General features: G+C 37.3%; 7 protein-coding genes and 1 long non-coding RNA gene across 15 annotated transcripts in view; 4 read left to right on the top strand and 4 right to left on the bottom strand.

Annotated features, from left to right (window-relative positions):
• Positions 1–2,310, top strand: part of LOC129751703 (DNA-directed RNA polymerase III subunit RPC5) — a 2,381-nt gene extending 71 nt beyond the window's left edge. The window contains exons 1-4 of the mRNA XM_055747365.1: positions 1–175; positions 285–413; positions 696–1,407; positions 1,470–2,310. The exon at positions 1–175 is cut by the window's left edge and continues 71 nt beyond it. Coding sequence (XP_055603340.1) covers positions 143–175; positions 285–413; positions 696–1,407; positions 1,470–1,996 — 1,401 coding nt within the window. The 5' untranslated portion in view covers positions 1–142 and the 3' untranslated portion in view covers positions 1,997–2,310. The remainder of the gene's footprint in view (positions 176–284; positions 414–695; positions 1,408–1,469) is intronic.
• On the bottom strand, positions 2,026–9,388 carry LOC129751706 (cancer-related nucleoside-triphosphatase homolog). 2 transcript variants are annotated; one of them, XM_055747369.1, is made up of 4 exons: positions 9,253–9,388; positions 2,781–2,829; positions 2,546–2,711; positions 2,026–2,482 (listed from the first exon to the last, which is right to left on the bottom strand). In XM_055747369.1, exons 2-4 carry the CDS (start codon positions 2,809–2,811, stop codon positions 2,110–2,112), a joined length of 570 nt encoding a protein of 189 aa, XP_055603344.1. In that variant the 5' UTR covers positions 2,812–2,829; positions 9,253–9,388; the 3' UTR covers positions 2,026–2,109. The 2 variants fall into 2 exon arrangements, with proteins under 2 accessions (XP_055603344.1, XP_055603345.1); XM_055747370.1 differs by lacking the exon at positions 9,253–9,388 and adding an exon at positions 4,080–4,249.
• LOC129751705 (histone chaperone asf1) lies at positions 7,202–9,394 on the bottom strand. The gene is made up of 2 exons (XM_055747368.1): positions 9,253–9,394; positions 7,202–8,189 (listed from the first exon to the last, which is right to left on the bottom strand). Exon 2 carries the CDS (start codon positions 8,172–8,174, stop codon positions 7,500–7,502), a length of 675 nt encoding a protein of 224 aa, XP_055603343.1. The 5' UTR covers positions 8,175–8,189; positions 9,253–9,394; the 3' UTR covers positions 7,202–7,499.
• Positions 9,395–11,051: 1,657 nt separating this feature from the next.
• LOC129757031 (uncharacterized) lies at positions 11,052–13,993 on the top strand. The gene is made up of 3 exons (XM_055754129.1): positions 11,052–11,512; positions 11,568–11,700; positions 12,614–13,993. Exons 1-3 carry the CDS (start codon positions 11,101–11,103, stop codon positions 13,941–13,943), a joined length of 1,875 nt encoding a protein of 624 aa, XP_055610104.1. The 5' UTR covers positions 11,052–11,100; the 3' UTR covers positions 13,944–13,993.
• Positions 13,994–35,437: 21,444 nt separating this feature from the next.
• On the top strand, positions 35,438–65,744 carry LOC129755502 (transmembrane ascorbate-dependent reductase CYB561). 5 transcript variants are annotated; one of them, XM_055752027.1, is made up of 4 exons: positions 35,438–35,625; positions 45,718–45,957; positions 46,023–46,386; positions 65,155–65,744. In XM_055752027.1, the coding sequence occupies exons 2-4, from the start codon at positions 45,741–45,743 to the stop codon at positions 65,321–65,323; spliced, it is 750 nt and encodes a 249-aa protein (XP_055608002.1). In that variant the 5' UTR covers positions 35,438–35,625; positions 45,718–45,740; the 3' UTR covers positions 65,324–65,744. The 5 variants fall into 5 exon arrangements, with proteins under 5 accessions (XP_055608002.1, XP_055608005.1, XP_055608004.1 ...); XM_055752030.1 differs by lacking the exon at positions 35,438–35,625 and adding an exon at positions 35,645–35,763; XM_055752029.1 differs by lacking the exon at positions 35,438–35,625 and adding an exon at positions 35,821–35,970.
• Positions 49,407–51,570, bottom strand: LOC129755503 (uncharacterized). The gene is made up of 4 exons (XR_008739271.1): positions 51,033–51,570; positions 50,739–50,964; positions 50,468–50,625; positions 49,407–49,557 (listed from the first exon to the last, which is right to left on the bottom strand). It is a non-coding gene; the product is annotated as an uncharacterized LOC129755503 (long non-coding RNA).
• A 5,767-nt stretch (positions 65,745–71,511) lies between the features above and the next one.
• On the top strand, positions 71,512–73,833 carry LOC129753642 (transmembrane protein 209). Of its 2 annotated transcripts, none has more exons than XM_055749475.1 (6): positions 71,512–71,666; positions 71,723–72,364; positions 72,423–72,711; positions 72,907–73,236; positions 73,303–73,536; positions 73,600–73,833. In XM_055749475.1, exons 1-6 carry the CDS (start codon positions 71,656–71,658, stop codon positions 73,726–73,728), a joined length of 1,635 nt encoding a protein of 544 aa, XP_055605450.1. In that variant the 5' UTR covers positions 71,512–71,655; the 3' UTR covers positions 73,729–73,833. The 2 variants fall into 2 exon arrangements, with proteins under 2 accessions (XP_055605450.1, XP_055605451.1); XM_055749476.1 differs by having other exon boundaries at positions 71,520–71,666; positions 71,726–72,364.
• Positions 73,834–75,317: 1,484 nt separating this feature from the next.
• Positions 75,318–130,520, bottom strand: LOC129753640 (85/88 kDa calcium-independent phospholipase A2). Of its 2 annotated transcripts, XM_055749474.1 has the most exons (11): positions 90,783–91,158; positions 85,395–85,439; positions 84,643–84,847; positions 84,500–84,590; positions 84,266–84,436; positions 84,067–84,195; positions 83,818–83,998; positions 83,438–83,613; positions 75,975–77,327; positions 75,790–75,913; positions 75,318–75,726 (listed from the first exon to the last, which is right to left on the bottom strand). In XM_055749474.1, exons 1-11 carry the CDS (start codon positions 90,790–90,792, stop codon positions 75,494–75,496), a joined length of 2,718 nt encoding a protein of 905 aa, XP_055605449.1. In that variant the 5' UTR covers positions 90,793–91,158; the 3' UTR covers positions 75,318–75,493. The 2 variants fall into 2 exon arrangements, with proteins under 2 accessions (XP_055605449.1, XP_055605448.1); XM_055749473.1 differs by lacking the exons at positions 85,395–85,439; positions 90,783–91,158 and adding an exon at positions 129,797–130,520.
• Positions 130,521–144,179: the final 13,659 nt, after the last annotated feature.

Below are 144,179 nucleotides of genomic sequence, written 5' to 3'. Positions count from 1 at the left end.
CCACTTCTAAAGTTCACGTTTTAAATTCCATTCCGCGTTTCGTGGCAAATGTGCGATAATCTCCGACGGAATCCCTTCACCCTCCGGTAGATTACGGTGATCGAGTTCCGGTCAGCTAGCTAACCAATCAGCCAGATTGAAGATGGATGTGGAAGATGACGAAATCGTGGAAGAGGTTTGTTTTGTATTTCTTTTTGCTCTAAGCAGCGCTGAAAATGTGGTTTCGCGAATCGAATGCGGGGTGGATTTCGAAATGTGAATTTAATTAACCTTTTACATTTCAGATTCCCGTTTACTTCTCGAAGACACTGGCGGACAATCTATTCATATTGCAGTACCCAGTGAAGGCATCGAATGCCACCTTCGACGACGGTCAGGTCGTGAACAGCTGTGTCAAACCGATCAATCAGCAGGTGAGGTGCCTGGCCATGGATTTCGAAGAAATGTTCAGGAATGCACTTCTAAATTCCTGTTTGATAAACAAGATTTTTTAGGATATTTATAGCGATCTCACCATTTAAATCTGATTGGGATACATAGCCTCCACATGAAACGTTAAGTGTTTCATTTTGATTTAATCGAAAATTTTCTACAAAAATTTCAAGATTAGGGTTTTATTCCAATTTCTATTATCTGAATTTTTTCGAAATATTTAGATACTTTACAACATCACTAACTAGTCCTTCTATTCGCAGATAAAGGTGGATTATGCCCTGAATACGGCGTCCAAAAACTACGATTCCTTCAAGGGCGAACAGTTTGCCATAGCCGCCGATGGTAAGGAGAAAGATCGGCAGCAGAAGCCTACCTTTCGCAGTGGTACCATGGACAAGCAATCGTTCCTCAGCTCGAAACCCATCGAGGATGTCAATCGGTACATGATCTGCGCCATGCAGGATCGTGAAATTCACGCTACCCCGCTGAAAGGGATTGTCTCGATGAGGCAAGTGTTTTCGTACTTCGACAAGCAGGACAAACGAACAAAGGCGGAACAAAAGGCTGAGCAGGATGCGGACGGCGATGAGGAGGAACTTAAACAGGTCACGGTCAAGTTCGCTCGGACGGAAAATGAAAAAGTTCGCAAAGCGAGAGAAAAATCCTTCAACTACATCTCGAAGATGGAATCGGAGGAACCGTGGTGCGAAACGTTTTGGCACCGCAAGGATAGTAGCTCCGCTGAGTTGGAGCGGCAAAGGTTGTATGCGACCACCAGTAGCGGTAGCGGTAGCAATCCGGCCGAAAACGAGGCCCTGAATGCGGTTACCGCTGATGAATACCTTGCTATGTTGATTAGTAAGGAAAAAAGTGATAGGAATATAGATTCAATGCTGCCAAGTCGGGTTGTTTGCATGCACAAACTGCGCCAGATGACCCTCGTCGATCAGATTAAAATTATTCTTAAGGATGGTAAGTATTCTCCTCATACAATCACATTACACTCTTTTTGATGATTTGTTTCCCTCCATTAGCTAAGGTCCTCACCTTCCAGCAGATTATGGAACTCTTACCGAACCGCACCCTCGCTGCGGAGAAAGTTCTCCGCACACTTCCGCTGGCCGGCGTACTGATCCGGGGCAACTGGGTTGTCCAGTCAGAGATCATCTACCCGGAAGGTTCCGTATCCGGTACCAATGGCGTTCCGGCAGAGCAAATGTGCAAAGCACGCGACTACATCCTGTACCGGTTTACGCAAAGCGAAAAACTGGAACGGCACCAGCTAGCCTCAATCACACAACTACCGACCGAGGAAATCCGCGAGATCCTGTGCTCGGTAGCTCGACTGAACGATGATCGCAGCTGGAGTTTGCTGCTGCCTCCGAACGAAGATTTCAGCGGGAGCACCGGCGAGCAGGAAATTAGTGATAGGCAGAATGCTTTCTGGACGGCTAGGGCCGAAAAATTCAATGAAATGGAAAAATCTAGCACCAGTAAACGGGTGCGGAAAAAGTCCGCCCGATCAGATAGCAAGTATGATGTCAAAATGAGCAATGGGTAGCGAACGGTGCGGAATCATTAGCCATTACGTTACGACATTTTATTTTTATTTATAACTATTGAAACGGAAAATATATTGTAAGTATTTCGAGTTACGTGTAACTGACCACAGTCTTAAATTGCCTTACCAAGCATCCGAACAGTTGCCTCAACAATTTGGTGCTGCAGTTGATTTCGATTGGCGATCGTAACGTGGAACAGCTGGACCCCTCGAACCTTTTTCAAACGTTCCACAATGTTCAGTGTTGCTTTCAGTGGAATAGTTGCAACGAAGAACAACTTCTCATGACGCTCGACGCTGCCCACAATTTGTTTTAAGCAATCCTCGAACGGGCCCGATTTGAGTTCCATTTTGCCAATCTCGTCCAGTAGCAGCAAATTGGCCGAACGATTACCGAGTGCCGGCAAGGCTAGGCTTTCAAACTCTGGAACACAAACCGTGTAGCGGCCAACGCGATTTTTTGCTGGTGCGTCTTTCACTGTTCCGCTGAAATAATAATACTGAATTTATGTTCGTGAAACCATCAAAAACTTATTAATTTAATTTTACCTGAGTCTAGCTAGGGGAGCTTTTCTGCCATCGAATGTGATTATATCGAAACCGCAACGTTCTCCTGAAGTTCCTCTCAGCTCCTCCGTATAAAATCCATCAAACGGAATCGAGCGGTTGCGCAATTCCGAACCCAAGTTACGCATTATGGTGGTTTTACCAACACCTTATTTGGTACAAAAGGAAAGTGATCAAGTCAGAAAGTCAACGGTTTGATGACTATTCGAAAACTTACCTGGCATTCCGGTGATCAAAATCAGAGACATATTTGCATAGGTTGCAGTCTATTGAAAAAAAGTTAAAAGAGATAGCTGTTATTCACGCTTATTCTTGTTTTCGATCGAATGGCATTCGTTCGAAAGTTTTGCAATTTCGCATTCTTGTTTTCGTTCGAACGAATGAGAACAATTCGATTTTTCGAACATCGTTCGTACGAACGAAACAGTGCATTCCCGTTTTCGATCGAACGTATTTTTTCTATGGACTGTCAAACGCAAGTCTGATGCTGCGAATCATGATCGTTTAAAGCAATTAGTGAAGTTTAATACCGCGATTGTGGAGTTCAAAAGTTGTTCAAAATAAGAAGATTGCTGTATTAAAACCCGCGAAATTGTGTGTTGTAAAATAACAAAATTTTTATTCTTCGTTAAAAAAGTGCTAGTTTTATGTTGCGAATCTTGGACGTTCAAATAAAAAGTTTGTGAAATTGAACGATTCAGGAAATGATACGTGATTTAAAATAATAAAGAATGTTTCTATGTTTTAATGCTGAAACTTGTATTTAACTTTGTATTGTACTACCGCTTAACTAAAGCAAGTCAGATGCTGCGAACCGGGAGCGTTTTTGAAGTTGAATCGCATATCTGATGTTTCGAACCTAAGGCATTGAAAGCAAAAGTTTGTGAAGTAAGACGTGCAATAATGAGCGTCTTAAGGAAAGCTTTTTAAACAAATTAAAAAAACCCTTTTTTTATTTAAATTTTTTAAGGTATATTTTTCATTTGAAAGTCAATTTTTCTCCAAATTTTGCCACTTCCTCCCAGCGGGTGAGATTTTTAGCAACGGCATCCGACATCACTATCACAACTCAAAATACTACCGGCTGCTTGCGTCCGGGAAAACAGCTTCGGGGAGCCATCTAGGATGTAGCTTTCTGCACTGCTTGTCGACTGCACCTGGAGATGGAAACTTTGCCGGTCAAATCTACTACTGGAATCAGACACCCCGACTGCTGACTGCTCATCTTAGGCTGCTTCCCTGATTCGCCCTCGGCAAACGACGAATCAATTCTTTTTCAATATTTTCCTACGCTGGTCAATGAATCAACGTCCACCAAAAACAAAATAGCTGCCATGTTTTGAAGAGAACAGGGCTGCCTAAAAATTTCGAAGTTGATGTGGCAACACCAACTTCGAACGTATCACATTCGTACGAAAACAAGAATACAGTTTTCGAATTCGTTCGAAAGTATCCGTTCGAACGAAAGTCAGATACGCCGTAAACGAGAATAAGGCCGTTTGTTTTCTAAATTCACCGGATGAGCACGACCTAGATCCGCATTTTGCTTCTTGGGTTGAGCCACTTGAAAATTCTCTGGCTCTGCAGCCGAATTCCGGTACTTGAAGAAAATCACCAAAAATCTCTTCTAGAAAAGAAATTCTTAAATTGTCGTTCTCTTCAAAAAAATGTCTTTTCTTCTTGGCTGATTCCGAAAAAGTAAAGAGAAAGAAAAAAAAAACAAATGTAAGAGAAGAAAAAAGTATAGTTCACCTATTCACCGCTAGACGTCTTCGACGTTTGTTGTCGGGTAGACTTTTCAAAACGACTTATTGTTGGCACCGTCTTTCTCCCATGTTAGTTTGTTTCCCGATATTGAGCATGGATAAAACATATCGTTGAGTGTTGAAGGCATAATTGGACATTTTGAAAAATGCAGCTAGAAAGTTACGTGTTTGTAAACAATCGGATGTGTTGAACAGCGACGATGTTAATAATTTTACCACAGAATTAGACAAGTACATTCGAAAGTGTCATACTTATTGATTTAGATTAATTAGGTTTAATCGATTACTTTAGCCAAGATATCGCAATATTGTAAAAACTTGTAAATGTACAGGAATTGTTGTGGTTCTTTCATCCTTCAATGGGATAGCGTTAAATGGTTGATTCAATAAGTTAATAAACTTCTTAGTCAAACATTTTGGCATTCGAAAGAGTTATTCAAATTTCCATCCGAAATATCAAATGGATTACTAATATCTCTCAAATATTGACGATGCCGAGGTAGTTCGATTTTTTCTTGGCGTTTATACCACTTCTTTTTTGCATAGTAATATTATACAAGCATTTGCTCCATTATTTTCAAGTTTTATTAGGTATTAACGTTTAATTTAACAAAAATCCTCACTGAAAAGAAATGTCTTTTAAAATCTCCGAAGCAAAAATGCCGAAGAAATTAAAAATCTCGTTTTCTATTTCAAACGTCAAAAAATGTCTTCTTTGAATTGACCGGAATGTCAATCTAAGAAAATTTCGCAACGAAAAAAATCCGAAGAGATTGAAAATCATGTTTTCTTTTTTAAACGTCAAAAAATGTCTTCTTTAAATTCACCGGAATTCCAAGATAAGAAAATTTTAAAAATGTCTTCAATAATTTCTTTTCTTTCACGACATTTTTTGCCCGGAATTCGGCTGCTGGACGATGAATTTCCTCAAGAACCAAAAAAAAAACTTTTACCCCAATATTTACGTTTGACTGTCATTTTCAACCAGGTTGCTGCCCAACAATTTCGAAGTTCATCAGGCAACACCAAAATTGAACGTATGACGTTCGTACGAAAACAAGAATACCTTTTTCGAATTCGTTCGAAAGTATCCGTTCGAACGAAAGCCAGATACGCCGTAAACAGGAATAAGGGTGATTGCCCGTTTAAGTTAGTTGGTTTAAGCAGGTTTAGGCATTCAGTGCTCAAAGTACTGTCCAGTTTCACACGGCAAATTAGCAATCATATGGACTCGCTTAATAAAATGTTAACTTATGTCGATAGTGTACAATTTTTAGTTCAATTTTCGCCAGCAAAAATCCTGTAGGAAAGAATAACGCCTTTTGATATGCAATTTTATTTATTGCGAAACAAATAAATAGGGGCTTGTAAGTAGACGAGTTTTAAAGTTCCGTGCATACCCGCAGGATGATTTTAATTGAATGAATTTTACGGGAAAGGAATAATTCAGAGCTTTTTTCAGAATTAGAAAGACGAAAATTTATAAGCGATTGATCAAACTATCCTGTGACAGGATTCCTGTCTATATCTTCTAATGAGAAAAAAAAAACGTTTGTTTTAGCGGTCTGCCAAATGCCTCGTGGACTATTCAAAGGATCATGGCTTTGAAATCATTGAAGTTTATTCATGGAAGAAATTTCACGAATAAAGGTGTTGCAAGATTTAAAATCCAAAAGTTTTCTACTAAACAGGAACAATATTCTCATTTAACTGTGAAAAACTGAGAAACAATTCATACTAGTTGAATCAATAACCTAAATCGTCCATTTACTTCGGAGGGTTTAGAAGGACAGAAATTGCCCAAATAACAAACCGAATATAGGTTAGGTGTAACATAAGGGTGAGATTCGTCTTTTCAATTCGAAAGCGCCCTTGTTTATACTATCTCAAAGACACTGAAAATTTAACGACTTTGTAAAGTACACAGCACATTTTCTAATTTTACTTGAACGTTTCTATTTTTTAACATTTAGTGTTTTTAAGATATTTTGTGAAGAAACTAGACTAATTTGAATTTTTCATTAGTTACATCTAATCCTGATTGATTTGTTTCATTCAGAAGCAGTTAAGGAGACCGTGAAAGTTTTCAAATCTCATGGTTCAGTTTGAATAAATTGGTTTGGTTTTCTCAATATATATTGCCTACATCCCGGCGTTTAATTATGTGTATAGAAATATATATTATGTAGTATAGATTATCTGGTTGATAGTTTGTCCATAGATCACTAAAATGAATACTTTCTCAGGAATGTAAGCGAATAATAAAATTTTGATAACGGAGGATTTGTGTTCAATTGAACAAAAGTTTGACATGTTTTCGGTAACAACAAATCGAAGAAAAATTGCGAAAGTTAGTAGAGTTTTTTTTAATCTATTCAGCTCTCGGAAAATGGAAACATAAAGAAAGTGATTTAAAAGTCTTAAAATCTCATATTTCTTACTCATCGTTTGAATCGAAAATTTGGTTAATATTATGTAACCATCAATTTAGTGTTTTTTTGGTTTTAAAAATCCTATGGCTCAGGTTCAATTTAACATTTTCAAGCCAGTGGTGAATTTTCTCGTCTGTGCGTTGCCTATGCACAGGCGTTTTATATCGTCTACGTCTTCAAGCGTTTTTTGAAAGTAGGTCAGGTTGATCAAGAGTTTCGCATTATTTTTGTGTAGCCTCAAACACGAGGGTATTAGTTTATTTTTAACAATTTTTTCTTCAGCTTAATCAAAACCATTTACTTTTTTATTCAATAACTCTGAGAGTTTTAAACCAAATATTGCAATTTAAGACACGCTAGGTACCAGGTATTTCAACGCCAAGAATTTTAAATAGTAGAAAATTTCTCATTACATTCAACAAACAAACAAGAAAAACTACTTTTACTTCTAATTGAATTTTATTATATACATATCCTTACGTTACTAGAACGGCGTACACCAGTCGGAGGTTATTATGAGTGGTCGAATCAAACAAGTGGTATTGTTGTTAAAAAAAATCAAGTTCGAAAGATGAAGAGCATCGCAAACCCCCTGGGCGATTAGGAGGATGACGTTTTTTTTTTGCAGCGCAGAGACCGGTTGCCGTTTTGCAGTACCAGAAAAGAGTGAAACGAAAACATATAAATTAGGGCTAGTAGTAGTAGTAGTTAAAAATGGAGCTGCTTGTAAACCGCCGCTCAGCACTCCATCGCTAGTGAGTTTGAATTTTCGTTGAACTCCCGCGGCAGGGCCATACTGTTCTCGTCCTGGCCCACCATTCCGGACATCAGATCCACACTCGAACCGGCACCGTCCATCTGGCCTTCGTCCGTGATTCCATTTTCCATTCCGGTCATCGCTCCTTCCTCTTCCATTCCGTTGGAGGTTCCGGGTCCACCGGCCGGGGTATCGTCCCAGTTTATTTTGAAGCGGGTAACTCGGGGTTTCGAGGCCAAAATGTTGCGGGTCATTTGATGGAACAGCGGTTTGGCTGGTGGATTTTCTCTCAGTTCAGGATCGGAGTATTCATTGTTGATGAAGTACCCGACGCGTACAAATTCTTGGCCCCGGTAGGAGCAGGTTAGCAGAACAACCGTCACACCGACGGCGTCCTGTTCAGGAATCCGGGCTACGTTGGGAGGATCTGCCTGGAAAACGAATATGTGCCGGCCTTCAGGCACTGGGCCGACGTAAATTGTGTCCAGCACCTGATCGAAATCTTCCGACTCGGCCGACCCGACGTAGATCATTTTCCATTCGAGATCTTCTTTCAGTTCTTCGATGCACTCGAACGTCAGTTCGAATTGAAATGGATTCAGGAAGCTGCTAGGGTTGTCCAGCACCACGACGTTGGTAATGTGAACTTTGGCCATTTTTGCTTAGTTGAGCTGCAATAAAGAAAAAAATCAGCATAAGTGTAACTTAATGGAGTTAAGTTTTTACGCAGACCTTATAATGATCGCTGATCTGTGAATCAACTACTCTTTGCATGTCACTAAATTTCACTATCCGCTTATTTATGAGGACATTCTAGAAAAGAACTATTTATCGGAATGTGACATTTGACGACCATGAGACCCAACGTTTTTAAAACAATTACCAAGCAGTTACTCATTTTGATGAAAATTTAGACTGAATCTCTATAAAGATGTTAAAAAATCTTCCAAAATTAAAAACATTGCCTATACAAAGGCGATTAAATTGACTCCATTTGAAAAATCGCACTAATCAATAGAATACATTTAGGCGCTTTCTTGAAGTTGTTACCCATAAATGGAAAAATAAACTCATCATAGAGCTTAACGTCGATATCTAATGTTATTTTGTTGATTTTACAGTTAACGGCGTGTTCGTAAATTGATTTTTTCTATCGAAGTGATATTTTTCATCGATGCTGGCGTTCGTAAATTACAAACAAACGTATGCAAAAGCATTTGGAAAGTGATTTGACATCTACCAAACAAATCGATCGACTGATGCATCACCTAAAAAAATCAATTTACGAACGCGTCGTAAGTACTCGATATTCACAAAGCAACAGTTAACCATAGCTTATTATGGTCTTCAGTTGTAAGCTAACATATATATTAAAATATTAGTAGACATACATTGGTTTAAATTATTGGAAAGGGTCAGCCATCCGTTTTTCCAACAGTGGATCTATTAATTTATAGACATTTGTACTGAATGACTCATCTAATAGAAGGGAAAAATGCTTTTAGTATTATTTATCAAAATTTAGGTAATCGCTTTACTGCTCATATTGTCTGGTTCATCAGTAAATATCATTCTCATAATCATTAACGAATTTTGAGCCTCATATCGCAGATGCTTCAAGTTGTAGTACGGATATAAACATTTTAAACACGTTTTAACGTGTTTAAAGTAAAGATCTAAAATTTTCCGTATCGTTGTTAAGCGTTGGACGAAATTCGGTATGTGTAAACTAACCTGTCGGAAAGATCCTTTCAATATTTCGATATTTAGAACAGCTTAAAGCAACTAATCTTCGAAACTTCAGCGACTTTTTGCCGGCCGTAGTTTTCAGCGTTGATCGACGTGTATTTTTAATGAAACCAATTAGAATTTAAAGCTAATTTTTAGAAAATTTTATCACATCACGCAAAACTTGTGCAAAAATTAAAAGACGAACTTTATCAACACAATTCTAATGTCAACTTGCTTGGTTGGGCTGCGCTCTTAAAAACAAAACGCTCACTTTTCCCGCTTTCGTTCGATGCTCCGCATGCATGCATTGTGATAGACAGAGAAAGCATCATCGCAGCGAATCCGTACGAATGACAGCCGCAGCGCGAAACTTTTTAGATCTCATTCGAGCGTTCAAACGGTGAAGCGTTTGCCACGTGCAGTTAGTTCTATTCAATGACTTTTTAAAAGAAATATTTCAATGAATCCTAGGAAAAGAAATTTTTAAAATTTCTATAACTTTAAAATAGGACCCCAACAATCAGTTAAACTATTCGTATGCAAATTGTTAGAAATCCGTTTTAACAGATAATAGTTTAGTTGTTTTCAACACAATTTAGAGAAGTTGACACACGTATGATTCTATTTTTAAAGATTTTTGTCAGTGAAAGTATTTAAATCCCAATTTTTATAATTCATATATTCACTTATCACAAAGAAAAAAGTACAGTAATTCCAACAATATTCATATTTCTGATTGATTCTCAAAGTCTCGACCAACTATAAATTTCGTGTGAGCAATTGTTTTGATAACTTTTCCAGCAATTTTTTGTGAATGTTGTTAAGATGTTTCATACGACGTAATCAAAGCTCACGCGAGAAATATTAAACTTTCACTTTATTTAGGTATTATCCGTATTATCCGATTTAGTTCGTGCCTTAAAAAATATCTGTATTATAGAATAGATTCAACTGAATATGTTATCAGTAAAATTTTATTTTATGTTTTTTAATTGAATTACTTTGAGGCTGGCTCTCACAACAAGATAATTGCGAATTTGTTATTTCTCTCAATATCTGCAAGAACTTATTATTAAATTATAAATTAATCCTGGCGTTAAGGACCACCTTATTTTAGCATAATAAAAATTGTCCTAATTGCGTATGCGCAGGAGCATACTGATTCACCTATGGGGGAGTGGGCAAAGGAAATCAGGAAAATCGGAATTTTAATGATCATCTGCAAATGATTTAAAAATGCACAAAACGTTGAGATCTGGTATTAACTCGAAAACAAAAACTCTTGCGACCTTTTTTGATTTTAGGAACTCTTTGGGAAAACCGACGTCATTAGAGAAAATGTTTCGATAAAACGTAGTTGTCAAAACTGCGGTAAATGAAAGGAATTACAATATAGTGACAACATGGCAGGACGTTGCCTGTATGCCGGACGACTGTCCGGAGTATATAAAAAAAATATGATGTCAACGCCATATTTTCAATAAAAAATATTCAAGCGGTTAATCTGCGTTGATTTGAAACATAAATTGACTATCAACTGCAAAGCTACCGCAGTTTTAAATCTTTAACCTATTACATATTTGTTATTACAAAATGACCATTTCCTAACGAAAAATAGGCGAACACGTGATTTTTGTCTTCACGTGGATATTTGGGCATTCATATGGAGGATTTTGAAATAAATATTTTTTGAATAACTCGTGATCTTTATATTGTGAATGGTATACAATCAAACACGTGTTTTACCAAGATTTTTTAGACTAAGTAGCCTAGTTGATTTTAAATTAAATCAATTTTTTAACCGTTCACATTCGGACACAAATTTAGTTGAAAAAAAAAAAACACAAAAAAATGTCTACTGAAAACGTTGAACAGCCAGAATCGGTCAAATCCCAAGAAAATGCATTCGAAGTAGAATCCACAAAAATTGAAAACGACCAATCGGTATCGGAAAAGGCGGACTCCAATGCTGGACTATCGGCGTCGGAAGCGCTCCAGGAGGAAACATCGAGTGGGGCGCAGCAAATGGAATCTGTACAGTTAGAGGAAGGAACAGAAAATGAAGAGCAAGAAGAGCCTTTGGAGGAATTCGCTTCCAAAAGCCAACAGGTATCAGTAAAAGGTGACCGACTTGTAGAGCTCGGCGAATCAGCGAGTGTGTCGCTAGTAGGTGTTCCGCCGGCTGAGGAGATAGAAGAAGAACCCCCGGCGGAAGTTGAACCTCCTTTCAAAAAGAATCGTCGCATACAGGTGCCTTCGGCAGGTATTATATTTTTATTTTGTAAGTGTTTTTTTCTAACTGAAATATTTTCTGCCAGATACGACACGAGGGATTTATAGTATAGAACCATCCCCTAAAAAACCTCCTAAGCGAAAGTTCCATGATCCAACACCACAGAAGATCGGTGTTCTGGTGGGGATATCGTGTAAACGACTTTCAAAAATTACAGGGTAAGTATAAAGCGGACATTCTGGTTTACAACGAATGATATTAGAATCAGATTCTTAGTTCGGAATCCACGCGGCAAAACGTGTATTTCTTTGTGTTTTTTTTGTTAAAACAAAAAAAGATTTATTTAAAGCTTATTTCTTAGAATCTACAATTAATCAGCAGATGTTTAAACTAGTAAATTACATATCTTTCAAATACAATCCAATTGATCAATCTAATCTCTTTCATATAAAATAAAGGTTTCAAATTCATTATTTTCAAATAAATTCTTCAACTTCTAAGATTCTCAATTATTTTATTTTTCAATTTCCTAATTTAACACATTAAAGACTCCTAAGAAATCTATTTCAGGAAACGAAAACCTCTGGACCAAATTTTATAAATTTAATAGCTTTGAGTTACTGAAACTGCTGTGTTGAATTTCATTGAATACAGTTTCATTATTAAATTTATAACATTTAAGTTATGGTTCTAAGTGTAGCGCACTCGCACTTCAATTTTTTCAATTTTGAATTTTGAATTTTGAATTTTCAATTTTCAATTTTCGATTTTCAATTTGCATTTTTTTTGTTAAAAAATAAGAAAACTTTGGAAAAAATTCCAATTTACAATTTCATTTTATTCCAATGGAAAATTTTATTCCAAAAAATTGGGTTCAAAATGACCAATATAGACATTAAAAGATGAAAAACCTGAGATGAGAGTTGTTTAACCTGTGAATTATTTAGAATTATTTTCTTTAGTCTCACTTTTTTTCCATCTTGTTTGGAGCTTGAAAGTCCTTATATGAACCTTAATTCAGAACTGACTGTTTTAAAAGACTTTTGAATACAACGATGCGATTAAAAGACTTTTTTGCCAATAACAAAATTTTATAATTTCATTGTCCTTTTTCAACCTTCTAATCAACAGCATGGAAGCAGTACAATTGGAAATGCTGAAACACTTTTCGGTAGTGTTTTTGTTCAGTCGATTCCAGAATCCACACAAGTGGGACGCCTTCACGTTCAAAGAAATTCGTTCTCTGGGCGATGCAACTGATAACAATCTGGTCATGGACAAGTTTCCAATCACTTACATGGATCTGATTTACGAAATGACCCTCACGGATACGATCGTCAAGGGTCGCATCAATTCCAAGGATGCTGCGCCACCGAATTTCAAAAATGCGCTCATTGACCAGCTGGCCAAAAACAGTGGTTTGGTGATCAAATGTGAAAATCACTATATGCTAGCCTGGAAGGTTCAGGACGGTTACTATTTGTATGATCCATGTTTGAATGAAGTTTCACAGTTGCTATTTTTCAATAGTCTAATATTGATGAAAAAGTTTATTGTACACACCAAAGAGCTGAAGGATCGCTCCAAATTTCATTTGTCGAAGATTTTCTGGAGTGCAGTAGATGATGGCCATATTCGTACACTTAAACGGAAATCAAATAAGCCAACGCAGTTTGTAATGCGTAACTCAAGTGAAGCTTTGTTGATGGGAGATCGATACCTCAAGGAGTCAGGCTATAAGTTGGAATCGCTGAGGATTTGTTTGAACGCCATCGAATTAGCTCAATCTTTGGATACTATATCCTGGAACGCAGCAAATTTGAGCAAACTCTTCGATGGGGATATGTCCGACAAGTCTATCAATAAGGTCGGTATATTTTTATGTGAAGAAGGCCCTGAGGAAAGCTATCTTCTGGAAAAAGTACGACTGATCCGCTTAGAAGTTGCTTTTGGCTCTTCAGAACGGGAGGAATTAGAAAAATTGTTGAATAGAGTCCTGGCTATCCGCATGGCTGTGATAGTCAAAATAGAAGAATACTATTTCGCTCTCTGGAGCCACCAGAAAATCGTTTATTGGTTTTCACCATTCCGCTTTGACGCTCTCGGTATGGATCCAGATGATCTTGACGACAAAGGCTGTTTTCTGTACGCGTTCAACACTCTGCAGCAGATGTCCAGAATTATGTTTGAATATCTCATCGAACTAGGATTGTTCCCGCGGCACCAAATTCGACTGTTCACCGTGGACGACGAACCGTTTGGAGTTTCCCCCAGACTTCCTCTGGTCGATAGTACGGATTCGTTGAACAGAAGTGAACTGGAGATACATTTGACCAAATCTACGCGTCCTCGAGTTCTGATTTCCTATGAAGATCTACCGCCGTTGACTCTTTCGGAAGCAAAACTCTGTCGCCTCATTATGGCTGAAGTTGTGGATCAAGCCGAAACTGGTTGCGATTAGATATAAAAGTGTTATTCCCAAATTGTATAAATAGTCAATAAATGATCCGTTGAAAATAGATTCCCTATTTAAGATTATTAAAAAAACAAGTCCGGATAGTTTAGGTCGACAACATCAATAATTGGAAAAATTCTCTCAGTAATTTTGGTACGAGATGAGGGTAGTTTCGGTAGTTTTGAGAAAAAAACGTCGGTAAAGAGAAAATTGATTACCCCAAACTGTTTAAAAATTTCACCTCTAGCGTCACTGAAACATATGTTTCGTCCACCGTGGCGCTCTCTCCAGGTTTGTTGGTATTGGTGTTTATCCCTTCTTGGTTTTGAAAAATTGTTATCCGAAATGATTACGTTTGGGGATTAGAGCGAATCGTCATTCATTCGAAGAAAGATATCACGCCAGCACTACATTCTACTTCGGAAGTCCGGACTTCCAACTTCCAACTGACTTACGACAAAGGAAAAAGAAGCAGGTACTACTAGGTCTGTGTTCAGCTGTTAGTTCACCAGCGATATTTTCATTTTTTTTTTCAAATTTAAATGCACAATATTAATTTATGTTGTATCTGCACGGCTCCTTACACCCAGTAGACCGACTCAATAGAAGTCAATCAACAAATTTCCAATTTTTCAAAAATTTTAAACTGAAAAGGTGTGATTTAAGGTCGAGTTTGATAATATCAAGTGGGTTTTAAATTAAGGTTGCCAGAATTTTTTCCACTCCCATCCGGGCCTAGCAATTTCGAGCATTTTTCCAAAAAAACCTGGCAAAATCCGGGCATGGATTTCAATTTTTCAAATGCAAAAACCGGGCAAAAACCGGGCAAAATTTAGGTGTTATTTTATATAAAAGCAAAGAAAAAATGCAAAAAAATGAAATTAATATTTTATTAATGTAATTGCAGACTTCCAAAAACTTTTTGGAACACTTAAATATTTAAAGGTTTATAAAAGTAAATCAGCGAAATTATTTGAAACAATCGTTGGAAATTTCCATACCGTTAATCGATTTTGCTGAAACTTACTCAAAACCTTTGATTTTTTTTTGTTTCTTTGTGAAAATTGTGAAAAAATCCGGGCAAAATACGGACTTTTTTCACGATATCCGGGCAACCGGGCCGGACCGGACTTTCTCAAAATTTTGCATCAAATATCCGGGCAAACCCGGATAAAACCGGGCAATCTGGCAAGCTTATTTTAAATGCAACGATTAGTTTTGCAAATGTATGTATTCTTCTATATAGCAGATGTCTTAAATCGTTTTCGACCAAAGCTAGGGATTTTTTTCTTCTGTAGATGCCATCCAGATGCTTGAGTCCATTTTTTAAATCAATTTTTTTTAGTTTTATAGTTTTATTGGTTTTTTTCAAGTCTTCTTAAACGCTTTCAAAAAATCGTTCAAAGGTCGAAATTTGTTATATGGCCAATTGATTACCTTTTTATGTCTGCGGAAAGTAGGGGGTCCCCTTTAAAGGGAACGTTCATTTTTTAATTAAATGATTGCATTTTAAGCAAAGCAAGTTCTGTATAGGTCGTCTGTTAAGGCAGTTAAGTTGCCCTTAGGCAACACCAGTTTGAAAGACTCTCTTCTATGTTGTATCTGATGTTGATAAACATATAAAAAAACATGGCACAATTAAAAAAAGTCTTTTCTTTCTTTTTTTTTTTACTTTCCACACAAAATTTAAACTTATTACGGTAAAATTTGGAAGTGTCTAGCAAAGAACCACCGAATGAATTTTTGAATGGTTCGACTTGAATAACCAACTACAACTACAATCTTTCAATTTTATATTTTTGAATATTTAATGTTCGAGTAACGGAGTACAACACACTGTTGAGATGCACCGAATTACACAAATTTTTATTACACTATTCAGTGTGGATTTTCCCTACTTTCTAAAAATATTCGAACCAGAAAACCAGAACCAGAAATTTTTTTTTGATGTTAATTCTCAAAATGAGCTAATTTGTCTAAGTTTAATAAAGATTTCAATGGAATTTATGACAATTAGTGGTAAGAATAAGGTTTAGTAATTGCTTCGGTAGCTTTTAATTAGCTCGAAATCAAGCAAAGCAAAAGCCCAAAGCATTTGCTTAGTTTGGTATGAATAAACATTTGCTTAGCGGATGTGTACTAGCTATCCAACCAGCAGAATCAGGAAGTTTTCTAAAGTAAAATAAAAGAAGACGATCAGAAAATTGAAAAGAACGGCTAAATAGCCATAAAGTCGACGATGCGGGTGGTGGGTGTAGAAACGACCGGAAATTTTCTGATTAATGCGTGCTCGTATGGTGATGTTTAAAGAAAAATGAATACATATTCGAATAACAAAAAATGGCCTAACATTTATCATAAGCTCTCCCACACGTATACGAATCGGGATAATCCGATGTATAAAAAAAGGCAATAGGCGCGCATCTTGATTTAGATATTTTTATAAATCTTAGAATTATAAAAAAATATCATATAAATATAAGAGCTCTGAATTATGTTTTAAATTATTACAATTTTCTTCCAACTTCGAGCAGATTGGGACTTCTTTCACTATAGCCGGAATTTTTTATTTTGGAATATTTACTAATTCATTTATTTAGGCTCATCTTAGACGAATCATTTCATACAACGACAGGAATATAAAAAAAAAGTTAGGTTATCATTGCTGGAAAGTCCAGCAATTTGAAAACCGATTGCTAGTTTTTCAGCAAAAATGACAAGAACACAACCGAATGCTGAAAAATCCAGCAATTTGAAAACCGATTGCTGGTTTCCAGCAAAATTTTGGATTGCTGAACATTTCCAGCAATTTTTTTTGCTGGAAATCGAGGCATTAATTTACTGTGCATATTCTGAACAGAAATGAAAATGATTCTTAAATCAAATTTAAAGAGGTCTAATAAATTTCTGCATCCTTGTTTTACGTTCATAGGAGTCCAGTACTGATTTTAAAAATATAAAACATGCCACTGTCCCCTTAACAGAAAAAATTATCGAAATATATTGAAATAAGTGATCAATATTACCCGGATTACGGTAGTCATATTTATAAAAAAAGTTGGTTAATTTTTCTTGAGCGACATTTATTTATTCTTTTATAACAAAATTCAAAAATATCTGCCAATGGGTTTGTCGCTTTTCGTCAAGTATTGGACGCATCCGTGATACACATCATGCTCCATCTGAAATAAAAATAAAAATTATAAGATTTTTTAACGAAATAGTTTATCTCTTCCATATAAAATATACCTTTCTTCATTACTAGGAGTGAAACACTTTTCGAGCGCAACGAAAAATAATGAGCAAAAACAAAAACGATTTCGAGTTTGACAGATCAATTGCTGGTTTTTCAGCAATGAAGATAAAGTGCTGGAAAAATCAGCAAGATGGAGAATGTTTGCTGTATTCCAGCAAAAAATCGTATTGCTGGACTTTTCCAACATTTTTTTCCTGGAAATCGAGTCAAAAATTTACTGTGTATAATTCTTGTGGACAAATAACGATCAGTATTTTCTATGTCACAAATTTCAAAACCGAACCTACCAGAGTATTGTCACATTTACCAAAACATTCCGCATGATAAAATTAAACCTTTTTTTTATTTAGGATAACCATTTTTTTTGCTCGCATGGTAGAATTAACCAAAGGAATGTTAAAATAAACAAACTTTGGTTTGAATCGACAAAATTAACGTATAGTAATTTTTTTTTATTTCAGAATACCATGATATTTATTTTAGTGTAGGAGGTAAAATGCAGCAAAATGCAAAAAATGATTTAAAAATGGTCATTTTAAATTTTAAAATGGTCATTTTTTTTCCATATGCATGAATACGATTGTATTGCATCAAGCGTTTGCCTGAAATTTAAGGCGCCCAAACATTTTTTTTAACGTTTTAAGCCAGTAGATTTTTATTGTAGTATTTTTTACCCTTAAATGTATGTAGCACCCTCATGCTTTTTCTTAAAACCGCTTTATCGACAGAAAAAAAATTTAAAATATAGGACGGAAGACCTATGAATCTTTTTCGAGAAAACAGGATGTTCAATCGATGCCCAGAATCGAAAAAGTCGGTTGTGTTGTGGTTGTGTCTCGCTCTCTCGAGTGGCTAAAAGTGTCTGGCGATTGAAGAATGGCTTTTATCAAAGCTGATCCATGTCGGGAACCAAAAATTCGTCGATAGGATCATCCTTAAGATGAGTATTATTTTAGTCTTATTCAAAATCAAATCTCAAGTATGTTAAGTTATATTAGAGAACAAGTTATGTAGGCAAGTGAGCAGATGATGTTCGAAATCATACCACAAAATCGTGACTGTGCTAAAACGAAAACGAGCTCACACAGAATCAAATCTTTCAGATAAGTAGCTCTGTTAACGTCAATATTAATTTTTTTTCGTATGATACTGATAACATATTTTTACTATTCAATTATCTAACATGAATTGCATTGAGAGCTCAAATATCATAAAATCAAGTTAGGTTAGGATGTTAAGCAGAATGCTAATGATCAGCAACTCATAGCATCTCAAATAATTGAGTTGTTTTTATTGCTTACCTACGAACACTTTTCAAGGCTATGTTGATGAAAGGTACGTAAGTGTGATTCTTCAATTTCATAATAGATAAATCAGAAAAATACTACATTTGTAGATCAAAAATTGTATTAAGCCAGTTCATAATAAACTCTTAAATATTGCATCAAATAAACTAGTTTAAACAATTCAATTTGAAATTGATTATTGACTTAATTACCATCAAACCTACTAGCAATTTGTATCTCTTTTTTCATGACCATATTATATGGAAACATGAATTAAAATTTATTGAAACGAATATTTGGCATATTATATGTGTTTTTATGGTCTTTCCCAGAAAAAAAATGGTTTCGTCAAATGTAGGAGTTTCATCTGGAAACAACAGAATAACAAGAGAATAGGTATTACAAAATTGACACTCGTCAACAGTGTTCCCTGATCATTGTTTATTGTTGTTTATTGTTTATTGTTGTTTATTGTTGCTTTTAAATCATCTGACATAGTTGTCTTAATGATAAAACTTAATTTAAGGTTACATAAATAAATTGCTCGAGCGATGATTTTTCAACTATTATTTCTAAATTCGTCTCTTAGATAAGATTCAATACGTCGTTTAAAGGTTGTAGTACATACATTGAAATCGAAAAGCGAATAAAATCGTAGGAAGCTAATTTTTGCAGACCGTAAAGGGTCGTTACTACCATACCGCGTACTTCTTGATTCTAGTGAAAGCCAGTCTCGATTTCGAAGAGCTCTTTCTGGAGCATAGATATTACAGCGAGATAGCAACCATGAACAGTCGATTTCATTTCGTAAAACCTTCGCCACGAACAGTGATTGGCCGATGGCATGACGATCCGAGAGTGTGTGAAGACCCAGTAAAGCACAACGCTGAGCATACGGTGGCAGGTTTAGAGGATTATCCCAAGGCAACTCCCGAAGAGCATATCGCACAAATCTTCTTTGAATGGCTTCAAAACGTGCAATCCACACAGCTTCAAATGGCCACCAAACAAGGCTTGCAGATTCTAATGTTGAACGAACCAAACAGCAGTATAGAGCTCGCAGGCAGGCAGGATCAGTAAATTCTTTGCTCAAACGAATGATAAATCCCAACATCCGGTTAGCTTTTTCAATAGTAGCAGAGTAGTGGTGTAACTAATAAAAATCCCGTCAAGCTAGCTCAGTAGCAAGAAACTCCTCGAACTGGGTCTCAGAGTCGGCTTACTACTGGGTAATCGGAGGACCTACGCGAACAAACTTTACACAAAATACTATCACAATTCTTTCACATAAATTAATACAAAAAGCTGAACTTTACTAGGGAAAAACTTTATTAAATTAATTGCAAAAGAACTAGACTTTAAACTTGCAAATTTTATTTTTAGCGATTTGTGTTTGATTCTAGTGTGGGTGTGGGTGTGGGAACAGAATTCTTGGGTAACGTACCGGTACTATTATTTTGCTGGTGCTGCTGTTGAAGTCGTCTGCGTTGTCCGCTCGTAGCGAACCCTCGGTGTGTCTGTTGCAACTGGTAGGTGACCTCAGGTGGGTATTCTTGGGTGATGATAGGTCCGCAGCCTCAATAACTTGCTGGGACACGTGGCTGAAGCTGATCCTTCGAGTTTCGCTACCTGGCTCTATTGGTGGTTGGAGCAGAATCAGGTAACTACAGGCGTCTTCTCTCGTTGGCACAATCGGTTCGGTCCAGGATCTGGCCAGAGTGACCGAACCGAGAGAGGAATGTTCTCCTTAATGCTTATGGCCCGCAGGCCAGAGAACTCGATGCTCCTTTTACTGTGAGACGTAGCAGATACAAGTATCTACTAGGCCGAAGCGTGTGTTGTCCTCAGAAAATCCAAGGATAAAATACTAGGGATTTTTACAGGTTTTCCCTCAAAAAGCCACTTCCGGTTTCACAATTAACTCGATAAATGCTCCTGTGATGTTCAACACACGCACGCCTGCACTCGAATGCCCTTTTTCCGGACACAGCTCTTTTTCGTCTTCTTTCTGGCTTTTCGCCTTTTCGCATCTGGGGCGAGGCGAGATGTCCAATCGATGGTCGACTTTACGCCGAAGGCGAGATGTTTCATCGATAGTCGACATCACGGCGAAGGCGAGGCGAATACCCACTAAGAATGGACTGTTATCTTACCCCACCCCCATCATAAGTGTTTTACATTTGTAGATTTACATCATTTAAACAACAAAATTAAAATATACAAAAATAATTAAAAGAAAAACAAAATAAGAATCGTGACAGTAAGCACAAACAATTAAAGCAAATTGCACCCGTTAAAAAAACAAAGAGGTTTTGTAACTGAACGGTTACACTATCCACCTCCTCGGATTAAATAAATGTCATGCTTTGATCATTTATTTAACCCTTCACAGAGTTAGCGTTAGATCATTGAATAACCTTCAGAAGTTGCCGCTTTAAAAGAAAGTGTGTGGTGTGTAGCAGTTATAATTTCAAATTTTCGACCTAGCCTAACAGTTTAAAATCGTGGATTCAATTAAAAGCTAAAATTTCAAATAAAATTTGCCATAATTTGTGATTCTAATTGCCTGTAAGAATGTCTTTGAGCACTCGTGGTGATTTTTGCTACATATCGTTTAATTGTCATTAATCGGTTTAGCTCTTGGGATGTATAGCATTCTCGCTGGAACTCTCTTCAGTCTACTATTATATTTACCGCATGTGAACCAAAAACTAAGAGTGGATTGAAATACTTGATCTGAAATATTTTAATATTGTTTCACTAGATGAGTTATTTTTATTCGTTCTTTAATGTTGTTAGGCTTATGATTTGTTATAAAGTTCCAGGTATAATCAGCCCAGTGGCCAGCTGGATTGATTATTGTAACGGCTTTACGATGGATGACGAGTGATATGGTAAGTGATGATAAACATAACCTCATAGGCGAAGGATTCGTAGACGACTTAGCTTATTTTTCGGTTCCGGAATATGTATTCCTTTAGAAGCGCGCTTTCTTCTAAGGGAATATTTTACTCTTTATTTTCTTGGAAAGTAATTAAACTTTTGTTCCTTCCTTTTTTTTAGGGCTCTCTACTATAGCTTCATAAACGCTGACATACAACCTGATGTCACATCAACGAGGGAGCTTCAGCAATCATCAGACGAAAGCTTCACTGATGATAATGATGATTCCAATGATCCCTCATGCACTGGATCTCACTCTCTCATTCGACTCCTATTCACCACAAGACCCAATGTAAACAACCACTCATGGTTTTATATTTGGACTATACTAGAGAACGAACAATTTGGACTTTGGACATCGACTTGGAATATTTACCTACTATCTACAAGTGCATGATTGAACTAAGTGAACATGGAATGGATTGGAACTAATTAACGAAAACTGAACTACAGAATTCAACGAAGAACCAAAACAACGAAATGTGACGAAACTATTAGGAATCATGAATGCTTGCACTCTGCAAAATTTGGACGACGCATGATCTTTTACGGTAACTTCTCTTTCAATCTATTAATATCCACCACTTTTTTAAACCACCTACTGATAATGATGGGATGTGCAACATCCAATGATTGCCAATCTTACTTTTCGGGACGAATATCATTAACAGAGAATACTCCTAGCACTTTCCCCTGCTCGTCTGCCAGTTCGTAAGAGCTACTACCACGTTTCGATACAACGGTGCAGGGTATATATACGGGGCCATACTTTGCATTGTAGTGTTGCGCAGCGGACGACAGTTGGAAATTGCGTTTGTACACTCGTTGCCCTATTTGATACGCAGGGGCAAACTTTTTGTGACGCAAGTTGTACACTTTTCGATTTTTGTCATCCGCTTTTTGCAGGTTTTTCTGCACTACTGCTGCGAGCGATCCCTGAGCTTCATGACGAAGGTGATCCCTCTCTTGCATGGTCATTTCTTTCTTTTCCCGTTCTAGTCGATGCTCGTCGCCCGTGACCATTTTTTCGTGACCATATAGAATCCGGTAGGGCGAGTATCCGGTTGATGAATGCATTGTGCTATTTAGGAGATCTTCAACTTCTGCAATTCTAGTATCCCATAATCTTTGATCAACTTGCATATATGATCTCATGCAGGCATTAATCGTCCGGTTAACTCGCTCCACTGGATTTGCTTGGCTATGATACCTCGCGTTCGTCCAGTGGCGTATCTTTCTCCTTTTCAGCAGCGCTTGAAATTCCTTACCAATGAAAGTGCTAGCATTATCAGACATTACTATTTCTGGAGTTCCAAACCGCCTTATCCACTGCTCTTCCAAGATCTTACACACGAGCTTCGCCTCGATCTTCCTCACAGGAACAAGGATAGTCCATTTAGAAAAGACATCCATCATTACTAATAAATGGCAATTTCCATTCTTGCTCCTAGGAATATTCTGGATGAAGTCGAGTGCTAAGATCTGGAATGGTTTATTTGTAAGGCGTTGGTTCCCCAGGATAGGAGCGGCGGACAATGTAGATGGCTTACATTGCTTACACGTCTCACAGTCTCGAATGTAACGCTTTATTTCGGAAGACATCTTAGGCCAAAAGTACCGCAGTTTAATCTTCTGAATAGTTTTCTCGAACCCTGGATGAAGTGAGTTATCATGTTCCTCATTAAGTACTTGTCTCCTTAATGATTCAGGTACACATAGCTTCCATTCGTAGAAGTAGTCCATCACATCAGAAGCCGACTGCACAAATTTGTATAATTTGTTTTCTTCTATTTTAAAATCAATGAAATCTTCGGGGAATTTTTCGACTTTCCTAAATAACCTTGCATACCAATCATTACTCGTTGAAACTTCAAGGACATCCATCGATCGGGACAAAGCATCCGCGACTACGTTTTCTGACCCTTTCCTATGTTGAACAATCATGTCATGTTGTTGTAGCAAAATGCTCCACCTACTCAGTTTAGATGAAGGTTTCCATTTGGTGTTTAGTATAAAGGAAAGAGCCGATGAATCCGTGACTAATGTAAATCTAACCCCCTCAATATACGGTCTAAATTTTTCAATAGCCTCTAGTGCAGCTAGTCCCTCCTTTTCCGCTGCTTTCCAGGATCTTTGCGTAGTGGTAAGCTTTCTTGAAAAATATGCAATCACAAACTCCTTCCCACCTTCTTCCTGTGTAAGAATGCCAGCGATTGCAAGGTCGCTGGCATCCGTTTGCACCTTGAAAGGTAAGGAGAAGTTGGGATTGGATAAAATTGGAGCGGAGATTAACTTTTCCTTAAGATTTACAAACGCACTTTCAGCCGATTCATTCCAAATGATCACCTTAGGCTTTCCCTTGAGAAGGTCAGTTAATGGACCAGTCGCTTCACTGAAAGCATCAATGAAGCGACGGTAATAATTGACCATCCCAAGGAAGCGCCTTAAGGATCTCACGGAAGACGGACGTTCAAAATTAACAATGGCTTCTACTTTGTTTGGATTTGGCCGCACTCCATCCTTTGAAAGGATATATCCCAGATATGGAACCTCAGGAACGCAGAATTTTGATTTATCAAGATTTATAGAAAGATTCGCCTCTCTTAATCTCCTGGCTACTTCCTTCAAGCTGGCTATATGCTGCTCAAACGTTTCGCTTGCGACGACTATGTCGTCCAAATAGACGAAAACGTTTGGCTCGAGCTCCCCGTATCCAAGAGTCCTGTCCATTAAAGATGCCAAACATGCTGCCGAATTGACCAATCCGAAAGGCAATCTTCTAAATTGATACAATCCTCGCCCAAATACCCGAAACGCAGTATATTTTCTAGACTCTGGAGCTAAAGGAACTTGCCAAAATGCTTTCGACAGATCGATTGTCGATAGATACTTAGACGCTCCTAAACGTCCAAGGATTCGATCCTGGTGAGGTAGTGGATACGCATCCCTGCGTGTCCTCTCGTTGAGCTTTCTGGCGTCTAAGCACATTCGAACTTTGACCGTCTGCTCTCCTTCTTCGTTTTCGGTCTTCTTCATCACTGGAACTATTAGTAGTGCCCAGTCACTGTTAGATCTTTCCACGACTCCTGCTGCTATCCATTGGTCCAGTTCCTCGTCAACGTGGCGCTGTACTTCCGGTGACCAAGGGTACGGATTAAGTCGGACGGGTGGAGCGTTTTCAAATTCCTCAGCCAATTCAATTTTATGCTCAATCAAAGGAGTATAATCGAGTTTTCCTCCTTCTGTATAAACCTTAAAACTTTGCTTGACCTCTTCTAAGACCTTTTGCTGTTCCTCCGTCAACCTTATTTCTTCTTCTTCTCGTCGTTCTTCTTCAACTTCTAATATTTCCGTTTCCCTATTTTCTATACTGTGCACAGCTGGAACGATTTCAAATAACTTCCAGAAATTCATGCCCAAGATAAGCCTACGCTTCATCGAAGGTGCAATCAATGTTGTGACAATTCTCGTGACATTGTTAAACTTGATTGGGAGATTCACAAATCCAATCACACCTAAATTCTGTCCGCCGGCTGTCGATAGTGTTGTGGATGTATGACACAGTCTCAATTCTAACTTACGAATTAGTTTTTCGCTTCCTAACCCCAGAACTGAAACCTGTGCTCCACTATCCAATAAACCTAACATTTTTATCCCTAAGACATCTACCTCAACAAACGGACGATTATCACCTACGACTTCTACCTTTAACTCGCTGATTTCGGGTCGACATGAAACAAAAACTGTGGGAGGTGTTCGACGCTGCCCTCGACGCCCTCCTACGCCGATAGCATTCTGTTTTTTTGACAAAATGGACATTTTTCAGTAGGAAAATCATGAAAACCGCAAATTTCGCAGAAGATTTCTTTTTCCATTAGACAGGATTTGAAGTGGTGGAACTTTTGACGACAATTAAAACAAACTAGTTTATCTGGGACTTTATAGTTTGCCACTCTGCGTTCTATATTTCCTCGACTAGATTCTTGCCGCGGAAAATCTTCTTTCGGCTTTTCAATTCTTGGTTCATAACGCTGTCTCGGACGATTATGGTTTCCCGCATTGAATGAAGGCTCCCAACTTTTCCGGCGATTTTCCCAAGGTTTCTGGTTTCTGTCGACAGTCATACTAACTTCATGCACCTTTGCCTTCTGTGGAATTTCAGAATCTCTAGGGCGATACATCCATGAATTGACGGCATCCAACTTTTTCCCCCAAAGCTTCAGTGATTTTAAACTACGTATCCCTTTCACTGTTAACGGTGTTTTATAATCTGTACGCATATTGGCAAACAGAATATCAAACTGCCTTTGCTCACTTGGTTGGATCGCCATGAAGCTGAAAATTTCAATTACGGCGTTGTAGTACTCCTGAAACTTTTCTCCCCTACGTTGCCTTCGTTGCATAGCCTGCTGCTCGTAAACAAAATCCATGTCAGGGGGCTGGAATTCTCTTTTCATTTCTGTTACCAGTTCTTCCCAATTTCGAAAATCACGGTTATTCCTACCCTCCATGAACCACGTTCGAGCCTCGCCACTAAAGAGATGGATCGCTTCACGAAACAACTCTTTCTTGCTGATGCATTCAGCTTCGGCCATAAACTCTACTTCAGTGACAAATTTATTTAATTTTTTTCCTTCGTCTCTACCATCATATTTCAAACGCCAATCTGCTACCGGACGTGGACTACGCCTACGCGAGCGATTGCGGTTCCTAAAACTACCATCTGACCATTCATTTTCTGATTCTGATTCTAAGTCCATTTGTGGGTGATAAATTTCAAATCCTGGATTCTCAAAACCGATTCTTCTTCCTTTTTCTACAATTTCAGTTTTCTTGGGAATTGATTCTTTATTTTTGTTATTTAAAGAATTCTGCGATGCCTTATCACTTCCAAGGCTGCTCAATTTCATTTCTAGATAGCTATCAACTTTTTCAATGATTTTCTTAAACAACTCCTCTGTATTTTTATCATCAATCTTTTTAGGAGTGCTTGATTTTCTTCTCATTCTACGATTTCTTCTTTCCATTTCTAAATTTTCTTCTTCATCTGATTCTGTTTCACTATTACCTTTTTCATTTTCCTCGTCTAAACTGAGCTTTGTAAGTTCTTGAAATAGTAAGTTTTCATTTCTTTGTTTATTCTCGGCATCTGACGACATGGGTGTAAAGTGATCTGAAAGCAATCTTAATGCAGTCACTTCCAAACCTTCTGCGTTGTAATTATTTTTCAATCGTTTAAGTCGGGCATAAAGATGAATTAAACGAGATTTATAAACTGGAAGGTCAGTCTTCCTTGCTTTCCTGTTTTCTAATTGATTCCGAATAGCCGACAATTTCTCATCAATCAATTCTAATTCTTTCTCGCATTCATTTGTGTTCGTTATTTCTTCTATTTCAAAATCATTACTTTCACGCTGCTCTTTCATTTTGATTCTTAAACGCCTTCTTTTTGCGTCACGTGATTCAGCGGATTTAAAAGGAATTTTTCTAATTTGTAATTCATGTTCAATCTCATCTGTTAGCAAATGGTTCACATTCAAGAAACGGTATTGCATTAAAAATTGCGAGCTCATTTTTGGGAATTTACGAAACAAAATCAGAAATTTAAGAATAAGAACAAATTAAAATTAAAATGAATTATTTGAATCCAGACAGACTTTGAACATTCACTATACTAAGTAAAATCAATTCAGACACATAATTCTTATAAGTAGCAATAAGTTAATAAATAGCAATTAAAAACAGGCAGATTTTCTAAAATTATGTAATAAATAAATAAATAACACAAATCGGCAAATTTATCACAAGTAGGAAATATTTAAAAGTAGTTAAAATAAACGTGGGTTTTGAACACTATTTAGTAATAAATAACACTGATTATAAACACGATTTTGGGAACTCAACACTACTAAGCAATAAATAACATAGAAATATCACAGTGCTGAGCTTAGAATTAAAAGTTATATAGGAATTTAATAAAAATGTGATTTTTGTGTTCGTGTTTTATTAGGTCAAAGACCTTTTGTGTGGGTTCATTTAGGTTTACAGGTAACTAGTTAGGTTCGATCTTAAACTGAAATTCAACTGCTTTTTGTACTTTAAACTTCGGCCACTTCTTCCAGCTAAACAAATCACTTTTTATGTAACTCTGAACGGAAGTAGTAATGAACGGGACTTACACTAACAATTGAAAATTGATTGTGTACTCTCCCGCCGCTAGTTCAAAAAATCTCTGATTTTTTAAATGCTACTCGGATCCTCGGATTACCTTTCGTGTGTTGTAGTTGGGTGCCAATTGTAACTAATAAAAATCCCGTCAAGCTAGCTCAGTAGCAAGAAACTCCTCGAACTGGGTCTCAGAGTCGGCTTACTACTGGGTAATCGGAGGACCTACGCGAACAAACTTTACACAAAATACTATCACAATTCTTTCACATAAATTAATACAAAAAGCTGAACTTTACTAGGGAAAAACTTTATTAAATTAATTGCAAAAGAACTAGACTTTAAACTTGCAAATTTTATTTTTAGCGATTTGTGTTTGATTCTAGTGTGGGTGTGGGTGTGGGAACAGAATTCTTGGGTAACGTACCGGTACTATTATTTTGCTGGTGCTGCTGTTGAAGTCGTCTGCGTTGTCCGCTCGTAGCGAACCCTCGGTGTGTCTGTTGCAACTGGTAGGTGACCTCAGGTGGGTATTCTTGGGTGATGATAGGTCCGCAGCCTCAATAACTTGCTGGGACACGTGGCTGAAGCTGATCCTTCGAGTTTCGCTACCTGGCTCTATTGGTGGTTGGAGCAGAATCAGGTAACTACAGGCGTCTTCTCTCGTTGGCACAATCGGTTCGGTCCAGGATCTGGCCAGAGTGACCGAACCGAGAGAGGAATGTTCTCCTTAATGCTTATGGCCCGCAGGCCAGAGAACTCGATGCTCCTTTTACTGTGAGACGTAGCAGATACAAGTATCTACTAGGCCGAAGCGTGTGTTGTCCTCAGAAAATCCAAGGATAAAATACTAGGGATTTTTACAGGTTTTCCCTCAAAAAGCCACTTCCGGTTTCACAATTAACTCGGTAAATGCTCCTGTGATGTTCAACACACGCACGCCTGCACTCGAATGCCCTTTTTCCGGACACAGCTCTTTTTCGTCTTCTTTCTGGCTTTTCGCCTTTTCGCATCTGGGGCGAGGCGAGATGTCCAATCGATGGTCGACTTTACGCCGAAGGCGAGATGTTTCATCGATAGTCGACATCACGGCGAAGGCGAGGCGAATACCCACTAAGAATGGACTGTTATCTTACCCCACCCCCATCATAAGTGTTTTACATTTGTAGATTTACATCATTTAAACAACAAAATTAAAATATACAAAAATAATTAAAAGAAAAACAAAATAAGAATCGTGACAGTAAGCACAAACAATTAAAGCAAATTGCACCCGTTAAAAAAACAAAGAGGTTTTGTAACTGAACGGTTACAGTGGTGCTTAAAAGTCATATGACTGTCTAAAATAACACCAAGATCCTTTATTCGGTCTACACGATGTAATTGTTCGCCAACAATATTATAATCGTACAAGAAAGGTTGTTTCCTGCGTTCAAATGTTATGATACAACACTTAGCAACACTCAAAACCAGAAAGTTGACAGCACACCAGTTCACTACTGTATCAAGGTATTGTTGTAATTCGTAGCAATCAGCAAGACTGTTTATGATCAGAAATATTTTCAGATCATCCGCATACATGAGTACTCCACATCCAACAAGAAGCGTGTTTATATCATTGCAGAACAGCGTGAACAATAATGGTCCCGAGAAATTACGAGCGGATGCATCGAATTCATCAACAGGTTTCGGGAAAGAAATATCAAACTCAAACGGAGGATGATGCACGTCTATTGGAACAACAACTTCGCTGGCCTAGATGATGGTGCTTATCAAAATAGACTCATCAGTGAATACTAAATCCATGTTCGATTATACTGGTTCCGTATACCGTTTCTACTACCTTGTGGTACCCCTGCAATCGGATTGAATTCGGTTGATTCAGTGGAGCCAATTCTGACTGCTAAACGACGGTTTGTTAGGTAGCTTCTGATCCATATACACAGCAAGGCTGAAAAATTTCAGTCAATTTCGTTTGACCCGACCAACGTCTAGTAGTTCAATGTTATTGAAAGAATATCAAAGTCATCTACGAGTTGAATGACCAAGCTACAATGTCGGTCAGGCAGCAATGTCAATATTGAATGACATTTTTGCACTCCACTCGCACAACACACACGATCATCTTTCTGTTTCATTTTCTGGCTGTTATGGGAGGGATTTTATGTTATAAGTTGCGCCACAGTTGAAAAAATGTAGCTGTTGGCCGTAAGAAGGAAAAAGTCGTAGCAAGCATGATGTCGTTCATTCAACTTGGTCATGACATTGTAAGCACATGTCGCTGACCAAAAATCAGTATCGCATGACATAGACATGCAAAGTAGTATCAAAGTCGGCTGACATTGGCTGTCTGACACTGATAATTTGCAGCTCTGATACACAGTCTTTCCGAAAATCCTAAACGGCGTAACTTTCTGAGCAAAATTTCGTGATTCACCGAATCAAACGCGGCTGTAATATCCGTAAATGTAGCATCAATTAGCTTTCCGCCATCGATATTGGATAAACATAATGAGGTAAAAACTGTCAGGTTTGAGGTTACGGATCGTTTGGGAAAAAATCCATGCTGATTTTCAGAAATCCAATTCCGGCACGCTGAAAACATTACATCATTGACGATCCTCTCCAAAACCTTCGAGCAGGCAGCAAGCGACGTGACACCTCGATAATTACTTACATCCTGTTTGTCACCTTTTTTAAAGACAGGGCTCATGAATGATCTTTTCCAAATGTCAGGAAATTTTTGTTGATCGAAGGACTGATTAAATATGTGAGTTAGAGGCTTTACTAGTATGGCGCTACATCTTTTCAAAACGCACGAAGGTATTCCATCTTTTCCAGCTGAATGCATCGGAAAAACACTGGATAAATGACTGGCAAAGAGTATGAAAACAGAACATTTCTCAGCAGAAGATTCGGCAGTTCTGTCTTTCAAATGAAGCATCGCAGGTAGACCAGACTCCTTTCTTTTATTGTTAACAAACTTCCAGAACGTTTTTGGATTGCGGCGAAGCTTAGATTGCGTGCGATCCAAATAGCGACGGTAGCAAAAACGATTGTACATCCGATATCTTCTGGTGGCATCATTTAATTTCATTCTGATAAACGGACAGCGGGAGCTACTAAACTGTCGTAACCATTTTAATCGAAGCCGTTTTAACCGTTTTAGTCGAATATTTGTCCAAGGAGGTCGGAGCGGAGGCCAAACCAGCGGTACAGAATTATCGAAAACTTCAGTCATAAAGGAGCAGAATGTACTCACAGCCATATCTACATCAGTACATCTTTGGAAAATCGTCCAGTCAATTTCAGATAGCGCTAGGTTCATTAACTCAAAATCAGCACGACAGGACGTGGCCGGTGCCGTTATTGATGTGTAAAGAGAGAGCATCTGTTCATTGTGAATGTGCTGTCAATCCCAAACACCATTCTTTTGATCCCTGGACAAAATTGATGGCCTCGGTCAATCACGGAGTAGCAACCATTGGCGTTGTAGAACTTGTTCTACTGAACCAAGCCAGCGATCGTGGAATTCAAAATGTGTTGATAAATTTTAAATTATCAATGTTTTTTTTATTAATTGCAGCTTAATTTCATTGAATTAAATGTGGAAATAAATAATACAACACATTACATAATGTAGAAATGCTCCATGCAAAAATGTTATAATACATTTCGGGTTCAATGATTCAAGGCGGATGTGAGTAGTCAATCAAGCTAAGCTAAGCTAAGCTAAGAAAAAATATAAAATATAGTTCGAATAAAACCAAAAATTACTGCAATTCGAAATTCCATGCGCTATAGCATTAAAGGCCTCACAAATTTATCAAAAACTATTAATTTCCGTACGTTTTCATTAGATTTACAATATGAATTACAATTTAAAAACAAAGTTTTTTGCAAGTTACCCCCTTTTCTATGTAGGGAGAAAAACAATGTTTATAAAATAAAAAATAACTGAAGAAACCAATAATTTTTCTAACTAGGTACGCCAATTTGATGTCCCATCAACCTTAAAACTTTTGATGATTATCCGTAGATATATTTTTTTTTTAGAAACCAGAAGTTTAAAAGTGTAGCATATTGCCCCAGTTGACGGTAACTTGAAAAACAGTTCTAATTCGTTTTTACCTTATTTCGTATTCAGCCAACGAATATTTAAATAAGGTAGTGCCGAGAGCCATATTGGATTTTTTTGTGACGTCACAAAAACGATTGTATCGAAAATTTATGTGAGAATGGTAGTAATTTCAAAGAAAAACATGTTTAGAACGAAATCGAATTCCAATTTCATTTCGATTTTGTTGTAGGGCCTCTATTTCACTATGTAATGGAGTTTTATGGTCCTTTGAAGATTGCATTATGTTTTTTTTAAGTTATTAATGAATGAAATGTCGCCTTGAAGCTAAAACGTGCAAAAATGAAGAAAATATTAACTTCAAAAAGGTCTAGCTGGTAGATATTAAATGTTCAACTGATTGTCATGATTTTAATCCAACTGGTTTACCATATACAATTCTTATGTAGAACAATCAACATTAATTCATGATTGTTAACTCAATTTACTAAAATGCCAATAAAAGATTGTGGTTTTGTATAAAAAATTGTGTTTTGATCGCTTTATTGTAATGAAGAACTTAAATTGCACTGACGTGAACATTTTCATGGAAGACTTTGAACTAATTTTGAAGTTTTGCAAATTTCAGTGGTGAAAATCCACCATTTTTTCGAACTTCGATGGTCTAATTTATAGAAAAACTAGCTGATCCCATACGAACTCCGTTTCGCTTTCAAGTTGAAATATGTCATGAAAAGTTTGTATGAAAGCATTTTCCAAATGTACTTCCGAATTCATTGTTAAGTAATAATTGCAAAAATATTGGACGATCACTTTTTCTGTCATTAAGAATCAATTGACCGGGCCAGGAAAAAAACTCCCGTGTATAAATTTCGGCTCGATCGTTGCATGACAACGCAATTATCGCCAAACAGTGAAATCCCTTCTGCACGCAGCGAAAAGATTTTTTATTTCAAAGGAAAGTGCCGCAAAAACAAAGGATTTTTTCCTTTGATTTTGGGATAAATAAAAATTCCTTTGGTTCAAATGCATTTTTCTTTGTTTCAAAGAATTTTTCTTTTGAAAAATCTTTGAATCTAAATCCTAATCCTTTGAAACAAAAAACAGTTTCATTTGATACAAAGTTCTTTTCGTTTGCTACAAGTAACAAAGATTTAGATTTAAAAGCATTTATTCATTTAACCCTTCCCCATTTATTCCAATTGGAAGAAATATTTTCTGTTGTTACGAAGTTCCTATTAGGAATTTCAAATAATAAATAGAAAAATATAACATATTTAATTCTTTTTTATTCACGAATTTAAGAAAAACACTGGTTCACTATATAATTAAATGATCCGATCCTAAATTTCGGTGACAAATTTTACCAGTCTGGCGTAAAAGCATATCTTCATGGGCTAACTTCCAGAAGCAAGTTCCGTTGCTGGCTTTCCTCGCCATCCGACTGGTAGTTACCGCTTAAGATCGGGCCGAAGATAAACAAACCGCAGAATTTGGGGCGGAATCAGCAGTGGTCCTGTAACAATGCAAGCGCTTATAGAAATTCTTAAATATTCACTTTTTTATTAACGGATACACTTACCATTCTTCATCCTGAATTCTCCTTTAGCAAACGCTGATCAACTGGTTTAGATTTTTAACACGACCGGTCAACTCTATTCTATTTTTCTTTTTTATTCTTCTTGCTCAATCCTTAATAACTCTAAGTTTGAAGTTTTTATTTAAAGAAATTATTCCTTTCCTTCGAAAGCAGTTTTCTTTGGTTAAAAGAAAATTTACTTTGTTTTGAAAGAAATATGCAATTGAACAAATGTCTTTTGAATCAAAGAATTTCTTTAAAATCAAAGTCCAATATTATTCGATTCAAAAAAATTATTCTTACTTTCAAAAAATATTCACTTGAATCAAAACTATAATTCATTGATTCAAAGAAAACAGGAGTTTGATTCCAAAAAATGATTTTTTTGAATCAAAGTCAGTTTTGTTTTGTTTCAAAATCCAAGTTTTCTCTGCGTGTGGTGGCCTCTTATACAATCTTTGATATTTGAAATCGATTGCCCTTCCCTCAAAACTCCCGTGTGCAAATTTTCAAAAAAATACATTGCATAATAACGTCAATATTGCTAAAAACAGTGAAAAATTAATTAATATGGACGACCCCTTTCGTCGACCCCTGGCAAAACATTTGCCATCTGAAATCAATTAACCGTCCATGAAATCTACCGTGTGCAAATTTTCATCCCAATTCGATGTATAGTAACGACGATATTGCAAAAATATTGAAAGGTTAATATGGACGACCCCCTTTGCTGGCCCCTTACACTGAATTTAGTACCTGAAATCGATTGCCCGTTCCTCAAAACTCTACTGTACAAATTTTCATCTGAATCCGATGTATAATAACGACAATATCGCAAAAATATTGAAAAGTTAATATGGCCGACCTCTGACTTAAATTTTAAATTTAAACTAAAATTATAACTCCTATGTGCTAATTTTCATCTCAATCCGGTGTATAATAACGATAATATCACTAAAATACGGAAAAGCTAATATGGACGACCCCTTTTGCCGGCTCCTTACACTAAATTGGATACCTCAAATCGATTGCTCGTCCCTCAAAACTATCGTGTACCAATTTTCATCTGAATACGATGTGTGATAACGTCAATATCACAAAAATAGCGAACAGTTTATATGGACGACCCCTTTGGCTGACCCCTAACACAAAATTATACACCTCAAATCGATTGCTTGTCTTTTAAAACACTCATGTGCAAATTTTCAATACAATCCGACAAAAAATAACGTCAATATCGCGAAAACAATATTTGTCTTGTATGGACGACCCCCTTCATAAGGGGTCATCCGAAAATCTGAAAACCTTTTTCATCCTTCCTGGTCCTAATGAGTATCCATGCCAAATTTCAGACCTCTAGCACTTAAGACGGCTGAGTCTATAGAGGACAAACAAACAAACAAACAAACAAACAAACATACAGAAATTGCTTTTTATATATATAGATTATTTGAAAATGCAACTTTTTTTGTACCCTTGAAGAGTAAAAACCCTTCTACAATAGCATGTTTTCAAAGTGGAAAATTTCGGATCGTCAACAGTGGAGGTCTTTTACCACGGCCCTATGCACCGGAAGATCGGCGCGGGATCATTAAGTAAAAAAAAGCTCTTGAAAGTAGTAGATTGTTTTTATTTAAATAGAGAGATTTTTAACGTTTTCGGTGACAAATTATTAATTTTGACAGGAAATTGAATATTTGAAACTCCCGCTTTGTGAAAAAGTTAAAAAGAAAGCGTCGGAATTTACTCGAAATTCAAAAATAAAAATTTTGTCTCAAAATAAGAGGCGACCTAATACTGAGAGCTAAACGAGGTGAGAGAAACGCGACGTTACCGTTGGATTTTATCGCTGGCAGATATTTACCGTAAAATGTGGTGAAACCGTGATGGAGATTATTAACGGATGTTCGATACTTATCTATATTTTTCAGATTTTATGTTTTAGTTCAACTAACTTTGGGTAATATCTTATTAAGTTAAGTATTGACTAAACATAAGATTCAAGTCCGATGTATAGACGTAAGGTAGTTCATTCTTTTTTCTTGCTTTATGAATGGCTTACTTAACGCTATTAATGTTGAAACACACAAACTAACTCCACGTACCAAGTCAAGCCATTGGACGGTTTATGATACTCGAAAATTTGCTGACTTGCTGCTGGTGGTGGTTGCCCATTCATCCACTTGTGGCTCAACTCAGCTCAGTTTAGTGATATTCGCGGTCGTGCGTGGCAGCAAAGCAAACGAAACAGCTGCTCAAAATTCGGAATCATTGCCGTCTCGATACGCGATAAATTTGCTGCCGCCCGCAGAACTTTTTGCCGGCTTCACAATTATTTTAACAATTGTATCAGTGAAACGTTTGACTAAACATTGATTCCGGTGAGTTTCGCGAGTTATCATTCGAGCAGCCTGTTATCATTCCTGGGGCATATTTTCAAATATATTGAAAGTCGCCATTTTCTGAGTTTTCTTACGGGTCCACTCATCCGTCGACTGACTGGGGAAAAACTTTCTTCGGTAGGAGGAAATTAACCAAACTTAAGGGGGGTTGAGCAGAAGGTTGAGGTGGCTATGTGGTTCAGTAACGTTGCAACAAATCTTTTCATAGGCGCGGGGTCTGTCTTAAAATTTCGCTCCAGCAAAGTGAATGTGAATTCCGAAAGCTCGAAAAAAAATTTGACCAATTGAGTCAGAAAATAAGCTGAAGCGTGCTCGGTGCTTGCAGTAAGTGGCAAATTTGTGACTGGAAAAGGAGAAATCATTTGATTGATCTACGCTTGGTTTAATTCGTTATATACGGAAAATATAATGAATCGATTGAAGAAAACAGATGGAAACGAAAAGCTCAAACGCAACTGGGTGGTATCAGTCGAGTCGAACTCCCCCTTAGCTTGGATCGAATTGGGAATCTTTACATTTTGTTTGTTGTAAGCATTTATCGCATCGCGGCAACAAGTTGTTGAACTATGTGTTTACTTGTTGAATATTTTTGCATAAACCCAAACGTGTGTCGATTCGGTTCGTGGTCATTGTATGATATTTGAACTACATTCGAACCACACGGATTGAGACTACCTACTGACGTCGTACCTATTCATCTAAAAAGAAAATGACGTGAATTCACAAAAAAAGGTTAATGGCTGTGTCATATTTACTGTGACGCTGGAATCTAAAGGTTCCCATACCTACGCCACGGATGAGTAAGAAGTCTCTGCGCATGAATCCACGATGGATGAAAGAAAACGGACCGGAAAGAGGTGTTTGGTGGGGGTGCGGTTTTTCTCTCCAGATGTCTCATGCAAAACATATGGCATTGCATTGTTTGGGGCTGGCCTCTTAATTCGTGTGAATGAGGTGTTGTGGATGGATACCAACAAACATATTCGTGAAGATTGTTCTTGGAAAATACCTGCTATCATTGAACAAGTAAAGGAATGAAAAGATAAAAGCTTAGCGTATGATGGGATTTTGTTGATGACTCGACTGACAAAAGCCGCTAGCTCGAAAACAACTAGCTAGTCAATAGCAACTGTTATGAAAAGATCCTATGACGATATCGCTATTAAAAATTTAAATTCCATTTCATCGGACTATCGAAAAAAGAGGAGAACCCATTTTCCTGCTTAACTTTTAAATTCAGTTTGCTTTTGAAAAAAATTCAACCTTAAGGCATGGGTGGCCAACATTTTCAGAGCTGGAGGGCCAAATTTTGGAAATGTGATTTGACGGCGGGCCAAACAATTCTTGTCAGCCCCCTTTTTTGCCTTTCACACTTTTAAAGTATGTTTTCTACATATTTGAATAAATTAAATTATGAAAAAAAATACAATGCAAAATTGTCAAAATATTCCAGTGTTTGAAGAAATTGATTCATGGTAATTCTATTACTACTAGCTGACCCGGTAAACTTCGTTTTACCTTCTAAAGTATAAATCGTAATAAATGTTTAATTTCATCTACAGGTCCTTAACTGCATTGTGCTCGCCAATAGATTCTTATGGAAATCGTAACAAATAAAGTTTTATTTGTATTGGGACCCCCTATCATCAAAAGTGAGATCCTTGAAACTATTATACAAACCATCTCTGACCCAAAAAACCCTCGGATACCAAATTTCACTTCATTCCGACCGACCATTCATACGTGATGTTATCACAAAGAAAACGCCTCCATTTTTATATATAAGATATTTCAATACGCAGATGATATGCTTTATGGCTGTGATTTCTACAGATTAGGAAATCTTTTAAATCTCAAAAAAAAAAACAAACATCAACCAGTACCAATTAACCATGTTTGAGAGGAATTAGTAAATTCGTAAATGAATAAATTAACAATTTAATTTTTTTTATATGATCAGACATAAGGGGATTTTTTTTTTATCTGACGGGTTTGCGCCGGAGGTCTTCGAATTTTCCCCAAAATTTAAAATTTTCTTCGTTTCAGCTACATAAATACAAACATGTGTTTTTGCAGATTTCTTAAACTTTAATTTTTTTTGTTTGTTTAAGTTTTTTTTTGAAAAAAAAAAATTCCCTCTTTCCAAATGCCCATAAGTTTGTCAATTTTCAATGTAGAATATAAAATAGCACATCAAAACGCAGTTTACCAGCTATTTAAATAAAAAAAAAAAACAAATAAAAATTATAGATTGATTCTCGGTATAAAATATAGTATATAGGGGAGATAAGGGCATAACGAGCACCCAGGGTAATAAGCACTCCTTTTTTCTACAAAAGTACGTATTTTCTTAAACAAAGTTTCATGAGTATTTGTTTCGTACTACCTATAGTATTAATTTTTCACCAAAAAAAGAAATATCCTTATCATCTTTACAGAAATATTAAATAATAACCAGCTAGGTTCTCAAGTGACGAGAATATTATAATTTTTGAGCACCACCAAATAAGCTTTTATGACCTTTAAATCATCTGAAATGTACGCACCGCAACATGATTTACACATTGTTTCTCAATTTTCACCGTCGTAAAATTTTTGATTTTTCACTTTAATCAATTTTAAAACGCGTTTTTCTTAAATTTGTTGACCTGGGCGAACAGAGCACTTTTAATCAGGGCAAGTCGAGCGTTTTCTGCCGTATAATCTAGCAGCGAATTCAACTCGATGAAGTCAACTGAATAAAAGAGGTACAGCTTGACTTGTTTAGTTCGATTCCTGTTCGAGGGTTTTTTTTTACATACCATTCATGATTGTTTTTTTTTATTGTTACATTATACGGCTATTAGCATCATCCGTCAAACAAAACACCAGAAACATAATGTATGCGCATGTGTTGATTCTTTGAATTTTACAAACAGACCTAGATTATTTTTTACTGCTTTGTTTGATGAAACTACGCCCCACCGTTAGTGCAAAATAAATCGATCATGAATGATAAACGAAAAAAAAAAATCACCTTGACCACGAATCGAACTCTAGTCTACTGATTACCTCTCCGACACCTTACCAATAGGCCAAATCGACAGATGAAAGAAGTCAAGCTGTAGCTCTATTATACAGTTGACTTCATCGAGTCGAATTCGCTGCTAGATTCCCCGGCAGAAAACGCTCATCTTGCCCCGAAAAATGGTGCTTATACTGCCCAGGGGGGTTCTCATTATGCCCCTATTTTCAGCTTTCGGCAAAAAAAATTAAAATGCATTTATGAACGTTTTTATCTACTTTTTCAAGTTTCATCCTATTAGGCAATAGACTATTTGAGTGTCTGAACACGAAACAATGATATAATTCACATATCTAGCTCTCTATGGTTAAATAAGCGTTTTCCTTTAGGTGGCCATTATGCCCTTATCTCCCCTATGTTAAAAACAACGTCCAAAAGTACTGTCTGCACCACCATAAATATTTAAACATATTCCATTTTGTAGTCCTATTAGGGGATACCATAAAGGGTAATACGGTCAAAATTTGGTCAATATCAACTTGACGTATTTCTTTCAATTTTGAATTTAAAAAACCTGAACACCCCTCATTTGAAGGTGTGTGTGCGTCTAGAATGTTGCTCCTATTTTGATTTTGGAATTCACTCTTCAGTTGTCAAAATGCCGTCCAAGAAAGAAGAGCAGCGTATCAAAATTTTGCTCGCGCATCGCGATAATCCGAGCTACTCGCACGCAAAGCTGGCAAAATCGCTAAAAGTTGCCAAATCAACCGTTACAAATGTAATTAAAGTGTTTGGGGAACGTTTGTCGACAGCCAGGAAGTCTTGATCGGGGGGAAATCGAAAACCGGAAGCCGCTGAGACGACAAAGAGCCGGTAGTTTCAAGCGAAACCCTAACCTCTCTCTCCGAGATGCCGTAAATAAGCTGGGTGTATCGTCAACCACTGTGCATCGAGCCAAAAAACGAGCCGGACTATCGGCTTATAAGAAGGTAGTGATTCCAAATCGCGATGATAAACAAAATACGACGGCCAAAGCGCGATTCCGGAGGCTGTACACGACGATGCTGACGAAGTTTGACTGCGTGGTAATGGACGACGAAACCTACGTCAAAGCCGACTACAAGCAGCTTCCGGGACAGGAGTTTTATACGGCAAAAGGAAGGGGAAAGGTAGCAGATATTTTCAAGCACATTAAACTGTCAAAGTTCGCGAAGAAATATCTGGTTTGACAAGCCATCTGTACCTGTGGCTTGAAAAGCAGAATTTTCATAGCTTCCGGGACTGTCATCCAAGAAATTTACGTGAAAGAGTGTTTGAATAAACGTCTGCTGCCTTTCTAGAAGAAACACGGTTGTTCCGTACTGTTCTGGCTGGATTTGACATCTTGCCATTACGGTTAAAAGGCCATGGAGTGGTACGCCGTGGTTCCCAAGGACAAGAACCCTCCCAACACGCCAGAGCTCCGCCCAATTGGGAAATACTGGGCTATTGTCAAGCGGAACCTACAGAAGACCAAAAAACTGCTAAGGACGAGCAGCAGCTCAAGGCAAACTGGCTTTCTGCGGCGAAGAAGGTGGACAAGGTGGCTGTACAAAATCTGATCGCAGGGGTTTAGCGTAAGGCCCGGCAATTCGGATTTGGAAAAGCGGAAGCCTAACTGTATGTGTTTGTGTTCGTTTTTAATTCTATACTAATTAAACTTGAAAAAGAAATATAATTTTATTTTTTTCAATAAACGATTTCACTGATTTACACGGAAAAAATAAAATTGAAAAAAAAGGAAGGTGATTATCTGCAAAAAATTGTTGATGGAGAAGAATATTGCTTAGTTCTAATTTCTGTTAAAGAATTCATCAAGATTGTCCGAGCAACAGATGTTGGCAAGCTAAGTATTCTCCAAAATTTCATCTTAGATATTTTGTTTATATAGATAACATTGCAAAATATGATATTTATTAAGTGCGATATTTTTTTCAAACCTTTTAAATCCTACCTTGGTGTAAAGGGGTCTATGTTCTTCTCATGTTGTTTTCTTTTTATTCTGTATTTTTTTTCAAAAGCAAATATAGGCGCTTTAATATTGGTCATTGACTTGAAATGGCAGGGCACAAGAATATCAGATTCAATATTAAACAAATAAAAGATTCATTGAAAGTTTTTTGAAAGCTGAAAGTGAAAATTTAACTATTTTTCCGATTTTGAGATCTTTGTATAAAAAATATGTCATTTTCTACCGCTTGAGGACTTCACATAAATGCCTCAAAAAATGTTATAAAACTCTTTACAAAATCGATTCATAAAATTTGTTATATGTACCTACTACATCACAATTACTATTTATAAAATAATGTCAATTGTCTTGTTAAGTTTTTTTATACAAACCTTGAGTTTTTCGGTTGAATATTTTCATTTGACTTTTTCAAGTATAACTTAATCCACTACTTGAGAGTGGATATCTCAATTGTATGCTTTGAATAACCAACTTATTTGTTTGATTTGTTTTCTCCGTCCAAACGTGAAATCAATATGAGGCAAAGAATTGAATTGTACTTATGAGTTTCCAAAAACGATCTTATTCAGTTAGAACAATCTACATAACCAGTTTAAAGTTAAAATAGAACAATTTAGAAATCATTTCAACCAGCAGCAAACAATTAGTTTTAAAATATCTCTTTATAAGTATTCTTCGAGGTTTGATGAAAGTATCTTTACTCTGAAAGGTCGTTTTTGAAAACACATTTGTGTATCAGAAATAAGAATTAGGAAAACAAGCTAGTTTAAAGAAAATTTAAACACATTTTTTTACTTTTTATCACTGCCTCAAAGTTAGAAATAGGAGATTCGCAGACGTATAGACGGTTTCTATAGTTGGTGATATTGACTTACCTTTGTTTTTGAATTTTTCAAAATTAGTCCTTGGAATATAAAGGTACAAAAGGTTGTTAATTGATCCTAGGAAGTATCCTACTAACAATCCTTCCTTCATTCCTCATAGACTACTAGGACGTGGCCGGCGCCGTTATTGATGATTTTCAAAGGGAGAGCATGAGTTTTATGCATTGAGAATGAACTGCAAGTCCCAAGCACCATTCTTTTGGCCCTTGCCCAAAGCTGATGGCCTCGATTAATCACGGAGTAGCAACCATTGGCGAGATAGAACTTGTTCTGTTTAGCCACGCCAGCGATCATGGAATTTGAAGTGTGTAAGTTGAGCAAGGTCTAGTCAAATATATTATCTGAAGTTTTAAATGAATGATCATATCAGCACTTCAGGTTCTATGATTTAAGGTGGATATGACTAGTAAACTAAGCTAAGCTAAGCGATTTCACCGATTTACACGCGTTTTCCCTTGACCAAATTTTGACCGTATCACCCTTTAAATATAGACCCTAACAGCTAAGGGAGGTTAAAGTGTTCTCAGTTTTTTAAAGAAATTTAAATAAATTGTAAGAATGAAACCCAGGTACTAGAAAGTTACCCAAGAAATACTGGATTATTTATTTTACCTCAATACTAGGTGTAAATAAAAGTTGAATATTTGGGATGTGAAATACGCAGAAAAAAATGTTGACTATAACGTGTCACTGAAACTGCAACCTTTAAAATAAATCAACCTGTAATTAACAAAACCTGTAATTAACAAAACCTGTAATTTTAAGTTGTTTTCCTTAAAAGTTAACGAAGATTCATTTATTATTACAGCAAATGTCCAGTAAAAAAGTTGTACACTATAAATTAAATGTCACGTAATTTGATTTTCGACATTTGCGTAATTTTACAGAAAATAATTTTTGCTATGTAGTGTGTGTCGTTTTGCAATTTTTTTTTTCGAATTTCAAAAACCTTGTAGTCCAAAAAGTTTCCTTTTTGGTGAAAACAAACGACAGAATTTTTGCAGATTTTTAAAATGAGACTTAGGTACCCGGGTTTTGATTCGAATTTTAACGCGAAAATTTGTTCCGAGAATGTCCCTTTTTTTTAAATATTTTGTTCTCACGCCATGCAAATTAAATTTCAATATATGGAGTTAACTCAAAAATGTTCTAGCTACAACTTTTCCAAAGTTGTTGTTGGAGTAGCGAGAAAATAGTTATAACGCCTCAAACAGAACATTCTTTATCATGAAAGAAAACAAGCATCACTGACAGGCTTTCTGTACAATTTTCAGAAATATTATTTTAACAAGAAAGATTTTAATTTTGGAGCTCTTAAATGTTTCTGATGCAATGATCTTCATAAGAGTCTGAAGCCTCTGACACTATCTTTACCACGTGCTCGATTACTTGGCTATGACATGGCCAGTTTGGTACTTCCATCTTGCTGACTTTCAATTGCTCGAATTCATCAGATGGTAATGAACAGGTATAAATGTAACTACACCAATCGATCATATTTTTCAAAGTGTTAGCCGCCTCATCGATCATTTAAATTTTTTCTTAGTCTGACAGAATTATCGTCATGTGACATTTTATTTTCTTTTCTCACACTTAAAATTATTTTTACTGCATAACCGGATTTCCAATCCTTCACGTAGCGAAAAAAAAATTTAGGACAAAGTAATTTTCCATTGTTTTTTCTTTCATTCTGGGACAAATAAAAATTCCTTAGTTTCTAATCTGTTTTCCTTTACTTCAAACACCCTTCATTTTAAAAATTTTTCTTTACAATCAAACTCATAGTATGTTGTTTCAAATAAAAGGAGTTTTTATTTCAATGAATATTTTTTTGAATCAAAATCAATTAGTTTTCACTGAGTGTTTGTCACTTGGAGTTGAAACATTGTAATCTGGTGGAATTCTTGATTCCTGGTAACTGTAACAATTTTTTTGCGAACGATAGAAAATCTAATGAAGATCATTTCAATGCACAAAACTCAATTATTTTCTTGTTAAAATAATATTTCTGAAATTGGAAGGAAAACATGTTAGTGCTGCTAGTTCGTTTTCATGAAAAAAAAGAGTGCTCTTTTTAGGGCGTTATAACTATTTTCTTACTTCTTTTACCGCTTTGCCGTTTTTGGCAAAGTTCTATTGGAGTTCTATTGGAATTTCATTTGCATTGCGTGAGAACAAAATATTCAAGAAAAGCCCTAGAAGTTATATTCTCCGAACAAATTTAAATCAACACTAGGAAACCTAAATACTACGGGGTTTAAGATATTCGAAAAAAAAGTTTCAAAACAACGCACCCTAAACTAAGCTAAGCCAGATTGTCCGGATTTATCCGGGTTTGCTCGGATATTTAATACAAAATTTGGGAAAAGTCCTGTTCGGCCCGGTTGCCCACATTTTATTGAAAAAAGCTAGGATTTTGCCCGGATTTTTTCACTTTATTTGCCAAAAAAAAAAAAAACAAATTGGGTTGTAAAATTTTTTGTTTATGCGTCCAGACCGAAAGTTTTTGAGCAGCAATACAATTTAAAACCTGCTTGAGTTTTGATGATTTTTTTAAGATTCTTTTTCTTGATTTTGTTGAGTATTTGTTCGGATCTTAACCCGGATTTTTGGTCAACAATTTTGAAATCAAATGCCCGGATTTTGCCAGGTTTTTAGATAGAATAGGCCGGATCACAATACACTTAAAAAGCAACGCGAGATACATTCACTCACATCAGAAAACAAGACTGAGCCGATTTGGGGTCATTTTTGAATTTCTCCGACCCTGGATCTAAAAAGCTTCCTTCCAGTGAAAAACTCATCCATGATTTTTTTGCAGAATTTTCAAGTACTTAGCATGACTATTTTTCAAGGTAAGTCAAAAGACATACCTTTATTAAACAGCTAATAACTTTTAAAACAAAGGTCTTTGACAAAGTTATTCAGCGGAAAATTTTCCTTGAAAAATTTATACATTGGCACAAATCTCATTCGCAGGCTCGGTTCCAGAGAAAAAACAGAAAATGATGTTGATTTTTCAGAACCAAATATTTAATTTTCCAAACATAAAAGTTCAAACTAACTCATGTAAACGTTACTTAATTCCCCAAAAATAATGTATGAGTTTTGAACCGAAACAATGCTTTAAGACTCCAGGGTTTGAGAAAATCAAAAATGACCTCAAATCGACTCAGTCCACTAAGCCATGGTGCCAGCCATATTACACTCTGCATTGAAGATACGCTGAAATTTTGATCTAAGTGATGCAGAGATGTCATAATTTGGTAAAACCTTCATTTATTTGATCCGATTGATTACCTAATATGTTTATGATAACGGGCATTTCAGCCAAATCATCCTCAATCAATAATTTTATCGCTAACTGATCACACATCTCAGACTATATGCAGCTTATCAATCGTCTGCAATAGGCAGGAAATTGTGGGCTTTCCCATCCAATGCATCAATTTGACGTCAGTGCCAAATGGGGAAAAGTGTTTCAAAAATTGCATTTTTTTTTGTAGTTTGAAGTAAGATAACGAGTACAAACGACACAACAAATTACCAATTCATGAATGGGACTTTTTGAACCGAATATTAAAACTATCAGCCTCTTTTGCAGATAACGCCCGAGGCATTTATCGCCATATCACCAGCATTACTGTCACTTCCTTATTACATAATTACTATTTCGTCAAAGTCGAACAATCGAGTATAAATCAATAAGATAAGACAATGCTGTTTTACTGACTTGCATATTATACCTAGACCTAGACCATGATGCAACCACTTCAAAATTCAAAACAAAACGCCAGCACCGTAGATAAATGACGATTCGATTAAACGGCAATCAGCAAAGTTTATCTGTGTACCGAACGAAATTATTATGAAGATTGCGGTAAATGACACTCTCACGTGTTACGAGTGCCGTTATAATTTCTCATTCGGGTGAACCACAGTGTATAAATGTCTAACACCTCTTGGAATATCAACCACAAATGAGTAGTTAATTTTAAAAAGAGATGTTACTTGGAGTTCTTAAGATTATTAGATATGCGAATTCTCAAGATATTAATAATAGGACGGAAGCTCATGCGCATTATAGCGAAAACTTATAATTAAGATTAAAATGATTATTTAGAATGAAACATTAGGGTTTTAAAAAACTATTTTTTGTGATTTTATTTCAGTTTCCTATCCAAGTACATTCAAAATGGACACCAACAACGCTGCATCGTCCCCGCAATCGCTCAACAACTTCCGGATCTTGTACCTGATCACCCAGATGGTGGGGGTAACGATCATAATTCTGGTCAGTTCCTGGGTCGGCGTTCATCTCGGTGGAGTGGCCTGGACCTCGCAACCTCGTGTCCAGTTCAACTGGCATCCGCTGCTGATGTCGATTGGGATGATCTTCCTCTACGGAAATTGTAGGTTTCATGTTCTAAATATCTACCTCGAACAATTATCAGTGAAATCTCGTTTCGTTCTACAGCAATTTTGGTATACCGAGGTTTCCGATACGCCCGCAAGAAGCCACTGAAGATCACCCACGCCGTCATTCACGGGCTGGCCTTCGTGTTTACCGTAGTAGCTCTGGTGGCCGCATTCGATTCGCACAATCTGGCCCAGCCGCCGATTCCCAACATGTACACGCTTCACTCGTGGATTGGAATGGCCGCGGTGGTCATTTTTGGACTGCAGTACGTGTTCGGATTTGTGTCCTATCTGTTTCCTGGTTTGCGGGAACCGCTGAGAGCCACCTACATGCCGGTGCACATATTCTTCGGAATTCTGGGCTTCGTTCTAGCCATTGCCGCCTCCTGTCTGGGTCTGCTGGAGAAAGCCATTTTTTCGATGTAAGTATTCAAACTTTATAACATTATATATACAACTTTTTTTCTTAGCTGGGTATGAAAAACTCAGCCCTAGCCTAAACTTAATCACTAACATAAAAAGAAACATTTGCCAAATGTAGCAAAAAAAAAAGCTATGTTGTTAGTTAAAAAATTAAACCAATTGTGACTTGAAGGCTTTTTCATAATTTGCAAATGTTTCCTGCTACATGAAAATTATACCAAAAACATTTACTCCAATGTGTCAATCATTTACTTGCTTACTTGCTTACTTACTACTTACTTACTTACTGACTTGCTTACTTATGTACCTAAAGTCTGCTTCATTTAATATTGGAACAAATTCTTTTGCTCATTGTGGCGCTCCTAGTGGACGGATTTGGAAACTTTTTTCACCCACGTGTCGGGAAATTCATTACCTTTCACCATGTATTTATGTCATAACACCAAACGATAGCATTTTGTAAACAACCGCCATGGAAGCCGAACGGAGAGATCAAATTGTGCACAGTTTTCTTGAAAATCCATTGTTGTCGGCATCGAAGCTAGCTAAACTAGGGTTACTATATCCTCCAACGCCACAAAGAGTACATTGAAATAATATTTCAAAATATTTAGGAAAAACGGGAGAAACCAGCAAATTTAAGGCCATTTAAAAGTGACAATTAGTTGTTAGTAATGTGACTTACCTGGCAATTAAAAAAAAAAAAACTTTTACTAAAGTTATCGTTTTTAGTTTTTATTCATTTTCTTGCAGATTTTTTGTGAAAAGTCTAAAGGTCGTTGGATTATTCGAAGAGATAGAGATCAGAACATCGCAAACAAGAGAAAATGTTGCCTTTCAAAAATAGTTCAAACTACTGTCGTGCTCTTTGCAAACTGTTTGGGCGCTAATTGCATAATTCAAAAGCGAGTTTTCCTCAAAAGCAGGTTTATAACTGTCGAAGTTGTTGTATTTTACTTATAGAAAAGTACTGCTGATGAAATAGAAAACTTTTTTTTAACGAAGTTTAGATTTTAATCGATTTGTGATGCTTTCCATTTTTATTAATCGTTTGAAAAACTCAACATAGTAGAGAAACCTGAAGTACCGTGCCATGAATGCATAAAGTTTTGCATTTATTCGGACTTCTTGTACATATAGGAACACCAACTTAAGAACTGGAAGAAATAAGTTCGTTTCTATGATAAAATGTCTTTCAACAAAAAAAGAGTACAAACGGCAAGATTCAACAAAAAGAAGAGTACGCTCATTTCTCGATCGAAAAAGAGTACATGTACTCTTAAAAGAGTACGTATGGTAACCCTAAGCTAAACAGCTTAAAATGCCCAGAAATACCGTATGGCGTGTTATCAAGCAGTACAAGGAAACATTGACGACGGCTCGGAAGCCGCATTCGAAGCGTCGGAGTGGAACTGTCGACCGGAAACTGCGTGGGAAAGTCATCAAGGCCGTCAAGAGGAATCCCAATCTTTCAGACCGCGATTTGGCCAATAAGTTCCAGGCCGCTCACAGTACGGTGCGACGAATTCGTCTCCGGGAAGGAATAAGGTCATTCCGAGCCAGCAAACAGCCAAATCGGACGCTGAAGCAGAACAATGTGGTCAGAATCCGTGCTCGAAAGCTGTACGACCAAGTGCTGACCAAGTTCGACGGATGTAAAGTCTGCTTCATTTAATATTGGAACACAAACAATTGCGTGTAGTTCAGTCATTTATTAACGAATTCATAATTTGTTTTTCATACAAATGTAGCATTTTCTTTACTCTTTCATAAAAAAAATTAAAAAAAATATTCATTGCTGTTTCGAAAAAATTCTCGTACTCCTACTCGTAAGAAAACTGTGCACAATTTGATCTCTCCGTTCGGCTTCCATGGCGGTTGTTTACAAAATGCTATCGTTTGGTGTTATGACATAAATACGTGGTGAAAGGTAATGAATTTCCCGACACGTGGGTGAAAAAAGTTTCCAAATCCGTCTACTAGGAGCGCCACAATGAGCAAAAGAATTTGTTCCAATATTAAATGAAGCAGACTTTACTTACTTACAAATTCACTTACTTACTCACTTACGTATCTACTAACATACATACTAATTTATTTACTTACTTAGTTACTTACTTACTTGCTTATTTTCTTACTTACTTAGTTACTTACTTACGTACTTACTTTTTTACACACTTACTTACTTTCTTACTTATTAACACGCTGCGATTTTTTTTTGACAAAGGAAAGTGCTGACGAGAAGATTTTTTTAAATTCTGGAACAAATAAACTCCACTTCACTTTTCGCCTCTGAAGTTTAAATAAATTTATGATTCGAAGTATTTGTTAGAATCAAAGTCCATTTAAGAATTAAAATTCAGTTTTTTTTTGTTTCTAAGCTCTGGTTTTTTTCTGCGTTTACTTACTGGATAAACGGCATAACTATATCCTAAATACATTTCTTATTGTAAACTTGTCCATACATGCTGCCCCAGTGATGAAAACTTTTGTCTTCTTTCAACAGCCAAATTTACAATTTAGTTATACAAATTTATAACTTGGCTTGTCAAATCTGGAGAATTCTCTTTCTCTACAACTTACAAACTGTGAGAAGTAATTTACTTAGATTATACATTAGAGTGGCAGCCAAATGGGTCATACCTACACACAAAATTTCTGAGGCCGGAATTTAGCAAAATTTTGCTCAAATTTGACCAGCTAAAAAGTTAGCAATGAAATTAGCAAAAAAAAATTACTAAAATTTTAGCAAAATAGTCAAAAGTGTCCGGACTAAGTTTTTACTAATTTTTCAGTAAATGAAATCTTTGTTTGCTAAAATTTTAGCAAAAATATTTTTGCCCCAAAAATTACTAGAATTTTAGTTAACTCAAAATTTTGAATTATCCGTTGTGATTCTATTTAGAAATGAATATGTTTTATGCATTTTGGATTTATTTCATTTTATTTTACACTTTAAAAAGTAAAGTATACTCAATTAAGGCACAATTTGGAACACCCGCTTAGGTGAGGGGTAATTACAAGGCGTTGTCCTTGATCTACAGCAACCACAACAACGCAACCGTCTGAAGGATGCATAATCCCGCTGGTGTTTTCCGAAACATGAAGGCGTTCCATGGATACCGAAAATATTGATATATGAGCCATCCATGAATCGCGTCTTCCGGAATCTGAGAATTGGAAAAAAAATAACATAAATTGTTAATAATGCTGGACAGATTAAGTCACATTGAAGAACAATATTTTAGATTCTTTTTAAGGGGTGGGATGAATCATCCAATAAAAAGAAAATACCTAAAAAACTATAGGGAGTTTCGAATGGTATTAAGCTTTTGGGCTATTATTAAGAAAGCCAAAAATTAGTAGTCTGTTAAGATTTTGTTTCATGTATAGAATTGTATAAGAATTCAGATTTTGATTCTTACAATTTATATAATTATTTTTATTTCCCGGTTCTATCAAATATGGTTGACGCCTAAAATTTTAACTCGATTATCAATATCTGTAGACAAATCAAGAGACAAAACAGACAGAAGAAAACCGAAAGCAATATATTTCAATGTTAAGTAGAAATTTCGTTTTATTGAAGCCTAATTATGAATCTGTATAAAAAATGATTACGTTCATCATGTAAGGATTTATGTAACGATATTTTTTGCAATGAATTTATTTAAAACAAAATTAATCTTAAATGAGAGCTGACCAAAATTTATTTTAATACTTGAAAACGTTCAGTGGGCAAGAACGTATTCCGAGTTTGAATGATTAAAAGGTCGGAAATTTATTTTCAATTTACCACATCATGATGGTAAAGGTGCAAAAAATTTTTTTTCGAAAAAGCACGCTTTCAAGTTTTTTGTGTTGTTATTTTCCATATATTTTTCGCAAAGTGGTAGTTTTTGATCGATCAAAAAAGCATGAAAGTATGTATTACTAAGCAAATCAGATTTTCACATAATTTTTAATAACATTTAAAAAATCGTTGAACATTATTAAATTTTGATAGAGCAGTTTTGCACTCATACCCTCTTTGGCCCTTAGAGTCTGTTAGGAAGTTTACTTAAAAAAATGTCAACTAACCTTTTTCTCCTTATGCTACCAAAAACGAATCTCTCTCCATAATTTCCTCGGTGCTTGAGACATGCACCGGCTGATATCCACATGATTCCATTACGATGTACAATGTTTGCCCGCATAACATTAGTAGCTCTTCCAAAAGATGTATGAATTTTGAAAATCTGAAATGGAAAAAATTCTTTCAAATTCAAATTCAAAGTAGATTTCGAAACTGCTGCTGCGAAAGGCATAATACTGATGAGCGATTTATATTAATTTAAAAGAACTTACCAACCTTGAGCTCTTTTTTTTGGCAAACACGAAGAAACAGTCTTTCCGGCAACGATTTTCCACCTCTAGCGACGCAACGAAAACTGTCATTTTCATGCCCCCCCGGCAGACTGAAAGCGGTTTGAATCTGGATCAGAGAGACAGTGGGGCCAAATGACAATCGATATCGGCATAACATAAGTGTGATTTTTAAACAGATATCCACTAGCAGGGGCAGAAAAAAAGATGACCTGAAAACATAGGAAACATCAAATAAAATAAACAGAAATATTTTTTTTGTAACAAGCCCTTTACGCACGGAATGCAACACGAATCCAGAACGGCTTCTTCCCTATTTTCCGGATAATCTGCAGCCCACTTTGCACTTAATTAATTAAGGGTTTTGTTTTGTTGGTTTCGGTGCAGCCATTCCAAACAGGTTTCTACCAACCAGATGGGGAAGAAAAGGGTGCTTGACCTACGGTGTGACCATCCAGATTGAATAATCTTAAGAAGCTGGTTGATTTCCGGAAACCCTACAGTTTTTTGCCTTGGAAATCTTATAGGCCGTTCCGCTTCTTCCTCTAAGGCCACGGACGAGTGGCCTTGGGGGTGGTCAAGCCAGATGGGCAAGTGGAGTCGGGGCGGCAACGATAGACAGCAGCAGCTCCGGAGCAGCAAGGTCAAACAATACTCGGGAAATATAATTCCTCGGGAACACCTAAAACCACCATTCAGCACAGAAAGAACCCATCGATTGTGCACAGCCGTCCGTTTCATTTGATGAAGGAACCACCAGGTGAAAACGGAATGCAAATGTTCCGAAAACGCAAGCGATCCGCGTAAACGTTTTGAAATCGCGACCGCCCGAAAAAAAAACAAACTCCTGTCAAAACGAAACGCGGTTCGTGTACTAAACTACCACACTAAAAGTTCGAGTCCATACTACTGGAAATACTAAATGCAGTAGCAAATGGGTTATTTTTACTCAAATTGAGCAAAACGCAAGACGAAATCAGAAAGTGCTAACTCAACAGTAAAAAATTTTTTTTGCTAACGGAAAGTAACAGCTCATTTTTGCTAAGTGGAGCCTCGAAAGTTTTGTGTGTAGTTTCGAATACCGACCATATACATTTTGAAGATTAGCCCAAAAAACTGACCTGTGTAAAATTTCAGCTTAATCGGACTTGATTAAGATGTGCCTGAAAGCGCTCAAAGTTTCGGTTTTTTTTTGCACTCAAAAATCCGCAAGGGGCGGTCGAAAGGAAATTTGAAAAATTAAAAATTTAATTTTGATGCAAAATTACTTAAAAATGCAAAAAACGTTGAAATCTGGTGTTATCTAAAAAAAATGTCAAAAATCGACTTAAATTTTTTTTAAATCACCGAAGGGAGGGCCGCCATAGGAAATTCGAAAAACTCGAAATTTTCTTTTGATGCCAGATTACTGACAAATGCCTGAAACGTTAAGTCTGGTGGGTCAATGAAAATCAATAATCAGCACACAAAAATTAGTATGAATGATAAACGTTATTTGGTTCAGTGTTGCAAAATGTGCACAAAATTCATTAAAATGTGTGCATACCAGAGAGCGTGAGAGGTTTCGCAACACTGAAAAGGTATTCTAAAACCGATTCTTGACGCGGTCGGATGTTCCGATAAACCGTTTAAAAAGAAAAAGTTTTTTAAAGTTTTAATTAAAAACGCAGAAAATAATGAACACGGAAGAAATTCACGACAGAAGTGGCGCGGTCGATGCTCCGACCAGTAAGTTAGGTTCGCTTCTGAATTCCATAGAATAGAAAATTTAAAAAAGTTATTATTACGGTAGGGGAGAGTGGGGATACTTGATCCCCTTTTCTTATTTTCACCATATCTTTTTGGAAAAAATAGCAACTCGCCGTCTTTGACATTTTCTGACAGCTTGTAACTTCAAGTTTCTATGCTCCAAAAATTAGAACGATACTTGAACCCGTTGATGAACTAGAAGCATTTTCGTGGGAGTAAAAAAATTGCGATTTTTCTGAAGATAGGGGAGATTTGATCCCCTATTGAAGGAGACTTGATATTTTATTCAGGAAGCCTAATCCTTGTATAAAAATCAAACAAAACCCTAATATAGAATGTTAATTGACTATTATGGTCAAGTTTGTTCTCATTTCACAATTTATAGCAGACATAAGAAGAAAATTCTATAACTTTGTCTCAACGCTAATACCATTGCATACTTAAAGGCGCTATTTTTTAATAATTAAGCGAAAATTCATTATTTTTACTCTTTTTTTCAGACAATTTTTTGATAAATATTAGTTTTTGGATAAATATTAGTAATTTCGTAATCAGCAATCATAACGATCAATTCAGAAGAAGAATATGCCGTTTGGAAGGGGGATCAATTGTACCCAACTCTAGGGGATCAATTGTACCCATAATCAACATTTTAGAAAACTTTTTCTGAAAAAAGTTGAGAGTTTTCCATTACTTTGAAAATATGGCATTATGAAGTTCATTTTACGCTCGAACGAATGATACATTGGAACAAATATTTTTTTCATAATTTTCCCATGTAAGGAACATTTTAAAGTGATGAAAAAAGATCTTCAAGTTACATTTTGTGAAATTTTTCAAACAAAGTAAAATTACTCAAACAATCATTTTGTTAAAAATTTTTAAACTACAAGCATTGTTATTTAGCTCATTTTAGCACATTTTTCTAGAACATTTGATCTTTGTAAGACATTCCAGTTTCGAGATATAGCTAAGGAATCAAGTATCCCCAGGGATCAAGTATCCTCATTCTCCCCTATCGATCAAAAGATTAGCAGAACTAGAGAAAAGTCATCGTACACACAAAACTTTCGGGGCTCCACTTAGCAAAATTTCACTGTTACTTTCCGTTAGCAAAAATATTTTTTTACCGTCGATTTAGCAAAAAGTTAAATTTACTTTATTTTAGTAGTTTTAAAGTTTATCTTGCTTGATTTTAGCAAAACGAAGGTTGTTTAGCCGCTTTGTGTACAGACAGCAGCCACCGCGTGTTGGGAGGAAAAAAACAAACTGACACGATTGAGCGCGGTTCCGAAAGTTCGATTCTTGTGGTTCTAAAGGTGGCTAAGTCAACTACGATATACTAGCCTTTTTTTTTTTTTTTTTTTTTATTAGTTGTTAACCCAGGTGGTAAATCCATTTTACGGATTGCATTCCAAGGCACGGCGAGCCACCGCGTCCCCCCAGTTTGCTACTCTGGGTCCATGGGTGCAATTGGACGACTCATGATACAATGCTAAGGAACACTGTACCCCCTACGCCATAAAGTCCACCTGGGGCCACTGACCTTTGTTCCCACCTCGAACTGTTTGACACACTTTGCTTCAATAGTGGGAGGTCATTTCGCGCTAGTGCGCTCCAAGGCAATACTCGTTTCCGAACCCTCTGTCAGCATAGCCTCATTCTAACACAACTCGATGCGCGACCCCTCCTCTGACGAGTTAGGACCCGACATCTCATCGTGTGAATGAGGTCCCCACGTAGCGCAACTACTAACTTTGTGAATCCAGTCCAAGATCCAGAAACCAGTGTTGGTAAATTTCGCCCGTCACGCTTGACCCGACTAGTTTTGTTTCATCAAACGACGGGCACTGTTCTCAATTGACGGAGCCTCCCTTTTCGCATGACGGATAAAGCACGACAACAATCAACATTTCTCCATCATCGACTGGCGAAGCTCCTACACATGGTCAACATTTCTCCTGAGAGTGACTGGTAAATCTCATCACACTTCGATCGGCTTCTGACGGCAGGTACAACTAATTGAACGACTTGCTGGCAGAGAGCAACAATAGCAATAAAAAACTGAAAACGAGCTTGCTGGCAGGAGCAACAATAATAATAAATGCGTTTCTTTTTCGTCTTCGGTCGTCTTCGGCTTGCTGGCAGGAGTAACAATAATAATAAATGCGTTTCTTTTTCGTCTTCAGCTCGGTCGACGACTCGTTCGAATGCGATTGGTAAATGCTGACTATGGAATTTTTTCAGCTTCAAACGACTGGGGGTTGAATGACTGGCAAACGAAGTGACTGGTCGTTAAGGAACAGTCAATTGATTTTGACGGACCAAGAGGCTTCACAGTCACAGCTTCACGCCTCATGACGATGAGTTTTGCCAAGCCTGCCAGAAACACAAAGCGAGTTGTCGACGGCACTTTCTCTGTTCAAACACGCGGGTAGGGGGGGTAAGCCCCCTAGGCCACGTGTAGGACTCAGACTCCTCCGAACTCACAAATAGTGTTGACTTAAGTCACCACTCAGCGCAGCTACCCGATCTTCAAGTCGGGCGCTTGACCACCCGAAGCGCAGATCGAGCTATAGAACGCCCTCATCAGGTCACACTCGCGGTTCGGGTGCAACAATTCCCGAAACGCGTGTCGAACCCTGACACCTCCGGCAGAATGTGCCTCTCGGACACTGACGTGTAAACACGTCCCTAAGTGATCGGCCCACCATTGGCCACCACTTTGCGCATCTACTCATTTTGCGAGACGGGTCTATACCCACCGAAGCGCAAAACAAGTTGGCGATCGCTCTCCCTCCGGTCGCATCCGCATATCAGGGTCATGACCCCCCGACAGCGTGTTGGACCATCACACTCACACCCAAGTACTGGTACCTAAGTACCCGGGTGCACCACTTCTTCCGCGCGGGTTTGGCGGGACCCGTCGACGGCCTCTAGTGGGTTTGGTGTAGTTCTCTTGGCCGTACATCTGCAATACGCCGGACTTGCAGACACGTTTCCACTCTGCACCACGGGGAGGTGGAACTACGTCGCAGAGCACGATATACTAGCCTAATCGACGCCGGAAGCGTACAGGTAGGGCCAATTATAAATTATACAGATTTTCCAACTTTTTAATTTCAAAACTGTTTATTATTTTTCTACCAGGTACAACTTCCCTCAACAGTCTGGAAATGGAAAGGGCCGAGATTGAAAATTCAACGATCTCCATCCGACACACAACTTAGTGTATTCGTTGGTAAGAATGGCATTGCATTTCGCTCGCCGGAAAGTACGTCCCCAGGATCGGAACTTATGTTCTACGAAGTGTTAAATTTTTTTGGAAAAATGTGAACAATAAATTAAAAGTGAATGAAATTTGAGTATTGTATTTAATAATCAAACATTCCCCCTAAATCTCCAGAGAAAAGCCCATAAATTTTGAAATTTCAGGTCCGGCGATCTTTTTCTCCTGTTTTTTGCTAGAAAAGGGAGCAAAAATTGCGGCGGCTAAATTTTTCTCTCGTTTGCTAAAATTTTAGTTCGAAAAAATTGCTAAATTGATTGCTAAGATTTTAGCTGGTCAAATTTGAGCAAAATTTTGCTAATTTTCGGCCTCGAAAGTTTTGTGTGTAGCTTATTTCTAAATAACGGAAGGTAGTTGAGGTTAGGTTGGCTTGGTTCCGAATGTTGTATTTGGAGAACCTGAAGCACGTTACATAATTATTCATATGGTACTGATATAGCAATCAGCAGAACCAAAGAAAAAAAAAGATATTGTAGCTTGGTTCCAACTTAGAGCTAAATAAAAAAAAACACAACAAAAATAAGAAGCTAGGTTCCAAGTAGATATATTTGGAGAACCTGGAGCCATAAGTTTAATGCCCAGCAATTAAAAAAAGAAAACGAAACATGAAGTGAAAAAAAAATTTGTTCCCACTATTCAAGGAAAACCAAGAAGCAACAAAAACAAGTTGGACCAAGCTTTGAAAGACCTATATAGACCAGGAGAAACCCAGAACTGCAAGACTGAATTGTGAATTGGAAAAGGCCCTAGAGACAATCCAATCTCTCCAAACAAGGTTGTTCAAACCGACCGAGCCCGATAGTGCACCATCGGAAATAAACAGCATCGAATTCGGAGGTGAAATGGGTCTAACTAGTACTCATCGCTTGGGTCAGATAAACCGTAACATCTTAAAAAATCATTCGACCTTACCAATTGCAACAAATACTGAAAATACCAAAATTAGACTGCCCCAGATTTCTATGGGAAATTTCAAACTTGTCAAATGTTATGCGCTACAAGCATAAATTGATTCTAAGCCTAGAGCAAGATGCTCAGCCAAATTTTGGCCAGATCGGATCACGGAAGGGGTCGCTCAACGAGCCTGAAGTTTGTATTAATGGGATTTTGAGACATTTTGTTTGACATATCCAAGTAACAATTAAACCGTAAAAAATGGCCCTTGGGCAGCCTTATAGTGGAATATAGAACTTGTTCACAAAACCTGAAAGCTCTATATTCGACTTAAGGGCTGCCCAAAGGCCACTTTTGGCGTGGATTTCGGCCGATATGCGGCTTGTCAAATATTTTTTCAGTGGGTATAACCCACAGGACAAAACAAAGAAAAAAAGGTGTTTAAGTTTTTTGCATTTTTTTCCCATATGCTATTGGTTTCTTTATCTCTTTCATCCCTTTTTTTTCCTAGCTGCTGATTTTCTTAATAATGGAATACTGTTCTAGGCACAGGAATCGAACTCTTATCTTGGTAGTTGCCAGTATTTATCAGCACTTCTGCTCCTTGGTCTAATCCAGCAATGTTGTCAACCTGAGAAAAATAGTAGTGTTTAAATTGAAATGCTGTACCGGTGCTTTGAACTGATATTATTCTATCAGTTTCATACGTACAATACAGAAATGATAAATTCAATTTCGAAGAGCTCATTAATCAGAGAAAGGAAACTTCAGCATATGACTGTACATTTTGGATTTATTTTTATAAACTTATCTTTTTACAACACATTTGTCGAGGTCTATTTTATCACAGTATTTCTATAGGAATACCAACAATAAACAAACGCACCAGATAAGCCGACCAAACTCCAATAAAGTACCTAATGATCCCACCTAAAAATTAAATTATTAGGTAGCTCTTCTTGCGTACTTTAACTTCTAGCACTTTAGCGCCAACAATTATAATAATAATAATTGATGTGCAGAAGTCGCTGTAAAGCCCGGACTCGCTCTCAGGGGGGATTCTAATCAAATCGGCACAGAAAGAAGTAATCGCGATAATGAAAAGTTTGTGTTGATTTGGCTATGTTCACAAAATAATCCACAAATGGATCTCCTATACTATGCTCATCGTTACGTAACGATTTTTTTCCTAAAAAATTTCAATTTAATCGCAGCTTTTTTAATATCATGCAATTTTTGCTAAATGATAAGCAAACTAAAATCACCTTAAAATTTGTAGGCTTTAACAAGATTGAAACTGGTTTGTAACCATTCCTATTTAAAGATTCTAAGATAGACTAAACGTGTATTGGATATCCGTGAAATAACCGTTGGAAAACCGAATATTAGGCACATTTACCCCCAAGAACTCAATCCAATCTTAAGACGGAAATGTTACTATTTTTTCTCAATTGATTTTGTTTATTCCGATCAGCTATTTTGATTATTCTGACGAATATTACTAAGTTGAGTTCATTTTGCATAACAAGTCATGCTGCTTGAACAAAATAAAGTAAACAAGGTAGATTACCAGTTAACAAGCACAGAGCAACTCGTAATAAGGCATCAATGAGTACTGAGAAGCGATTTGGATGGATAATAATTCCGTTTATTATATTAGATTTTTTTTACCTTCGAAAATCAGTGTTTAAAATCATGAGAAGATGGTGGGGGGGGGGGGGGTAATTGTCAGCGTTACGTAATTTTCATAGGGGGGTATGTCGAAGCGTTACGATTTGTGACATACGGAGGGGAGGGGGTCAAAAAAGTGCATTTTTTGCGTTACGTAATTTATGGATGCCGCCAAAGCCAAATGTCTAAGAGCAGGCCTGTGCGAAGGACCCGTCCATGGGGAGGGGTTTTCGAAATTCAAATTTAGCTAAAAATAATAACAATACCAAATTACACAATAAAGAAGGAAATTGATTTCAAACATCTTTTCCTTACTCATTATTTTTACACGAACTCAAAAAATAATAAATTTTAGTGATGAAATGAATCAATTTTTTCAAAACAAATCACAATGAAAGTTTTAAATCAATTATTTTTTCGGTCAGTCATTGAAAAAATTTTCAAAATGAAATTTGCTTCAAAATAATTTCTCAGCAGTCTAGTTTTCAAATTTGAAATATGTAAATCTTCCAAAACACAGATCTATTAAATCTTAATTCGAATAATGTACAATAAACAGAGGTGCAAAGAGATCCCTTTACGCTACATGCAGTGCCGATTCTTACAGCCCGACGTCAGCCACGAAAGAATCATCTTGCAAAGTTGCAAACTGATTCTTTTCCCCTTACGTGCAGAACGTCGAACGTGTCTGCAAGTAAAAGTCAACCGCGCGATGACTGCACGTTCCGAAAATTACAAACGATTCTCCGAAGTTAGGAACAGTTGCAAACTTGCAAGCCCGAAGATAAAATCCCTTGAGCCGAACAGAAAGAATCATTTCCGAAGATAGCTACAGTCTGCAAGTTGCTTGCTTGCAGACTTGCAGCGCGGCGATGTACGTTTGCAAACTTGCAAGTTGCAAGTTACAGAACGGTGGACTCGTTCTTGTGCGGATGGATTCGTTCCACTAACCTAAGCTAAGACCGACCGAACCGAATCCACGGAGGAAGAAAGTGATAGGCCGAAGAACCACCGCCACCGACCATCAATTCAGTTGCCGTTCAGCCATCGAAGCGTGCGCGCGTAGCGTATGTACATGGCTATCAGCATAACGCTCGGCGCGCCGTACTACAAAAGTAAGGACATGATGGAGTTGTTGTTGGTGCCTTCGTGCTCGTTTCGTTTCCTTCTACACTGAACCAAATCTGGAAATAAAATCTACTAGGTCATTCCAATAATTTTTAAAGTTAATCGCTCATATACAAAGTAATGATTTATCCTGTACAAGTTATTGGAAAATTCAATAGATTCTGCAAATGTATTTTATCGAAGAAAAACATACTAAAAAGTATAGGAAAATCTAATGAATACCATGAGCTTTATAATCTTAATCAAATGTATTAGAAAATCCATTAATTTTCAAATGTTTATATTTATATAGAATTTATATTTTGCATATCTGATAAATTTACTAACAATTCGCATCGACTCGACATCGACTGATTTGTAAGGTTTGGTTTGGTAAGAAAACCCGTAAAATGGCCAAAAAAGTACTGAAAACTTTACGCACCGAGGCCGAAAACATCGCTAGCGATGAAGGTAAGTGGAAAAACTGTTTTATATAGCTATAATTTTAATTTTTTCTACCCCCCGTACAGCTCGCATTAGATGCGAAAAAAAACTCTACCATCCGGCCGGACAAACGCCGGAACTGTTCCAGCGCCGAACGAGGTGAAAACTGGGCAGAAACGACCATGCATTCACATCATGAACAGCAGGCGGAAAAAAAAATCACTCGTCCAGTTCCTCAATCATGATTGCGAAAACATAATCACAACATTCCGAAGGCTGGAGCAAGAGATCAACACCACAGAAGCAGCTACCAGGAGCCAGTTTTTTTCACCGACGGTGGAAGCGCACTAAGCCGTCGATGATCGTATCACCATCGCCACCACTAGCGGCAACAGCAGCACCACCAGCGACAACAGCAGCACCACCAAATCCAAAAGCAGATATCCGCCGGAAACGTTTCTCGCATCGCATCACCCCACCTGCTGTAAGTTATTGTCATTTTTTCTTCTCCCACGGTGTACGTGTATAGGAGATATAAATAAAATATTATAATGCTTCAAGCCCAGATGTTTTATTTTTCATAACAAATCCATTTAAAAATCGCAAGTAGAATTAAATACATTCATTTCATTGTCTAGAATAATCATTTTTACCAAATTACGATTATATTACTTTCACTGGAAATTCCTATAAAATTTATCGGAACGCTAAACTATATGCGCAAAATTTTGCGCTCATCTATAAAAAGTATTGGATTTTCTAGTAGTGCAAAAATACTAAAATTCCCAATACTGTTTATAGCCCGATTTTGTTCAGTGTAAGACGGATTCGAAAGGAAGTGGTGCCCAAATTTTATGGTCGAAAGCGTGATATGTTTAACCGTGAAACGTCCAGCTTTTTATAAGCAGTTTCGTAATATCTGAAATATATACAACTGAAGAGTAAGATTTTTAAAATTAAAGTTTCTACGAAGATTGCAAGTAATTTTGGCTTTGAAGTCAAAGAAATTTTGTTGGTTTTTTCCTTCTGTTGAAACGAAATTCTGATGAAAATTTGTACCAAAATGAATCATAGATATTTTTCAAAGTATAACTTAAAACGCTTTACAGTCTTCAGCAAAGAAGTAAAACATAATATATAGTCAATGATTGATTTATCATAGAACTGTTTTTTAAAAGCCTTATCAGTAAAACTGGATGCGATAGACAAAATCTCACCAAATATTCGAGTTCAGTACGCCAAAATCATTCAAAACCAGTTATAAAACATTGATAGAAGATTTGAATCAAACAGAGTGTGGAGTTTTTGAGTTCAAGGTTGGAATGACGACGAACAAGCACTGAATTTCTATTGAGTTTTGAACTGAGCTGTACAAACTTTCTGTAAAAAACCAAATGAGTGTTGCAGACCACAGAAGAAGACATGACTCCCAAGATTACTTGGTAAAGATGACGTGATTCTTATACATGTCTAAGCAAATGAAACTGAATTCTAAATTTGAAATTTACACAATTTAGTCTGTGATCCTACTAATCAAGTGATCCTGCCTTCGGAAAATCGATTGAATTTTAGGGACGTAACTTCAAAGAAGTTTTCGGGACGAAACTTCAAAGAATTTTAACGCAGCACTGTTTTAAAACATCATAGATGATTTTTCAACATAGTTTGAATCAGTTTTATTTAACAACTTTGTGTTCATAAATAACTTGTAAGATGACAAAGTTATAATCAAAACTAATTTGCTTGTATTAGCTTTGATGATTTATATCAATCACCCTGGTATGATAATTGAAAACTAAAATAACAGTTGGGCACCACTTCCTTTCGAATCCGTCTTAGAAGAACACGAAACGAACATGTAACTCGCGGTTGCTCAGCGGGTGGGTGGTTTGTTTATATTTTGGATTAGTGGGTGGGGTGGATAGAACTCAGGGTCGTTATAGGATTTTTCAACACGGGCTATTCCCTCTTGAGTCGAACTCAAACAGTGATGTCCAAATGGGGGAATCGAGCTAAATGTTAAGTCACGGGTGGTACCTCGCATGCTACCAACCGTTGTCAGATGTATGTGGAATCTAATCTAATTGAAGACCAAAATGCGAGAACTCTTCAGAGGGTTGTTTTTAGAGAACGATGGAATACGGAAGCAATATCACAATATGGGTGTAAATCATTCTTGGTAAAAAACTAATACAGGGGGGCTTGGTTTTACAAACTTTTAGTAGAACATTTATTGGCTGCATAGAGCCTAAACTTGACGTCACAATTCGGTCCATACTTGCGGTTTTATGATTAGGTTTAAGGTTTATACATTCTGGTTCAGGAAACTGGATCCTCCGACTGGCAGCTACTCCAGAAGATTCACACACCCAATTCGGCGTCCCGAATGGTGTTGGAATCAACTTGATGATGATTATGTGGGATGGCGGACCTTTTAGAGGTTATGTCCACCAGCGGCAATCAGTTTTCTGTCCACGGAACGCAGATTCGGTTTCGTCTTAAACCGCGACCCGTCGAGGATGCTCCTGAGATTGAGGTTATAAACGAAAAGAAAAAGGTCCTCTGGACCTTTTTCTTCAGGATATAATTTTAACTTGTTTGTTTTTCCTCGTTGTACTATTGAACGTATTTTTAATCTTTTTCTGTATATTCGGTTTTAATTTGTTTCTCGTTTTGTGATTGTAATCTTCGAGTCGAATTTGTAGCGTACTTTTTCTTAGTAACTATCACACGTACTAACGACTTTTAGCTTGTGATCGTTTTTTATGTTTTAATATATTTGCCCGTTTTTAATTAGCTTCGTTTAACACGGCGCGCACAACTTTACTCTGAGGAGCTCGAGGACAGAAAGACCTTGCATTTCGTTGGTCGATATTGCGCAAGCTATGAAAATCCGACCGACACACAAAAATTTACAACTACATAGTAAGCTCAGATACGTGTGTCGTTGTTTGGGTGATAGCACTTCCCCGTGTTAACAGTAAAGTTTCCTCCGCCCATGGAAATTCTCTTGTGAGAGAGGTGGCTGCGTGCTGTTGTAGGGAAAGCGGTAAAACGGGAGGAATCCCTGAGAGCCCTTGAGTGTTGATGGCTTTGACGTTTCTTGGTCAGGGTTGAAGTCAAAATTGATGATGTGTCGAAGACACATTTTTGAGGTGTAACGAACGGTTACAAACACGAAGGCACCAACAACAACAACTCCATCATGTCCTTGCTCTTGTTGTACGGCATGCCGCGCGTTATGCGGATAGCCATGTACATACGCTACGCACGCACGCTTCGATGGCTGAACGGCAACTGAATGGATAGTCGACGGCACCTCGGCCTATCACTTTCTTCCTCCATGGATTTGGTTCGGTCGGTCTTAGGTTAGTGGAACGAATCCAACCACACAAGAACGGGTCCACCGTTCTGTAACTTGCAAGTTTGAAAACGTACATCGCACCATCCCGCTGCATGCAAGCAACTTGCAGACTGTAGCTATCTTCGGAAATGATTCTTTCTGTTCGGCTCAAGGGATTTTATCTTCGGGCTTGCAAGTTTGCAGCTGTTCCTAACTTCGGAGAATCGTTTGTAATTTTCGGAACGTGCAGTCAAAGGATTTTACCGCGCGGCTGACTTTTACTTGCAGACACGTTCGACGTTCTGCACATAAGGCAGAAAGAATCAGTTTGCAACTTTGCTAGACGATTCTTTCGTGGCTGACGGCGGGCTGTTAGAGTCGGCTAAAAGTCGTGCGCTGCATGCTACATGTAGGGATCTCTTTGCACCTCTTATTCCTTCTCAAAGAAATCGAATTCTTCCATGAAGGAACTTCTCTCTTCCTCCTCAGAGGAATTTCTCTCTTCCTCCTCAGAGGAACTTCTCTTCCTCCTCAGAGGAACTTCTCTTCCTCCTCAGAGGAACTTAACTATTCCTCCTCAGAGGAATTGCATTCACCTTCCTCAGAAGCATTCTTTTTCATAAAAGTTCTTGTCATCTTTTACGAGAAGCCGCACCTAGTCGAACTAAAATTTAACTTATTCATTTGAACAACATCAATTTTCTTTAAGCATTTTTGTTTCCTGTTTCTTGTTTGTTATCCTCGTCGCCAGATGTAGAGATTTCCCGACAACAATCTTAATCTCAAACTTAGAACACAATATTCTTTCACATCCGTTCACTCACGTCCCGTCGCTTTACCGTTTCTCAATCGAATTCCCTTTTTCCCGCTCTCGCATCTGACAGTTCTCCTTTCTCCAAGGTATCTCATGTTTACCAGGTAAGACTAATCACGATGTACAGTTGTGTGTGTTAGGGTGCGCCCCTACACTTGAGAAAGAAATTTAATTTGATTTTTTAAATAAACGATTTCACAGATTTACACGCGTTTTCTCTTGACCAAATTTTGACCGATCACCCTTTGGCATTTCATAAAATGTAGAACAAAAGCTTATTTATTGTCTCTTCATCTTCTATTTCTACTCGCCGGTGCTATGACGAATTTGTTCCGACCTTGTAATCCTTCTTTAATCAAGGATTCAAATCTTGCCTAGATATTCTAGTTCAGAAAAACAAAGCTTTAATAAGATTATTTAATTTTGAATAGATGAGATGACAATTTCTTGATGAAGATTTTAGCTTCTGTACTTTGTTGAAGACTGCAAAAGAATTTGACTCATGCTTTAAGAAATATCAAAGATCACATTACAAATATCAAACATTACATTAGAATAAAATCTTCTTCAACATTCCGTCAAAATTCCCGTTTTTTATTGAATTGGAAAAAAAACGATATAAAGATATAAGGATCGATATAAAGAAAATAACGATCTTGGGGAAAGTTTATCATTGAATTAAAACCTTTATGCACAAATTAATTTTTTAAATTTTTACTTTTCTTCAAAAGTGTTCTCGAAAACAAGAGGTGATAGAAAAAAAAATCTTATTAGGTATATGTTTGGAATCAGCGTACCCAAATTATTCAAAATTACCTATTAAATTGTTTGCACTTCGAAAAAAATGTGGATTTTGTTGCATTGTGTAATTTATATTCAAACTGATTCATCAAAGCATTAGATTTCATTTTAAATTTATCTACAGGAAAAACAAAAACTAACCTATTGATTCGATTGGAAATAATGCACTCAAGGTTTTATTCATTTTTAAAAAGTAACGAAAAGAAATGTTGTTTCCAATTTTAGATTGCACAGAATAGTTGAATCTATACACCATTGACTAATTAAACTTATTTCTAAACTTTCCCCAGTGATAAATACAGCAGCCTTCCCGCCCAGGGCGTTCTGGTCAACATGATCGGTATGCTGATGATCGTCTACGGTGGCCTGGTAGTATTTCTGGTGACCGAAACCAATTACAAGCGGAAACCCCTGCCGGAGGATGTGATGCTGCTGACTCACAGTGCGTCGTCGCAGTAAAATTTGTCCGCTGATGTTATCTGCATCACTTTACCTAATAGCTCCGTACTTTGATACGCTCAAACAGCCGGTTTGTGCTATCGAATATTCCCCAAGGAGTATCATTTCCTATACCAATGGCTTGTGTGTTTGTGTACTCGGTATGATTCAACATCGATCATCGTTTTCTTCCTAAGGGCAAATTGTACTATACCTACTAAGTATATAATTCTCAAGGCCAAAGTCGTATGTGTATACACAGTTTGCACAAACTGAAAGTGCCGCAACAAATCAAAGAGCACAATAATAATGCACGGTTCTATTTAGCTTATAGGAAAATATCTTATCGTATTATTATACCATAGCGCGAGTTGCTTGTAAAAGATGTGTAAATATTCAATCATTATTTATATCGATGTGATAATAAATCTTTAAAAATGAACTGGTTGAATTCGATTGTAATTGTATCCGAAACACACTATTAATATTTTTTAAATTCTGATTGTTTATCGAAGCACTTTTGCTGCTAGATTTTTTTTTATCACACCAGAAACTTTCAATTTAAAAAAAAAAAATTTCTAGTACAATAAAAGCATGTAAATTGAGAAACAATTAAGAGCAGTAGTTAAGAAACTACTGCTCTTAACGTTCATTATCTTGATGTGACTAGATTATACCATGCAAAAAAAAGGTAGGTATTGCGGTTTGTAATATGACTCGTACCTCATTTGAACACCTTTTAGGCTGATCAGACAAGACAAAAGTGTCGGTGATTGATAACCGATACCTCTGCGGGTAACCGATGTGTTTAATCATTCGTGTGGTTTTGCCGATTATCGTTATGGAAGATCGATTTCCATTTTTTTTTTTCATGGAAGAATAAGCATGTTGGACGTTGTGCTTCATCTTTTTCCAGTTTTGGTAAGGCCGAAAGATATTTAAAAATTTTATTCTGTCACTACTTTGTCAATCCTTGTTAAATGGCACAAAAGATTGATTAAATTCAGTTTTCGGTTTTCATGAATCTTTTATGTATTTCAATATTTTCAAAACTTAAGCAACATATTTTTTCAATACTTAGAAAGAACCGTCCAAAATTAGATTTTCTTTGCCAGATATATAAGATATTATGAAACTCAGAATTAAAAATCAAGTTTCACATTTTAGAGTACCGATATCCAATTGGGAACCAAAATTCAAACATTTGTTTATTGTTATTCAAAATAAGATCAAAAAAATTTAAATTTTGATCACAATGTTCTGATATTTAAAACAATAAACTTGAACAGGCAAACGTTTAAGAAGTGATTTATAGATAAAAAAAAATCCTCGATTCCTTAGTGAAAAATTCAAAGATTTTAACTGTAGTTGAAAATTCGAATTGAAAACGAAAAATCAAGATTGAAAAATTTAAATGGTGTTTTAATATTTGAGAATTGCAAATTTATGTCGTGTTTGATAAACTCGTTGAACGAGTATGGACGACACATCGTTTAAAAATAACACGACCGAAAAAAGAATTCAAATTCGAATAAAAAGCAGTTTGAATGAGGCTATCTAGCATGCTACATCTCGACATACATTTATTTTATTCGAATCTTAAGAGCAATTGTTAAAACACTAAATAAAAGTTTAGAGCTAATTATGTTTTCTAATCATTTAGGTAAATTGCAGGAATAGCTCAGTATATAAAAAATTAACGACAAAGGTTGGTTTAAAACTCATAAAAACCAGTATAGCGATATAAATTGAAGATTTGTAAATTAAGTTTTGGAGAAGTGATTCCAAATTAACACATTAAGGATCGCAGAGAAATCTAAGCCGAAAATCACCAAAATTTGGCACTCTATACCTCAGAAACGACTGGACCAAATTTTACAAATTTAGTACTTTGAGTTATAGAAAGTATTGTACATAATTATGTAGAATAAAATTTCTTGATAAAATTTATCACATTTAAGTTATGCTCCTCAGTGCACGCGCATCAAGTGAGAGATATCACGTATTTGGTCCGCAATCCAATTAAAGAAACTCCTGATTCAGTGTAAAAGTAAAAGGTAGTAAAAGCAAATAAAAAATTCTGGATCAAAGTTGACGATAAAATTCGTAAGTTAAAACAAAATCCTCAAATTGCGTCGATATTAAGGGAAAAAATCAGAAAAAAATAGAAGTATACTTTTATATTATTTATTTTCATTCTATATATGTAACTCCGTTATTTGAAATTTTTTATGAATTTTGCTTGAACAAATTTCTTTTGGTTCGAAACTGAATGTCCACGTAATTTAATTTTAATTTGTAATGTACATCAAAGTAATCGACGTTTTTCAGTAAGTTTCAAAAATAATCAAAGAAATTTACCAGTTGTCCATACATAGTAGCCAGAGTAGCTCGAAACGTATAAGGACAACTGGTAATTTTGTCTGATTTTTATTCAAACTCACCGAAAATCGTCGATAATTTCGAAATTCAACTTGTGATTTTTTTTAACTTTAACGACATTTAAGTTTTATTAGAGCTTAGGCCAAAACGGTCTATATTTAATTTGACTTTTGGTGGTGATGAAAAGTTATACATTTTTTACAATAAAGATAGAAGTTGTGCTATTGATTGAATTTTCACCCAACAATTCATAAGTGAGAGCACCTGTAATCGTGGTCTATTCTTGAGTCTAATAATTTATACAAGAATTGGAACAAAAATTAGATCCAATCCACACGCTAGAAACAATTAAACCATTTATGTTTCAAAAATAACCATTTTTGACCTTTTCCCGGGAAATGCCATTTTATGAGTTCTCCATGAAAACCCATAAAATGACTTTTCGGGGAGAAGTAGAAATATGGTTATTTTTTAACTGTAAGGAACATTACCGAAGAAATTGAAAAATGGTTATTTTTTAACCGTAAGAGCTGTTTTGTTTGATTTGTGAAATTGATTACAATTCTCGAAGGAATTTAGAAAAACGTCATCAGGATAATAATTTTATTTCTTGTACATAATACTTATAAACATAATACTATTTAAGCAGCCGAATCAACTGGTAGCAAAAGTAAAATTCCCCCACGAGCGCTACCGGGATTTATGGATGGAAACGAGCTCTTGCGGGATGTCCAATACAATAATCACTAGTCTGCTATCCTTAACGGGGTGGGGGTGGAGGAGCCTGGTCTGGCGAATAATCATTGTCTCGCTGGTGATGTTTTTCATACATTCCAGCTCCTTCCGGATGGTGTGAAACACAATTTCTTTTGAACTTCCATTAGCTGTGGCTGGTAACGATGGACCGGTAAGTGAGTCCTCATCCTGTTGAATGTTGTTGGTGTATCTGCTGTGCCTAAACCGGCGTCATCCAATCGGTACCCTGAAATTTTTTTGTTTATGATGTTGGGATCGACAAGTTATTAGAAGAAATCACTTACCTTTCTCCATCTCCTACAAATCTTAAGTTTCCAAGACTTCCAGAACCGATTTTTCTGGAAACTAGATGCTGTTCCGCAGAAGAACAAATTTTGCTTAATGGGCGTCCGGCTGCAATTACCGCTTTCAAAATGGCGATATCAAATTATTCAACCATTTTCTGGTTTATACTCGAAAACTATCAAAATGGTTAAAATTCTTTCTAGAAAAAATGTTGAAAAATAACCATATTGGCGGTTTTGAAGTAAATATCATAAAATGGTTATTTAAGAACCATAAATGGTTATAATAAAATGAGCGTGCACTCATGATCCGTTGACTGTCAAACGGTTCAGATCAAGGCGTGTAAAGCTTCAGGTGTGTTCTTATACCAATGCACGGAATCGTCCATCTTGTGACAGGCAATCGTAATCGTACACTGAACCCAAATTCACTCTTAAAATACACATGATTTTTCACTTAAAAACAAGGATCCAGTGATTTTCTTCCATTCAAGTGCGAGATATACATTTCACTTGGCAGTCACTTAAATTTCAAGTGAATTCATCCACATTCACTTCAATAAATTTATGGCGAAAGCTTTATGTAAGAATTTGAAATCCAAGTGGTGTTCTATAAATGTTCTTTTATTTAAAAACGCGAGAGATAATTAACTTGAAACTAACTTAGAAATTCAGATAAATTTCACTCGGACGTCATTGTGTAATTCACTTGACCGGTCACTTAAGTGAATTCACTTGACCCATCACTTGAAATTCAAATGAAATTACGTATGGCGAGAATTTACTACAGATATCTCTGTATAATCTCGGTCGACGGTCGGTTTTTCGGCAGTTTTGGTGATTTTTCGGATCCAATCGGTGAGTGGAATTAAACCAAGGGAAAAACATTCTCTAAAACTTTTTTTTTTTTTGCAATTTCAGTGACACAAACACACGAGCAGGAGATAAGGCCTGGAGGCCTTTCACAAGGTTGGAAAGACCGGAAAGATGCCATCAGAAGATCCGATACGTGTTCAATGCTCCAAACCGCCTAGTAAACGCCCATGTTAAAGAAATTAAAGCAGCGCATCAGTAGGTTCAACCTACCAGCGGCCCGGAAAAAGACTTTATTTAAAAATTGATTTATTTTACTACAGTGATAAATTTTAGTGAAAGAATTAAAGTAATTAATAACAAACAAAAATGAACAAAACTGATTTTTTTTAAATAAAAATAAAAACTGGATTGGCATTTCATGATCTAGAATACAATATTACATTGACTTTCATTTTCCTAGAAACAATGAAAATTCATTGGAAAACAATGGTATCCACAGTTCCTATTAGAAAAACCGGAAGCTATAATAACCGTCAACTTTATAGTTTCGTGTTTCTAGATGTATGGAAAAAAGTTCATTTTTTCATGGTTAAGTTGCTTAACAACCCCCTTTTTTCATGGTAAATTTGGTCAAAACCATTAATTTCAATGTCGAAAACGATAAATTTAACAGTAATTTCATGGTTTCATGTACGATGATATTCATAGTGTCAACTATGAAATCCATGGTATTGTGACAACGAAATTCATGGTTTTTTCCCAATGTTTTTCTATTCGGGATGTCACTTATTTTTTAAGTGAAAATTATTTTGCGTGTATAAAGCGCACCGTCTCCACCCCCCACCAATGAGAAAATTTTGGTACCCCCATGCCTACTTTTCCTCAATATATGCACCCACCCTACTGGAGGCACTCTGGTTCAGATTTGCGTCAAATGGCAAGGAATATTTAAATAAGGTAGTGTCAAGAGCCATATTGGATTTTTTTTTGTGAAGTCACAAAAACGAATGTACCCAGCGAAAATTTATATGCAAATGGCTGAAATTTCAAAGAGAAACACGACGTTTAAGAACGAAAATGAATTTCTAATTTAATTTTGATAGTGCCTCTATTTAACCATGTAATGAAAAATTTTGATCCTTTGAAGAATGCATTGTTTTTTTTTAATTTTTTTAAAGAATGCCATAATGTCATCTTGAAGTTAAAACGTGCAAAAATGAAAAAAAATTCAGCTTTTAAAAAGATCTAGCTGATAGTTATTGAGTGTTCAAATGATTGTCATGATTTTTATCCAACCGCGGTTTACCACTCAGTAAACGAAAATTACCGGGCGGTAATTTTTTTACCGAAATCCGTCGAATTGGATTCAAATCTCATTAGTTTTGAATCAATCTTTATATCGGTTCTAAAGAAATTTAGTTGAAACTGGTAAAATGGACCACGGATTCGGATGCTTTGGTCGGAATTTGAGTCTTAATCGGTTGTTTGGACCACGGATTCAGGTGCTCTGGATTTGATTGTTCACAGTTGAATTTATCTAAAAAAATGGTTTTTTTACATCCTATATATATATATTTTTTTTTAAATTTCAGTTAATGTTCCCTGACAATCATGTCAGACAATTCGCATTATTTCGTTTGGCGCACTTTTCAATACGCGCATTTCCCTATTGCGGTCGTAAGAGCAAAACTAAACAAATATTTGCATTAAAATTGTTGATAAAGAAATAGACTCACCTGAGTTTGTAAAATGATGCTAGTAAACGTGAAACGGTGAAACACGGGCACAACACAAATTAAAGAACAAAACACACAAAATTAATCATAATTTAAAAACGAAAGTTTAAAAATAAACAACGGCTCCCATTTTATCCCTTCTGAAAACGCATTGCATACACGCGAATGAACTCGTCAAAGAGATCTAAAAACGCTTCCCGCTAAAAAATTCAAACTTCAAAAACAAACGCTTGCCTTTTTTGTTTAACGTCAAACAAAAAGTCGCACCAAAACAATGCGCATGGACATCCTTGCCGAATTTTCAACAGTTTTCTGGAGCCGGTTTTGATTCTTTGATGAAAAATAGTGGAATTAAACGTTGACAACTTAAAACTCTAGCATGTCGACTAGGTAAGTTTTATGAAATTATTATTCGTAACTTTTTTCTAGGTAAGATTAAATTTCAGCAGTCCCAACTCGCCGACTCAGCGTAGCCCTTTGGTGGATCGAACGCTCGATTTGTACTTGACGAATCGTCGCTCGAGGGAATGCCTAAAATGGGGTACCATCAATGTGGCTATCTTGTCGGTCCTGCTTTTCGACATTTCCAACAAATGTCCTTATGCGTTCTCAAATTGGTACTACTTGGAGTATGCGGCTTCCGCGATCTTGGGCTGCAGCGTACTGTACTATTTCGGTCGCTATTTCTTCTACGTTTTTTGCCGGGAACCGCTCAAGGGAACCGAGCAGCAGCGGAAGCTGCTTAAGTTTGATGTCGATGATAATTCGTTTGTCACAATGACCCCTGGGCCGAAGATACCACCCAGTCAAGCGAATACCCCGGCTAACGTTTCGTCCGTTAGCTTGAGCTCGTTGAACGATAGTGGAATGACGGCCGCATCTCCTGGATGGGTTTTTAATAGGGGAAGTCCATCGCAGAAGGGCAGCACATCTGATCATCATCATCGAAACTTGTCGGCCTATTCGTTGGAGGGGTCTTTTAACACTAGCGCAAACAACTCGACTGGCGTTTCGCCGTCTTTGAGGAAGCTGGCCGCAAATCGGAATGATTTCATCGTTGATGAGAAGGGGTTGCAGAGCTACTTGAGGTTTGTTGGGTTACCTATTTGTAAAAAATAACGTAACGATGAGTTTTTTTCAATAAAGGGATGTATCGTTCGAAGATCGACAACACAACTCGTTCCTGGAACGGATGAACAATGCGGGTGGGACATTTAATGCCTTTTGGAATAGCTACAAGCTGGACGACATGTCCAATCTTTTGAAAACGTCTCTGTATCAGCTCTCTCCTTCGGCACCACCCAGTAAGCAAACGATGAAGGAACATGAAAGCGGAAGTGGACCCTACAATCCTATTGAGTCCGATGTCAGCTCTGAGGTGTTGAAGAAGGTTTCGACAGTGCAGCTGTCCAACTATGTGGCCAATCTTAGAATGGTAAGAGAATGAAAGATCACTTAGATCACCAATTGAAATAAATGGTCAATTCGACGCAACTTGGACTTAATTAAAGCAAAAAGTTCAACTCATAATCAGTCAAGATCATTTACCGTAGTCGATATTCATTAAACATATTCATTTAACATCAATGTATGATCTTGTACCGAAACATAACCTTTCCTTTTGTTGCAGTGGATATCTCTAACGATTCTGCAGCGTATCGTATCGGAAATGAACAGCATCGATCAGTCCTTCAAAACTCGCGGCTTCTCGGATATTCAACTGGGTCACGTCGGTCTCGAACGGCTCAAAAAGACAGCTGAAAACCAGCAGTTGGTAACGCTGTACATACCCCGATTGCCGCTGTTGATTCCATTCCTAGAGATGTCTACAAATCAGGAGTATCTGGTACAACGTATCAAAGACCTATCCAAGGGAAGCTGCATCGCCGATTATCGCTGGAATTCGGGATCCTCGTACAAGGGTCTAAGTTGGGACGAACATCTACCAACGGACTCGGCTGTAAGTTTTTTTTTCCCCAGGATAAAAGCCAACAAGATATAATACGTAAACCATTTTCTACCGCAGATAATCTTCCACCTGTTCTGTACCTACATGGACAGTCAGCTGCGGCCGTTGCCTCAACCAGGCGGCCGTCCCTTCTACCATCGCTATGTGGTTTTGGCGGACAAGAAAAGCTCGAAGGAAACGCTGGCCGAGGTGGCCACAAAGAACAAGGCCAAATGTGCCATCCTGTTCGCGAACTCATTGAAGCCAAAGTTCAACTTCATTTCCGACGATAAAATCCATAACTGTGCTCATGTGAGTATTATTTATTCAAAGAAATAGCGCAAGTTTCAAATTAAATGTTTCTTGTCGTTTCAGGATCGTAACAATCTATTCTACGTCATCATTCAGTTCCTCATCTACATGAAAACGCATCACGAAGGACTGGTCGAAGGTATTAATCTCGGGAAAAGCGGCATTAACGTGCTCTGTGTTGTGGAGGATTAAACGAACTGAAGAAATAGGATCGATAAGTTAGGTATGCTTTTTTTAATTCTCATAGTTTTTTTGACTCGCCATTTTGTTCAATATGAAAATATTATTCAATCTAAATTTTATCAGATATTTATAGAACAAAACGAAATTCCTTTTTCATTCCAAATTCTCTGACAGTAAAACTGCATTTTTTATGAGAATTCTCATTGATGCTTGACTGTTGATGTGGATTTGTGGATAGTTATACTAATCTGTCTATTTTTTCAAAGACTAGGATTTCGAAGATAGAAAATACTTCACTTAATTTTCGGTAACATTTTCAACGACAAATGATCGCACAAAATACAACACCGTTTATTACTTTACTTTTCCACTACTGTTGTACGTTGCTGCGGCATAAATCTTACATAGAAAACAACATTTCCAGAGAATGCAGAGCAAAGCGCATTTCTCACAAATGTTAACCCTAATGTTGACCTCTTCGTCGTGAACAAGCCTGGAAGAACAAAACTTAGAAATTCTTCTACTAGTAATATTCGATTCGTAATACATACTGACATTCACACGTATGATCACGATGGTCAAACTTGTGAGAATACTGCGTTGGAAATGATTGTGTTTAGCATGCTAATAAAGTTGGTTTTTCTAGTGCTCTTTAAAGTAAACCAAAGAGAAGATAAATATTAAACCATTGTTCCATTACTTTGAGTAACATATTATATTCCCGAATTAACGTACATTGACCATTAGTTATGGAAAGTAGCAGTTAATTTACCTAGATTTAAGATAAGCTACTTTTCTAATTCTTTAATAGAATCCAATCAATTTAACTTACTTGTGTAATCTTGACAGGGTTCCCTGTGTTGCTTCAATGATAAATAAAAGAAAAAAAAACAAAAACTCACAGCTTCAAGTGATCTGCTAGGCCACGCATTGTCAAACAATTTTCAATCAATAATTTACCCTGCTATGGTTTGTTGTTGCATGCTGTCGTTTGTTCCTCAAGCAAGAGAAAGCGACTTAAGCCATAGTAACTAGTTCATCCGTTCGGTCGATTAACGTCAAACACAAAACACGTTCACAAAAACAGCTTTCACAGATTATGGATATACACAGTCCTACTAGCTACTAGTACATGTTTAATCATTCTCTCCCTCAAAGATATCATTGTTTTTTCTAGGTGGTTTTGGTTGCATTGTTCCGATTGATTAACTATTGTGTTTGTTCCTCTTCGGTTGCTTCAGTTGTTTCCAGAGTTTAAAACGAATTTCTAAAAATTTGATATTTCCAGATTCACACAAATCAAACAGCATAAATGGGATTGATTTTCGCTGGGGTTTTCTTATATGTTCAGTTATCAAAACTTCTACGTTCGTTTATTGTTACTCTTATATCGAAATGTCTTTTCAGTAATTCCATCGAATACTTGTTGCTTGTCCCTCAAGATTCTGCCTTTGTGTAACTTTGAAATCGCTAACTAGGTAGTTCTGCAGATAGTTTGAAATCCTGGGTTATTGTTAGGCTATTTGTTGGGTTAGATCTCTATCGTTGTACTTTGTCTCTATCTAGATCAGAAAATTTGCAACGATTTTTGACTTGCATAGGAAACGATTCGGTTGTGACACACGCACTGGAAAGTTTCTCTTTTCTTTGGTTTGATCCACACGTGCCAGCAGCGGGTAAATCGTTCTTGTATTGTCTCGGTGAGGGCTGAGTTATTTCCTGTTGATTCTAGTTTGTTGATTGTTTATGAGTCGCTAACCTACGTCACCTTTCCCTACTTCAGCTGGTTGATCATTTCTATCACCTTTTTCCGGTTGGCATACATGTAGGCTTTCACCTCCCACAGCATGTTGATCAGTGGTTCGTCTATTTTTTCGTCCATCGCGATGTCGTCGGACATCTGCGGATTGAACCGGTAGTAAGGTACCTCGATCATACTGCACCAGGCCCGGGCTCGATCCACCACCCGCCCGTCGGATGCGGTTGCCTGGTCGACCAGAAGGTTTCCTATTTAAATTAAAAACATAAGCATTAAGAGCTGGTAAGAGTTTTGTAAAAGAAAAATTTTACCAATCGCAGAGATACCGTAGGCTAGTTTAGCCGTATCCCATATACTATCCGGCCGAAAAACGTCAATTTCTTTCAACTCGGTTACGGGAATCATTCCAGTTCCCAGCGAAACTACGCACGAAATCTGAAGATTTAAAGGAAGATTAAGTTAGATTTTGAACTTCTCAAAACAGTCGGATGCTTACCGGGATAGCTTCCTCGTTCCTGCCGATGCTCCGCAGTGCCATGTTGTATTCGTGTATTTCGGTCATCGCATCGAGTGTTGGGTTGTTAGCTATCAGACCACCGTCCAGAAAGCGTCCAAACGCTCGGAAATACGAAGGAGCCGCCCCGGTGGCACGGGCTGCCTGCCATACCAGTTGGTTTTCTGGCTGAGGAGGCGGCATTCGTCGGCTGTTCGAGGGTGTTGCTATGCCCAAAATATCGCTCGCACATTTGTAATTCCGGAACAAGTGCAAATCCACCGGCTTACGATCGGCCATGACGCCAGTTACCATCAGCTTGGGATGTGCAATATCTGTCATAACGGTGAATTCTCCGAGCGTATCCTTCAGAACCGTTTCCAGCAAGTCGCTAGGATAGGGGCGGGAGCCTACGAAGGCCTGATCCTTCATGCGGAGGTACAAACACATGCATTGTTTCATGGTTTTGCCGCACCCTAGGGCTAGCGCTAGGATACCTCCAGTGCTGGTGCCAGCTATCCAATCGAAAAGATGTGCGATCGGTGTTTGCGCAAGTCTTTCTATTTCGAGCAGCATTTGAGCCAGAACCAAACCCCTGATACCACCACCATCTAAACAGAGCAGTCGACCTCGTCCGTAAAATGGTTGACCTTCCGGTGGGGGTGCAGTTGTTTCATGCACGGTAGGCTCGTTCAACATAAGATCGTCATCGAAATCGTTAAAACTTCTCCATGTGGTGGGCGAAGTTTTCGAGGACGACCCTGGGGACGATTTGCTGGGAGCTGCTTCGGCCTTGTTGATGAACATTGACAGCAAGGCATCCATCATGCTTGCACCTTTCCGCTCCTGGGTAACGTCCACCTTTTCGACACATTCCCGTGCCTCTCGTTCTCGTTCTTCTCGGACGTTCCGGAGTGTGTTACTCAATATACCGGAAATACTATTCCGCTGACATTTACTGGTACTTGCCAGCATTTGTTCAATGTGGTCCCGAGGCTCGGAAGTTTCCGGCTGTGCCGGGGGTATTCCATTGTAGGTTCCTTTAGTGGAACACCCGGGCGGACACTTGCTGCCGTTACTCTCCTGACATCGCTTGGCTCCGATAGAGTGCAAGATGTACAGAATTTGTGCATCCTTGGAACCGGAATCGTCCTTGCCGACCATATGCCGGGGGCTTTTGCCCTCTTTGTTGATTTTGTTGATATCGGCTCCGAACACCACCAGACACTGAACGATGGGTAAAAACTTCTTCTCCACCGCAATGTGCAAGGGAGTGTTTCCGTTATTGTCGACCACGTCGATTTCCGCTTCATGGGCCAGGAGTGCAACCACGCATTCCAGTCGCTCACGGGTAACCTGGAACAAGTAAATGAAATTGTAATTTGTGGCTTTGCTGCGATCAGTGGGTTATCCTCTACAGCGTGGAAGGCTAAAAGCCTTTGGCCGCACGACACGGGTTAGACACCACCAAATTTTTTAAAAATTCGTCTGTGTTGAAGCATTAGCTTTGCAGAAATTATCTCAAATCTAGAACGCAGGATAGCTTGCGAAACCTACGTCAAAGCCGACTGCAAGCAGCTTCCGGGACAGGAGTTTTATACGGCAAAAGGAAGGGGAAAGGTAGCAGATATTTTCAAGCACATGAAACTGTCAAAGTTCGCGAAGAAATATCTGGTTTGGCAAGCCATCTGTACCTGTGGCTTGAAAAGCAGCTTTTTCATAGCTTCCGGGACTGTCAACCAAGAAATTTACGTGAAAGAGTATTTGAATAAACGTCTGCTGCCTTTCCTGAAGAAACACGGTTGATCCGTACTGTTTTGGTCGGATTTGGCATCTTGCCATTACGATAAAAAGGCCATGGAGTGGTACGCCGCCAACAACGTGCAGGTGGTTCCCAAGGACAAGAACCCTCCCAACACGCCAGAGCTCCGCCCAATTGAGAAATACTGGGCTATTGAACTATTGTCAAGCGTAACCTAAAGAAGATCAAAAAAACTGCTAAGGACGAGCAGCAGTTCAAGGCAAACTGGCTTTCTGCGGCGAAGAAGGTGGACAAGGTGGCTGTTTAAAATCTGATGGCAGGGGTTAAGCGTAAGGCCCGGCAATTCGGGTTTGGAAAAGCGGAAGCCTAACTGAATATTTTTCCTGAATTTTATACTAATTAAACTTGAAAAAGAAATTCAATTTGATTTTTAAAATGAACGATTTCATCGATTTACAAGCGTTTTCCCTTGACCAAATTTTGACCGTATCACACTTTATACGATACGACCATATCAAGGAGGGTTGTATGGTCACGGGTGCTTCATGCAGTACCACCACCGATTTGGACACGTGCCCTCGCCGTTCTGCCCAACCCGCGGTTACACAATCGAGACACCAGAGGGCGTAGTGTTCAACTGTCCGAGGTTCGAAGGAGTACTCGATAACATGCTTGCGACCTGCGGACCAGACACGACAGACGACAACAGCGTGCGGAGGATGTGTGAGGATGCCAAAACTTGGCGATGGGTTCACCCGGATCATGACTGCCCTGCAGAGGAGTTAGAACCAGCACCAGTCCGCTACCGGTGTAGGGTGACTCCTTCGTCGGGGAGCATCTGAGTAGTGTGCGTTCGATCCTGGCAGTGAAGCATACAAAGATAAGACTCTACCTTTTGCGTATGCCGAGCTGCCTGGTACGTCGCGCGTCTGTGTGTAGGATAACTCCAGCCGTTGCGGAGTATCCGAGTCGACGGAGGCTGTGTGGATAAGACAAGACCTTCTCCGCAGTCGAACTCGTAGGGGGAGAGTATTCACGTCGCGGAGTACTCTCAGGTAGAGAGGTCTCACGTCGCCGTCGAATGAGCCACTCGAGTCAGGTAGGATAACATCACCGTCGGGATTCATCTGAGTCGCAAGCGTTAAAGACCCGTACGTGTGCTGTGACAGGCGCGAGTCTAGGATAAGTTGCTCTCGATTCGGCACACGGCGGGAAAAAGCCCAGGGTTGCCCGCCCCAAAGTTGCAAGCCAAAGGAAGGAGGAAGACCGGACCACGCTCGGAGTAGAATGCCGTTTCGGCGGGGGGCATTCGAGTAGTGTGCGTCCGATCCTATCAGTAAAGCATACAAAGATAAGACTCTACCTTCTGCTTATGCCGAGCTGTTAGGTACGTCGCGAACGTTGTGTATTTAGGATACCTCCACCGCCGCGGAGTATCTGAGTAGAACATGCTCCCTACGACGGAAACTGCGGGGATAAGACTTGACCTTCTTCGCAGTCGAATTCGTAGGGAGAAGAATATTTAAGCCGCGAAATACCCTCGACTCTCGGGTAGGGTGACTTCACGCCGTGGGCGGGTGAGTCACTTGAGTCGGTGTAGGATCACGTCTTAACCGGAAATCATCCGAGTAGTTTCGTAAAGCCACGTACGTATGCTGTGACAGGCGCGTGTCCAGGATAAGCTGCTGGAGAGAGCCTCGAGCCAAACCAAGCGGAGCCAAGATCTCGAGTCGTTAGAGGAGAAGGTCATTGGTCTCTTGCAGTGGTCTCGAACAGAGGCGGAGCGCACACTAGTCGTGCAAACCAAGCGAGCCTCGAGTAACGAGTAAAGGCCGGACCTCGAGTCGTCAGAGGAGTCTTGAATCGAAACTAGAGGCAGGTCGATCTTGGATCGATCTTTGCGAGATCGATCTTTTGAACTCAAATTTCCGATTTTTTGGATCGATTCTTTAGCCTTGGAAAAATCGATTAAATCGGTTTATTTTCGATCCGATCTTCGGATCTTTTGAAGCTTTTTTTTTTCTTTTTATTCCTGAGTTCTTGAGATTCAACTTCGTGCAGAATTTTTATTCCTGTACCATCCTAAAGACTGCTTTTCATTATTGGTTCTTCCCTGCCAATAAAATCGACCTAATAGGTAGCGGTTTCACATTTACCTATATTCTTGAACAAAACCAGAACATTTATCGAATACTCAATTAATCAAAAGTTCCATAAAATGGTCACTTGAAAACTTATTCAGCCTAGAGTTAAGTTACAATATTCTGTAGCATTTTACTCAGTTCAAAATTTAACTTCTTATCGATACTAGGTTGCCGAGATCACACAATAATCTGTAATTTCACAAAGTTCTTGCATATTTTCGTCACAGAATCTGTCTCAGAAAACACATAATATTGAAAATTTTCACAGAACTTGTAGAATTTCTGCATTTTGTACATATAATAGTGGTATCAAATTTTTTATTTTTCTTAACCTCATATTTCTAATCTTATCTTGAAATATTATTGCATTTGTTATGTAAATTTACTTTATGCAATGAAAATATTAAAATACGATTATTAAATTTGACTCGACTTTTCGATTGATTTCATGACAACAGCAACACAGAAAACCGTTACAGAATTTTGTAGTCAAAGCACAGAATAACAGATTTTTATTTGTAAAAACACATTCATTTTATATTTAATTTTTAACTTTAACATTCCTAAAATTAATATTTTATTATTGCCTCTACTCTTAATTAAATTTATATTTGAAAAATTTTGATTCTTGAAGAATTGAACTTTAGCCTTCCAGATATGTGTGAACACGTTGCATTTGCGGCTTAATTGATAGTATTAAAAATACCAGCGAAAAAAAGAAATCCGTGGTCTTTTCAAAAATAAGCATTTCAATAAGTGAACTAACCTAAAATGGTTGAATTGCTTTAATCAGTAAAATTACATTATTAAGACTTATTCCTATCTTTCTTGCTAATAATTTGAACTTTATCTAAAAACTTGCAAAATCCGAATATTTGATTTCAAAATTGTCATCCGAAAATCCGGGCAATATCTGGGCAATTTGGTTAAAACCCAGGAATAACTCAACAAAAATCAAGAAAAAATATTGTTCATCAAAACTCATCAGCAGAATTTAAATCGTGTTTTACGTTTCCAAAAAACCTTTCATAATATGTTTATAACATTTGCTCAAACAAACTCGTATTGGACGCATAAATAAAACATTTTTACAACACATTTTTTTTTGGTTAGATTTGGCATATACAGAGAATAAATCCGGGCTTTTTCAATGAAACTGGACAACCGGACTGTACCAGACCAGAGTAAAACTAGGCAATCTAGCAAGCTTAATATACACTCAACCAAAGGTACGAAAAGTTTCATATTTTGTTGTTGAATTTGAATAAATTTTTTTTGGCTCATACATTTGATGATAAAATGTATGAGCTTTCCTATCGTTTAAAACTATTTACTTCAGCATAAAACAGTCCTTATGCAGCACTCATTGCAAAAATTTTAAAGATCGATCTTGCAGGGATCGATCCTTTTGCTTCGATTTTTTAGGTGGATCGATCCTGGAACCATTCAGCTGGATCGATCTTGGGAATCGCTCTTTTCCAGAAGATCGAACAACCCTAGGCAGAGTATATATGCTTCGATGCTGGTCCGGATGGGAATTATGACCAGACGCCCCAGGTGGACTTAATGGCGTAGGGGTACTTAGTATCATGAGTCGTCCAATTGCACCCATGGACCCAGAGTAGCATACTGGGGGACGCGGTGGCTCGCTGTGCCTTGGAATGCAATCCGTAAAAAGGAATTTTCCACCTGTTTGATCAACTAATAAAATAAACTTCCCCGTGGTGCAGATAGGAAACGTGTCTGCAGACTCGTCACCGGCAGGCGTACGGCCAAGAGAACTACATGTCACACTTGGTACAGTCAAGTTTCGATGACAGCCTCCGTACCGAGTGTGGCACAAACGTGATCCGACTGGGTGTCCTGGTACCAGTGCTCAGTCGCAAGAGGGAGGGGTCATCACGCGTATCGGGTAGTCGCGACCCCGATATGCGGGACGACCAAGTGTTCGAGCGGGTGTCGATCGGGTTCCTGGCCCCGATTCGCGGATGTGATTGACTCACGACGGGCAGAGGGCCTTGAGCCGTAAACATATGGGCTTCAGACTGAGTCTTAAAGAGGTGAGACGGAGAAAACGTTAAGTGATGTGAGTACCTCCAGACTCGATGAGAGGCGAGTTGCTGCTCGTCTCGAATTGGGTCAGGAGATGGAAACAAAGAGGGCCCTTAAGACACGAGTTGAGGCGAGTTGTTTTCGTCTCGAATTGGGTCAAGAGGGATGAGCGTAAGAGGGTCTCGAGTCACGAAGAGAGGCGCCGGCCCTTAAGCCTCAATTTGTGACAAGAGGCCGAATGTAGCGGCGAACGGATTTCCAACCCTTGAGTCGCGAATCGTGACAGTAGAGGGGGAGAACTTTGCTGGAGTAGTACGAATAAATGAGTATTGCTGTGGAGCGCTTTGCGCGAGTATGGTCTCCCATCATGGGTACAGCCTTCGTTGCAGGTCCGGATGAAAATTATGGCCCGAAGGCCCCAGGTGGACTTTATGGTGTAAGGGTACATAGTATCATGAGAGTAGCAAACTGGGGGGACGCCGTGCCTTGAAATGCAATCCTTAAAAAGGATTTACCACATGGGTAATCAACTAATAAAAAAGAGGGTTGTATCCAAGCATTCTGGCGGCCACCGGCTTACTAGTGGATTTCAGAACTTGGTGAACTTCGTGCTAGCTACCTGAAGGTTAAAGACGAGCTCAACGTACGAGAGTCGGTGTTCATAGAAAGACAAGACGGGGACGACAACCCATGGGAGCCTTCAGAAGGTCACTGGTAAGACATGGAGCCCCTGTTATCTGGAACGGCATGAACCATACAAAGATCAGATTCTGCCTTCTGCACGTCGCAGAATACTCTCGGGTAGAGTGACTTTCCGTTGTCGGCGGGTGAGTCACTTGTGTAAGTGTAGGATGAAGTCATCGCCGAGAATCATCCGAGTAGTTCCGTAAGTCCCCGGCGTGTGCTGTGACTGCCGCGAATCTAGGAGAAACTGCTCTCGATTCGTTGAGCCAACAGAAGCAGAGGCCAGACCTCAAGTCGTCAGACAGAAGACATGTCGGGTCTTGGGATGACGGGTTAGAGTAAATGTGAACTATAAAGGCGGAGCACACGAAGAAAGTTAAGCTCGACAAACTCCAGCCAGGAAGACGACTACCTGGGGTGGCTTCCAATGCTTGAGAAGCCAACAGGAGACTCATCTGCATATTGGTTGAAATGTCTGTTGGATACAGCTGGTAAGATGTAATAAAAGGAGACCATCGGAACCGTTTATGACCACCCTAGACATGAGAAGCTTCAGTATATGATCAACGAGGTAATGGGGAAGTCACAGCGGAGGTTCCACAAGAGTTGATACTCGGCCTGTCCTGTAGAATAAAACTCGCGATGAACTACAAATGGCACTTTGTTGTTATCCACATAGCATGGAAAACTATGGTTAACTGGACTTCTACATGACACATTTCCAAATTGGTCACTAATCCTTCATGGAATACAACAATACGAAGACACTAACGAAACGCTCGAATGCATTGTTTTCAACTGCCAAAATTCCAAAAAGTACTCACCATGACATGCAGCGGCGTTTGCCCGTTGAAGTTGACCAGATTGACGTCGCAGCCTCGTTCGATCAGTGAGTTGAGAACTTCCCGGCTGGAGCTCCAGTGCAGCGGAGTACCGCCGTGTTTCATGTCCTGCGTGAACAGTTTGTTGGGGTTGTCCACCAAAAAGTCCGCCACATTGCCTACGGAACAAGAGTCTTGTGTTTGTTTATGTGTGATTTAACGATTGATGGATGGAAAACGCGAAAAGCAGGAAAAATTAAATAGTAAAGCCATAATCAAACGGTTAAAGATCAGATTGTTCAAATGGAACATCCTTTTAACTTTAATTTATAGAAATTTTAATTACACACTGATGCCAGGGTTTATCTGTGTTCATAACTTACTGGATGTGGTATTCCGGTTGAAGGCATTACTGGCACAGGGTGCCATCTTGTTGGTATCGGCTCCGGCCAGCAGCAGTGCCTTCACGCAGTCCGGTTTGTCGCCCAAACATGCTACATGCAGCGGCGTGTAACCGTCCGCGTTGCAGTGATTCAAATTCGTCGTACTTTTGGCGGTCAGCAACTAAAACAAAAATTTGTAAGAATGAAACCAATCTTTAGGTTGTCATTTCGAATGAAAGTATCAATTACGTTGATCATCTTTTTGGTGGTGTTGGCTGCGTAGTGAAACACAGAGTTGCTGTTCTTGTCCAGATGCTCGGTGTTACAGTTGGGCAAAACCGTTTTCACGAACTCGAAATTGTTCGCTTGAATGGCGACCTGGAAGGACATTTTGAAACAGATTAAGTCTACCGCACAGGAAAAATGTATTAACAAGAGTGAAACTCACTTGCATCGGAGTCATCAGATCGGCGTGATCTGCATCGTCGAGAGATTCTATGATTTTCGGATGCGACACGTACTCGGTCAGGTTGAAGAACGCAATCACGTGTGCCATCGTCCACGAGGGATGCTCGATCAGGCTGTCACAGATCTTCTGAATGCCGTTCATGTTGTACATCTGAAATTAATCGACAGTTGTTTAATATTCTCGATATTTGTTATATCTTGGTGGAGCACGCACCTCGCGAACAATCTTCACCAATTCGGAAAGACGTTGATAAAAGGCCTCGAATTTTTCTTCCGCTTCAGCCAGGGAGGAAGCTCGATAGAGACTGTAAAAAAACCAATTAAAATCATATTCTAAACATAAGCTTTTCAAGTTACCTATACGAGCTATTGATCGTTTCCGAGTGAGGTCGTTCCAGCACGATCTCCCAGACCTGTTTCTTGTCCCCGGACCCATTCTGGACGGGACCATACAGTCGCATGGCATCGTCCCGCAGTAGGACCGGCAGCTTCACGTACTGATCATTTTTGACCTCCAGCACCTTATTCGGCGGCGTATCGACCCCGAGCAACCGTTGCCACACTGTTGGCGAAACACCGCGTGACCGACAACGACGATTGTTGTTAGTGGGTTGTCAAAAAGTGATACGAGTTGTTGGGAGATGGAATGGGAGAAAAATGATTTTTAGAATTTAAAAATGTGGGTTCAACGATTCTAAAATTGTTCCCAAGCCAGATACCTATAAACCAAATTCGAAATTTAGTATTTTAAAATAGGTGTGTCTAATGCGATTTAAGAGTTTTTTTGTTGAACATGAAATGAGCATAGAGTTATAGTATAGTGTTTCGAAATACGAGTGATCGCTGTACTAGCAGCGATAGCGATTTGGCTCTACAGGTACGAAAATCGACGTTAACACTGGAACGAGTAATACATTGAACAAGTTTTGAATAGTACTGCCTATGTTGCGACTAATGTACGTGAACGAAAATTTTTATTTATTCTTGTGATACTGGAACCAACAATTAAACACTAAGACAAGCACTTTCGTTTTAGTTATGAACTTAATACCTAGTATTCACTACCCAAGCTGTGCGAAAAAAATGTGGCTCTTAAAATATAGATATACCTTGCAGAAGTTCTCTTTCCCCGATCGGAGGGTTTTTCCACAGTCCTGACGAAAATATAAAAGTCTGTAGGTATGTTCTTGAACGTTGTTTTATTCATGATAGTTTGTGCTTGTTTTGATGGTGTGATGATCTGTTGATAATTTGTGCAGTTATGGCTTTTCTTTATCACAAGTTCTGAAAAAATATGTGTAAATGCTTCAGAATTATTTGCATCAGAAAGTTGCTTAATTCCTCAACATTTACCCCCTGAATGTCGGCGCTTATGAACCCAGAAAAGACTTGCGAAAAGACTTTTCAAAATATAGAAATTGTAGAATTGGTTAAAATCCAAACCCTGAGAAGGGTAAGTGGTCTGTTGGACCATCGCCACCCAAGTGGATAGATGGGGCAGGAACAGAGGCAAAAGCACTTTCATGACAGAGCTCAGAAAGCGAGTACACCAAGGTTATTTTTTACACTGATATACGTACCGCGTAAAAACACCTTGTAAAAAACCGTGCTAATTGCGGAAGGCCGTGTAAAAAAAGACCTTTTAGTTTCTGCAGCTTTGAAACTTGAAACAATGAGACATGTAACTTGACACTTAAGACCTGAACCTGAGACATATAACATGATACCTGAGACATGGGACCTGAGACCAGAGACCTGAGACTAGAGACTTAAGACATGAGACCTGAAACCTTAGACCTGAGAGTTGAGACTTAAGACATGACACCTGAGACCTGAGGTCTGTTGACATTATGAGACATGAGACACTTTGGACCTGAGACATGAGACATTGCACTTGAGACATGAGATACGATACATGAAATATGAGACATGAGACCTGAGAAATGAAACCTGAGACCTTAGATCTGAGAGTTGAGACTTAAGACATGATACCTGAGACCTGAGGCTTGTTGACATGAGACCTGAGACATGAGACATGAAACTTTGGACCTGAGACATGAGATATGAGACCTGAGACCTGAGACATGACACCTGAGACCTGTTGACATGAGACATGAAACATGACATGAGACATTAAACCTGAGACATGAGATATAAGACATAAGACATGAAACTCTCAAGTCTCATGTCCCATGTCAACAGATCTCAGGACCCAGGCCTCAGGTCTAAGGTGTCATGTCTTAAGTCTCAGGTGTTATGTCTCATGTCTCAAGTCTCATGTCTCAGGTCTAAGGTCGCATGTCTTTTGACTCAGGTCTCATGTCTCTTGTCTTATGTCTCAGGATTCTGGTCTTATGTGACAGGTCTCAGGTTTCTTGTCTAAGGTCTCATCCCTCAGGTCTCTTGTCTCAGGTCTCATGTCTCATGTCTCAGGTCTCATGTTTCATGGCTCTTTTCTCATGCCTCAGGTCTCATATCTCTTGTCTCAGGTCCCAGATCTCAGGTCGTATGTCTTAGTTCTAAGGTCTCATGTCTCGTGTCTCAGATCTCAGGTCTCAGGTCTCGATTTCAGGACTCAGGTGTCAGATGTCATGTATCACGTTCTTAGTCTCAGAGCTAAGATTTTCTTAACTTCAAAAAGAATCTAAATGTTTTCCTCTGAAAATGCCTTTTTTTTAGGAATATTTTCTCTCGCGAAATCCGCGTAAAAACCGTGTAACAATGAAATATTATACTTGGTTTATTCTGTTCTTAAGCCAATTCGGAATAAATGTTCAAAACATTGCGAATCAAAAAGTCGCTTTAAATTACACTCAGTGTACATTGGGTAAACAAAATCTGAACGAAATTGGGTAAACCATACGAACCACACTGTAGTTGCCAACCGTAGAGAAATAAACAAAAAGCCGAAAGAGAGAGAAGAAAATAAACGTGCGCGCAATTTCCGGAAAAAATCTGACATTGTGTCATTAGTCAGTGAGTCGAGAACACGCAGTCCTGATAGCCCCAGGCGGGGAACGACCAAAAAACGAGGCTACCAAGCGACGGAAAATCTGGTGAGTCCAGTGAAAAGTTCCTTGACGCACTGATTTAACAAATTTCGTTTTGTGTTCTCCGCGCGTCCGCAGCTCAAACGATTGTGGCACACAAAAAGCCAGCAGAAAAACCGGACAAAAAGGCCGGAAGAAAAAACAACGTGCTGCCGGAAGAGCCCCTTAAACGAGGGTAAGAGAGAATTGATCTGGACAAAAGCACCTTCTAAGGGCAAACGCCTCCAGGGCTCTTCTTTTCTGTTTTTTCTTCCTTTTTTCTCTTCGGTTTCGACTGTTGGGCGGCAAGGGAGCAGAAGGCCTCGACGACACCGCCAACAAGGAGGAACCAGATCTGCAGTCATCGTTGGAATCGCCCAGTCACTCGGGAAGTCTCCTCGCGAAGCCATCAGTGGCGAAAACGGAGAAAAGTCGTGGCTCCCGGATTCAGCGTGGTTTCGAGAAGGTTCGCCTACCGTCCAGAAGCAGAATCGCCTGGTGTATCTCCATCACCATAAGATCCAGCAGCAACCGGCCGTCGTTCTCAGTTGAGCCATGATCGACTCAGGCCGGGCCGTGGAAGTTATTTTGTTCCCGGAAAATCGGAGTGATTTGTTGGTGTGTGGGCTGCCAATGGTGACGAACAGGACATCTGGTGGCGGGTTTTGAAAGCTCGCAGCAGCCAGGCAGCGGGAGCAGTGCCGTTCCGGAAGAATCGACGTCGTGCGGGAAAGGCCAGTGGTGACCGTTACGATATCTGGTGGCCAGAATCCAGAACATTCATCGGGCGAGGCAATCGCGACACCTGGTGGCGGGTTTCGGAAACTCGCAGCTACTCAAGCAGCAACAGCGATAGACGTTCGCTTGCTCCGTGAGCCACCGGGGTGTGTTAGCCGGTCCCCGGAGGCGAATTGCCTGGTGGCAAGCGTGATGATTGGTCCGAGGATGACAGCAGGGCAGCAGGAGAACGACGCACAGGAGGATTCCGGGTCAGCAAGCCATTCACCGAGTTCGACAAAATGCAGTTTTTGCACTTAAGTCGAAAATTATAACTTGATACTTTGTTTGCCAACCCACAATAATTTCGATCATGGGCCATTGGAGCCAAAAATAAAATGATTTGCTAAGGCAATGTTGTAAAATGAACATTCAAGTTTTATGTTTTTCGTGATATCGTTAGGAAATCACTAAAGATTCCCCTGTTGGCTAAATTTAATGCCTAAGAGGAAGGAACAACTTCACTCCTTCTTTGTTGAGGCCTGTGAGACTAGGGTCTCGTTCACGCGGAGACTCGCCCGATGTGAACTTACCTATCTTAATCTTACAAACGTGTAAAAAACCGCGTAAAAAACCTTGGTGTACTTATATTATTAAGTTTCGAAATGATTCGGATACTAAATAAGAGCTCAAAAAGACCAAAGGAACAGCAGACGATGACAACAGGAGCGGTAATCGGTGTATAATCAATTTGGTGAACCAGGAGTTTATAATTTCTGTTTTTTTTGACGAAGCCTTAATATAATTCTTTGTATTCGTAAGAGTTTAATAATTTATTGTTTTGTACGAAGACTATCTTATTCTTGTGTTTTTGTCCTTTATTCTGCTGAGCCTTAAGTTTATAACTTAAGGCTAACTTTTCGTTAGGGGAGTGAGGAGTTGAACCTCTCATTGTCTGATTGAAAATCAGATCACCAAGCTGAGCTAAGTAGCCCTACGTATAGAAGATATTCACCTTTCTTAGACTCTTGATCAAAGAGAGGTGGTCAGGGATGTCAGGTGTTGAGGAGTAAAAATCTGGGCAATTTTGAAAAAAAGTCTGTGTATGTCTGTGAAGATCACAAATTTGGTACTAAACAAAAAATTTGACGATTCGTGTGAGCGGGAGGGGGGGGGGGGGGGGGGGGGTATGTTTGGTTTTTCTGTGGTATTCCGGATATTTTCGAGCGGAGAGAGAACTATATAACAACCACTGTTTCCTACCATGCTGATCTTATTTTTAAAACAATATGTTTAATGAATAATTGGTCAAATACCAATGAATAAAAGCGAGATTTCAATCTAATCTGGTACTTACGGATCAAATCCGATACATGAACGTTGATTTCATCACTAAATTTTGAAAGTCTGTAAAATCTGGGCACTCTCAGCAAAAATCTGGGCAAAATCTGTGTCTGCCCAATATCTGGACGAAGGGTCAAAAGTCTTGGTTTTACAGACAAATTTGGGCACCTGGCAACCCAGGAGGTGATAGTCAAGACACTTTTTGGTAATTTCGAATTGCAGCCCCAAGGCTCTTATCAAGTCTGTATAGATTGCATCAGTCTGGATACCCGCTGTAAGGCTGCCTTGCACAAAAGATATAAAAGTCAACAAGTTCGCACTCGTTGAGCACTGGACATAAAACCATGTTGATCGTTGGAAAAAATTGCTTGTGTAAAGAGAAAATAGGATCCAGGATTACCAGTTGGAAGAATTTTGCAATGGTACATAAGGCGGAAATTGCTCTGTTATAATTTACATCCCTTCTGCCCCGTTTTTGTGAATAGGGAACATAGAAGCATCCTTCCACAGCGAATGGTGTGATGCTTAAAATATTCGTTTACAGATAACAGAGATGAGTCATGAAGCTTTTCAAAAAATATGGAGGGTATTCCGTTCGAATTTAAGCAAAGAGAGTTTTTCATGTTAGCTAGCAGTCGCCTTTAAAATGGTGTCCTCTTCCTTTTAACATTTTGTTTATAGATGAGTTCAGGGTGTTTTGGTGTTATGAATATTTCAGGCAAATTGATGTTTTGACGATCTTCGAACGGCTGCGCTAGATCAGTTTTAAACTAAGACACGAATGCCACAAAGATGGTAAAGTGTCATTAAAAAAACCTTAAAAAAAAAAGTTTTAAACTGAAATTTTACTCCACCTTGTAAAGAACAGCTGAAAGTCATCAGTATTGTTTTCAGAGGGTGACTAAAGCAAGACTTTTTGTGTTGTTTTTCTTGAACAAAATAAACTGTATTTTCTTTCACACATTAGACTTTATGCGTGACTCAAATTTAGCTAGCAATGTGCATAAGCCAAGCAATTTCAAATGCATATGTCAAGAACATCATCAAAACATGAGTGATGATAATAAGACCCAAATTTCTCCGAGTATAGATGACCGAAAATGACCTCCCTGCATTATAAGGTAAACTAAATGCTGTTGTTAGTAAATAAAATAAAATTTCAAGCACATGCGAATCATCCACGGTTTTTGTTTTCCGGTGTTTCGTTCTTCTAAGCAGAGAGATCAGGCCATCCATCCCCCGCCCCCTCACAGGGATCTGATTTCAAACCAAGGGGTGGGTGTTGGGTGGTCGAGATGCGGGTGGTGTTACTGTTTCACCCTCTCTCTCTCTACCCCCTTAGTATTAGTAGGAAAAAATTATACACGACGGAAAAGCAATGGAAAAAAAATGTTATCTATGGCTTACCGTTCAGCATTTTCGCTAGATCCGGCTGATTTGCTGCTTAGCTACAACCTGTCTACGGAACCAACTGGACCACACTTCCCTCTAACAGTGCGTTAGATAATAAACGATGATTAGAAGCCGAGCAAAAGGCAATTTTCGTCAATCGACGACGACAGTTTTGCTTTCCACTGCTGGACAACAGTACTAATTTTCTTCACTCTGCGCTCTTTATTCGACGAATGTTAGTCACAGCACATAGGCGCACAGGCCACAGCACACAATATCTGCCCTGTCGTAGCTCGTAGCTGTAATAATGATGATGTAGTAGGATGTAGAAGGATGAAAAAGCGCCAGGGCAGAGGAAGTGATGAGCGCTCAGGGGATTGTTATTTGTTATGACTAATCTGGTCTGACTTTTGTGATTTTGACGTCGCGGCGCTTGGACGACCGTTTTAACCAACACTGAAGCAAGCTTGTATGCAAGTCAGAAGTTTTGTTGGATGGTTTAAACCATGGGTGGCCAACATTTTCAACAGGCGGGTTAAATTTCAGAAATGGGATTGGCTGGCGGGCCAGAAAAAAAATAAATTGTTTTGGAATATTCAACGGAAACAAATAATAACAGTTTTTTTTTTCAATCTATAAAACAGATTTTTGAAACGTTATAAAAACATTTGCATAGGTCACATCGAGTAAAGATTCATCTTGATAAATCATTTTTGTTGCTTGCATATTTTTACAAATTTTTCTTCATTTGAAAAATAGAAGAAATATCACGCAATACGAAACGAATTATCCCTGCCAACTGATGTATGTACGTTAATCTTCTATTTTAAACCTTCTCGGTTTATCCATCTCAGAAATGACGAATCACGTGACTATAAGTCAATTTTATAGTCTTCAAATATAAAAAAAATACCAATTTTCCAAATTTTTCAAGTTCACCGTTCTCCTTAGAAAATTTTCTAGACAAAATAAAAAAAAACAGCAGAATGGAATTGTTGAAAAAAGTAACATTCACAAGAATTTGACACTTAAAAGAATAATTTTTTTAAAAGATTTTTAGTTATAGGTATCATTCATAAATAATATTGTTTTCCAAAGTAGGGACCTAAACCTCAACTCAATTCAACTCTTTTCAAATTTTTCAGAATCTTAATTTGACAAGTGTATTGAGTATTGAGATAGCCTTCTATAAACAGGATGAATACGAATTTGATAGGCTTAAAAACATTGCACCTTTTTTAAGTAAAAATTTTGCTAAAAAACATCGTTCACCTGAGAGATTTATCAGTACCACACCGGTTCTAGTTGAGTTCTACTATCCAACTTTAAAATATGTCTAGTTAGCATTATTGATGTACATAAATACAGATCACGTTGCCAAGTAAAATATATTTGGATATGGTTAATTGTTCATAACTTTACCCTTTTTTGTTAAAGTTTAGCAAAAAAAAAAAAATAACAAATTGGAAAAATTTACAGAGCAAACTTTCGATATCTTACATAACTTACAAAAGTTATTAAATTTTTATGGATGAACGAATTTGTTGAAAATGAATAATTTAAATTGTGATGTAAGGTATTTTTTTACGATTTATAAACTATTTCGATACGATCTTACAATCATTTTGAAGCTATCCAAAATCTTTAATATTAAAAATAGAGTCCGATTGTATGCTCTTCATACCAATGATATGTAGACACCAATACTCAAACGAAAACAATAGGTGTTTTTTCAAGCTCTGAATTTTCGTTGATTTGAAAAGTGAAGTTTAGATAAATAACAAAAAATTAAAATTATAATCAAGATGAAAAAGACCCCCAATGGAACAAGCAATGGAGGAGGATTTTCTCGATTCATCAGGCACGGCTAACCGCTCCGAGGGTACAGTCAGTCAAACAAGCGGCCAATGCGTAAGGAACCGGTGCCCTCTCATCAGAATGTAGTCCAACAGTTCATGGGTGATGGTTACAGCATGGTTTCATTTTCAAGAGCCCTGAAATACGAGTTCAAACAGAATTTTAAGATATGCCGTTTGAAAGAAGAATAATCCTGGTTATTTACCGAGAGGTTGTTGCTGAAGGATCTACACTGGGATACGGAAATGGAACGAACAATGGTGAGGTTGTCCAGGGTACGAGAAAAGGCTCTGCAGACCAAATGGCTGGTACCAAGTTACAACACACAGGGGTTCCGGTAGATAAGAAATTGAGGAGAAAATATCATGTTCGTGCAGAAATGGATTTGAGCGGACCGAAGATTGCAAGATATAAGAACCAGGTTTCCCGTAAATTGGTGAGCTCTTTCCAATTTATTTATCCGTGTATTCGATCACATTTTAAATTTTTTAACACATCAATCCTACTTGCCAAGTAGGATTTCCTATAAAAGCAAATATCCTTCCCTCTTCCTATCTGAAACAGTATCCTTGTTTGTAGGGTCGCATGAGTTCTCTTGCACCTGAAAAGTTCATTTCGCTGTTCAGATTATCCCTATATGATTACATTGACTTGTCACGGTGTGCATAATGGTACCGCACTGATTCTCAATAGCAACACTTGAAATGAGTATTGAACCCAGATACTCATTTTGGCATCTAGTGTTGGGCTTGATTGTTAGTTGTACTTCGTGTATCAGCCAATTCAAGATGTGTGTAGTCACCCAATGCTATGCTATGCTATGCTACCAATACTCAAACGAAAACAATAAAAAATGTGTAATGGAATTTACAGATAATGTGCCAAATTTCGAGCAATTTTTATTATTGAAAAGTTATGATTGAATTGTTTATTTTTATTCAGAAGCGTTAACCTTTTTTTGTAAAATTATATAAGGTCCTCAGAGCTAAAGGGGTATAAGTGCAAATAAAAACGATTTTTAGTAAATAATGTCAAATGATTCTTTGTGTTTTAAATAAAATTTTGTGATTTGTTGAAATTTTTTAAATTATATTCCCTTATTTTTATTTTCACGATCGGTAAAAAATGGCAAACATTCTAAAAATTTATGGAAAGTTGTCAAACACAACAATTCAAAAGCGTGTTTTCTCAAAACTTTTTTTTTTACATTTTCACCCCTTTGACTTAGATTAATTCAAAGAGATTTTCAGATCTTTGTTTTGAATTAAGTTAGTGTAGATTCAGATATAATGATATATCTATCCAAATGATATATCTATCAGACGAAAAAAAAAAATTATCTATTCTTAGAACGTGGTTTTTCCAAAAAAAGCTTCGCGGGCCACAAAAAGTTGGTCACGGGCCACATGTGGCCCGCGGGCCTTGGTTTGGCCATCCATGGTTTAAACGGTTTAAACCCGAGCTGCAAATTATTCCAATCGTAAATAAAAATTGAACATGATATCAAATTGAAATTTTTATTTTTCATCTCTATACTGCCGTTCCAATCAAATTTTTCCCATGTAAAAAACAAAAATGCAAACGAGAAAAATACGATTGAAATTTCAGCTCTATTTCCAATTTTTTCTCAAACTAAAAATTCACCGACAATTTTTTCGTAATTAACAGTTCAAGTTAATCATTTTTAATGTTTTCTGCCAAAAAAGTACATTTCAAACAACATACGGAAAAATAGAGACAAAATGCTATAACAGCACCCTCAAATGGTTAGCAGAAAATGAAGATTCAAAACCAATATATGTTGGACCTCTCAAACACTTTAAATTTCGCTTTTTGGCCATAGATAATTTTTCTGTAGTTTTTTATTCGAAACAAATCATTCTGGTTTGTCAAAAACGTTGTTTGAAAGGCTTCATAGAATGTTCAGTATTAAAAACCCGTACTTAAAAGACCTGTGAAAGTTATTTGAGTCGTTTTGCTACGTGTTTGTGCCACTTTAGTAAAGTAACTCGTAGTGTCCTGCCATAGACAACACTTTTGGAAATTAATGGAAATTAACACGATTTCTCTTACCACATGACTATGTTGTAAATAATTTTTTTTCTAGATTAGTGATAATAATATTGGTACTCTTCAAATCAGTAGAGGAAAAAGTATTTTTTAAGTTATTGCTAAAAACCCTTGAGTGTCCGATAGTAGACAAGTTGCCCCTTTTTTACTTTGAATTTTATATGTTCCTTGATTCTTGCATTACTTTTCAGGTGAACAATCCACAAACCTAACTTGTACCTCAGAGAAGATATCCGGTGTTATACAAAAAAGAAAATCAAAATATATTTTATATCTCAGGTTTAACTGCTAATTTGAAAGCTGTTTTTTAACCGAAGGGTGAAAATAAAAATTCGCAAAAACTGCTTTGCATTGCCAATGAATTTGTAGATTTAAATGACAAAAAGATCAAAACGACCAAAAAGACAAAAATGTCATTTTGATTTCAAATTCGATGTCATTGAAATTCAATCTTTACCTATATTTAAGTTTTTTCATCATTTAAGAATCACCCTAGTGGAAAAAAATAGATCACCCTAGTAAAAAATTTAGTCTAAGATGACGTTTAAACATTCAAATAGGTTACGAAAGGGTTAGAGCGAATTGTGATTTATTTTACATGCCAATTCTCAAACATTTAAAAAATCTACCGTTTTTTTTATCGGACAAAGTCCCAAAAATCGTTATTGAACAATTTTGTTTTTAAATAAAAGAATACTAAAAAATAATTTTTGTTTTAAAATAACACCAGATCTCGACGTTTTAGACATTTCTGAATCATTTAGCAAAAAAATTAAATTTTGTTTTCCCTGGTTTCCTTTAGTTACCTTTTAGTTTATTTTCGAGGGTGAATAATCCTAAATTTCTGCTCTTTAGGCAATATATAGGGTTAAATTTATATTTGAAAAAAAAAACAACAAAAAATACTTTAATTTTTTTAAATATTCCATTTGAACAGATCTAATGCGCTGTAGAAAAAGTTGCATGGAATCATATCGAGTTCAACATTGAACAAAAGCTTGTGTACAATGTAGAATGGTGATTCTTGCATAAAATTTTGGGTTGGTTCAAAATATTTACAAGATTTGAATAAAACATGGTTTGAAAACTCTTTTTTTCCGGGAATTTAAGCCCAATGGGTCATCCCAACGAAGATGTTTCAATATAACTGCCCTTCCAAGCAAGATTGTCCCATATGTGTAAAAACGAGTAAGCGAGAAAAACACGATTGAAGTTTTGATCTATTTCCCGGATTTGCGTTAAATTTATGGCGCTTTCGCACCTTTCCTGTATGTCGTTATTTTAAGTTGGTCAATTTACAGTGAGGGGCAAAATAAAGTGTCCAAATTATTTTTTTTCAATTTCTTTTATTTTTTTGGTTAAAATTCAACGAAAACACATCGTAATCATTTTTAAAATATTGTTTATTATGTTCTTTTCAATTTTTGTTAATGTTGCGCTGGAAAAAAAAGAAAGTTTTTCTGATAGATAAAAAACAGTTAATATTCCAAAAAAAACAGGGGCAAAATAAAGTGTCCAGATCAGTACAGCTTCAAATAATTCAAACTGAAGGCAAACAAGAACGATTTAATAATGGGTATGGCCTCCTTCAGCCTTCAACACCTCCTGCAAGCGCTTCGGCACACTTTCAACAAGGTTGTGCAAGTGTTGTGGGTCGAGTTCCTCCCACGCATGCTCCATGGCATCAAAATAAGTATTTTTAATTCGTCACACCAGTCTTATCAATCAGAGCATCGAGGATGGCCCACAGATTTTCGATGGGGTTCAGATCAGGACTTTGTAAAGGCCATTCAAGGGGTTTGATGTGGCAGGAACGGGAAAATGACGTCATCAGATTGGCCGCATGCTTCGGATCGTTATTCTGCTGTAAAACGAAGCGCTCTCCGAGGCCCGTCTTGATGAGGGATACCTCGAGGTTTTCCGGCAGGACATTGCAATATGACTCAGCTGTCATGATTCCATCAATTTTTACCAAATTTTTACCACCCCACCCCAAGAAAAGCACCCACACCATCACGTTACTTCCTCCGTGCTGGACTGTTCCTTGGATATGGCGGTCTTGGAGCTCCTCACCCGACTTGCGCCACATATGATCCCGCTTCTTCCGGTTGAATAGCTCAAATTTGGATTCGTCGGCCCACAACAATGTTTTCCTCTGAATCAAAGCAATCGAAAGATTCCTTTTAATTCAACCACGGTAAATGAAAAGTTCAGATACCGGTATTTCGATAGCAACTTACTATCTTCTTCAGTAAGCGTTTTCGATTGGTATCGAGCACGGAGCAACGGAGGAAGTAACGTGATGGTGTGGGGGTGCTTTTCTTGGGGTGGGGTGAGCAATTTGGTAAAAATTGATGGAATCATGACAGCTGAGTCATATTGCAATGTCCTGCCGGAAAACCTCGACGTATCCCTCATCAAGACGGGCCTCGGAGAGCGCTTCGTTTTACAGCAGAATAACGATCCGAAGCATGCGGCCAATCTGATGACGTCCTTTTTCCGTTCCTGCCACATCAAACCCCTTGAATGGCCTTCACAAAGTCCTGATCTGAACCCCATCGAAAATCTGTGGGCCATCCTCGATGCTCTGATTGATAAGACTGGTGTGACAAATTAAAAATACTTATTTTGATGCCATGGAGCATGCGTGGGAGGAACTCGACCCACAACACTTGCACAACCTTGTTGAAAGTGTGCCGAAGCGCTTGCAGGAGGTGTTGAAGGCTGAAGGAGGCCATACCCATTAATAAATCGTTCTTGTTTGCCTTCAGTTTGAATTATTTGAAGCTGTACTGATCTGGACACTTTATTTTGCCCCTGTTTTTTTTGGAATATTAACTGTTTTTTATCTATCAGAAAAATTTTCTTTTTTTTTCAGCGCAACATTAACAAAAATTGAAAAGAACATAATAAACAATATTTTAAAAATGATTACGATGTGTTTTCGTTGAATTTTAACCAGAAAAATAAAAGAAATTGAAAAAAAATAATTTGGACACTTTATTTTGCCCCTCACTGTACATTGGAATCTATACTTTTTGATTTTTTACTCAAAGCAGAAAATAATCGTCAAAAAAGCTTCGTGTGACATCTTTGCGTAGAAAATAAGTTTGTGTGTTTTTTTTTGTTTCTATGGAATAACTGTCACACGTGCTCTTTTTTCTCTTAGTGCAGGAATTGGAAAGTTTTTAAAGTGTTCCGGTGAAAAATTATAATTGAGCGGTCAAAACTATTGATAAGATGAAGGTCAAAACTATCGTTGCTGAAGGTTTACGATTCGGAGTCAAGTTTAGAGAACAGTGACAGTAATGAAGATTTCCTCGAATTCAATGACGCGGAGATCAGAACGGTTCTTAGCGTGTGCTTCTAAGTTAAAGGATGATTCAAATGAATCCAATGCAAGTTTATTTTGAAACTTTCCTTAGAACCATGAAAGAAATAAGCAAGGAAGATTTTACGCGGAAGCGCCATATTCCGCATCGATTAATTGTTTTCCTGTGGATGCCGGAAGCATTACAATAACCATATTAGCCGGAATAATCGAGCTAATATAAATAACACATTCTGTAGCTAGGACAAAAAAAAACCCGAAATTATGCTAATTACCTATGCGGAATAAAAAAGGAAACGAAATTATTAATCATACATTTTTAATTATAAATTATTATTTTATTAATGTTTGTTTTCGAAAGATAACACCATAATAAGCAGTTTCTAGAAAAAAGTGAAAATGATTCGAAAGTCATATATCAAATTCTTGCGTAGAACGGCAGTATACATATAGTTTAAAAGCAAATTCCAGAAAAAAATCTTCCTTTTTATTAGACCATTTTAAAGAAATCAAAGTTGAAAGAGTTGATAAGTTGAATGATTGCCATGCCAAATGCATGTATGTGATACCTTTTAGGAAGCATATGTTGATGGTTATAGTTATCGGAGAACAACTAATTAGTCATAGTAGTCCGATGTTCAAGAATTGCGAATAAATCACTTTTGTTGAGTATGTTTAAGTATCTCGTTCAAACCACTCGTGTTTTCACTTACTTTGTTCATTTTCCATAAGGTTATGAGCCCAGAAGCAGGTGTCATAGCAACAAGATAACAAGGTTGAAAAAATTTTACACGTGGTGAAAATTTTCGGTTTTCGGCAAGAGCGGATTTAATGGCCCACAAGCGTGAAGCGGGGCACTTTCCAGGATACCGATGTCCAGCGAGAACAGCCCGCAAGCGAATTTCTCAGGAAGCAGTCGAGCAGGAAGCGGAACGATTGCGAGGGCGCAGATTGCAGGTGACAGCCTTTCCCTACTTTTGTCGAAACGATTGCGTGGTCAAAAAAAATACAGCTCTTAGTCATTTGCGAGTTACAAGAAACCAGATATCTTTGGGAATCTGGTCTTCTTCGGCAGATGACCGGGGTACGGCTAGTGGTTTGTGAATATGTCGAGGCATACGTCAATTCGCTGATGACCACGAGGCACAGGCTAGCTGAGATCGGGTTCGAAGGTTCGAATGGGACTTTCGAAGCAGTATGAACAAATGGTGATGGTCTCGAGGCGTCTGGAATCAACATGACGGCGGACACTATATGAGCAAAGATTTTGCAGGACGTCAAGTGGCCGGATAATGATGAGACGAGTTGCGAGAGGGCGTTTTATGGTTATCATCGAAGTCTACTAAAAAAGAAGACGAACGGTTAGCCAGACAAGTTAGCTATCGTGTGCTATAGGCGCAACCAGAAGAGGCATTACGCTGTCGAGAGTCCACAGAAACTGGACAGGAACTCTTCGTTTATGGTACGTTGTGCGAAATCGAACGATCCCTGGATTAAGATAAGGATAAATTACTCAAAAGAGTAAAAATCCTAGGAAAAAAAAAATCTAAAAAAATCGAACCCTGGATTTTTGATTCCGGTTCTTCATCGCACATGTGTAACAATTGAGAACGATGGGATGAATCATCTAATAGGTTGAAAATCCCTGAAAAAAAAGATGTAACAATCGAGAGATACTGTCTTACGCACTTCCAGCGAAGGTAGCACTTTAAACATAAACGAAGTTATGTGCATTCCAGATTTGGTGAGGAATTTATTGTCCGTAAGCAAGATTTGTAATATCGGACATCGAGTTGTGTTCACGAGAGATTCGTGCATGGTTTGCAACTCCAAAGACAATAAACTTCGCCGGTATGGCAAAGACGTTGCGTTTGCGGCAAAGTCAAAAGAAGATTTGGCATTGTGGCACAGAAAGATGGGACATTTTAATAGATACACAGTAAATCGTCAGGCGTGGGAAGCTAAGTCAAAAGCAGGAATTTTTCACGATGATCAAACTGGGACGAAAGGCTGTCGCAAAAACAAACCCCGAACCAAGAAGGTGCCAAGTAGTTGCAACGTTGTTTTCAAAGGATGTCAAATTCACACGGGAGGTGACGAGGAAGTTTTCCGATAACCCGAGGCAGATTCGAATATTGAAAAAGGGTCCGAAACGAGGAGGGCAGACAAAGTGGAACACCAAGATTCAAGGGTCAGGTAATTCGGGGGGTCCGTCATCCGTAGAGGTCAACAAAGTAGTTTTAAGCAACAAGTCCGAGTTTAACGATATTAGGAGAAAACCATCGAACTACACCAAGTCGAGTTAACTAATCGAATGTCAGAAATTCTCACCAAGGCGGTTCAGAAACTATAGGAAGTCAGGTTCTTCCTTGGAATTCAACAATTCTCGATTAAGGAGGGATGTTGATCGTAGTAATCGGAGAATAATTAATAATTCATAGTAGTCCGATGTTCAAGAATTACGAATAAATCACTCTTGTTAAGTATTTCGTTCAAATCACTCGTGTTTCACTTACTCTGTTCATTTTCCATAAGCATATTAACGCCTGTTTTCTGTCAAGTGGACAAAAAAAAAACAATAGATAAAAGATTTTGCTAAGGTCTGTGAATTGGAGCATGATATAGATAATGTGGTACGTGTAAGAGGTGATTTTTTTTTCAAACAAAGACCTTATGAGGAAACCTGCTGTTCGAATAGTCAAATTTCGCTTTGTTTATATTATTGGAGCTTCTTTAGCAATCTATAAAAAAATGCCATCGCTACTAAGAGACAACCTTCAGGGCGTCTGTAAGAGTACTACTCAACTCAGCGCTATTTATTACTAACCTACCTCACTGCAACCTGAAATGTGTGCGATATATTAACGCCACCAGCAGCCGGTGCCCTTCTCACACCGATTCCCAGGTCCCCAAGTTATTCGCACCATTTCTCCCTGTAGATACAAGATTCTCCGAACTCAGTAATGACCATGTCCAAAATAAGTAAGAACCGACACAAAAAGGGAGAAATAATAAAAGCTCCGCTTTGAGGTCATGGCACCTGATTTAGCATAGCTGTCAGTTGTTGTTCATGACAAATCCTGCTGCACCCCACCTTGCATTGGTGCCATTACTTTCGTCGTTAACCCTCGTCCGCTAGTACGGCGGAGCAAGTAGGTATTCATTTTCAGCTTCTTTAGATGGTTAAGAAGAAAAAAAAACTTGTCCTCAGACAGGACAATTATCACGTTGGTCGGCTTGGCTTTACTTGGCCGGTCAGGTCAGAGCATTTACCTTTAGTACGGTTGTATCGTAAATCGTAGCTTCATTGGGGATAGGCAAACCGATACAACAAGGACCCCAATTTTGCAACATGAGGCGGAATGTTCACTGACGAAATCAACGGACGAAAACATATAACCTGATAAGCGAACATATGTACGAGTAGCCCGCTTCATTGCCAGGCAGAAACATGATTCTGAATAATTGTTACCAGAGAGGACAACGAACCTCACAAAGCGAAAATGAAATTGAGCGGTGCTTTTTCGGTGCACTGCCTAGTACCTACATTTTAAGTGGCGCTCAGCTGTTATACTTTCTCCATCAGATTTGGAAAATTTTAATGGGATGCTGGGTCCCCCCACTCGAATAAAAATATTAGCAAAAATGTTTTCATTTCAATTAAAACAAACTGTCAAGCATAATTTTTGGGTTTTTGTGCTACTTTTAATTATGTCATATTTTAAAAATGGGAAACACTTGACAGACCCATTTTAGTGGGTCAGGCTTGGCGGAACGCGCATTGCCTATTTCGTCACATCTCGATGGTGCAAATATTTTAACACAAAAACCCCAAAAGATATAAAGCAGATCAGGTTCAGGACATTCGCGATAATAACGTGACAGGTCGTCGTGTCGCATAAAATGCCACCAAACCTGACCAGACCACTGACAACAGCTCCCCAATCCTACATGACCCGAAGCTCCGCAGAATGCTCAAGTGCTTGCTTTCTTCTCAGGCAGGGGACGCACTTTAATTTTAACCGTTGCTGTTGTTGGAGGTTATTTTTTCTTTTCGCTCTTTTGTATTTCGCGCCAGTTAAATCACTGTCAGTCCTTGTATGGATTGAGACATAAAATTTCATTGATAATTTTGCAGACCTTCAAGGTTACTCTTTTGATAAAAAAATCATTCAAGGTCTCGATTTCGATATTTTACAGATGATAATGTGCTAGCTTCGGAAAAGAATGATACACTGAACTAATGATTGAATTTTGAAGGCTTCAATAAAACTAAGTTGAAATTAATTTAGTTAAGTTTAAAAAATGGACTGCATCCTTAATGCAAATGTTATATAGAAGTCATTAAGGGTTCTTTTTATTTGGGCCTTCAGAGAACGTCCTTAAAAAAGGTGAAATCATTAAGGGTACCAGAAGATATTTTTATTGATACACCTGAAAAAAGTATAAAGCCGTCAAACTTCCAATATGCAATGTCAACTGATGAATATGCAAAAATTTGCTTTTTTAACGAAAGTATAAATGTGGGCGTTTTCTATCACTTTTAAAGGTTGTGTTCGTAATAACTTCTTCAAAAAATTCAGCCAAGTAACTAAAAAAATACTCTTTAACTTGTGATACACATAGAAGGTGACATCGTAGCGCTGCAAGAGGTATGCTGCTGTAAGAGCTCAGGAAATACCGATGACTAAAAAGACGAATTATACGCGCAGCTGAAGCATGAATATGACCGCTGCCCGAAACATGTTAGTCTTCATGATGGTCTTCGGGGATTTCAACGCTCAGGTTCGTCAGGAGGAGGAATTCAAACCGGCAATTGGAAGGTTCAGCGCGTACCAGCTGACCAATGAAAACGGCCCAAGGCTGGCAAGGATGGTATCGTAGCTGAACTTATCAGAGTTGGGCACGGACAAGTTGGCCGATTGCCTACACCGGCTGATCTGGGACACAGAACAGCTACCGGAGTAGAGGAAGGAGGGGGTAATATGCCTCATCAACAAGAAGGGCAACAAATTGGATTGTGAGAACTAACAAGCGATCTCTCTCCTCAATGCCGCCTACAAGGTGCTGCACCGAATCCTACTCTGCACTGCTAACGCCATAAGCAAACAGATTCGTGGGAAGTCATCAGGCCGGCTTCTTGGAGGGACGGTCTACAAGGGACCAGATCTCCATATTACGGAAAGTTTTTCGAAAATGCCGTGAACACCAAGTCCCTACGCAACATCTATTCGTCGACTTCAAAGCTTTCAACGGCACGATCTACTGTGACGAGCAATGGAGAATTCTGGACGAGAACGACTTTTCCGGGAAGCTGATCAGACTGATTAAGGCAACGATCAATGCTGTGTGCGGTTATTGGGTGAATTGTCGAGTTCATTCGAATCGAGCAGGGGGTTTCGACAAGGCGATGGTCTATCCTGCATGATGTTCAACGAGGCTCTAGAAGGTGTTATTCGACGAGGGGTGGGCGAAATGCGGGACACGATTTTCAACAGATCCAGTCAACTTATCTGCTTTGCCGACAACATTGACATAGTCGGCAGATCATCTGCAGCGGGGAAGGAGATCTACCGAAAACTGAAACGCGAAGCAGGAAGAATTGGGTTTATGATAAATACGTCCAAGACGGAGTATATGCTGGCCTGCGGATCCGAGACCGAGCGAACCCGTTTGTCCAGTAATAACAAGATCACGATTGATGGCGATGAGCTGGAGATAGTCGAAGACTTTGTCTATTTCGGCTCACTGGTGACCGCAGACAATGACACCAGACGTGAAATCCGGCGGCGAATGATCAGCGGACGGCGTACCTACTATGGACTCCACAAGCAACTGCGGTGCAGAAGACTTAGCCTTCGCACGAAGTCTAACCTGTATCACAGAGAACAGACATACAAGCTAGCCCATGAAACTTGTGTAAAATTTTCAACGATCGTTTAGAACCAATTTTTGTTTTTTGATTGAGCCACCAGATGTCTCCAAAAACACCAAAGAGAACTGTCAAAACCAAACTGAGAAAAAAACAAAATTTTGGTCAGTATTGAACAGGTCGTATGAACTGTTTGGCATGTTTCAAGAAAATTACTGTAAAAGTTTTGTAACGAACAAAAGGTTTGTATAATGGAAAAATATCTTAAAAGTTAATCGCTATTTCGTTCAAACTGTGCTTAATTTTGGACAATGGAATGCAAAATTGATACTCAAAAGTAACGCGCTTTGAGATGTCTAGGATCAGTTCTGATGGGTAAGGCTGATCGTCAAGAATGTTCCTAATTGACTGAATATATCCGATTCGTCCTTTGACGTTCAAGAAGTGCAAAAACTTATTGATGAACTGTTAGTCTGACTCAGTAGTGAAAAAATAAAGGAATGATCACCGGTGCTTTTTATACGGTTCTACTTATTGACAATTTTCAATGAGTTTAACAACTTTCTTTTATTTTAAATTAAGGTAGCGTTTCGGGTTACTCTGGGAGACATCTGATGATGGATGAAGAATAGTAACCGGAATAGTTACGTCAATTTAAAAATAAAAGAAAGTTGTTTCTCTCATTCAAAAAGTGAAAAAGTAAAACCATATAAAATAAAGGAAATGAAATTCTACCCAATCACAAGTAGCTCTTATTGCATTTATTTAGCAATGAGTTGAACCCGTCTATTTGAGACCGACATTAGTTAAATTATTAATGTCGATTATATCCGATTACGCCTTTTCGAAAACTGAGCTGTTGAAAATTTGATTGCTAACTTTTGAACGGCGCAATAGATAGCACTGTTTCCAGTCAATTTTCAACGTATTTTTAGGATGTCAGCATTTGAAATTTTACACACTTTTTGAAGATTTTTTGTTCGAGCTTGTACGTCTGTTCTCTGTGCCTGTATGTATATGAGGTTCATTAGACCGGTTGTTCTCTACGGCCACGAGACATGGATATTGCTCGAGGAGGACCTGCGTACACTCGGAGTATTCGAGCGACGAGTGTAAAGAACCATCTTTGGCGGCGTACAGGAGAACAGAGTGTGGAGGCGAAGGATGAACCACAAGCTCGCGCGACTCTACGGCGAACCAAGTATCCAGAAGGTGACGAAGGCTGGACGAATACGCTGGTTAGGATATGTTGCGTGAGACGGTATACTATGAAAAAATGGTGGCTTTGAATCAAGAAAAAAAAACAAAAACAGCTAAAACGGATTGAAATGCGCCAACAATATACAGCAAAAAAAATTGGAAACGCGATCAACGTAAAATTGTAATGAAAAAGGATTAAAAATCAGAAAGCTTAAGCAATGAGGCAATAAATGTAGCTTTTTTTTACTACAAGACTATCTCCTCATTTTTACATTCTTTGCATTTTTCTACTTTACTTATATTAACTAACTTAAATTTAACCAACTTCCAAAATTTGCAGAAAATGCATTTTTGTTGTTCCACCTATTTTCTCTTATTTCTTTTTGCAACACATACAAACTGGGATTTTTGCGTTTTTTTTTTTATCAAGTATGATATAACTTTTGCTACTAACCAAAGGCTGGCTTTTTCTTGTTTGTTATTCTCATTTGTTTTCTTGGTCAACATATTTTCGGGATCATTCGTAATTATTTTCAATGGTTGTTGCAATATGTTCTTCAACCAAATCCAAATTTCGTTTGATTTTATACAATTTTTAATTATATGACTATTCGATTCAATTGTTGGACAATGATCACAAAGATTATTTGCCAATCTACCTATGTTGTACTCGATTAACTTTTTTTTTGTTGTTTAGAAGATCATTGTACAGTAAAAATAGCTGTGATTTGCTTTCACTTGGGATAAAACTGAGACTGATGTTAGACCACACATTTGACCATTGGATTTCCGGAAAGGATGTTGTTATTTTCGAAATGGTGTTCTGTTGATCAATGAAGTAGCTTCAATTGCAAAAATGCAGCAATATATTATTATTATTATTAATAGTTTTAAATGGCTTAGAACGCTTTGAAAGGTAAATTGAAAGGCTCCATAAAATCTTATGTGTAGAAAAACTGTATACACATGAGCAGAGCAGTCATCTGTTTTCTATATATTGGAGTAATTTTTATGTTGAAATCTCCTTCAGTTTCCGAGCTGTCTGAATTGGCGAACCCCAAACCGTGCGGGCTGAATGCGCATATTTACACTGCCGGCCAAAAGTTTGGGATCACCTTTTCAAAAACGTCAAAATTTAATCTGCCATATCTCAGCCATCTTATGACATATTGCAATTGTTTAGATCTCATTCGACAGATCGTGAGCAAAACTTTCTTTGTATGTTTTTTACTAGAGATGTACCGAATATTCGGTCGGCTGAATATTCGGCGCCGAATACCGCCGAAAAACCGTTAAGCCGAATATTCGGCTCACCGAATAGTTGAGCTAAGTATTCGGCCGAATAGGCCGAATAGGCCGAATATCTACTACAGACTTGTAATTTTTTTCTAATAATTTTCATTAATTTATAAAATATCCAAAAGTAATGTTAGTAATGTGAAGCTTTTACACACAATTATTGAAAATTTGTGGTTTGAGCAAAATATCTAAGGTGTATCCGCGTATCTTTCACTGTATATCGTACAATAGAATGCTGAATGGTATCGCTTTATACTATGACTATAGTTTATCCCAGATTTTCTGGAAATATTCAGGCTTGCCCATAAATCCAGTACAGAATTCAGATAAGTCAAATTTGGCCAGGATGTCCAGATATTGATTAAAACTTCCCGAGATTTGCTGGATTTTATTCAGTTTTTTTTTTGCTAAATCCAATAAAAAACTCAAATTCCTCTTTGAAATTTTGTAGATTGTTGTGTTCCATAACAATTTTCAAAAATTTCAAAATATACATAAATTTTGCCCTTTTTAATTTTTATTTTCAAAAATCATCCTGAATGCCTGACCGTGTGGATACATGTGGCTGAAAGTATGGTATGGCATGTTAAAGATCATCTATCTTTTCAACAACTATTTCAAATATTTATTGCTCAAATTCAATATCAGAGAAGCAATTTCAAAAAGCTTGACACCTGTTTCGACATGTTTTATCCCAGATTTCACAGGAACGCAATCTCTTTGGTGATAAACGTCCTACAAGCGATTAGTTATCTGATGTCTTTTCAGTTATTGGTGACATTTTAAAAATCAGAATGACACCTACTTAAAAAAATATTTTGTAATACATCATCCGATAATATCATCTGGTTGAGTATAATCGACTTAAAAACATGAGGGGCCTCAATATGGAAGAAATAGAAAGCATTGAAATAACCGCATGAGTTTTTTTTTCATCAAAAACTCAATAGAATATTCGACCGAATATTCGGCCGAATATTCGTTTGGCCGAATAGTTGAAAAGGTCAATATTCGGTATTCGGCCGTTCGCCGAATACCACTATTCGGTACATCTCTATTTTTTACGAAAAGTATATGTGAAGTTAGCTTAGCCTAGTGTACTACTCATATCCACCTTAAATCATTGAACTTGAAGTGCTCATTCATTTAAAACTTAAGATATTATATTTGATTAGACTTTGTTCAGCTTACGTACTCCCAATTTCAAGACCGCTGGCGTGGCTAAGTCGGACGAGTTCCACATCGCCAATGGTTGTTAGTCCGTGATTGATCGAGTCCATCACTTTTGTGCAAGGGCCAAAGAGTGGTGCTTGGGACTAGCAGTTCATTCACAATGCAAAAAACTCATGCATTCCTTTTGAAAATGGTCAATAACGGCGCCGGCCACGTCCTACTATGAGTATGAGGAATGAAGGATGTATTGTTAGTAGGATACTTCAAGTAGGATCAATTAACAATCTTTCGTCCCTTTATATTCCAAAGATTAATTCAGAAAAATTCAGAAATAAACCCAAGTAATTTTAAAAAATTTAAAGCAGGCTACTAGATAAAGTTTAAGGTTTATAAGGGGCTTGAGGAGTTCAATAAAACTATCGGTGTTACTTGGGAAAGGTTAGTCAATATCACCAACTATAGAAACCGTCTATACGTCTGCGAATCTATATCTAAATATCCAAGGAAAAGGTTTTGTTAGTAGGGGAAAGGTTATAGATCAGGATCCATTTTGGTAAATGGTACGATCGAGTTTTCCTACACCTCCTATGCTTCTAGATTTTTCTTAAGGAAACTCCTATTTTTAACTTTGAGGCAGTGATAAAAAGTTTAAAAGTAAAGTAAAAAATGTATTTGAGTTTTCTTTGAACTAACTTGTTTTCCTAATTCTTGTTCCTGATACACTAATGTGTTTTTAAAAACGACCATTTTGATTGAAAATACTTCTATCAAACTTCGAAGAATATTTATAAGGAGATATTTAAAATATTAAAGTTTTGTTAATGGATGAAGTGATACTCGTTTTTGTTTTTTTGAATTTTTAATTTGTTATGTAGGTTGTGACAACTGAAAAAGATAGTTTTTGGAAATTCATTAATGCAATTCAACTCATTACAACAGTTTGATTTCGCGATTGCGCGGAGAAAACAAATCAACCAAAAAAGTTGGTAATTTATAGTACACAAGTGATATATTCACTCTCATGTAGCGGATTAAGGTTTACTTTTAACATAAAAAAAGTGTATGTTGAGTTTATATTACCTTAACTTATGCTTCCAAATCAGCTTACCAGATAGACAATACGTTGTTTGATAACAAAAATACGAAATGCATGTTTTAGAAGACTGATCCCAAACTTTTGGACGTTACACCATACTGCGGGGTGATCCCAAACTTATGGACGATAACTTAAGTAGCTATTTTATTTATTTTAAGTGCATTGTAAATTTTTCGCTCAAAATTAAACAAATGTGTTTTGATAAGTATAAAAAAGGATTCGATTGCAACTCGAACGCAACCCACTCTGAATGAGCGGATTTAAATTTCAAGTGCAGTTTTTGAAAAATGTCCCAAATTTAAGCTAAGTTGAGGTAATATAAACTTAACACATACTGTTTGTCAAAAACATACAAAGAAGGTTTTGCTCACGATCTCTCGAACATGGAACAAAACAAAAGTAAGGGTTGCCATAATTATTTTATTCTGAAGAAAAACCTTATCAAATCTGTTTTGAGATCTTTAATTCTCTCCTAAGATGTTGATTAGAGTTCAGATTCGAAGTTTAAATTATAAAAATCAGAAATTTATTCTATGTTACCTGTTATTTTGGGACAGAGGCATTTTGAAGGATGAGGGGGTATGTAAAAACACTTTATTATTCAACTTTCTAATCATTGTCAAACCTTCAAAAAAGCTTTAATTTGTTGTATTATTTATTTATGTTTATCTGAATAAGAAACAAAAACCATCCCAGTTTTGGTTTTGGGCTTCTTTACGTCTATTTTTCAAAAGTTACAAAGTATTACATCATAAAGTATCAAGTTAAATTTGAATGATGAATTTATGAATTTAAAAAAAAATGATTTGTAAATGTCATGAATTCTTTCATGCTTTCTGTTTAAAGCATATCACCCTAAAAAGCGTTTATTAGATATGCTGTTTCGTCAAACGACTGTGACACTTTCTCAAACCTTGGGGTCTTAAAAGCTTCGTTTCGGTCCAAAACTCATCCATGTTTTTTTTGCAGAATTTTTAAGTAACGTTTACATGAGTAAATTTGGACTTTTATGTTTGTATGGCAAGTGTTGCATGACCACTTTTCATGCGAACTTCGTGGGGTACAAGCAGTGGTGTCAATTGCATTTATTGTTTGTCAATGCCAAAAGACATGCACCTGTTAAAGTTGTTCAGCGGAAAATTTCCTTTAGAGAATTTATAAATTGGCACAAAAACCATTGGCAGGCTCGGTTCCACAGAAGGAATAAAAATGATGTTGATTTTTCAGTACAAAATATTCAACTTTCTCATGTAAACGTTACTTAAAAATTCTGCAAAAAATCATGTATGAGTTTTGGACCGAAACGAAGCTTTTAAGACACCATGGTTTGAGAAAATGGCCCCAAATCGACTCAGTCTACTGTGGCACCGTCTTCTTGTAAATTCAAAAAAGAACTGATACTTATAAATATTAGTTCCAATCTCTCATGGAAAATTTCGTTTTTTCAGAATTTTATGCCATTTTAATTGTGTTTCGAAATATTCTAGAATGAAACATGCTCGCTCAGCTTAAGGGTGAAAAATGAGAGAAAAAAAAAGTGTCCAAACACGGATTTGGTTGGGGGAGATTTCGCAACCCCATTAGCATATATCGCGCGGATAGCTTATCGTGGTCGTCGCACTCGGCAACAGAGCATGATGGCAAAAGAACCAAACATCAAATAAAAGCTGCGAACTCGACGAATGACAACGCGACGATCTTTACCTTCTTTCGATTTTTAGCTGGGCAGCAAATTGTGGTCACCTTTTTGACGGGGAGAGTCGAGATCTTCGATTATCTGCCCAACGACTAATAGCTGAACTCTTCCCTGTGGGCATGAAATTTTACCATTCGGAGTTTATTGATCAGTTTGTCTTAAGGTTTCGGTCTTTTTTTTTTCTTTGAATATTCGAGAACTGGACAGCAAAAAAATACGCCAATTCGCACTAAGAAATCTGTACCTCCATTCACATATTTCGATATGTCGTCGGAGTCTTCGTTGCCGTTCGATGATCGTTTTGTTGGTTTATTTATTTTATCTCTTATAGGCAGTGTTTGGTTATGAAATTTTCAAACCCCAATCCTACGATGCCCACCACCGATCAAATTTGTCTTTCGGCATCATAACCGGCATAAGGTGTTTGGATTTGTAAGTGATGTGATCGGGTGGAGACAACAACGTTGTAAAATGCTGCTCTTAGAAGGGTACATTTTCTAATGATTTTGACTTCTATGACATCAGAATAGAAAATTTCAAAATTCTTATTGAAGGATTAAGCGGTACTGTTGCTTGAATTTGAATTAATTCTTTCCAGTTACCTTTTGTAACTTTAAGGGAAAAATGTATCAAAAAATAAATGTATACCTGAAATGATTATTTTGAGGGATATTTTTTTCTAATTGTTTAAAACATTGTTCTAAAACATAAATAACTTTATGATTTTTTATTGTATCAAGCAAGAGTGCTGGTTTTAAAGGAGCTACTTTATTGAATTTTCACCCAAAGTTGTTCCAAATTTCGAGTTCCAGTTGACTTATCTGTCACTGGAATAAGCTACGGTTAAGCAGATTTCGATTGCAGCAATGTTTGGTCGAAATATTTCGGGAAGAGTCGTGCTTAGAAGAAAAAAGTTTCAGTGAATGTCCGCACCATGAACTTTAACTTTTTCTCAGTGAAGTCACTTTTATTAAAAGTATAAATTTAAAAGTTCTGAAAAAAAAAAATTTAAATTATTAACTTTGTAAGAACATACGTTTAATGAATTTGTTCACTTTGAAAATTGTAAACCTAACGATTTTACATGTAGGGCTTGACGAGTACCACTTAGTGGAGGATCAAAGTAGTCACCGACAGAAAATTGACGTGTTTTTTTAAGCTCTTTATTTTCTGTTTGTTTGAAAGTTTGTTAGAAAATTTCATGTAAATTACGTTTAATCAATGTCAATGATTTGGAAGGCCTAGAATGGAACTATATATCGATGTGTGTGGATGAGTGACAGTACAGCCAGCCGGGCAGTCAGCGAATGCGAGTTAGTATATCATGCGGAGGAATGTAAGATGTTGTAAGTCTAGCGGTACAGCATCGGTCAAATTTGCAAATCAAAATTTATCAACCCTGCAGCTAATATGTGATTGGAGCAGCAGTAAGTAAGAAGTCCTTAAGTTAAGTATTGAATATTTTATCTGCCATTCAACTATTGAAAGTAATTTTTATATTGATAAGACGTATCTTTTTGACTGGATGCGATCATCACCCGCAATGCTGGTCTAGCTCCAGCATCTCCCAGGGTTTACCTTTTCCAACTTTACCTCTTTAAAACCTTCCCATGTTTATGGGTGGATTGTAGAGATAACGTTTAAATAAACGTGAGTCACTTCAAGCAACTAATATGTGTTGGCCATGAATTTTGAACATCTGACGTAATTTTTTCGTGCTCCGTGAAAATTTATCAAAATAATACTGCAAATAGACAAAAAATCGTGAAATTGTGCAGATTGGAAAGGATAGCGTTGATGTAAAGTGTAATGATGGGTGAAGTTTGGAAAGCAGCTTTCCGGGATTTATTAATTGCGATGCAAAAAATAGCGCTTAAAAGAAAAGAAAAATGGCTATCGGTGTGATCTAATTTGCGCTTACGCAGTACTAAATTTATGGATTGATTTTCAAGTGTACTTTCCGATATAAAAATGTGCTCAGTGGTCGACTGCTAGTGCAGTCAGGAATTTTTTTTAAAGACATCTGAAGAATTTGGAAAACAGCAATGCAGTGGCGCAGCCCAATTATTGGGCCACAGCAAGAGAAAAGGGGAATATTCTGCAATGGGCGAAGAAATGCAGTTCTTTTTAAGATTGCTACGATTCGCGTTGCTTGTAGGCGACAGATATTTTGAAAAATATTTGGTTGCAAGCCGTTTCAGTTGACCCCAATCAGGAAGAATTGGGAAACAGCTCCGGCCTAAGCCTTCTATACCATTTAATGGATTTGGTGAGATCGTTTCTTTTTGAAAATTTAATGCTTTCACTCTTTTTTTTCAGTCCTATTTGCCGAGTAGGATTTCCCATTTAAATATCCCTTCCTCTTTCTATCTGAATACAGGGCCCTGGGTCGTATGAGTTCTCTGCACCTGAAAAGTTTTATTTGCTGTATCAGATCATCCCCATTATGATTACATTGACTTGTCGCGGTGTGCATTATTGTACTACACTTATTTTTCAAACCAACACTTGAAACGAATATTGAATCCAGATAATCGTTTTGGCATCTTGTGTTTGTTTTGATTATTAAGTTGTACTTTGTGTATCAGCCAATGCAAGATGTGTGTAGTCGCCCAATGCTATGCTATGCTATGCTAGTCACTTGAAGCGACTAATATACCCTTCTCTTTCTCCACACATTCTGCAGGGTTTGAGCAGGGCACCTTCAACATTCTGTGGGGGCTAGATTTTCAAATTAAGAGATTCTATAATCTGAGTCTCCTTTTGAAATTACAAGTAAAGAAGTGTAACACAATTTAGAAAAGAAGTTGGTCCAATTCTCGAGGACTGAAAGTTCATAAACGGAGAGTTGACGAGTAGCGCCAACCGAAGTTTTAGGCGGTTGTTCAAGCAAATGCGAATGTTAAGCAAATAATATTTAAACAAGGTAGTGTCGAGTGTATCGAAAATTTATATGCGAATGGCAGAAATTTCAAAGAAAAACACGTTTAGAGTGAATATGAATTGCAATTTCATTTTGATTGTGTTCTATTTCACTAAGTTATGATTTTTTTTGGTCCTTTGAAAATTGCCATTTTTTTTTACTTATTTTATTAATGAATGCAATGTGATCTTGTAGCTAAAACGTGCAAAAATGAAGAAAAATTCAGCTTTAAAAAGGTCTAGTTGTTAGTTATTGAGTGTTCAACTGATTGTCATTATCAATTAATGATTGTTAACTCAATTGCCAATAAATGAAAGTGCTTTTGCATAAAAATGTGTGTTTTGATTACCGAAAACTGGGAGAACTTTGATCACCTGGGTAACTTTGATCAACAAGAAATTTTGCAGATAATCATCATTAACTAAGCCTGAAGTTAAAATATTTGAAAACTGTTTTTTACGTTTGAAAGCCTATAAATTGAGTTTCAAATAGGCTAAATTTGGTTTGGGGTTGAAGTTTTCATTACTCAAAATGTAGTTTTAAAGTTTAAAAATATCTGTTTTTTCGAAGACTCACAATCAAACACCTCTCCTGATAAAATGATAGCATTTAGAAGCAAATGGGTTGTTTTATATGAAAGTTTAATGGGCTTGTGATATAGCTCAGTTGGCAAGTCAGTTGCTTTCTGAGCCGATGTCCGTGAGTTCGAGCCCAAGAGTAAACATCGATCACAGTTGTACCGGATAAGTTTTTCCATAACTTGTCCGCCAACTACATCGTTGATATAAGTCGCGAATGACATAAAGATGTTAAAACGACTATAATCGAAACAAAAAAAATATGAAAGTTTAACTTTTTTGTAAAGGTATAGTTTTCGAGTAATTTTTATGGTCATTATATGATTTATATTTAATTTGTTGTTGAGACCAAAAAATATTGAGAAATGTTTATAATTTTTGCCCCTAAATGTATGCAACAAAATAGTCCATCTTTAGAGTATATTTGTTTTTGAAAAAAACGTTAAAAAATCAATTGAGTCCAAACAAAAAACTATTATTGATGTTTTAAGCAATCAGCGCTAAATGGCATCAAAGAAATAATTTTGAAGATGTTGAGATACGTTAAAACAATAGTAATAAAAGTTACCCCGAAACATGAAATCTGGTTTTGTAACAAAAATTAAGTTATAGCCGCTAATGTCGTTTGAATATTCTGCTATCAATGATCATGCTTCATACTCTCTGCCTCAGTTAGTGTTATAAAAAATTTTAGTGTTACAAAAAAGCAACCCCTTCCAAAATACTCGAAAATGAATTAAAAAAGGGATCAAAGTTCCCCTAGTTTACGGTACTTTATATTGTAATAAGGATCTTAAACTGCACTGACTTGAAAATTTTAATGGACTTTGACTTTGAACTAATTTCAATGTTTTGCTAATTTGATAAGGGAAAATCCAAAATTTTTTCGAACTTCGATGTTCTATTGTATATAAAAATTATTCGAAAACCAACTTTTTTTTGTACCGATCTTGAAGAGCAAGAATCCCTTTGAGCAGAAAGTTCTAAAAGTGGAAAATTTTCAGCAAATTCTTCGAATTATCAACGAAAATGGCAAATTTCCTAGTAAATTAACAGATTTTTCGTGATTGTGACGCCACAGTTTGTACCAATACTAGAGCATGGCTGCCTTGGCACTACCTTCTTTAAATATTCCTTGAATGTTGGGCTTGTACCACGTAGTATAGGGTCGGCCGGTCGAATATTCGATACATCTCTAATTGTTACCAACTTTGATTATTTTCTCAAATTATTAGGTTTAATTTTTGTATGTGTTTATTTTGTCTTGTTTCATTTTATTTTGTCTTGTTTTATATTGTTATATTTTTTCCTTGCATTATCTTGTTCATTTATTTCGTTTTTGATCTTGTTTTTATCTATGTCTATATTTTATCTTGTTATATCTTTTTTAATTCATTAAAAAACTTGTTTGTTCTCTATCGATCTGGTTTTGGCTGCTAGATTGTTCTGATAAAAAAAATTGAAAAAAATGTTTATCATTCAAATATCTATCTATGCTTTAAATTTCGGAAAAAACGCTTATTTAAAAGTTCCCTGCGTGACCGGAGCCAAGAGATAATGTACCGACCGTTTAATATGCTGTGTACGAAAGTGTCATGGATAATTGATAGCTAATTCGTTGAGCACGTGCATGCAAATACACAGAAGATGGTGGGTAGCTTTTTTTTTAATTTTGATTTCAATTTGTAAATGCCATTACATATGTTGACTTTTGGATGGTCAAATTAAACCGGTGGATAAAAAGTAAACAAAAATGTTGTAATAAGCCGCCAAAGCACGAAACTGGCTCAAACAACCACGACGATATGATTCGATTTTGTCATGTCACTTACTACAATCGTTTTAATGTAGGTTTCGCGATACGTGACCAGGATTTTTTTCGAAGGAGGTGCAATTGATGGACCGTTTCGATGAACTCGTGTTAAGTATTGAACGAAAAATGCTCTGAATGATTAACTATGTATTTCAGTATTGGTTGTCGCAATGCAAAAATGTAATCCTCAACAAAGTTCACTCGTGACCTTAAAAAATCAAGTCTTCGAAGATCGGAATCGGATATCACTCTATCTCCGGGGCAGCATTTGAATGAAATCATGCTCTTGGTAGGTATATTGAATTATGATGGGAATCGATCTCGATGTCTGACTTGGTGACGACCACATAAGCATATGGCCCCAAAAGCCCCAAGGGCCCAGCTAGGCAAATGGACGGCGGCCACACCTAGCGTTATTCGTTCGGTTGCAGGCGGTGAAGTCCATGTTAAATTGATCCGATCGAACCGTATCTTCAGATGCCCATTAAACAGATCGTGTTTCTTTTATTTATTTTTTGTATTCCTCGGATTGGGTATTGTAGTTGTTGGCATCGTCGTTGCACATATTGCAATAAGCCGTTGTCCGGCGGAATGTTGACAAATTCCTGTCCTAGATACGCCCAACGATGATCATTATTTAAGTACCTGCCTTCATACTCGGATGACCATGGATGGCGGGTCAAGTCCTGGCTAGGGTTTATTTAAAAAGAATAAAATTGCGATCGACATGTTGATCCGTGCCGGTTAACTGTCTTTGATGGAAAAATTAACTTATTGCACAACAGAAAATCGTTCCGGTGGCCATCTTTGGACAGTGATTCGATTATTTTAACCCTCTATTGTGAGCGAGCCGATATATGGTGACGATTTTCTTTTCAAACATTTAATTTAACCGACAATATAAAAAACTTAGAGCTTTCTTCGTTTAGAATTGGAACAAACTATTGCTCATATTGTAGCGCTCCTGGCTGACGGATTAGGAAGTTCTTGGCGACCACGTGTCGAGAATTTTGTCAGCTTCACGTATATATTTTTGACATTGCGCAATTCGACTGTACTTTGTAATCAATCAATATGGTAGCCGAAAGAAGCGAGAGGCTCCAGAGAAAAAATAATAACCAATTCCCCAAACTGGCGAGCTGCAGAAATTTTCGATCAAATGTTTTCCCAAACTGCTCTGTGGACCTAGGATTCCAAGCGAAGGGAATGGACTACTGAACCTACGTGTTTTCAACAAGGAAATGATGGAAGAATTTGGTGTGACCGATGCTTGATTATTCTTACCAGTTAGGTTCCCGATTCCTGACTCGGATGGTTTCCCTCCAGAAATGCTCTTCATTAGAAAATCTGATACTATCAGCCTGACAGCACAAAGCTAAGTATTTTTTTTAAATTTTTAGTCTTTGAGTAAGGTTTGAATTTGATAAATCAAAGTTCCCAAATTGTGATACAATTTTAGCTCATAATGGAAAACTTTGACTTCATTTTCGTCGGGTTTATCGATTTGAGTTAATCGTTTAGTTATGTTTCTGATTATCGACCGTAATATTTATTATATGCAGTTACATACATATATCGTTAATCTACATCACTTTTGTCTGTCACGAAATTGACTTTAAATAAACGACAGAATTCATCGGCGTTAAAGTGCATTTCGGAAGTTAAAAATTGGCAAAAAGTTGCGGTTTTGATTGGAATTCCAATTTTTGTAGGATCATAAATCCTGGATTCCAAAATTTTGAAATTTGGCTAAACCTTAAATGGATAATTAACTTTTTTGGTAACACAATAGTATTTTTTTCATAAAGTAAAATAAGTTTTTAAACTGTGACCCAAAGATGGGTCTTGACTCAAACATTCAGTCAGCGAAACTTTTTTTTTTGTAGAGAAATGAATCCAACTTAGATGAAATTTCAGGGGCTAGATAAGGGAAAATTGATGTTGAAAAACATGCGAAAAAAAATTCGCCTTGTCTCCCGGTGAGACTTGAACCCACATCTTGCGCCTCTCCGGGGCCCATGTATTAACATTCTACTACAGGAGACCAACCTGGCGTATGAATATTATACTGGTTGAGTGTCGATGTCTATCGGAATGAAGGGAATAGTTCTCCCATGTGATCGTAATCATTTTTCTTGGTCTATTGTGGCGCAAGATGTGGGTTCAAGTCTCACCGGGAGACAAGGCGAATTTTTTTCGCATGTTTTTCAACATCAATTTTCCCTTATCTAGTCCCTGAAATTTCATCTAAGTTGGATTCATTTCTCTACAAAAAAGTAAAATAAGTTTTCACAAAATTTAAAAAGACTAATCTGATACATACTTTTTTATGGTTAGATTAAATTTAGTATGTTGATGGTTAAAGAAAAGAAAGACAGTCAACATTGTTTTATTAAAAGACTAGCTGATTTTACCCGGCCTTGCTCGGGTTCACATAAAATATAAATCAAAATAAATCGTTTAACTTTTCTTAATTTTGGAAACTTTGTATTCATCATTATAGTAAAATTTGGCACATGTTTGGCCATTTTAGCTTTGTAAGTTAGGTTAGTTGTTGGGATTATTTACTGAATTTTTCATTTCCATATCATTAAAAAACAAATAGCCATGAGGTTTGTATAAATAGAAATTAAGAATAATTTCCCTTGAATGGTTATTCATCCCATCACGAAAAAGATTTTAAACCCACATTTTTTATAATGGAAGCTTTAACAGATTAGGCCTCATATTTTTTATCTTTAAATTATAACAATGTTTTAATATCTTTTCCATGTGTTATCTTATTGAAATTCAGTTGCTTAAGCTACGACCCCTTTTGAGGATCCCACTTTTCAAAATGGATTATTTCCCCGTAGAATTGTGTATTCAAGTTTTATTTACAATAGAACCCCGCTTATCCGAGGTGGTCGGGGAAAGGACCACATCAGATAACACGAAATATGTACATTGAAAATCTAATCCCTGGTACTGCATATCATCCAGGCGCATAGCTCGGTAAAGACATGGTTTTTGTTATGCTATTTAATCGACGTTTTTCGCAAATTAAAACTTTAAACTTGCCAAAAACAACAATTTAATTGCATAACAATATATAACAGTGATAAAATACAACTTTACATGCATTTTGTATGAAAATGGTGGCTCGGATTAAGCGGAAACTCAGATTATCGAAGCTCGGATAAGCGTGGTTCTACTGTACTTAGAAATTTCTAAAAAGACTTCCTCTGAAACCTTGTTGAAGACTCACTCTGCAAGTTTTCAATTGAATGTGTATTTCTTTTCGCTGTATAGTTTCACACTGTTTTATGATAAGTTTTTCTAAGATGCTGAACTGTTTTCATTTTCTTAATTGGATGATATAAAGACCAACAATAATTCAAAAGTTGTAAATTTACCAAATTAAATTGTACCAAACTGAAAACTGCAGATTCTATTACTTAAAATTTCATGCGTTGGATTTGGTTTTAAATGTTTCCAGAAAATGCTCGTTGAATCGTCTATTTCCCCGTTTTAATTCCTAAACGGCTATCAAAGCGTTGAAATCGCAGCCTTCAGCTTTTAAATAACTCTGAGTATAAATCATTTTCCTTTTTCTATGAGAAATTGGAATTGGAAAATTAGTTTTCAGCACTCAGTTCAAAAAGTTATTCAGCTGAAGAAGTCAATTCATTTTGAATATGAATCATTGCATCCATACTCCCACAGTGTATGTTCTTGTAGACTTTTAACGCCTCCCAGCGGCGGTAGGGACCACTTTGAAAACCACTGTTGTTATCAATATATTTCTAACAGGCGAATAGTTTTTTTTTATCTTATATGTAGGCTCATTCATCCAAGAACCACGTGCTTGTGCCCCGTGCTACGAAACAGTAGAAAGAAAAAACCCGCCATAATTTTCCCTTTCAAATCTTTAATGCTCAGCAGAGTACACGTGAACTCTGGATGGTCGTTTCTTATGCCCAGCCCATGGTGATGGTGAAAACAACCCGCCAAAGGAAACGAAAATCGGTTAACAAAATGGGTGCCATGACTTTTGATTCGTGTGAAAAAAACCGAAAGTTGTATGGGAGGGTCCTTTTTCTTAGGTGGGAGGGGCTCAGAACAATTACTAAAACCTTACCATGGTCCAACTACATCTCTGTACCAAATTTTAGGCTGATCGGTTAAGCGGTGTGGATTTGTATAAGGTGCATACAAACATATATAGTCCAACTCATCTTTATATATTAGATTTTTTTCTTACACTGATATAATTTTTTTCTTCAATTTGATTCTTCAATAATGGAAGTTAATAGTATAAAAACATTATGCGTTTTCAAAATTTTGAGTGTCGTTAGGGAAGAACACGAGCGTAGTACAATGTATAGGATTTGGATTTTCACAGCATAATACTAGTCTAAAGTGTATCCTGCTCATGTCATTTTCTCCCAAACCTCCAACTTTAAATTATTTTGCTAGGATGCAGAGGTAACCTCGGTTCTAAAGCACAAAATTGATCTTTAATCTACCTTTTCCAATCTATCCATTGACTACTAGGACGTGGCCGGCGCTGTTATTGATGTTTAAAGAGAGAGCATTTGTTTCGTGCATTGAGGATGAGCTGCTAATCCCAAGCACCATTCTTTTGACCTTTGAGCAAAACTGATGGCCTCGGTCATTCACGGAGTAGCAACCATTGGCAATGTGGAATTCGTTCTACTGAGCCACGCCTGCGACAATGGAGTTCGAAATGCATTAAAAGTAATGTTGAAGCAAAAATGGAATCACCTAATGATAAATAAATTCAAGATGAAGTATTTCGGGTTCCATAGTTCAAACACTGACCTCACTGACATGACACTTAGAACAAAAATTCAACTATTTTCTGTCTAATTTTTTGTTGTCAGATTTTGCAGGTTCGCAATACCGACGACAGGTGGCGAACCTGAAAAAATTGACAAAAAAGTGTCCTGTAGGAAAATAGTCCTGTTTAGCCCGATTTTATCGTAGAAATTGCGTGTTTTATTTTAAGAGTTGGGTGGCATTTTCTAACTGGGAAACAATTTCTTCAAATCGATCGATGCGCACTCTGGAATCGACATTGCGTACTGTTGGAAAAATTATCCAGAAAACGAAATCGAGTGTCCAGTCAGTATGGTCAGTGGTTCAAAGGTGGATGCGAGTAGTCAATCAAGCTAAGCTAAGCTAAGCTAATCAACATGGTAGTCGAAAGAAGCGAAAAAAAAATATGCACAGTCATTTGTAATATCCATTATGGTCTGCGTCTAGGCTAGCTAAACAACTGAAATTGCCCAGAAGTACCGTATGGTGCGTTATCAAACGGTATAAGAAAAAAATTACGACGATTCGGAAGCCTCAAGCCGTCGGAGTGGAACTGCGTGGTAAGATTTTGAAGACGATGAGGAGAAATTCCAATCTATCGGACCGTGTTTTGCCGGAAAACTCGGTGCTGCCCATAGTACTGCGAGGAGAATTTGACTCCGGGAACGAATCAAGTCGTATCGAGCTAGCAAACAGCCAAATTGGACCATACTTAAAACAGAATCTTCTGATGGACGACGAAACCTATGTTAAGGCTGACTTCGGGCAAATTCCAGGTCAAAAATTTTACTTGGTAACGGCTCGGGGGAATCTTCAAACCAAATTTAAATTTCTTTTGGGCGACAAATTTGCACAAAAATTTATGATTTTGCAGCTGTGGCAAAAAAAACGAAAGTTTTCGTTACACATGAGACAATGATGTAGGAACTATACGGAAGTGTTTCCAAAAACGAATTTTGCCGTTCATTCGACCCTACAACCATCTCGTAATGTTTTGGAAAGATCCACCATAACCAAAAAAAAAAATCACCTGAAATTAATTTTTTTTTTGAAAGTTTACAAGTTCACACACTTATGATTCTGAATTTTCGGGGTTATCGCTTAAAAATATAATTTTTGAATGAATTTATGAAAAACAACAATTCCTAAGTTTCCAAATGAACCCTTCAGATCTTCAATACGATGTTAGATGGGAAAGATATGGATGAGATAAATTTGCATGTTTTTAAAAGAATGATCCCTAACTTTTGGCCGATACACCATACTAAAGGGTGATCCCAAACTTTTGGACGATAATTTAAGTGTCTATTTTAATAATTTAAAGTACATTCTTAAATTTTTGCACAAAATTTTTTATTGTGTTTTGAGAAGTGAAGAATAAGGATTCTAATGCAACTCAAATTTTGAAATTTGGTCCACACTATCCCGAGATGTTCGGCTTTAAATATTGAGTGCGATTTTTTGAAAATGTTCTAACTTTAGGATAAGTTTAAGATACAAAACTAAAACATTATATCTGGGCAAAATACCTCCGAAATAGCTATTGCTCAATATCTTTCAAATGAGATAAGAAGATTTGCAATATGTCCTAAGATGGCTGAGGTATGAACGATCAAAATTTGCATGTTTTTTAGTGGGTGATCCCAAACTTTTGGTCAGCAGTGTAACTCTAAATACTATCATTAACAGTCGATTTTCTAATGTTATGTTGTGGCTAAATTAAAATTTCAAAATTAAGTGTAATCGAATGAGACGAGAGAATGTGCCTTTCCTATTCCAATACCGATGAAGCATATTAAGTCTTGAAGACAGATTTTCATCTACACAGAAAAAAAATTTGACTATTACGTGTCACTGAAACTGCAAGCTTTAAAATAAATCAACCTGTAACTAACAAAAGCTGTAATTTTAAATTGTTTTCCTTGAAAGTTAACGAAGATTCATTTATTATTATAGCAAATGTCCTGTAAAAAAGTTGTACACTGAAAATTAAGTGTCACGTAATTTGTTTTCGACCTGTAAAATAACGGTAAATGTCCTGCTCCTTTTTGTTACAGGACATTTGCGTAATTTTACAGGAAATAATTTTTGCTGTGTCGTTCGTACAAGTGAGGAGTGATGAACCAAGAAATCCGTTGTTGGAGGGACGGTTCTTACGGAACCGGATAATCTAGAACGATCCGCCAATCACCACCCAATTATATTTAGTATTTATGATATTCTAGATATGATTGGTTATATTTATATGTATTTGGCAATGTAGTGTAATATATTATTAAATGTATTAATAAACAATTTGCATGAACTTATTTTGTAGAAATCATATTCATTTTGCTGAAATTTATTATTTATGAGGAAACTTATTATTGAATTGCTGGCATCCCTTCAAAATATTCAGAATTGACTAATCTGGCAGAAAGCTCAAAATGTATAAAAGCTTTTAGCTCATGCTCTGCGTAAAGCACCCGAACATAAAACTAAGTGGGACAGTTTTCTTAAATCTGTATCGATTTTTATACAGAATAGAGTAACTTTGATTATAAAGTGTCCTACCCGAGATTTTCCGGTCGGGAATTCCCGGGAATTAGAAAAATTCGGGAATTCCCGAATCCCGGAAAACGCTTAGAAAATCCCGGGAATTCCCGAAGCCTTCTAAATTACAAAAAATTTACACGATCTAAATTGGAAAAATTAATCATATTGAGCAACGAAAATGATAGTTCTACCACTGACCATACTGACTGGACACACGATATCGTTGGTTTGATAACTTTTTCCAACAGTACGCAATATCGATTCCAGAGTGCGCATCGATCGATTTGAGAAATGCTATCCCAGTTAGAAAGTGCCATCCAACTTAAAAAAAAAATGCAATTTCTACGATAATATCGAGCTAAACAGGTTAATTTTTTCGTCGGTTTTGCAAACCCACAAACTTTGACAAAAAAATAGCCTGAAAATGGTTAAATTTGTGTTCTAAGTGTCATGTCAGTGTGATCAGTGACCTTGATGGCTTAGTCTTAAATATTTTGTTTCTTAAATCTGGTTAACACAAGGAATTTGATAAAAACATGTTTTCTCTATCGAAAACTTAGTGTAATAGTGAAAAACGACAAAGAATCTATAAAACCAATAATGAAACGCTGCAGAAAAAATCTGAATGTTCAATTTTGCAACACTCATCATTTAGAGCCTCCGTTCCGGATACAGTTTACAGTAGCAAAATCATCAGCAAAGAAATGACATATTGTTAAACAAATGGATACCGTCAAACGGGGCATCATGCAACAGCGGGGTTCAATGCAACATTTGTATAAAACTACATTGAATCAATTTTTAATTTAATGTATTGTAATAAAGTTATCTTTTAATGATAACAAAATGATGATGACATAATTTCTCGCATCTTAAGCTAGTTGTCTTAAGTTTTTTATTTTTATGTAAAATTTGAAAAATCGAGCAATAAATGTGCAAATTTTAACATTTTTTGATGCCGAAAAAAACTTTACCCAGTATGACGGATCGGCTTGATAAAATTACCTACAAAGTTTTTGTAGGTTTCCTCATGTTATACCAACATTGTTGGTGTAAAAATATTTTTCGAACAATCACCCAATTTTTTTAAATGAATATTTTTAAAATTCAGTTAGGTGTCTGGGGTTAAATGCAACAAAATGCAAATCAAAGAAATACCTTGTAAATCTCGTTTCCATGTGCTGGAATATGAATGTTTTGCATCACGTGTTTGTAAACATTTAAATTTCATTCATCTAAACATTTATTTTTATAATTTCAGCTTGTAGAATTTTTCGTAGTACTATTCAACCCCTAAATGTATGCAGCATCCTTATTTTCAGAAAAAAATGTGAAAATTTGTTCTTACAGACCCAAAAACTACTGCAATTGGTGTTGTCATGCGTAAAAGTCTTTAAAGCATCGCAAATATATTAAAAACTATGAATTTTCGTACGTGTTCATAAGATTTTTCATTAAAAACAAAGTTTGTTGCAAGTTACCCCATTTTCTAAGGAGTGTGAAAATCGCATGTTTTTAGAAAATTAAAAATAACTGAAGAAACCAATAATTTTTTAACTACGCCAATTTGATGCCCCAGCATCCTTAAAACTTTTGATGCATAAAGGATACGATTAACTGTGAATATAAGTTTTTTAGAAGCCATTGAAGTTGAAAATGGTTGCATGTTGCCCCAGTTGACGGTAGTTATCTGAAAATTTACGATGTTCGATGAATAACAGTCTAGCTAACTAAGTTCTCAGAACCGGTCAGACCGGTTTTTCGGTTAAAGTACTTTGGTGTTGGGTCTTTGGTTGGCTTATTGAATTTTTGACGCATTAAATAAGTTTGAAATATTTTGCAATACATACTAGGTAACTACTTTAAATTTAATAATACCATATTGATAAGAATTCATACGCAGTGGAGGATTAAGATCTCCATGTTGGAATCTTCATTTTCAATTTTCTCGGGATCCCGGGAATTCCAGGGAAAAGGATCGTCAGATTTCCCGATTCCCGGGAACGCTAAAATGGCCGGGAAATGGACACTCTATTTGGTTACCGTGTATGCAGAGAAAGGGGTTCAGTTTGTTCCAAAAAACCTTAACCCACCAAACTGCTCACAGTTTCGCCCTATTGAGAAATACTGGGCAAACATTATTAGGACACTCAAGGCAAAGACATCAATCAGATGAAGACCTGGTGGAATAAGATAGCTTAAACGATGGACGAAGAAGGTGGGCGCCGCCTAATGAGCCGTTTTACACGAAAAATTGACGAATAGTTCTGTCCGTATTTTTTTTAAAGTATGAAGAAAACGCTACAAAAAAAGAACTTGAAATTCAATAATAACTGAATTAAATGAAGTAAGTTTGAGCTAGTTTCGAAGATAGTGGTTGGTGTTAACCTTGTTAAGAAATATAATTTCAATTTGCCCGTTGGATATTGTCTAACTTGTTCCACATTTTCCCATTTGTTTATTTGTTATAATAAAAGTAAATTTAGCGTCGTCGCACAATGGAGAATAAAGTGTATAAACCACAAAGAAATTCTATACCATCCCTCGTACATGAACCAAAACTATAAAAATATACTTTCCTTTAGTGAAACTGCCCGGAGAATTGATTGGACATAGTTTCAGACACCGCACGAGCTTACGAATGGAGATATAATGCCATGTAATCTCCTAATTCCTCTATATTTTGTAAACAATCCAGGAAAACACTGATTTGGACATAAAAAACTTTTGAACAAAAATAGACCTATCTTGTGGGATTTTTTTACAAGGAATCAAACGAAGGCTGTTTGAGTCACCGCACACATCGTAGAATGGAGTTATGGCCGTTTTGACCTCAATTCCCCTACAATTTTTCAATTGAGGCTATGATCATTTAGTATCCGGGCAGTTACAAACGTGTGTATTTTAAAAGCTATTCATTTGATCGAAAAACTTTGTATGGAGGAAATGAAGGTGTTAATATGACATTCAATGTAAAAATATAAAAAAAAATACTTATCAATGATTTCAAGAAATACTCTAACATTTTCATAAAATCTCTTTTTTATCTTTGTACACATTTTTTTTAGTCATGTATTAATTTATTTTTTTTACCACAGAAGTGAAACCTTTGCAAAATCATGGTATTTTACACAAATTCACCTGGAAAAAGCAATAGGAATCTGGTTGGAACCTTTTCATGAGTAGGCATCTCGAAAAATTTGATCCTTTAAATCCGGTTTTAACATATTTTTTTTTATCCATCAGAACACATCTGTCATATTGCGTAAAAACCGGATGCACAGATTGCGATCTGTGTGACTCCTTATACTTCTTAACCATTTGGTACGAAATAAAATCAGTAAATATCAACAGTTCATGAGCTTTCAAGTCAACAATGAAGAATTTTCAAGGCGCAAAATGCGTAAAAGGAGCAAATTTGTGCAAAATTATTTTTAACCATGTCTTTTTGCATCGTAAATATCTCAAACACACGTTAACTTTAAAATCTATCAAAAATAGGCAAGATAGTCCTTTTCATAACCAACAAAACTTTACTAAAGTTTTGCAGATCCGAGCTCAATTAACGTAGCTATCACCGAAATAAAGTTCCCGGATACTAAATGATCATATTTAATTGAGAAAAAAGTATGCTTGGACTTGGACATTTTGAATCAAGTGAGATCTATCTTGTATGATTTTTTCCGAGGAGGCAAATGAAGGCAGTTATAGCCACCGCACGCATCGTAGAATGGAGGTATGGCCGTTTTACCCTCAATTTCTCAAAATTTTCAAAATAGTTCATAAAAAGCATGTTCGGACTACAAAATTTTGTATCAAAAGACCCACTGTGTTTTTTTCAGCTAAGGAATCAATTGAAAGTTGTTTAAGCCACCACTGGCTGTTTAACCTTGAATCCCCTATTTTTTTTACATATTGCAGAAAAGCATGTTCGGAGTTGATAATTTTAAATTAATGAGACTTATCTCGTGTGTTTTTTCTCAAGGAATCAAACGAAGGCTATTTGAGCCATCGCTTGCATCAAAACTGGAGTTACGGCTATTTTACCCTCACATTCCCAACAAGCATCAAGTCTCCCTCAACTTTCAAAATATTGCAAGATGAACCATAACGGTATCAGCCGTCCCCTATAGGGGGACAAGCAAATAAAAAAAAACTTTCAAAATATCACAAAAAATGCTTCTTATTCATCAACGGAATTAAGTAGAGGAGAATGATTAAGGTTGTAGATTTTTTCCGGACCGGACAAATCCGGGCAATTTGATCTAAAAACCTGGCAAAATCCTGGTCAATTTGGTCAAATCACGGAATCATTCAGTAAAAATCTAGAAGAAAACACTTGCAATATTTTTTATCATCACAAATACATCAGCAGATTTTAAATCTTATTTTAGACTTCCAAAAAACCGGTAAGGATTATTTGGATAAAACTATAAAAAAAATCCTTTTTGGACGTAAAAATAAAACATTCTAGTAATTCAATTTGAATTTTTTGTTAGATTTTACAACTGAAGTGAATAAATCCGGGCAAAATCAGAGCTTTTTCCAACGAAATCCGGGAAATCAAGCCGGAGCGGACTTTCCCTAACTGTTGTGTGAAATATCCGGGCAAGTCCGGATAAATCCGGGTAATCTGGCAACCTTAAGAATGAGGATATTTTACCCCTGTGGTGACTCGGTTCCTCAGGTATATCTAGAAATCGAAATGTTCTGCTAAGATCAAATGTACTAGAAAAATACCAAATAGGACAAAACAACAAAACTGCTATCCTAAAACAGAATTAACAAAGTATTTTTTGAGCTTATCTTCGATAAATTTCACAACTTTTTACTTGAAGATCCCTTTTTATAACTTTAAAATGTTTATTACGTGAATATTTGTAAAAATATGTCAATAGTTAAAGTTTAATATAAACTTCTTAACGCCATATTTTCAAAGCAATAGTAAATTCTCAATTTAAAAAAAAAATCTAAAATGTATGTTATGGGTTCAATCAATCCATAGAGTCCAACAAGATATATTTTTCTTCTGAGAAGATTAATGCTTGATCCTTATGATGATAATTTACCCAACATCTTATATTTATCAGATTATTGCCTGATTGACAGGACTCAAAAAAGTGCTAACAATAAGAAAATGGCGCCCCTTTAAGTATGCAATGAATCTAAGATAGTGGACAAACTTTTAGAATTCTCTTTGTCTGACACAGATAAGTTCTGAAATAAGAACTTATGGTATGGTCAAAAATAGTTAATAGACTCTTTTTTTTCTTTAGATTTTGCTTGATTTTTGCAAGGACACCCTGAATAAAGGATTAAGTCTCTTTTAACTTGAAAAATATCACAACTTTTTGTCGTCCCACGAAAACGTTTCTAGTTTATATGAGGGTGCATGTTTTGTTCAAACTTTTGGAGCATATAAACTTGAAATTAAACTCTGTCAGAAAATGCAAAAGAAGGCGAGTATTTTTCCCAAAAAGTATGATGAAAATAGGATCAAATTTTCCGGGACTTTCATTCTTTAGGATAATTCATTCCTTCGTTTGAAAATGCAAAAGGCGGGGTGTTGCTTCATTTTTCCAAACAGATATGATGGATACAAGAAAATGGGAACAAGGGTGCTTTTTTCCAATTATTAAATCTTTTAAATTTTAGAATCTTGATTTGAGTCAATCATCATATAAAGGATTTTATTAAAAATATTTTCGATTCATATAAGAATTCTGATTTCAGTTTTTGAGTTAAATTAATGTCGAAAAATACCTTTGGAATGAGAACCCACCAATACAATTCCCAAAAGGTTTTTGTTTGTGCCTGATTGCCAAATCATCTTGAGAAACCAAAAAAAAAACTCATTCATGCCTCAGTCCACGGCGCAACGAGCTGATGAATGGTGGACATTTTTCATTCATCCAAAATCCATCCGCCACGATCGGCTGGCAAAGTAAGTAGGTAGCTAGGCATACACGAATAGTTTAGACAAACGAATCGTGGCGAGCTATATTGCGCTTATCTTTCGGTCATAACTACGGTGACATTACAGGTATGTATGTCGCCTACATATGAATATACCAACAGATGATAGTGGACGGACAGCACAACTCAAAACATGTTATTCCTCCATATTTGACTATTTGCTAACCAGCCTCCATTAGCACCCCCCTCGAAGTTTTTAAACTATGAGCCGTAAAGTGTAGAAACTTTTCCGGCTTCAGCATATGTATAATAGACACATGTAAGGTATAGGTTAGGTACTCGGGTCAGATAGTATAAATATATAATTTGCAAACATATTACAATAATCAAAAAGAGAAAAAATCTTCAAACTTGTTGATCGAATCCATTAACATAAAGTTGTGGAAGAGTGTGCACTTGTCGACGAAATTTAATGCTAACCAATAGATGCACGGTTACTTCAAAATATACTGAAAATAAATCGGAGCAGAGATCGGAAACCTGTGGCTTTTTGGATGTAATGCTGCCTCCGATATTTTAGTCTTGAGGCCAAAAAACAGTGTCGAAAAGAAGTACTTTTCGATACAGTTTTCAAAACAGGGACGGTCGTTTAGTCTAACGGCTAGCGTGTTGGATTTGTAATCAGACGATCGGGTATCGAATCTCCCCGTTCAATGTGGTTTTTTCAAAAGGATTTTTCAAATTCTAATTTTTGGCAATTTTAACTCAAGAGGTTACCGACCACTGCCCTATTTTTTAGAGAAGCGAAGATATAGGTAGTTCTTTCTAAAAAACTTCGTAGAAACATACCATTGATGGTGACCATCGGTTCCAGATTGGTGCTGTCCAAGAATCGCAGCTGCTGCATCAAGAAATGATAGTCCAGCTTCACCAGACTGCTGTTATCGGATGGTTTGTTGTTGTTGTTACCGCTACTATCATCCTCGGCAGAGTACGCGCGGACACCTTTTAGCACCACTATTTGCTGAACGCGGAAGTCACGCTGAATTAAACTTTGAATTTGTGCCAACAAGAACCTTCTGCCAGTCACCGTAAGCATTTCAGTATGACTAGTCACAATGAATGAGAAGCTCTTCTACGCGGGGTTCCTAATAAGTTGGTAGGTGGTGAAGTCTTCCAAGACTTGAAGGATTTTTTTGCCGATTCAAACACAAATTTCGTTCAATTACCGAGTTTTGGTTCGATAATCTCCATAGACGGACAGACCGGGAGGCACCTCCAAATAATAGAAGCCGCGTTTGTTGTTTTTTTTCCTCCCCGTTCTTCGGCCGAACAGAAACAACACTTGAAATTTACCGGTGCCCGTGCGGGATTGATTGATAGGTAAACACGGAGAATTTTTTGAGTCACTTTATTCGTTCAATTTCAATTAACGCGTCTTCATTTTACTTCCCCCTCGCCTCGTTTGGATGGAAAGGTTAATAATTTAGTGCTCACACTTCTGCAGAAGATTTGGGATCACTTTTAGAATTGAAAAAAGATTTTTTTGTACCTAAACTTTTTTTGTTCGAAAAATAAACATCAACTGACAGAATACCAAAACAAATAATTGAGAAATGCAATGGTAACTTGTCAATGAAAAAAAAATAAAAATTTTTTTAAAAAAAATATAGTGTTTTACTAACAAAAATCAACAAAAAGCCAAATCACGCTAATTCGGAAGAATTACAAAAACTTTGAAAACTTATATTTTGGAAAAACACGTGAAAATAATTCACAAATTGCACAAAGAAGATACAAAAGAGGCACACAAATGGAATAGAAATTCCAAAATAATAAAGGAACAACACTAGAATCTAATAAAAACAAAAAAAAAACCAAAAATTGGTACGAAAATGACACCACAAAAAAAAAAAACAAGGACCCAAAAAACATATTTGTTATTTAAAGGTAATAAATAAAGTTCTCGTACGTTTCAATAAATGCTTCAAAGTCGTAACCCTGCTAAGTAATTAATCAAATTGAAAAAGCTTAGTAATAAGCTACATTTTACGCCCCTTGGCAATAACATCAACGGAAAAATTTCAAGATTGGATCGAAACTCTCACGCAAGACCTAAATACATTTCTTTAGTAAGTTGCAAATGCCTTCGAGGATGCCGCTGGAACTTTTTCTATAAATGTCGTTTTAGACGCTGTCAGTGCCATATTTCAGGTCATCTCTACCATATTGTAGAGCTGAGAGTTTTTCCTTCAAGATGGATTACATGGAATGTTCCTTTAGGTATATACCTGTGAGTTTGGTAGGCTCCAAAAGCAAAAAAAAAAACAGTTTTTTAACTACCACAATGGCGATTTTGCAGAACTCGTCAAGCTCTAAGTCTACTGAAGCTGTAAATCCTGAGTACTGAGTTGTGCACGGCTTCCAGTACGTCACGGAGGATCTGGTGCTGAGTTGTTAGTAGTTTTTGAAGTTACACTCAAAAATCAGCGCAGGGGTCCTTCCAGGGAAACAAGTTTGTTCTTTTTCATGGAAAAAGCCGGAAAATTGAGCGTGAAGTAGCTTAAGGCGACCGCCCAAAAGCCTGTCGACGCTCTATTTTTGAAAAAATCCAAATTATAGCGTGTCAATGATAACTTTTAGGAAGTTGTTTGAATTTCAAGCAAAAATCAAATTTATAACCCTTCAATATTCTAAAAAGTTTATTGTTAAATCAAAACTTGATACAAACAAAATCAGTGCGTTAATAACATAAATCGTGTTTAACGGGAAGCAAAAAAAGGGAACACGAATTTTATTTTGTTTACATTTTTACATTCCATTTCTTTACAATTCAAACACATTTCAATATTTTTGTAACAAAATCGATACACTAATTTCAGAATTAACGATCACACTTTTTAATTTTCTACACATTTGTTTTTTTTTTTGCAAAATTAAAAACCCGAAACTATTGGGTTTCGGAACAATCATTTTAATTGCCGGTTTGTTACGAATACATGATTAACAAATATTATAATCACGATAATCACACTAGCTGTGTGATTGATTTTATGCATTCAACTATATATATATAATAGATTCAACTATAATCGTATGATTGATGTTGTGCATTCAACGATAAATATAGTAAATTCAACTATACTGGTATAGTTAATTTAACTGTAAATATAGTAGATTCAACTATAATGGTATGGTTGATTGAACTGTAAATTTAGTAGATTCAACTATAATTATATGATTGATTTTTGGCAGTCTACTATTAATATATTTATTTTAATGATTTAATTCTGATTGGTTTCGCTACCTTTATTATTGAAGTTCATCTTTTTGAGTAGTGTTCTTTGTAATTGAAATTTCAATTTTTTATTCATCAAAATTGTTTACCAATAAACATAAACAAGCAACATAATTTCAAGGCTCGTATACCCTGCCACGCCAGCGCACTATGGGGTTTGAGGCAGCAAAAAGTGAAAAATTAACTTCATCGCAATGATCTTTTTAATTACAGTTTTGTAACTTTATGTTGAACTAAGATATCCTCTATTTTTCATTTCCTCATCAATATCATAAGCACTTATCGATTCACAGACAGCAGACTTAGATATTCCGGATGACCCGGCCGAAGTTAATTTTCGGTTAAACAAAATTATCGTTTGGCTCGTTTGCCTGCCGCCTCCATCGAACGGGACTGGTTTTGCTGCTGCTATTGATCCGATCGGCAAAAGAGAGATTTTAATTTGATGCTGATGTTCACCACCTTTCATTACATTTAATGTTTGGATGTGTATGTATCACACAATCAATCATAAAAATATAGTTTAATTTACTATGTTTATAGTTCAACGTCTGAAATTAATCATACATTTGTAGTTAAATTTATCATATTTACAGTTGAATATATTATATTTATAGTTGAATGCCTGAAATCAATCATACAGTTGTAGTTGAATCTATCATATTTACAGTTGAATTAATTAAACCATTACAGTTAAATCTATTATAATCAGCAGTTTGTAGTTGAATTAAATATATTTATAGTTGAATGCGAAAGAATCAACTACACTTTGATGATTTGTATAACTAGCTGAGATAGTTAGAACAACTGTCGTTTTTTTTTCTTCGTGTACCGGCCGGAGAATTGAGTTGGTGGCTGACCATCGAGAGATGCATTTCTGGCTCCATTTAAGGCTCCAGCAGGCGTTGCTAGTACCGCTCACGGTACTGGTTGCAATGAATTGGATTCTTCTTCGCTGGGAGGCAATCAATCGTATTCCTCCTCTATCATATGAATTTTGAAATTACCCTGAAGCGGCTGTTGGCATTGTGCAGTGCAGCCTGTCGATCTACTTCCGGTTGGAGGATTGACTTACTGGCAGGATCTTGGGCTGGGAGGTGCCTATTTCGCAGGTGTGAAGTTGGTGAGTTGGCTTCTAATCCGCTGTGAGATGATCAAACGAATTCCGTCTCTGCCAAAAAAAAACTTTACACTACAGACCGAAAGCAACAAATCAAAACAAACGTTTTGGTTGCTATGATTCTTGATGCTGTGTTGACACGGCCACAGATGTCCGAACTATCTCCCAACTCTAAAGTCGCGAAGGAATCAAAATAAACCGGTGAATCTGATGGCAGCTTTTGACAAGTGACAGTCGAATATAAATCACAAAGCAGATTAGGAAAAAACGAGGAGTTACATTAAACGTGGATAGTCAGTGAGATTATTAAGTTTGCTATTAATTTGAAAAGTCTAGATAGAAAGCCTAGGAGAAGAAGGTATCGAGCCATAAAGTGGTGTTGAAAACCTGTTGAGGTTATCTCGGATTTAGTTAGCAATCGTTTCAACGAAGAGTGCTTAATTTCAGCCTCAATCGGAGTAGAATTATCTAGGAATTACCTAATACCTTCGAGTGTGGAAAACTGAAGTGCTCAGCCCGGCTAAGTGCACGTTTTAATAAGAAACACAAAGTAAGTTGCCTCAACATTTCTATCTTAGCTTATCCAGCTTATCTAACGACACTGTTTGGTTCGATTAGGCTCGTATAACATAACACCCTAATTAAGGGTTACTAGGGGAAAAAAGAATAAAGGGTCCACGTAGTATCGTAGTGTCAGGAGCTCGTAAAATACTAAAAATTTGTAAGTTAAAAGTACATATTTCATTATATTATATTCATGAAGGCATTCAATATATTTCAGCTTGAGCTGTTTCATACTGCTACAAGGAACGGTGTTTGAAATAGATCCGAAGAGTTTACGCAACAAACTCAAGAAATTTTTATCGGATCAAACCTCCAAAATGGAAGGTGCTAGTGGACAAGATTATACCCTCACCCCCTGTGTAACCTGCGGAAGCGCTTCGACCCGGAACGAAGGCATGGTATGCTGCAATGGATGCGAAGGCTGGTTCCACTTTCGATGTGTCGGCGTTACCGAATCCGTTAAGCGGCAGAAGAAGTGGTTCTGCCCTGCTGAACTGTGTCAACAGATGTATTCCAAACATTTAAAGAAACAGGAATCAGCAGCAGCATCACGGAGAGCAGCAGCTGCTAAAAAGGTTGACGGATCAGAGAAATCCAGTGCTAGATCCGAGCATCAGTCTAGTTCCTCCGACGAAGGTAAGCGAAAGTCTCAGCGGGAAGAGCAGAAAGCTAGGAGTAAAAGGCAAGAAGAAGATCGGATACTAGAAATGGAACGACAGGACTATGAAATTGCATTCAAAGCGCGGCAGTATGCCATCGAAGCAGAACTGAGAGAAAGGGAGACAGAACTCGAAAGGAAAATGCTGGAGAAAGTTTTACTTGACAAAAAGTCGGATGTGGAACGGTTGAAACAAATGCGCAGTTCATTCCAAGAGCAAATGAATGCTGTTGACGAGGAACTAGCACAGCTAACCATGGAAATCAAGCAAACTACATCAACAAATCAACAAAGCAAGAAAACATCAACGCCATTGTCAAGAAACAACAGTCCTTCGTCGATGAAATCAATAGTTCAAAAACGTAGGAAAACTCCTACGAAGGAACCTGCCACGGCTTCACGTATCAGTAGCAGTTCGGAAAGTTCTGATCCGGACGAAACATCGACGACAAGTGAATCTGAATCCGAAGGTGACGAAGTAGCGTCAACAACTATAGCCCCTCTGAGTAGACCAACCAAAGCTCAACTGACAGCCAGAAATGGTATCACTCGAAAGCTTCCCTATTTCTCAGGGAAAGCCGAAGAATGGCCACTTTTTTTCAGTAGCTATACTTCATCGACCGAAGCGTGCGGGTATAACGATGTGGAGAACCTGGTCCGGTTACAAGAAAGTCTGAGAGGCACAGCCCTGGAGAGCGTTCGTGGTCAGCTAATGTTCCCTAAGCTAGTTCCGAAAATAATGAGAAAACTGCGCAAGCTATATGGCCGTCCTGAAGTTCTGCTACATAGTTTTACGGAGAAGATACGGAAACTACAACCTCCTAAAGCTGAGAAACTCTCTACATACATTCCATTTGGTAATGCAGTCGAACAACTGTGCAATCTTCTCGAAGCGGCAGAACTACATGCACACATGAACAATCCTACATTGATTCAAGACCTGGTTGAAAAATTACCTGCCGGTGATAAGCGAGAGTGGGTTAGATATAAGAAAAGAAAATCAAATGTCAACCTCCGCACACTCACTAAATTTCTTTCCAAAATTGTCGATGAAGCTTGTGAAGCGACTGTTGAGATAGAAATCTTGGGAGAAACAAAAACCGCAAGTAGAATGAAAGCTGTAGAAAAAGGTTCCCTATTCAGTCACGACTACGATGATGGCGAAAGACCAACTACTCCGAGTTTTGGTCAAAAACCTTGTAAGGTATGCAACCGCACTGATCACAGACTACGTTTCTGTGAGGATTTTAAGAAATTATCCGAAACAGAGCGCTTCGGGATAGCCAAAAAATGGAAGTTGTGTCATATTTGCTTGAATGAGCATGGTCCGCTGTGACGTAGGCCAATGCCGAGAACGGCATCATCCATTACTCCATCCGACAGAAGAAACTGTTGCAATGAATACGCACTTTCCGAAGGATGCTAACATCATGTTCCGTATGATTCCGGTTGTGCTAACCTTTGGTAACAAATCAGTCAAAACAATTGCATTTATAGACGAAGGTGCTTCGGTCACGCTAATGGAAAAATCTCTTGCTGACAAATTATCATTGAAAGGAGAAAAGGAACAGCTTACTATAAAATGGACAGCAGACATATCTCGGATAGAAAAGGAATCGATGCGAGCCAATGTGAAGATATCGTCTTCCTTGGATGGTGAAAAATGGTTACTAGAAAATGTTCGTACTGTCTCAGAGCTTCTTCTACCTAAACAAAGCCTCAATGTTTCCGATTTGATGAATCAATACAGCTTTCTGCGTGGGCTATCAGTGCAAACGTATGGAGGAAAACGCCCCGGCCTTCTTATCGGCTTGAACAATCTTAATCTAATCGCGCCAATCGAAACCAAGGCTGGAAAAGCAGGTGAACCGATAGCTGTCCGGTCTAAGCTCGGATGGACAGTCTACGGACCTGTCAATGGTAGTTCGTACAACACGGCGAACGACTATCTCAACGTTCACGCTGAACCGACGAACCAGGAGCTTCATGATCTGCTAAAATTCCAATATACTCTGGAGGAATCTGTTTGGAAGAACCCACGCGAATCCGTAGAAGACGAAAGGGCTCGCAAAATTCTCGAAACAACCACAACAAGAATCGGTAACAGATTTGAAACTGGCTTGATATGGAAAACGGATGACCCCCAATTTCCTGATAGCTACTGGATGGCTTTAAAGCGCTTTAGGCAACTCGAAAAACGTTTCTTTTCGAATCCTGAATTGCACCTGAATGTCTGCAGGCAAATAGTAGATTATGTACAAAAGGGCTATGCCCACGTTGCCACAGCTGATGAAATATCGTCAACGGACTCTCGCAAGGTTTGGTACTTACCTCTAAATGCAGTATCTAGTAAAACTAAACCTGGAAAAACCCGTCTAGTGTGGGATGCAGCCGCACAAGTAGAAGGAACATCGCTTAATTCGCAGCTCTTGAAGGGCCCTGACATGCTGATATCTTTGCCGGCAGTTATTAATCGATTCCGCGAACGTCGTATAGCCTTTGGTGCTGACATCAAAGAAATGTACCATCAACTCCAAATCAGAAATCAGGATAAACAAGCCCAACGATTTCTCTTCAGAAAAAACTCTTCCGAACCCATTCAGATCTACGTTATGGACGTTGCAACCTTTGGGGCAACTTGCTTTCCCTGCTCAGCCCAGTACGTTAAAAATCTAAACGCCAGCGAATTCGCACAACAATATCCGGAAGCAGCAGCCGCCATCATAGAAAACCACTATGTGGACGATTACTACGATAGTGTAGATACTTCCGATGAAGCCATAAAACGCGTAGCGCAAGTGCAGTATATCCACAGCAGAGGTGGGTTTGATATACGGAATTGGGTCTCGAATTGTCAGGAAGTACTCGATAGCATTGACGAGGTGAAGAAAGACCAAAGAATCCACTTTAATAAGGACAAACAAACTGAAAACGAACGAGTTCTAGGCATAATATGGAATCCTCGGGACGACGTGTTTTCATTTTCAACTGCGCATCGCCAAGATGTTCAAACATATCTTACTGGTGAATCTAGACCGACCAAACGAATCGTAATGAGCTGCGTCATGGGATTCTTTGATCCCCTAGGCCTCTTAACTCCATTCACTGTACACGGCAAAATATTAATTCAAGACCTCTGGCGAACCGGGTGTGATTGGGACGAAACTATAAATGATGAGTCTTTTCTAAAATGGAAACGCTGGATCTCGTTGCTGCCTCTAGTCGAGCAGATACATATCGATAGATGCTACCTAGGAAATATTCATTCGAAAAACGTGGAAGCCGTGGAAATTCACGCCTTTTCTGACGCAAGTGAGCAGGCGTATGGGTGTGCCGTCTACTTCAGGGTCTCGTCATCAGAGGGAGTTAAATGTTCTCTGGTAATGTCACGAACCAAAGTTGCACCACTAAAGCGAGTATCGATTCCACGGCTCGAACTCATGGCCGCCTTGTTAGGCGCTAAATTAGTCAAAACTGTTCTCAACAACCACAGCCTAAAGGTTGAACGCTGTGTTTTCTGGACAGACTCACAGACTGCATTAAGCTGGATTCAGTCTGACCCACACAAATTCCAACAATTTGTCTCCTTCCGAATCTCTGAAATTCAAGAACTTACCAACATATCAGACTGGCGGTGGATCGCAAGCAAGCACAATATCGCAGATGTTTTGACGAAATGGGGGATAGGTCCTCCTTTAGATTCCAACAGTTCGTGGTTCAAAGGACCCCAGTTTTTGTACGAACCTGAACGTCCATGGATATCTGAAAATCAACAATTTTTTAATACTCAAGATGAATGAAATCAGTTTTCCTAAACTATCACAGCAGCCTTCAGACCAAACCAGTTATCAACGTAGAAGACTTTTCTGACTGGAGACGTTTGGTGCGTGTCACGGCAACTGTTTACCGATTCGTATGTAACTTACGACGGAAATCCGAACGGAAACCACTATGGTGCGCAAAAGCTGAAGGAGAACAAGTGAGAATAATTCGGGTAGAGCTTTCTAAAAATTCCCCCCTCTACAACAAGAGGAGCTGCTGGAGCACTTCAGTTTTCCACACTCGAAGGTATTAGGTAATTCCTAGATAATTCTACTCCGATTGAGGCTGAAATTAAGCACTCTTCGTTGAAACGATTGCTAACTAAATCCGAGATAACCTCAACAGGTTTTCAACACCACTTTATGGCTCGATTAGGCTCGTATAACATAACACCCTAATTAAGGGTTACTAGGGGAAAAAAGAATAAAGGGTCCACGTAGTATCGTAGTGTCAGGAGCTCGTAAAATACTAAAAATTTGTAAGTTAAAAGTACATAATTCATTATATTATATTCATGAAGGCATTCAATATATTTCAGCTTGAGCTGTTTCATACTGCTACAAGGAACGGTGTTTGAAATAGATCCGAAGAGTTTACGCAACATGCTGTTATGTGATCCTATAATCCAACCTGTATACATATCTCAGGTGGCAATGGTGTTGAAAACCTTGTGAAAAGTTATAATAGCGAGCAGCGTCGAAGGCATTATTTCCCACTTACTGAAAAAATGTATGGAAGTCTACAGAAGATATTTAGAGCTATTCTTGTATTTTTTTCGGTGCAACCTGACAGCCAAGATTGCAAGGAATGTTACTATTGTTTGGTTGATTCGATTTGATGGTGCGTTCTTGTGTAGTTTTTAAGTCATGAAATGAAATGAAAATAAGACAAAAATGGCACAGAACTGATACAAAAACAACGCAAAAATAATCCCGAAAGAAGCACTAAATGCTAAAAAAAATATAGAAGTAAAAATTAGGCAAGAACCAGAAAAATGTGGGAATTACAGAAAAATAACGCAAAAATAACAGAAATGAGAGACAGTGAAGGAACGTAAAATAATACACAATTGACATAAAATTGACACAGTTATTTAACATGAAAAACAAAAATAAATTAAACTACAAAAAAAATGACAAAGCTGACAAAATCACAGAAGCAAGCTTAAGACAATGACGAAAAAAAAGAATAACAAGAAGCTTATAATGACAAAAAACGACAATTTTTACAGTTTAAAAAACATGTAAACTGAAAAAATTGTCAAGATTGTTGATATTGCCAAAGTTTACAAAATTGTCAAAGTAATTAAGCTAATAAATTGATGCTGAAGTCATCAAAATATTGCCTTGGTTAAAAAGTAAGTTAAAAATGTAAAAAAGTATTTATTGTTCATAGTTCCACTGAGCTCATCATCACTCGTACTAAAACAGAACGCTGTTGACATCAAAATTGATTGATTGTAACATCTTCTTGAATGGTCCAACTCTGAAGATGTCAAACCGGTCCGGTGGAAAAAAATGCAGAAGATTTGCAGGTTGGTTATTCCGAGAATGATGAAAGGAAAACTTCTTCTTTCATTGTCGTTTGGAACCAGTTTTTCTTTACAGAAGATCCGGTTCACAGGCATAATTTATATTGTAGCTATTTTTTCATCTTCGGTTCGATGCATTCTTTCTCGGAGTGGCTTCTTCCATTCTGGAACGAGGTGAAGGTGTTTCAAGTCATCTTAGACTTATGTGGTACATTTTTTTTAAATTAAATTGACTTTCATAAACGATTGGCGGATTCCGGAAGATTTCTTATAAGTTTCTTATTTAAGCGTTAGCTTTTCATACGTTTTTTTTGTCCTGCTTGGGTTCATCGCTTTATTTGCTTAGCATCGCGTTGAAGTCTTTTGAATATGAGTTGTAATTTTTTGTTTCAATTTTCATGCATGCAATCCAAATGCTCTTTAACATCTTCCTTGCTAACGAAAATGAGTCACATTAATCAAAAGGATATCCTTGACACGCGCATGGATATTTGCATAACAAACTTCCATTCATTGACAAAGAAGTTAGATTTTTTTCCTTAGAATTCGCCTGACTTCTTCGAATGCAAAGTTCAAAATAAGCAGATCCACTAACCTGTTCTTTGTTTATTTTGTCCACCCAATTGTGACGTCAATCGGGCTAACAAAGTTCTTCGAATTGTATTTGGTGGTTATTGGTTTTGGGCTCTAGAACTTACAAATGGACTAGATAAACGAAAAACACTTGAGCAGAGAACACAGAAACAACAAAAAATCGTTCAATATTTATGATTGATGATGACATTGAATCTTCTTCAGATGTTTCGTTTCGTTTTCGGCATGGGCCGAAATTCGCATAGACGTGCTATGAATGATAAACAGGCAATCAATGCTCTGACATATGTTTCGGCAAGCTTAAGACAACAGGTTTTTGTTTGCGATTATAAATTTGAGTATAAGCACAACATTAATTTTGAAAAATAGAAACATTTTTTGTTCAGGATTTGGTGAGCACACATCCTTCTAAATCTAATTTGTCAAAAATTGTATCATTTAAAACGAATCATAAAGTTCAGTCTCTCACTTTAATCTCTCAATTATCAGCCTCAAGTACGTTGAACTTACACCTGCATCAATCAATTTTATTCAATTATCATCACCTGTTGAAAATCTTTCCGGGAGCATAACTTCAGGTGTATGTGTGAGGATTGCTGTTTATTTATCAATCAAATAGGAAGTGTCCACTCCAAAAAATCACGCCTCAAGTATCATCATCGACTCTATCAGCCACTCAATCAAACTCATCGAGGACCATTAAAGTTGTATATGCAAATACTGCCAATAATTTTGAGTAGGACTTATCGGTACCTCACACGTTGATGACCTTGAGGATAAATTCATGTACATCGAATACGCAGGGAGGAGGATAAAAATTAGTGAAACAATAAGAAGAGAAAAATAATAATGGGTCTCTTCATTGATAAATATTGAAACAATTGTCGACCACCAACCACTGCCCGGTAGTAATTCTGCGCACATTGCCTGTTGATTGATTTTGCACTGATCAATCGTTGCGAATGTACGATTCGTGATGAACGGTGCAAACGAAAAAATTGAAATTGATTGGACGTGATTCATTTGAAGTCATTGGAATTGTCAGCAAAACAATAAAAAAAAAACAAGCTAAACTATTTGGACTTTTCTTTTTCGGCATCTCTGAGTAGTATTTTTCGACAGAAGGGGAGCACACGTTTTTTATAACAATTTTTAAACTTCACTTTCTTGAATCGTTTACCAAAAATCCAATGAAATAACTTTTTGCTATAAAGTCATGATAGAAGAAACCTGTTTGTTTAAGTCATAGGTGAGATGTTTCCTTAGATTTGGTTTAGCAATCGATAATGGTGGTCATATTTAAAGAGCAGCTACGTAAGTTTGGTGCAGGTGCCAAAACGAGAAGTTCGATAACCATCCGAGCGGAAGAGTTGATTCAACCGCACCCCGTTGATGAGACAACGAAGAAAAGAAGAAACTTAAAAGCAAACCGTGAAGTTTGAGTGTCAAGGACAGCCGCAGGAACTATCCTAAAGGATGATATCATCAGTAAATTGTGCAAATTCAATTCGTGGGAGGAATTATTGGTAAGCTGGATTGACCAGCATATACTTTATAGTTTAAGGTCATTGAAATTTTCATGAATTGAGTTTTTGATGATGTCCCGTAAAGTTTCAAAATAATATAAAGTGCAACCTTGTAATATTCGTATTTTTTTCGAGGAGGCCATTGATAAGCTTTCAACACGTTTTCAAATCAAGTTGGTGAACATGTTGTGAAGGTAAGTTTTTATTGAAAGAATACAAAACATTAAAGATAAAAAACATACACCTAAACGAAAACTGCTGATCGATATTTTGAGCAACATTGAATCAATCCGTCTCTCGTAGTACTACGCTGATCATTGAATTCGAATTTGGATAAGTCACTTTCTTGGGAAATTGTTCTTGGTACACAGTTTGTGAAGTCACACATTCTACACGTTACACACCCACTCTTGTAAAAGGCGTGTGAATCCATTGCCGCCCATCGATTGGCAATCAATTTTCCCGGTATGGATGTGACTAACTTCAAGTTTTCGAGTGGAATGCGTCGGTCGAAAGAACGAGAATTTTCTTCGCTAATGAATGCGCCAACGTGCATTTCAAACGTTGTCTCCAAATCAAGCGTGAAAAGGGAATTGTGAAAATTGTAACGACAAACGTTTAGTTGACTAAGAGAATTTGTCTTCATTTGGTTTTTTTGTGAATTCATACAGGCTAGATTTCTAGACATTTAATTTATTTTGTCGATGCCTATTTTGAACTGGAACCCGACTGTATCCCAAAAGCCTGAAAACTTCTACATAGAATGATTTTTTCCCAGAATGAGAAATACCCGCATACAAACCTCAGAATGCACCATTTACCAGAATATTTTGCCTCAGAATGGACCATTATTTAGGTTTTTGTTTCTACCGCAGAGTGAAACATTTCCCAGAATTCCTCTAGTCTTTTTTTTTAATTTCCTTCTAGGGTTTTGGGATGAATTATCCCAGAGGTTAAAAATCCCATACAAAAGATAAAAAAAAATCCTTCTAGTTTAATCATACTTTTTTAATTTTCATAAGATTTGAAATTTATTTTTCTTAGCGTTAGCAACTACAAAAAAAAATTTAAAAAAAAACAATTTTTAGCTCAGTTAAACTTATGTTCTCAATATGATATTTTAATTTTTATTTCATAAGTAAAAACAATTTAAAAAAAAATCGACTTGTTATGAAATATGTGTCATGTCATATATTCAGTCAAATTTAGTAACCAAGAAAAATGTCTACCATGATTTGTTTATTTGCCTTATAGAAAGGTTGTTTTGAGAAACTAGGGGAAGTAGGCGATGGCAGATTGACATCGCACATGTTTTTTGCCTTGCTGATTATCCCGATAATTTATTCGTGTTTTAATTGAGTTAATCTTTATGAATTGATATTTAATGATATAAACGTATGGACAGATGTTCATAGCAGGTATAACCACTAGAATAAGTGCTCCAAACGTAAGGGAAAATTCGCCTAATGGAGTTGAAAAAATCCTGCTAGATTGCAGATCTGTTGTTCGTGTTGGAGGAAGTGGAGGAAACTACTGTTGTTTTAAATAGTGCAAGTGATAGAGAAGTGACCTTATGATGTTTAATTTTTGTGAAAAGATTCAAACAGCATGCCCAATGTTGCTCCAATCTTCAAAATAATTGCCTCATGAGTATATTCCCGAATAGCACTGAACCATGATATCACATTCGTTTCCCAGTGAACTTTAATGTGACCATGTACTTCATGGTAAAAAGAACATCAAGCATGAATAATTCTTGAATTATTTTTATTATTATTTAGATCCTTTTTAGCATTCGACAGAAGTTGTTCGCGTGGTGCTAGAGATGTACCGAATAGTGGTATTCGGCGAACGGCCAAATACCGAATATTGATTGACCTTTTCAACAATTCGACCAAACGAATTTTCGGCCGAATATTTTGTCGAATATTCTATTGAGATTTTAATGAAAAAAAATGGATTATTTCAATTTCCTTCTATTTCTTCCATTTTAATGCCCTTCGTTTTTAGTCGATTATTTTCAACCAGGAAGGACACCAGATGACTTGTCGCTTCTAGGGCGTTATCAACAAGGAGATTGTGTTCCTGTGAAATCTGGCACAAAACATATGGAATATAG

Source organism: Uranotaenia lowii, chromosome 3, assembly GCF_029784155.1.
Source record: "Uranotaenia lowii strain MFRU-FL chromosome 3, ASM2978415v1, whole genome shotgun sequence".
Taxonomy (NCBI): Eukaryota; Metazoa; Arthropoda; class Insecta; order Diptera; family Culicidae; genus Uranotaenia; species Uranotaenia lowii.
The sequence above is the reverse complement of the archived record's forward strand: the minus strand, read 5'-3'. Positions and strand labels throughout refer to the sequence as shown.

Excerpts from the sequence above, each read along its gene's own strand:
- LOC129751706 (XM_055747369.1), bottom strand. The coding sequence starts at position 2,811 with ATGTCTCTGATTTTGATCACCGGAATGCCAG. Across the intron at positions 2,712-2,780 it reads TTTGATCACCGGAATGCCAG|GTGTTGGTAAAACCACCATA; the intron begins GTAAGTTTTCGA and ends GTACCAAATAAG. Across the intron at positions 2,483-2,545 it reads GCTCCCCTAGCTAGACTCAG|CGGAACAGTGAAAGACGCAC; the intron begins GTAAAATTAAAT and ends TTATTATTTCAG.
- LOC129757031 (XM_055754129.1), top strand. The coding sequence starts at position 11,101 with ATGTCTACTGAAAACGTTGAACAGCCAGAATCGGTCAAATCCCAAGAA. Across the intron at positions 11,513-11,567 it reads CATACAGGTGCCTTCGGCAG|ATACGACACGAGGGATTTAT; the intron begins GTATTATATTTT and ends ATTTTCTGCCAG. Across the intron at positions 11,701-12,613 it reads CGACTTTCAAAAATTACAGG|CATGGAAGCAGTACAATTGG; the intron begins GTAAGTATAAAG and ends TCTAATCAACAG.
- LOC129755502 (XM_055752026.1), top strand. The coding sequence starts at position 37,244 with ATGGAAATCGTAACAAATAAAGTTTTATTTGTATTGGGACCCCCTATC. Across the intron at positions 37,299-45,717 it reads GGGACCCCCTATCATCAAAA|TTTCCTATCCAAGTACATTC; the intron begins GTGAGATCCTTG and ends ATTTTATTTCAG. Across the intron at positions 46,387-65,154 it reads GAGAAAGCCATTTTTTCGAT|TGATAAATACAGCAGCCTTC; the intron begins GTAAGTATTCAA and ends AACTTTCCCCAG.
- LOC129751705 (XM_055747368.1), bottom strand. The coding sequence starts at position 8,174 with ATGGCCAAAGTTCACATTACCAACGTCGTGGTGCTGGACAACCCTAGC.
- LOC129753640 (XM_055749473.1), bottom strand. The coding sequence starts at position 130,046 with ATGCTTACGGTGACTGGCAGAAGGTTCTTGTTGGCACAAATTCAAAGT. Across the intron at positions 84,848-129,796 it reads ACCGATGGTCACCATCAATG|TGTGGCAACGGTTGCTCGGG; the intron begins GTATGTTTCTAC and ends TTTCGCCAACAG. Across the intron at positions 75,727-75,789 it reads CTACGGTATCTCTGCGATTG|GAAACCTTCTGGTCGACCAG; the intron begins GTAAAATTTTTC and ends TAATTTAAATAG.
- LOC129753642 (XM_055749475.1), top strand. Across the intron at positions 72,365-72,422 it reads GGGTTGCAGAGCTACTTGAG|GGATGTATCGTTCGAAGATC; the intron begins GTTTGTTGGGTT and ends TTTTCAATAAAG. Across the intron at positions 73,537-73,599 it reads AAATCCATAACTGTGCTCAT|GATCGTAACAATCTATTCTA; the intron begins GTGAGTATTATT and ends TTGTCGTTTCAG.